Source organism: Rutilus rutilus (assembly GCF_951802725.1).
Source record: "Rutilus rutilus genome assembly, chromosome: 22".
NCBI lineage: Eukaryota > Metazoa > Chordata > Actinopteri > Cypriniformes > Leuciscidae > Rutilus > Rutilus rutilus.
The window spans coordinates 23941556-24085734 of record NC_140227.1 but is presented as its reverse complement, the minus strand read 5'-3'; the positions used below and the strand labels follow the sequence as shown (position 1 = coordinate 24085734).

General features: G+C 37.4%; 6 protein-coding genes across 15 annotated transcripts; 3 read left to right on the top strand and 3 right to left on the bottom strand.

Annotated features, from left to right (window-relative positions):
• Positions 1–1088: 1088 nt before the first annotated feature.
• man2b1 (mannosidase, alpha, class 2B, member 1) lies at positions 1089–12069 on the top strand. The gene is made up of 22 exons (XM_084396012.1): positions 1089–1250; positions 1789–1891; positions 2153–2326; positions 3087–3280; positions 3364–3496; positions 4055–4200; positions 4305–4504; positions 4595–4715; positions 4794–4872; positions 4955–5064; positions 5264–5371; positions 6110–6226; positions 6320–6502; positions 7481–7578; positions 7820–8062; positions 8146–8247; positions 8618–8705; positions 8934–9014; positions 9789–10010; positions 10091–10240; positions 11328–11424; positions 11503–12069. Exons 1-22 carry the CDS (start codon positions 1158–1160, stop codon positions 11610–11612), a joined length of 2952 nt encoding a protein of 983 aa, XP_084252138.1. The 5' UTR covers positions 1089–1157; the 3' UTR covers positions 11613–12069.
• A 41-nt stretch (positions 12070–12110) lies between these two features.
• On the bottom strand, positions 12111–21437 carry trmt1 (tRNA methyltransferase 1). Of its 2 annotated transcripts, none has more exons than XM_084396013.1 (16): positions 21348–21437; positions 20468–20870; positions 20162–20381; positions 19383–19570; positions 18353–18468; positions 18150–18262; positions 17904–18052; positions 17517–17600; positions 17341–17410; positions 16111–16245; positions 15897–15982; positions 13995–14103; positions 13824–13900; positions 13547–13666; positions 13333–13447; positions 12111–12466 (listed from the first exon to the last, which is right to left on the bottom strand). In XM_084396013.1, exons 2-16 carry the CDS (start codon positions 20845–20847, stop codon positions 12395–12397), a joined length of 2034 nt encoding a protein of 677 aa, XP_084252139.1. In that variant the 5' UTR covers positions 20848–20870; positions 21348–21437; the 3' UTR covers positions 12111–12394. The 2 variants fall into 2 exon arrangements, with proteins under 2 accessions (XP_084252139.1, XP_084252140.1); XM_084396014.1 differs by having other exon boundaries at positions 21255–21432.
• Positions 21438–22971: 1534 nt separating this feature from the next.
• nacc1b (nucleus accumbens associated 1, BEN and BTB (POZ) domain containing b) lies at positions 22972–36325 on the top strand. 3 transcript variants are annotated; one of them, XM_084396011.1, is made up of 6 exons: positions 22972–23303; positions 26770–27791; positions 28413–28698; positions 29154–29251; positions 29827–30130; positions 30341–36325. In XM_084396011.1, coding segments are annotated over exons 2-6 (1686 nt in total). In that variant the 5' UTR covers positions 22972–23303; positions 26770–26794; the 3' UTR covers positions 30342–36325. The 3 variants fall into 3 exon arrangements, with proteins under 3 accessions (XP_084252137.1, XP_084252135.1, XP_084252136.1); XM_084396009.1 differs by having other exon boundaries at positions 29827–36325; XM_084396010.1 differs by lacking the exon at positions 22972–23303 and adding an exon at positions 23367–24335 and having other exon boundaries at positions 29827–36325.
• Positions 36326–38976: 2651 nt separating this feature from the next.
• stx10 (syntaxin 10) lies at positions 38977–44499 on the bottom strand. The gene is made up of 8 exons (XM_084395401.1): positions 44371–44499; positions 43696–43865; positions 43362–43456; positions 43015–43077; positions 42835–42936; positions 41537–41643; positions 41357–41451; positions 38977–40811 (listed from the first exon to the last, which is right to left on the bottom strand). Exons 1-8 carry the CDS (start codon positions 44403–44405, stop codon positions 40735–40737), a joined length of 744 nt encoding a protein of 247 aa, XP_084251527.1. The 5' UTR covers positions 44406–44499; the 3' UTR covers positions 38977–40734.
• A 4723-nt stretch (positions 44500–49222) lies between these two features.
• On the top strand, positions 49223–50425 carry ier2b (immediate early response 2b). The gene has a single exon (XM_084395069.1). It carries the CDS (start codon positions 49401–49403, stop codon positions 49902–49904), a length of 504 nt encoding a protein of 167 aa, XP_084251195.1. The 5' UTR covers positions 49223–49400; the 3' UTR covers positions 49905–50425.
• A 2480-nt stretch (positions 50426–52905) lies between these two features.
• Positions 52906–130693, bottom strand: cacna1ab (calcium channel, voltage-dependent, P/Q type, alpha 1A subunit, b). Of its 7 annotated transcripts, none has more exons than XM_084394985.1 (48): positions 130593–130693; positions 130029–130168; positions 114837–114928; positions 114604–114756; positions 114342–114517; positions 114148–114251; positions 113763–113878; positions 113520–113561; positions 113323–113409; positions 112999–113205; positions 112713–112825; positions 112411–112523; positions 111840–111971; positions 111635–111707; positions 111342–111459; positions 109629–109696; positions 109383–109489; positions 106821–106871; positions 106183–106315; positions 103570–104096; positions 102803–103104; positions 101810–101945; positions 101604–101733; positions 99880–99939; positions 99687–99793; positions 92323–92422; positions 92038–92198; positions 91390–91530; positions 91108–91309; positions 89304–89468; positions 89109–89219; positions 88694–88777; positions 85151–85267; positions 84565–84630; positions 84290–84387; positions 83687–83837; positions 82558–82685; positions 79953–80049; positions 74853–74958; positions 74429–74536; positions 72629–72732; positions 70483–70589; positions 69174–69318; positions 66718–66837; positions 65403–65420; positions 63039–63261; positions 61236–61468; positions 52906–59951 (listed from the first exon to the last, which is right to left on the bottom strand). In XM_084394985.1, the coding sequence occupies exons 1-48, from the start codon at positions 130683–130685 to the stop codon at positions 59295–59297; spliced, it is 6822 nt and encodes a 2273-aa protein (XP_084251111.1). In that variant the 5' UTR covers positions 130686–130693; the 3' UTR covers positions 52906–59294. The 7 variants fall into 7 exon arrangements, with proteins under 7 accessions (XP_084251111.1, XP_084251117.1, XP_084251114.1 ...); XM_084394991.1 differs by having other exon boundaries at positions 52906–59946; XM_084394988.1 differs by having other exon boundaries at positions 70483–70565.
• Between the last annotated feature and the right edge of the window lie 13486 nt (positions 130694–144179).

The window sequence follows — 144179 nt, the reverse complement described above, 5'->3', positions numbered from 1 at the left end:
ATTACTAATTTAGCTATGAAATGCTGATTACAGTTGCACAAAGTTGCCTTTTAGTATTAAAAAACGACCATGGGTCACATGTGCAACTGTATTTAACATTTCATAGCTAAATTAGTAGCTAAATTAGTGATATTAGTGTTAGCAATGAGTTTTCGGTTCAATAAACACAATCTAGGGGTCAACAACATATTGGTCCTAATATAAGATATATTATCCATCTACATTATCCTTACTATATTATATTAACCTTATATTCAGACCAATACAGTAATATATTAAAACAAATTTATGCTGTAGGCTACATGATATTTTTTGGAGTCAGGATAATTGAGGGTAATTATGTTTTGCTTATGCCAGATGCCCAAGAAACCAGCAGTCGACAGGGATTCCCTTTCACAGTCCTGTGTTCATCAAAAGAGGCCATAGTCCAAAATGACAACATAGCTACTCCTAATCAGAGCATCTGGACAGAGCTTAGTAAACAGCTAGACAACAAGATCACTGCAAAGGCACTACACACTTTTGTTAAATTAAACAGACACAACATCTGGAATGCTTTTTAGGGTTTACTCATGAAAGTGATCATGAAACAAGTGTCTTGCTCTCTCTCCCTCGCGCATATTAATCAAAATCAATTGACACGATGGTGTCGAACAAAAAAATTAAATATGAGTGTAAAGTAAAATATATAAATGATTTAAGTAGCGTACATAATTTGTAGTTGTGAGGGAGATTCTGTTTGGCAGCAATAAAAACGCAGCCTAAACTTTGGGATGTTGTCGTTTGGGGTAGGGCGGGGCCTAATCTCACGCACACTTGTTTAGAAACTAATAAAGTAAATTATTTTCACACAATAACTACTCAAATGCTAATTCATCAAGTTTTATTTTTTATGCTGGATTGTCATAGTATGCTCTATTTCATAATAATTCATATATTATATCATATTTTATTATATTATATCATATTTTATTATATTATATTATATTATATTATAATTCCTTTAATTTTGTTAGTACTGTATTTTTGTAGATGATCTGACTAAAGACTTCTATTTAATGACTTTTATTTTGTTTATTTGTAAGCTATTGAAGCAGAAGTCACGTGACATAACAACACAAGTTCGGCTGTCATATGATAGTAGTTTCATTTTCAACATGGCTGCGCTGCACATCAGTTTTCTGCTCCTGCTGTTTCTCTGTCTTGTGTTTTCTCTACCCACGGGTCGAAACTCCATCTGCGGTTATAAGGTGAGTTTTGGCTTACTTGGTGAATTTTCTTAAGTTTTTCCTTGTAGATTCCTTAAGAGAGATTCGAGTAACGTAAATGTAAAAACTTAAGTTGCCATTGAGGGAAATATCCAAAGAATAAAAAGTACCTTGGTAGTAATTATTTTGGACATTCGTTTTTTTTGTTTTTATTTTTTTAGGACATGAAGTAACGATAATTACATGGTGTTTGGGTCATGTACCTTGAAAATACCATGGTTTGGAACATGTAACGTTACCATGCATGGTACCACCACAATACTTTTTTGTAAGGGTCGGGACTGATGTCGTGCACCAACCAATACATTTATTTTGTTTATGGACTACTTTTTTTTTTTTCGGTCTAGTTTAAAATATCAGTTGACACAGGTTTTGCAATTTTGGCAGATCAATTATGAATATAGGAGCTTTATTTCCCAGTAAAGTATAAAGGAAACGATTGTAGAATGAGGAAGTGAATATTTTATGTGAACTGTTGTTGTATCTTACCACAGTTGATGACCTTGTTGGATCTTTTCAGTCATGTCCAGCCACAAAGCCTTCCATGCTGAACGTCCACCTGGTTCCTCACACACATGATGATGTTGGTTGGCTCAAGACTGTGGATCAGTACTACTATGGAGGTGAAGTTCTGTTCACGTCAAGTGTTTTATTGTTCGCAAACATGCACTGATATGGTAGTAGATCACATTCTTCATGTGACTGTCCATATTCTGCACATGATTTGTGTGCTGCTTGTCATATGATATGGCAACGCATTGGAGTGGTAATGTTTAACCTCACACCATAATACACAATACAATTTTGTTGGTGCAAGGCTTATTCAGGCTTGCAAATAAACCACAAACCTCTGTGTTTTTATTCCAATCTTTGTAATTTTTCAGACCGAAACAACATCCAGCATGCAGGTGTTCAGTATATTCTGGACTCTGTGATAGACCAGCTACAGAAGGATCCAGCCCGACGTTTCATCTATGTAGAGACGGCCTTCTTTTACCGCTGGTGGAGGCAACAGAGCCAGAACACACGCCGAATTGTAACTCAGCTTGTCAATGAGGGTGAGGAGGGTATTTGTTTTGGGGTCAGTGACTGTGGATATTACTGAAGATAAAAAGATATATATGTATATATATGTATATATATATATATATATATATAAAAAAAAAAGAAATTAATCACACAAAAAATCTGAAGTGATGTAAAATGTACTAAAAAGTACTAGTATTTTTCACCACATATTTATAGTTATTTTCCATAATTTTTGCACAAACAATGTCTGATAAAAAAAAAACATATATATATATATATATATATTATAATTTTTATTTTTATTTTTTTATTATGCTAAAAATGTAAAGTTAACAGTATTAAAAGTACTAATACACTTTCCTTACACCCTGAATCTTTATAATTATTTTCCATATTTAAGGATGTCTGAGATGATACAAATATAAAAATAATTAAGAAAAGATTAATAAAACACATTTTTACAAAAACATTGTATATAAAGATGCAACATTTTTAAATGATGTATAAAGTACTAAAATACTTTCCTTACTTCCTGAATATTTATAATTATTTTCCATATTTAAGCATGTCTGAGATGATAAAAATAATAAAAAATAATAAAGAAAAGATTAATAAAACATATTTTTACAAAAGCATTGTTTTTAAAAACGCTAAAATGTAAAATGATGTAAAAAGTACTAAAATACTTTCCTCACAGCCTGAATCTTTTCCAAAAAAAATATTTTATTCAAAGCATAAAATATTTTCACAAATGTCATGAATTATATACATTTCTTTCTTTTTTCGTAGGTCGTCTTGAGTTCATAAACGGCGGCTGGTGCATGAGCGATGAGGCCACCACGCACTATAGCGCTGTCATAGATCAGATGACTTTGGGGCTGCGTTTCCTGAATGACACCTTCGGCGAGTGCGGGCGTCCCCGGGTGGCCTGGCACATCGACCCGTTCGGACACGCCAGAGAACATGCCTCCATCTTTGCTCAGGTAATCATAGCACATTATATGAGACTATGAACGGTTGGTGTGGTAAAGTGGTGCTGATGGCTCTTCCTTTTTTTTTTTAACAGATGGGCTATGACGGTTTCTTCTTTGGCCGTTTGGACTACCAGGACAAGGCTCGCAGGATGAAGACCAAAGAGATGGAAATGCTCTGGAGGGCCAGTGAAAGCTTGATGCCACCGCTCGCTGATCTCTTCACAGGTACTAATCTATAAAAATGCTGCTTTATACTGTCTAATAATCCAAATTCAGTTTCTTAAATTCTCCCATAGTGCATGATATAGATCTTTATATATATATATATATATATATATATATATATATATATATAATATTATTATTATTATTATTATTATTATATATATATATATATAATTATTATTTTTTTTTTTTTTTTTTTTTGCTGCTTATTGCGCTTAAACAGTCAAATACACACAAAATAATGTTGGTCTTGGTGACTATTCACTTAAACACAATCAGTTCTGTTTTAAGTGAAGGTAAACGGATATTAAAAATATCTATATGGCAGTTTTTCCCCATGGTATTGATGTCAAAATTGTGGCCAGTGAAAATGCTGAGTGGCTAGTAACTTTGAAAAACCACTAGCCACAGTGGCTGGAGAGCAAAAAAGTTAATGTCAAGGCCCTCGGCCTCGTCCTGCTCGCCACAATATATATCCTAAATAACTTCACAGTGTTGAGTATGTGGAAGTGTGAATATTAGTTCTCCTAAATGACTAGACAAGTTTAATCTCTAAAGGCGTTCTCCCAAATGGTTATAACCCTCCTGAGGGCTTCTGCTGGGACCAGTCTTGTGATGATGCTCCCATAAGAGACGACCCAGACCTTGAGGACTACAATGTGGATCAGATAGTACAGAAGTTTCTCAATGCATCCTATAAGCAGGTAAGTAAACAGCATTGCAGCAATGCTGAGTCCAGTCAATTATATGTAAAGTTCACGTGTCTGTGGTTAGCATGGATGTGCCATCAATTTTTATTATTTCCCAGGCTGCTTTTTATAAGACAAACCACATCATCATGACCATGGGTTCAGACTTCCAGTATGAGAACGCCAATCTCTGGTACAAGAACATGGATAAGCTGATCAAGTATGTAAATGCCCTGCAAGCTAAAGGGAGCATGGTGAATGTGCTTTATTCTACACCGTCCTGCTACCTGCAGGAACTCAACCTAGCCAACCTCACCTGGTTAGTGAGCATATACAGATAATACATTTACAAGAGGATATCTCTCAAATGTTCCCTGTGACATTTTCCTGTCTTGGCTGTTTATCGTAGGCCCCTGAAGACCGATGATTTTTTCCCCTATGCTGATGATGCTCATGATTTCTGGACTGGTTATTTTACCAGCCGGCCAGCACTGAAGTTATATGAGAGACAGAGCAACAGCCGACTACAGGTGAGACCCACAACCTTCCTCTCTGAAAAAAATAAAACAAATTTATTTAATCCGTAATGTCTGGTTTTGTCCTTCTAGACATGCAACCAGTTGGAGGTACTCGGCGGGCCCAAGTCCACATCGGGTCCTTTTGGTGAAGGGGACAGTGATACTATGAGTAAGTCTACATCTGTTGTAAATAAATCACTTATGTTGGCTTTAATCACTTGGTCTGTTTGAAATCTTATCCTTTTGATCAGAGAGGGCGATGGGTGTGGCCCAACATCATGATGCTGTGTCTGGGACAGAGAAACAACATGTGGCAGATGACTACGCCAGGAGACTGGCTACAGGCTGGGCACATTGTGAGGTACAAAGCTAAAATATTTCAACCTAACTAAGCATCATCCATTATTAGTGGTGCTTGCTACATATAATACAGCTTATTATGGAGAGGTGTGCTGTTAGAATTACATTTTCTACATCTGTTTCCCCACTGTCTAAATATGCGAATAAAACAACGATATTGCAAAACAAATGTTTTTGCCACTCTCCTTTTCTTGTTGTAGGTGCTGGTTTTTAATTCTCTGGCTGTTCTCAGTGGTTCTGAAGCTCTGCGTGTGTTCTGTGAGAATCTCAACATAAGTGTGTGTCCCCTCACAGAAAGCAGCCATAAGGTACGATACACAGTAGAGCTGCACGATTAAGCGTTAAAAGATCGTGATCTCGATTCAAACATCCATGCGATCTCATTTCTAAATGACAACGTGTCTATTAAGCCTTTGACAAAATCACATTGGAACATTAAAATCTGCATTTGTGCTGCCGCTGAGCCAGAGAGAGCAGTTGGCATGTATAAGTATAAAACATATTCACAGTCTTTTTTTGATATGATACACAGTATCATTATTTCTGTGTTACAGATATTTAAATTATCACAGAAGTACTGGGATAAGTTTATAGGTTGGATATTAAAACTGATGGCTATGTCAGTGATCAAAATAATCACCTTTTGATTTGAAAGTAACTTGGCACTTCAACTAATGATTATATTGATTACACTGTTTCGCCACTAGGTGGCGACGAGTGACTATTACAATTTTTTACTGGTATTTGTCATTGAATCATTCATTCAAGAGAATCATTCAAAAATGCTGATTCATTTTAAATAATTCAGATTATTTTAAATAGACTGCAGCAATTAACATTTTGTCAGAACCTCTAATAAATTACGTTATTTTGTTTAGTTGTTTTGTGCGAGCCTCGTGATCTCTGTTTGAAAGAAAAAAATTCATGATTCTCAATTTATCCAGAATCGTGCAGCTCTAATACACAGATTTTAGTAAATAAATGCATACAATAAAAAGCACATTCACTAGCTAATTCTGATCATTCTTTTTCTTAATCTCTCTCAGTTCTCTATGAATGTGTACAATCCTCTGGGCAGGACTGTAAGCTGGCCTGTTCGTTTGCCTGTCAATGGTTCAATGTACAGTGTTACTGATGCAAATGGGAAAGCAGTGGACAGTCAGGTTGGAAACTGTGTTTGCATGCATCACGAATCGTATGTGTTACATTTATGAAATGAAATCAATAATATTTCCACTCCTCTTGCTATCGGTCAGGTGGTTCCACTGTCTAAGTCCACACAGGAAGTGAGACGGAACAGGGGTTATGCTAAAGGTGAGCTGGTTTTCCAGGTTGAAGCTCCTCCTCTTGGCTACAGTACGTACGTCATTTCCATGGTTCAGGATGAGCCTCCAGCATCCATTTCCAAACCGACAGCCCCTCGCTCCATTCAGAACAAGGTAAACGGAGCAGCATAAGTGGAAACCATCCATTTAAAATCTTTACTATTATATCAATTTAAAATAAATTTCCTATTTGAATATATTTTAAATGTGACAGCAAAGCTTCATTACTCCAGTCTTCAGTGTCACATGATCCTTCAGAAATCATTCTAATATATTACTTGCGGCTCAAGAAACATTTATTATTATATCAGTGTGGAACACAGTTGTGCTGCTTAATATTTTGGTGGATATTTTCTTTTATTCTTTGATGTCACTTTTGATCAATTTAGTTAATTTGTATTAATTTCTTTCAAAAAATATTTACTGACCCCGAACTTTTGAACAATAGTATATCAAACTCAGATCAATTTTTTTTAGCATCTAATACTGTATCTTTATCTAGAACACATGTTTTGTATTTATCAACTTGTACGCCATGATAAATGACCTTACGTGAACTTGACTGGTGGTTTTCACATGCAAAGGTTAGCTAAATGAAAACAAATGTCATTAAGCATGTTTTCATAGAACCGAAAGTACAGTAAAAGATTTTTACATGACTTAAAGGTACAGTAGCAAAATATATTGAACTTTTAGAGTGAAAGAGAGGGTGTAAATAGTAATGACTGTTTCTGATGCAACAAACAAACTCAAAATCTACTAGTCAGTCCCACCAGGATTTCACACATTTATTTATTTATTTATTTATTTATTGCAAGCAAAATGACTTATTTTGTGGCGATACATTTATTGTTTTTTATCATTAGGATTCCACATTTACCCTGCAAAAAAAAAAAATGCAGAAATCTTTTTTTTGTTTTGGAGTACTAAATTCTGACACACAACTTTTACGCATGCAGGATGCTTTTTTGTTGTGTTTCACTGGCTGAATCGCAGAAAACTTGTGGGGCTGACCAGTGTTAAATTACACTAAAACTGCATCATGTTTCAATTAGCATAAATAATAAATCTATTCTTCTGTATGTGTTTTAGTTCTTAAAGGTGACATTTGATGACACCACAGGTCTGTTAAGCAGCCTGACAAACCTGGAAACGCAGCAAACCATTCGACTCAGTCAGAACTTCTACTGGTCAGTTTAGGCTGATTCAGAATCAGTCTCTCCCTACAATTAAGTATTACCTTGTTTTTTGGATATGTACCATTCTAATACTATATTATTTTTTTGAATTACCTTGTTGTACAAGGCAAGCAAATACATGGTTAATGATTCAGTACCGTACATTTTGCTTGTGAATCTGCATTGAATGTTCCCTTTCCTTGTCGTGTTTGATAGTATAAAAAAGTGAATCACCATATTTTTGTGCTTACAGGTATAATGCAAGCGCTGGGAATAACAAGGAGAGCAGGCAGCCGTCGGGGGCTTACATCTTCAGACCAAATTCATCAGACCCCTTCATCGTTAACAAGACTGCTGAAATACAGATAGTTACGGTGTCCAGCGCAGTTCAAGAGGTGACGCAGTGGTTCAGCCCGTGGGTGTCTCAGGTTGTCCGTTTGTACAAGGACCGCAGGGAACTGGAGCTGGAGTGGACCGTGGGACCCGTGCCTGTCGCGTGAGTCAACGTACACATGCATACGCACAGTTAATGAAAGTTAAGGCATTTTCTCTGAATATCAGCTCTCTTTCTCTTTACAGGGATGGTTTAGGGAAAGAAGTGATCACTCGTTTGGACACCGATATCGAGTCCTCTGGATATTTCTATACTGATTCTAATGGCAGAGAGGTTTTAGAGCGACGGTAAGGAGATTAAAGAAATGATTGAAATGGAAAACTGAAGAAAGAAAAGAGACATGACAGAAGTAGAATATCACAATTTGCTTAAATTGCTGTAGAAAGTTTATTTTAATTGCTGTGTTGTTTGTCATGTGCGCTATTGTTTAAATGTTTTGGGTCAATGAGATTTTTTTTAAATGAAATTCTCAAGGATGCATTAAATTGATCAAAAGTGACTGAAGACCTTTATAATGTTTCAAAAGATTTCTATTTAAAATAAATCCTTTTTTTTTTTTTCTATTCATTAAAGAATTCCTTTAAAAAAGTATGGTTTCTACAAGAGTATGAAGCAGCACAAGTGTAAATAATCTTAGGAGTTGTTTTGTCATTGTAGGAAAGATTATCGGCCCACTTGGGATTTGAAGCAGACAGAGCCAGTTGCCGGAAACTACTATCCAATCAACTCGCGCGCTTACATCAAGGCAAGTGTCGTGCAGCCAATCATGTCAGCTTCCTTGTTTTCTTTTGAATCCTTTAATGTAGGCTTTTTTTAATCTCATTGACATATTCTCCTTAATTTGTTGTCTTTTTATATTTCCCTGTCTTCATCCTCGCTTTCTGTTGTCACTCAGATTCTCATAAACAGCCTTGAGCTGCCCTAACATGTCAGGAAATGTAATATGTGTGTGTGTGTGTGTGTGTGTATTTAGGATGACAAGCGTCAGTTAACAGTTGTGACTGATCGCTCTCAAGGGGCCAGCAGCATCTATAACGGCTCGCTGGAAATCATGGTAAAGTAAAATGATCTTTCCTTCTCTCTGTCAAAATCTCCCTGTTCACTTTAATTTAAAAATGCTTTTCTGGCTTTAATACAGAAGGTACAGTGTATTTTTAGAAAATAAAATAAGTTAAAAATGAAAAATAAATAACCATAAATTAGTGTAATTTCAAATTAGGATTACTTTTTTTTTCATATATATTTCTCTCTCCACCTTTCATAAACTTCCAAGTAAATGTTTATAAACAAGACTTTACAAATTAATTTTATTTTAGGAAAGGTTTTAATTTAGTTTTTGTTTTGCATTATCTTTTAGTATTTTTGTTTTGATATACATGCTTTTAATTATATTTATATAAATTAAAAATTATTTATATAACTGCATATTCCTAATATAAATATATTATATTATATATATATTATAAATTATTCTTATTTTCTTGTTCTCTTTGTACGTAAAGGTCCTCCAAAATCTTCCTTTATGGCGCTATATACAATTTAAGTTTATTATTATTATTATAATTATTTATGAGATGGTCTTTTATTGCTTGTTTTCGACACTGAATAAAAAACAAAAAAGCTAACTGTGACTTTTTATCCCACAATTCAGATTTGTTTCATGCAATTGCGAGTTTACATCTCGCAATTCAGACTTTATTTCTCAGAATCCCGTAATGTAAACTTGCAACTACGAGTTATAAAGTGAGAAATAAAGTCACACTTTTCCTTTACGGAAACAAGCTTTCATAGTCTCTATATGCTAACAGCTAATCAAACTCTCTCTCAGCTGCACAGAAGACTGCTGTATGATGATTATAGGGGGGTGGGAGAGCCTCTCTCTGAACCAGGAGAGTTTTTTCAAGGTTTAGTTGCCCGAGGGCGTCTGCTGTTGACCCTCACTCCCCCAGACACGGCCGCAGATGTCCACAGACCCCTCGCACAGGGCATGGTGCTCCAACCCCTGCTCTCCTTCCAGGACGGCACACCTCCCGCCAACACTAAACTGGAGGTTTGTAGAGGATCGGTGGATGGATGAACTGAACTGGTTCCTTATTATAAGCTTGAACTATTTCATTCTCTCTCCCATAGTTCTCTGGGCTTCAGGCTGCTCTGCCCCCTGCTGTTCATCTGCTGACACTGTCTCAGTGGGATAAAGACTCAGTTCTCATTAGGCTGGAACATCAGTACGAGGCCAAAGAGAGTAAAACACACTCACAGCCCGTTACGGTCAACTTACAGGTAACAATCGAATTTTTCATCCCCAGCTACCCACTTCCAGTAAATCCAACTGTAGTTAAACACTGATTGTGTTTCATAGACAACAAACATCCAAAATAGTTCTGGTGCCGTGCAAGATGTTCTAACTATTTAAATGATCTTGTGCATTTAGCACTGCACTAAACTTGTTGACTAATCTTTTAGCTTGGGCTCTTTGATGAACTGAAAGCTTTTATCTTCAGTAATGCAATGCAAGTACATTAAAAGACATAATGCAAGCGGTGGGAATAATTAGACACATTTTTTTTCCCCCACCTACACACTTCCAGTAAATCCCGCTGTAGTCAAACACTGATTGTGTTTCACAGAGAACATGTGAAGCATGTTCATGATTTTCATTTTTAAGAATTGGCATTTCTTACAAAAAAAAAAAAAAAAACGTTCTCATTCAGTGGACCCTATAGCGGTGAACAGAAACTACAACAAATTTTGTATTCCCATTTGCCCAATTGGTCAGAAGAGAGAAATATGTCATATTTTCCATCACTGCCTGTGATGGAAAATCACAGGCAGTGATGGAGTGTTTCATGGTTTCAGAAACACTCACTAAGCAGCAATAACAAGTTTTCTGTTATTTAATGCCAAGGTAATAAAACACAAAGTATTGTCTTATAAATGTACATAAAAGAAAAGGAAAAAAAGAGTGTATGTGCATATATATATATATATATATATATATACTTTTTTTCTTTAAAAATATATATCATAAACATATATATATATATATATATATATATATATATATATATATATATATATATATAATATAAACCTTTGCTAGATTTATGATGTTCATAACTGTATGTGTCATCACAGTCGATGAAAAGCGTCCATGGAATTAATAGATTTAATGAAAAATTTTTATGTTCATATTTTTATATTTATTAATCATTTTATAAGAAGCAGTAAGGAAGTAGTGCTATACCTATTGTAAGCATAGTCAGTTCAATCTTGAGGGCCTTATAGATTCTTATAGTAATAAAATAAAACAAAAAACAGATAATTAATCATTTTAATACTGATAATGTTTCTCTTTTCATCTGTGCAGAAGCTGTTTTCTACTCTCGAGGTGCTCGGAGCGTCCGAGATGAGTCTAGGGGCAAATCAATGGAAAGATGACATGAACCGCCTGCGGTGGAACACAGGTAACAATTACTCTGGGAACAATTGTTATTTACTCTAATTATATCTGAATGCTCAATTGTTAAAATTGTATCTTTCAGAAAAGAAATCAAAGCCCCTTCCTCTCAGTGTCAGAGACCCTACACCATGGGAAGTGACACTAAACCCAATGGAGATCCGCACCTTCCTGTTACGGGTACGACAGCTGTAGAACGGACAGATCACTGTAAGAGCCAATCAGAGTGTAGAATTGCAGTATCTAAACCCTGCCTGCCACTGATTCAGAGCTGAACTACACGGCATAGGTTTGAGGAAATTTCTGTGTACTTCAGTTGCATAATCCAGGGAATAAAATTAATTTTTTTTTTTTAAATGTTCAAAGAATGCATATTCTTCAAACTGCACTGTGCCACATGTTCATAAAGATGTATATGATCTATAAGAACTCGAAGTATTAAATTCAAGTTTCTTCTGCATGAGCTGTTTTGGCCAAATCAGCATCTTGTATTTCTTCTGTGTTGAAGACACATCTCCTTAAATTCATTTGTGCAATAATTTTGATTGTATTTTTCTACTGTGCCTTTCATACAAAAATTACCTTTTTAATGAATGAACTGTGGCATAAATGTAATGACCAGAAATAAAAGTAAAAATGTTTTTAAATGATACATGATGCGTACTGCTCATGCATGAATACATTACAAAAACACACATTCACTTGATATTTATTTGCCAGGTGAAAATAAAACTATTTCCAATAATAAAATGTGTCCCACTTATTCCCTTATTCGTGGGCAAACAGGTAACTTAAACTTGCCTTGCACAAATCCAATTAACATAAAACAAGCTTTAGGTCCAAATCTGTACAGATCTTGTGAACAGAAGTGCAGACATTCAGACAGCCAAGAGAAAAGTAATTTACAAGTCATAAAGTCTCAGTCTTTAACTAGCTGTCACGGCTGTGTGATGTACATCCCGTAGTGAGAAAACCAATTAGTCCATCTTGTCCTCGTTGGTTTCTTGCTCATGTGAATAGCAGCATTTGTCTCCGTGTGTACATGTTCCCTAAAAAAGAAAGAATATCTTTTTTAGGAAAAGAGAGCTGTTTGATTTAATATGTATGAATTCTTGGTTATACGAGCGGTTTATTTTTAACTCTTGACTACTAAATCTTAAAAAGTAACTTTTTTAAATCTCACTTATACGTTAAATCTTTTATCACACATCCTGGAATAAGAGTTGGATAATTCTTGGACTTAAACAGGCCCTTTTACAATGTCTTGATTTTGTTTTTGGAGTCGACTAGAATAGGTTTTCATGCTTGAATGTTCAAAAAACACATTTTTACATTGTTGCAGCCCCTCCTTCTGAAAAACGCAATGTGCTCTGATTGATCAGCTGGATTAGTGTGTTGTGATTGGTCAACTGCTTTGAGTGCGTTTCGAAAATGTCACATCCTTTACCATAAACGCAAGTTTCAACACAAAACTAACGCAACTCAACCAGGCCTCACCTACTTTTTTTTTTTTTTTTTTTTTTTCGTATGCTTTGGGTGGGAATTGTTTAAATTAGGAATATTGTGACATGTACGTTCCAAGAAGAAAACTTAAAACTACAATCGAGATGTTTCAGGGAGACATCAGTTCAGAAACAGTGCTTACTGATATAGAGAATAACTCCCTTTGGAGTGGATTTTGTGCTTTGTAACTTTGCAGATCTTTTTCATGCTCAAACAGCAACGAAAGAAAGTTGGAAATGTAAAAAAGCATAATAGGTCCTCTTTACATTCAAAAATGAAAAAGAAAAAAAATTCACTTCTCAATTGAAATTCTCAAACACTGACCAATTTGGTAACGATACAGTAGCTAATAAAGCAACATGTTTGAATGTCTCTGAAATCCCTATCATATACTGAATTCCAGTGAACGTACCTTTCGGAACTTTTTACATGGGAGGCTCTTGAGTTGAGAAGAGTCTGTGATCGGTTTCTTTCTTTTACCCTGAAAGTGTTTTCTTTTGTCCTCCAGCTCAGATGAGATTCCTCCACTGAATACAAGAGGGGAAAAAGAGACGATTAACACTTTTAAGATCAACTGAAAGATTTTGACTATGATTTGACTAAAGAACAGTAGCAGTATGACCAACCCAGCCCTGGCACGTGCTTTGGGTCCCCAGTTGGCCTGTGGGTTCTCCTGGAAACGCGTGAGGTGACGTTTCCGTGACTGAGGGTTTGCGTCCTCTCTGATCTCAAAACAGGCCTGAAGACTTAATGAGTGAATACGAAGATTAAGGGTAGTAAAGTTGTATTTTTTATTAAGCAATTAAACTAAACTAAAAGGCACAGCAACAGATATGACAGGGATTCTAATATAAAATGTAAAATGGCCACTAGATTAATAAATGTAAGGCGTTTGATCCTTACGTTGGCTCTGTGGAGAGAATGCGGTGGGCAGGACTGGTTTCCGATAACCGCTCTCTCTTCACAGGGTTGGACTTTTCCTGAGGGATAAGCAAACAGAAACTACATTAGAAAAAAAGGCATTGTCTTAAGAACTTTTGGGGAGGATCTTATGAGTGAATGGTAATCACTCACCCAGCAGCGCATGATATCCCATAACACCCCAGCGGGAGCGTCGGTCTTCACAGCATTCTTACAGGCATGAGAAAAAGATACTCTGTACCCAGCGTACATTAGAGCTGACCTACACAATAGATAGAAAGTGAGGACACACTGCTATCTACATACAGGGCTTGACACTTTTTTGCTCTCCAGCCACTATGGCTAGTGGTTCTCCAAAGTTACAAGCCACTCAGCATTTTCACTGGCCACAATTTTGACATCAACACCATGAGTAAAAACTGCCATTTAGATATTTTTAATATTGTCTCATAATTTGGCACCCTATATTAGGCTGCTGTCACCCTTAAGATCTGACACACGGATCAATTTCACAGTTACACATGCATTTTCCTTCTCAACTGCTTACGTTTACGTGAATACTCAAGACCAGCATTTTGACATTATTGTGTGTGTATTTGACTGTTTAAGAAAAATAACTCAATTTTGCCTTTTTTCACCTTTGTTGCCATTGGCTTTTGGCTTGCTGAGTTGGGGAGGGACATTAAATTTAACATTTAATTTAATATTCAACAATATTATTGATCTGCCTGCACTGACATCATATGACAACTGAACTGCGTTGGACGATGACATCACGGTTTTCTCCAGAGCGGCTATATATATAAAGTAACTAAATTAACTTTTTTACAACAAAAACGGAACATCACTGAACTTACTTAAGCTGGACTGTGATGCTATTTTCTTCTGGAAACAAACTTTCTTGCATTATTTTCCTGTTATCTCTGTAAAAGCTGCTTTGAAACAATCTATATTGTAAAAAGCGCTATATAAATAAATGTGACTTGCCTTGACTTTATGTGCCACACTTTGGGTGTCTGTGAGCACAAAATCAGCGGAAATTAGTAAAATTACGCGCAATACCCGCAATCCCATGCCGAAATTCAAGCCCTGTAACACCAACAATATTCATCTGGAGGAAATGAAACGAGCGAGTGAGAGGAGGCGGGTTTGTTTCAAATTCCTGTCGTAGAGGTGAGAGAGCGAGAAAGTGCAGCTGGTATTTGTGTATCTACAGAAAATTTGTATTGGAACTGTTTCAGATATTTCAGTATCGAAAAATCTATATATTTTTTACACTACATTGCACTTAGTTTTTTAATTCAGATGCCATTTTAAAAGACTACAATTGAAAATGACAATTGAACCAAAGTGGCTTATAGGAGTGACTGCGTTACATGCCACTGCTGAAATCCACCTCCATTTGGCGGGTTGGTGGGTGTAAATGTCAAGCCCTGTCTACATATCTGTTACAGTGCAGTACAGTAATATATATATATTTTTTTTTTTATTAGGCTGCTGTCACTTTAAGACCTGACGCACAGATCCATTACACAGTTACACATGCGTTTTCCTTCTCCACTGCTTACGTTCACTTAAAACATTATATATACACATTATGTAACACACACACACACACACACACACACACACACATATATATATATATATATATATATATATGTAAAAAATTGAGTAAAAACAGTAATATTGTGAAATATTATTATTTAAAATAACAGTTATCTAATTTATTCCTGTGATGGATGAATTTTCAGCATCAATACTCAGTGTCACATGATCCCTCATAAATAATTCTAATATGCTGATTTGCTGCTCAAAAAACAGTTCTGCTGCTTAATATTTTGGTGGAAATTGTGATACTTTTTTCAGGATTCTTTAAAGAACAATGTTCAAAAGAACAGGATTTATTTGAAATAGACATCTTTTGTAACATTATAAAAGTGTTTACCGTAACTTTTGATAAATTAAATGCGTATTTGCTGAATAGAAGTCAATATTTCAACTTTTGAACAGTAGTATATAATACGCAGGTTGAAAATGTTGTATTGAGTTTACCTGAATTGCAGCATGGGCGGCGTGTTGCAGTGAACTGTGCTGCTCAGATGATCTAAAGCATAGTACAGAGGAACATCCTGCAGCTCCTGAAACACACATATTTCTCTCAGCACTCATTCTCTGTTCAGTGAACCAAATCTGTTATTGCCTGGAGACGTTAAAGATGTTATAATTATGTTGAAGATTATTAATACTAAGTTTAATAATGACTGACCTCAGTCACCATGCTAAGCACCCCTTCGATCCGCTTGGACGTTCTGAAGCGAGTGGGGTTCCCTGAAACGGCACCCAGAATCTTCTGAACAAATGTAATGTCATGAAGAGGCTCCGCCCAGACCGGGCCACCCAACTACAAACACAGACAGAGGAACAAAGAAATCAAAACTTCATGGTTGAAATATACTATAGCATGTCAGTTGGTTTTATACATTGATGCACCGATATCACAATTCTGGCCAATATGACAAGTTGATCTTTTTTTTTTATGTTATGGAAGATAACTGATAAATGGCTGATATTAAAATGATATACTATTTTGTCTAAATATATAAAAGAGAGAACACTAAAAACTAAAACCAATCATTTTAAACACTACAACATTATAATTTACAGCAGTATTTTCCAAACTGGCTTCGTGAGGGAACTGCAGGGGGTTTGTGAGCTGATGAAAACAAATTAATTGAATCATAAAAACGTTAAATAAATAAATAAATAATTTTGAAATAAAAATAAAACTTACTAAAAAGACAAAATATTTTATTTGTTTACCTGCATGTCTTGTGAGAATCAACCAACCTCAGAACCATCACCATGAAAATGTGTTGTTAAATTATTGCAAAATATAACTGCACACTCACTTGTAAGTTTATTTTTTCCAATGTTTCAGCAACAAACCTTCATCACCTTGATAAAGACTGATTGCCAAAACATTGGTAAAAATAAAATTGTGAGTGTGCAGTAACATTTTTCCCCTAACTTACACCTACATAGAAAGTGCATTTGCTTTAATGCTTCGTTGAAACATGAAACTTAAGATCTGAGGTGGTACTTCAAGTAAAATTTTAGGGTTACAGCTTTTTTGGGGGGAATCCCTGATGTGCAGTATGAAAAATTTATGTTAATTTTGATTCATATTAATGGAAATTAATATTAGTTCATTTTGATTTTTATAAAGATGACACATAACAGCGTTATTAAATTATTTGTGTTTTTTAAGACATATTAAACATAAAAATAGGGGAAATTAAATGTCTAATATTTGCTGATGTACATCCAATATAAACTGATACTGATATATAAAAAAATCTCTAATGTCGGCAGATAACCAACATGGTTTATACTTAGGGATGCATGATATACAAGTACGAACTAATTAACAACACATCAAAGGGATATATATATATTTTTTTTAATAAACATAAGAGGAGATATTGATGGTTCAGACCTGGTGTCTCTGCCCACAGTGTTCACAGTTAGGCCCTACAGGTGGTCCAGTGGCTGCTGAATACTTCATTCTGTAACAAACACATAAATATACACAATGATACTTCCAGTACAAAAGCACTGAGAAAAATGTGAAACGGGAGATAAAAGATCAATCCTGGAGGTAGAAATACTCACTGTTTGCCTTGGCTTGTCCTTTTCCCCATCCTCTGCAGATGGAATGCACCACAGCCGACACAGTTATACAGCAGCGCCTGCTTACTGCAAAACACACACACACACACACACCATGTTTGAATGTTTTTGAAAGAAGTCACTTATGCTTCCTAGGGCTGCAAAAGAACAGCATTTATTTGAAATAGAAATCTTCTGCAAAACTATAAATGACGTTAGTACTGTCACTTTTGATCAATTTAATGCATCCTTGCTGAATAAAAGTATTAACTTCTTTAAAATTGACCCCAAACTTTTGAACGCTAGTGTATATGCATTTTTCATGTGTAATTATTATTACTCAGCTATTTTCTCTATAGATAGACAGTCAGAGTAAACCGTGTATGTTACCTTGCGGAGTTTTTGACTACAGCCTGGCCGGTTTTGACTCTGACGAACACACGGATGTAGAAATCCACACTCACGCTCAAGAGAGGTTCAATGTAGCGCTGATACACGGCTGCTCTCTGATCTAAACTGTGCAGGATTATACGCAGGGCCTAGAACAAAAAGAGAGATAGCATGAGAAAGACATAGCTATGATGAAGTGTTGCCTTCATTCCATCCATTCATCACAACGCCAGTGAGTCCTCTTACCATCTCATGACAGTATTTGGACTTGATGGACATAGAGCCATACTTGCTGTAGCAGGTCTCCCCGCTGTTTCCAGCCATTACAGCCATGTCCGTACACGTGACGCAAAGCAACCCTGACAACAAGAGAGCGAGATTACTCATGTATATGTGCTTGATAAATTCAAAATGTGCATGTAAGAGAAAAGCTACAGCGACTGACTCACCTCCCTCGCTCACAGCCTGCACAGCCGCATCCAGAAACGGTGATGGGCTGCCATAGGGGTCGAGATCAATGACATCATAGCGTTCCTTCCTCCCTCTTGCCTCATACATCACCATACTAGAAAGATGGTGTTATACCAGGATTTGGGATAAAACAGAATCAGTGTTATTAACTAAAACTATAGAAAAAAAATCTGGTTGGTGAAATAAAGCTGCAATTAAAAATATATATTTATATAAATATTAAATTCAATATTATTATTATTATTATTAATATTAAATAAAAAAAGTTTGTTGAAGTGCTAAAATATCAAACTAAAATAAAATGTATTTAAGCTATATATAAATACATTTTTAAGATTTAACACATTACAATAAGGTTTTATTTGTTAACTACATTAGTTAACATGAACTAACAATGAACAAAATTTCTACAACACTTATTAATCTTAGTTAATGTTAATCTCAACAAATACTAATAACTTTAAGATAAAAAAAGTTTTATCCATCAACTTTAGTTAATGCACCATGAACTAACATTAACAGAAGTTAATAAATGCTGTAAGAATATATTGTTCATTTGTAGTCTGTTAATAACTGCATTAACTAAAGTCAATAAATGAAACCTTATTGTAAAGTGTTAAAAAAAACATAAAATGTACTACTAAAACGTACTTGCTAAAACTTTAACATTTAAAGAAATGTAATATAAAAATAAAAGCTTATTCAAAATATTAATAAATACTACAATAGCATTTAAATAATACTAAAATAACATCTTTAACTTTAAATAAGTGCTAAAATGAATTAAAGATATATATATATATATATATATACACACACAAAAACGTGTACAAAATAAATGTCTAAAACTGAAACTAAAAAAATAAGTTAATTTGAAATATTGATAAATACTATAACAGTATTTAAATAACACTACAATTACACTTAACAGACTAAGCCAAAACATACTTCAGCTGTCAAAAGATGTTTGTTAGTGTATAAGCAAATACGTGAATATGTAAAGAGCACCTGGCATCTCTTTGGCTGGCTTGCAGTATGTGGGACACGTTGTTGTGTTGTGCATTGCGGGCGATCAGGGCTGCGGCTTTAGCAGAGTAATCATTAGCAGTGATGCTCTTCAGGCCAGGAACCTCCAGAGCAAAACGTACTGAACGCAGGCCTGACGCTGCCAGACCCTCCAGCACACACAGACCTTGCTAGAGCAAAAGAGAGAGATAAATCACAATACATTTACTAATTGGCAGACACTTTTAGTCAAAGTGATTCACAAATGAGGAAAAAAATCCCAACGAGCGAGTCATAAGGAAACTACTGAAAAAACAAGACAGTGTGCAAACACCAGGCACGTAAGAAAATCTTACATCTAAAATTTGTTTTAAATTCTAAAACACATTTTACATACATTTTAATCATTACCTTTAGCAAAATAATTTAAATAAGAGTTGTTATTGTTAACTAAAACAAAAATTATTAATAATCCTTTTCATCAATTAAAATAAAGCTGAAATAAAATGAAATACAAATATTAGATGAAAACCTTCCCCATAAAATTAAAAATGTTGCCTTGGCATCTAACCGAAATGAAATGAGATTAAGTTAAAGTAATACAATTACTAAAACTAAAAAGAAATAGAAATAAAACAAAAACCTAATAAAATTTTCAAAATCCCATTTGAAAATAACAAAAACAAAGTCAAATTTAAAAGAAAACAAAAGCTAACTCAAAATATTAATAAATACTATAATAGTATCTATAATACTAAAATGTCACTGTAGCACACACAGACCTCACATCTTTCCCCTACAGATGCAGTGATGTATTCCTTCTCATCAGCCTCTTCTTCCTTTAGTTGCACATTTTCAGGCTGTTCTGATGCTTCCTGATCCACCGTTCCATTCTTCTCCTCCGAGAGTCGGACCACGACCCTGTCTTTCTCCCCCGGGACCAGGATCCGGACGCCCCTTTGAGCCAGCTGATCCCTGGCAAACTCTGTGATCACCGCACACCTGATTAAAGAAAGTATATGGGAAGTTTAAAAGGCGAGGTTAGAAAACAAAACATCACGAGATGTCACACCGGATGGCATACTCACGTTAAATCTCGGTTGAACTCCTGCACAGGGTTGTAGAACACCTCATTAGCACTTGGGAATAAAATGGCAGCCTTTCCTTCCCTGACAACTGTCTCCCCAGGCAAAAGCCCAGGTTCTGTAGATGAGGTCTGATTTCGTTCTGTAGAGCTGGAGGGATTCGTGTCTTCCTTTGGTACTGCTGTGGTAGTACTGTCTGCAAACGCACTGATGGTGTCCTGGGATTCTTCGGGGTCTTTCTTGCTGTCCATTGTTTTGAATTTTTTCAGGACGCAACTGCGCCTTGTTGGGAGGATCTGAAGAAAGGATGCTCTCTTCTTAGGAAATGCTAATGGCAAACCAAGACACCTATAGGATACCTGAAGTGTAGTCCTTGCTAACATCTACCAAAGAAAAACCCTGTGACCTGTCAACACAAAATTGATTTTAGTTAAAAATAATAAGTGCTTACAAACTCCCACATGCTGTGTCAACTTAATTTAAAATAATTATATATATATAAAAAAATTAAATAATAATATGCTATATATATATATATATATATATATACAGAATAGCTCCCAACTTCCCACACCTTTTGACTGATGGATTTCCATAAGTTTACCATTTTTTCAGTCAAATATTTTAAAAGCATTTTATATACATTTATATACATATACAACTCACATACAATTTCAACCTATTAAATTATATATAGACTAGACAAATGTTTCTAAACCTGGCCATCTTCACATTCACAATGCAACTAGCCAAGCTAGCATTACACAATTTATCTCGCCTTCCTACTAACCGCTAATTATCCTTCCAAAAAAAAATACTTTAGTAACGTCATAGCAAATCAGTCACGAACAAAAAATAAACCACATCGCTAAATGTACACTACCATAGACACTTGTCAACTGTTAGCTCCTGTGTTTTCAGGGAGAATTCACGTGCAGCTCACCGCTGTGTGTGAACTACGGAAGCCTTGTAGTACTAAACGCCTGACTGAGACGCCAGGCACTGCGCACGCGCACAGCAACCTATAGAAAGTACTACACTACACTGTAAAATAAGGACACCGAGGACAAAGCAGTGTCATTAAGAAACTAGTTCAACGCATTTAGGGTTTTTTCTTAATGTTTTTTTTTTTTTTTGTATATATATAATATACTACCTTTTATATATACACATAGCAGAAAGTAGAGAACGTCAGTAACAGGGTCAGAATATAATATAATATCGTATTTTATATTATATTGCTTTTTTATTGACATTCCTGACACTTTCTTAGTCTGTGCTTGTCTATGCTTTGGCAAATCTTTAAAACTGAATGCCAGTAAATGAGAAGTAAATCCACAATTAAGAAAGAAAAGTGTTCTGTACTGTTTAATAAACAGACTAATTTCTCTAATAGTACTGGGTATTTTATCTGCTCCTTAATTTTTCAGTGAATTACCATTATTATTACCGATAGTATTGTTATGCATATGGTGTATATTGATGTGAACAGTGTTTAATATAAAAAATAAATAAAAAAATGTCAAAGGTTTTTTTGTGTGGTATAATGCCCTTTTCAAAAGATGTAGAATAAGTCTCTGGTGTCCCCAGAGTGTGTATATTAAGTTTTAGCTCAAAATACGCCACAGATATTTTTATATAGCATGTTAAAATTGTCACTTTTTGAGGGTGAGCAAAAACGCACTGTTTTTGTGTCTGTCCCTTTAAATGCAAATAGTCTGATGCTCCCGGCAAAGAGGGCGGAGCTTCAACAGCTTGTGTCCTTTTACCTCACACAGACATGCACTGAAAATTTCTATTTATTTTTTCCTTTTATGTTCAAACTGGAGCCAGACATTGATGGAGAGACTCAAGAAGAATTCAACAAGACATTTCTCAATGGTTAGTTGATTAATTTATGTAGCTTATGTGTAGTTATCTTCTAGTCATTGATTAGCATATTCTTTTATGTAAATATTTATGTAAAATTTTAGGGCTAGTGATGTCACTAACCCGGGAGGAATGTCGTGTAGTCCTTGCCAGCCGTTTGTTGTAGTCCTTAAAAAGCTATTTCTTTCAAAGAAAATATCTCCATTTGCTTTGAACTTTGAGCATTGTAACTTTGCAAATGTTTATGCTCAAACAGCAACATTACACACTGACTAAAGTTAGAAAAGTGAAATCATAATCAACGACCCCTTCAAAATTTGCAATTGTCATGACAGTACGTTTAGCTATTTTATAGTTCAAATTTCTATATTCATAATTTTATATTGAACATAAATTCCATAAATACATTATCTGCGTAAAGTATGCCTTCTCTTTGCAGTATTAACATTCTTGATATTTATATGTCACTACAGTGGCTCCTTCTGTGCAAATGTCACATTCGAACTAATAATCTAATCCAGTCACGCTCTATAAACACTAATTGTCTATACGCCATATAATGTGACCCCATTAGAGCGACGTGATGGACATATTTGGGAGGCGTTTAGTACATGCCCTTCTCCAGTGCGCCATGCAGAGCTCCGTTGGCATGCAGAGCGCGTAGCACCCAGACCTCAGACCCCAGGGCTTCACCTGAGTCTAGACGCTCACACGGCTCGCTTTCTGCACACAGACTGATCCAGCGGAGAGCGCGTGGCACGGTTGCACGCTAGCGTTCTTTTTCTTGGTCTGTGCACGATTGATCGGTAACTCTGCGCTCTCTAACCGGGGTGACAAAATGATGCACCCCTCGATTATTCTGCGCTCGGGTGTCTTGCCTGTGCATTCACGATGAATGGCTGCCCGTAGAGAGAAAGAGTCTTGACTCCTCCACCACTGAACCACTTTTCAGCAGATTGCAATCGAGGGGGTGAGTATTTTAATGCATGCACGAGAGAGGGTCATGCCACTTTGAGTGGGGTCAAGGGGCAATCACGTGGGTTGAACAAGGGGTCGCGTTAGTTATTGTTGTAGCACGGGGTAACAGAAAATGTTGAGGGGATTTTTGGATAGGGGTATTGTTTTGTGAAGGTGTGCGATTGCTTTAGATGGGGGATGGGCTTGCAAAACTTTAACCACTTCAATGACTTGCTGCCGAGAGCTTGATTTATGGTGCATCAATACATCCATTTATATTTTCCAACTTTTTTAGCCCACACAACATCGCTTGCAAATTAGCGCTTGTTTCTGGACGATTTGAGGATTTATAATGGATGAGGGCATCATGTGCATCGCTTTCAGACTTCAAGTGGTTAATGGTGTCTTGTCTCGCGGATCAGTGTGACTCGCCCCCCAGTTGCTGCATTTGTCCCGGGATGACCTGTTGATGTCGGGAAAAGATGAAGCCGAGCCCCCTTCCTTTTCCTCCAAAATGGAGTAGAATTTAACCACAGAATATTTTATGTGAAATCCAATGATCGCGCTGCGTGCATACAATTAGGACTAGCCTACTTCTTAAGAAAGCCAAATTGCAATGCAAGTAGCGGTGGGATAATAAAAAAAAAAATGCATGCATATGGATGCTGTTGGTCGAGTCAAAGCGTTTTGGGTATTGATATTCTGCTGTGCACAGGACTGTAATTCAGCCCGACATTGCATAGCATTGCACTGGCACCGAGGGGGCGAGAGAAACGGATGTGGGCTTCTCAATAATTCATCTATCAGACTATTTTGGTGACAGGATTTTTGAGGGCTGAGCAGATTTTAGCTCTTTGGTCGCAGCATCAAGTGAGGAAACCAGGAAATTGGGGCATTGTTTCTTGTATTTTTAGCCCCCCCTGGGCCCGTGCCAACCCGGAGCTCGTGTCCAGCTGGGCAGCGGTGCGGGCACACACTCTCACCGGGAACCGCAGCCCTTCCGCGGCCGCACACATCACAGAAACACCGGCGTCCGACTCTCACTGTGAGATTACAAACTATCGCTAATTTATTACATTTATGCTTGTAATTAAAACTGTTGTTGTTATTACTCCTTTGGGAAATAATGTTGTGCGAGTGAAACAGAACAAATAGTCTGGATGAATTAAACCGCATTTCGCTTCATAGCTCCTGAACTACAGACAGACATTAATCGACCATCTAAACTACACTTAGACTAAGTTTATGAGAATTTCTTAAAATGTGATTTGCTAGTATCTAAATGACTAGCTTTAACCCTTTAAATTAGGATGGCACAATCCGAAAAATGAACTATGGGTACTGTACTGTTTCCAAAATACCATAGTTACTATGCTGGTCATAATATTTAGCATAATATCAGTAAACGGCATAAGAATCTTTCTGTAATAATTATTTATTTTTTATATTTTCCAGAGTGGTGGCTACTATCAGAATTTTACAGTAGTAAGAATAACTGCAGTAACTGGGAAATAGAAAATAGACATTATTTGATCATTTAATGTATGATTGTGTGTGTGTGTGTGTGTGTGTGTGTGTGTGTGTGTATGTTTATTTATATATCGTATATGTTAAAGAGTGTAAACGGAAGTTTCTTTTGGCAGCAAAATTTGGGTTTGTAACTTTGCATGACCTTACTGCTCAGCCAGACGAATCTTTGATCTTCTTTATATATGCATGCGATCTTATCAACCTTTGCACAGAGACTCAGAGCAATAAGTTGGTGTGAAATTACTCAGTACACCCTTACTGGGGGGTTTTTGATCAAACTGTAAGGTACTTTTCAGTAGTCGTATTTTACTACTCAAGAAGATCCTGTGATGATGAGCAGCAATAGGATTTTTGATTGTTAAGAGTTGTTAACAGACTCTTGAGATATAAGTTTTAAAAGTGTTGAGCAGACTGAATGTACATAAGTAAACAATGTATGCACAGAAAAGTAACTGCACTTAATTTTGAAGAGTTTCATGTAATGTGCAAATAGAAACCTCAAATAAATGTGAGTTCTTCCTCTGAAGCATGTTGGATTTCATAATACAGGATGGATAGTGTCATCGCATTAGGCATGTGCTCTAATTATGTTAAAGAATATTCACTTGAACAACTTCTTGTTTAAAATGCATTTATCTTCTGCTCCTAAAAGGATTTTGTTTACATGCTGACCTTTGGTTTAGAGCAGATTCTAAAATATGTATGATCCTAAAAAGAATAGGCCGTAGGATAAATTGTTTATGACCCGCAGAAAACCTCTGAATGGTCCTAGGCATGAGCTCTAATCTTCAGTTATATTAAGAATGTGTATCAACATTTATTGCTTTTGTTCTTTGTCTGATTTCTTGTGGTGAATGTATGTATTTTCTGTTTCTATGTTACGGACTTAGTCATGGGATGTTGTTTGTGGGACTGCATGCACTGACCTTGGAGTTAGAACAGAGAGTAGCACTGTGTCTGCATGGTTTTATAAGAATGGATGATATATGTATATTATTGTGTGTGTCGAGATTCAAAAAATCTTTGAAGCTTTATTTAAGGGACACAGTTTAAATTATATGTATGTGAGACAACTTTTGTGACTTTTTTTTTTTTAATCAGAAGTTATAATCATTCAAAAGTTTGGGTTCAGTAAGGTTTATTTATTTAGCAAGGATGCTTTAAGTTGATCTAAAGTGACAGTAAAAACCTCTTTAATGTTACAAGAGATTTTCCTTTTGTACTTTAGTCATCAAATTCTTCCTGGAAAAAAATGATCACTGTTTCTTTCACACAAACATATTAAGCAGCACAACCTTTTTCCACATTGATAATAATAAGAAATGTTACTTGAACACCAAATCAGCATATTATGATTTTTGAAAGATCATGTGACACTGAAGCTGCTTAAAAATTCAGCTTTGCCATCACAGGAATAAGTGACATTTTAAAATATATTAAAATAGAAAACTGTTATTTTAAATTGTATTAATATTTCACAATGTTATTGTTTTTACTGTATATTTGATCAAATAAATGCAGACTTGATAACTTTTTTTAATAACCTATTATGTCATCTTGCCTAAACATTTTTGCAGCTGTTGAGTCTTTAAAAAACAGTACAAGATTTTAAATTTGACAATTTGATAAGACTGTATGTAATCGGCACACTTTTTCACATTTTCCACACTGATTTGGTGAGAAAATGTCTGGAATTCCGTGTAATTGATATGGTAAAATGTATTAAACGACACTGATTATTAGTAACTGTTAACATTAAATGATCAAAATATTTGAAAAAACAAACACGCAAAGGGTGGGAACGTGTATACATTTGAACGACAGGCTAAATATATTTTGGGAAGCTGCTGATATAATGTTTGCGTTGATGTGGATTCTGTACAGGCCTACCCACTGGTCATCATTATTATATGATAATTTTATAATTGAGGTGTTTTCTGTTTTCACAGACTCTGTGGTGCTGGGCTTTGCGATATGGCTCAGATGCTGCAGATGGCGATTCCCAACTTTGGCAACAATGTCCTGGAGTGCCTTAATGAGCAGAGGCTTCAGGGTCTGTACTGTGATTTGTCAGTGGTGGTGAAGGGTCACACATTTAAAGCCCACCGGGCAGTGCTGGCTGCCAGCAGCTCCTACTTTCGTGATTTGTTCAACTCTGGAAGTAAGAGCTCTGTAGTGGAGTTACCACCAGCGGTTCAGCCTCAGAGCTTCCAGCAGATCCTTTCCTTCTGTTACACCGGTCGACTTAGCATGAACTTGGGTGATCAGTTTCTCTTAATGTACACAGCAGGATTCCTGCAGATTCAGCAGATTATGGAAAAAGGCACAGAATTCTTCCTAAAGGTCAGCTCACCAAGTTGTGACTCACAGGGTCTTCACACAGAAGAAACGCCCTCAGAACCCCAGAGCCCCGTTACTCAAACCGGGAGTAGCAACATAGGAGGAGGTGCGGTCACCACGGCAACGGCTCGACCCGCTTCTTGTCTCACACCTCTTCCATTGATGTCAAGGGTGAAGACAGAGCAGCAACCTCAGGCCCATCAGCCCCAACAAGAAGCATCATCATATTCAGTGGTTTGCTCTCCAGTTGCAAAGCGTCTTTGGGAAGGAGGTAGCCGTGAAGGAGGTGGAGGATCAGGGGCAGGTGGAGGAGGAGGAGGTATGAGAAAAGCAGCCCGTTATTCGCAGGAGGCAGCACGGGGCATGGGCGGGGCCCCACCTCAAAGTGCAGCTTTATTGGGTGGAAGCAGTACCACTAATAGCAACAGCAACAACAATAACAACAACAACAGCAGTAGCACGCCGGAAGGCACCAGCCCAGGCACCCCCAGCATGTACACCAGTGACTCACCAATCTCTTACCACGATGATGAAGAAGAAGAGGAAATCGTAGACGAAACGACAGAAGAACAGTACAGACAGATCTGTAATATGTACACTATGTACAGCATGCTAAATGTAGGGGCAACAGGTAAGAAAAGTTGACTACAATTTATTTTCATAATTTCATGTCTGATTGCTAATCCTTATCAGTTAAATTTATTGACTGACACTCCTGAACCCCGCATCGTGATAGTAGACTTCAGTATGTAGTGTAATTCTGGGAAATGAATTGGGCCACGTATCGAGCTCTGAGGAACTCCATCAATAGGATTATTGTAAAGTAGACCATTTTTTTATTTATTTTTTTTTTTAGCTTTTTAAAAATATATTTTATTGTTTTCTAAAAACTCAAAATTACAGATAAACAATAAACAGTAGAGGAAACTGTCCTGTTTTTCCATTCACGGTTCCCCCAAAAAGAATCTAAGCAACATATAAAAAGCAAGAAAACGTTTACTAAAAAAAAGAAAAAACTAAACAAAATGGGGAGATAAATTCATTTTATATGTGTATTATTTTACATGTACATTAATTATATTTTTTATTAAATGAAGACAGAGAATGTAAATCAGTGGGGAGAGATATATTCAACATCTTGACCAGTTCCATTAAAACTAATTTGTCTTCAGTTTGGTAGTCAGTGTAAGCTCTTGTAATGTTTTTTTCTTTTTCTTTTTTACGTCTTTTCCTCTTTGCAATCTGGGTTTAGCCAATGAAAGAGTGGAATCACTGCCCGACCACCTCACAGTTGAATCAAGGGGAAGAGGAGTTCGAGTGAGGCAAGATCTGGCCTCTCTTCCCACTGAGCTCATTGCACAGATCGGAAACCGCTGTCATCCTAAACTCTATGAAGAAGGTGACCCTGCTGAGAAACTGGAGCTAGTAACCGGCACCAGTGTTTTTATTTCACGTGCTCAGCTGATGAACTGCCACGTTAGTGCGGGCACACGCCACAAAGTGTTGCTCAGGCGGCTACTTGCTGCCTTTTTTGACCGGTGAGTGAAGTTTTGGACTTAATGTATTCTGCAGAAAATAAACTCAATTAGTATTTAAAGGAATTGTTCACCCAAATATAAAAATTCTGTCATCATTTGCTCACCCGTATGAATTTCTTTCACAAAAAAGAGATGTTTAGCATAATGTCCTATTTGTATCAATGAAAGTTGATGGTCATATGGGTTTGGAATTACACAAGGGTGAGTAAATGATGCCAACATTTTCATTTTTGAGTGAACCAGCTCTTTAATTGAAAATAAAAAATTAACATGTTATTAATGGAAATTTAACCAATTGTTTTAGGGATTTAGAAAGTGACACTTTTTATACAATTTCAGTTAGTAGAAGAAAAAGAGTTTGTGTGAACAGTACTTAGTTGATCCCATTTGCCCTTGCAATCGACAGGTCAGATTCTGTGTTACTTTAAAAGTGTCCTTTTCGGTTTTTCCTGTAGAAGCACTCTTGCAAACAGTTGTGGAACAGGCATCCGGTCCTCCACAAATGACCCCAACCGCAAGCCTCTCGACAGTCGGGTTCTCCATGCTGTTAAGTGTAAGTGCTTGTATTGATGCTGATATGTTGTGGTATGATATTTTGTTATTGGTTAAACAAATGAGCTATTTCCAATATGAACCCAGCAGTTTTATCTACATTAAAACAGTCCAGTTGAATTTTTAAAGTTAGCATGAAATGAAAATTCACCCCATCTATTTTGTAAATGCATGTTATAGATGTTATTATGAATGATTCGTCTGTGTATTCATATATATTTGCCTCAAAATGTCATAATTTGATCTTCCAGTGAAAACAACAGACTGGTGATGTATGCCGGACTTCTCCAATCATGTCGTTCACTTAAACCCCAACCCTCCACAAATGACTTAAAGCTAAAATTTATCAACACCCAAATCTCAAAATCCAATCAATGGATAACCGATGGATAGAACGAAGTCCTGACCTACTATATTTTTTTTCTGATAATTGGATGTTCGTCACAACAATATGGAAGGAAATATCTGTTGCCGCTTGTAACTTTAAGCATTAAATATCTTTGTGTAAAAAGTGCATGAAAAACGAACGATAGTAAAAAAAATAATAGTTTTTTTGTTTGTTTTTTTAATCTCCAGTTTACTGCCAGAACTTTGCTCCTAGTTTCAAAGAGAGCGAAATGAACGCGATCGCCGCAGACATGTGCACTAACGCACGGCGCGTGGTACGCAAGAGCTGGATTCCGAAACTGAAGCTTCTGATGGCAGAAAGCGACGCTTATGCCAACTTCCTTCCGGACGCTGCCAAAATGGAGTCTGACGGGTTGGGAGTGGAGCATGCTTTTGAAACAGGATCCCTGGAAGGTGGCACAGCTTCTGATTCAGGCCATTCATCTACAGATGCCCTGCAAGGTGTGAGCGGGGATGGTAGCAGCCTGTTTTAGTGAGTAACAATACCATGGTTCAGTTATTCTTTCCCTTCCACTCCTCCATCGTATCTCAGTCTCACCTTGGGCGTTGATGTCATCATGGAGTCGAGAAGTGTATCTTTATGAAGACTGTCGTTGAATCCCACTTCAAAATCTGGTTATTTTTATTTCCCTACAGAATTTTTTTTAATTGTACATTGTGGGCCCTCCTCTCCATACTGCAGAAACACATTCCTGAAGAGGAGGGACCATTGAGGACATTTGGGGTGATCTGAAGGGGAAATGGTGTCTGGAAGCTCCTATCCAGTCTGAGAACACTGGCATGAATCTGAATGTATCTTTTTGGAGAATCCAGAAAGTTAATTTTGCTGGACGTAAGATTGTATTCATCTGTTAATATTTAGTAGCTGTATATCTGCTTTTTGGACCCCATTTCCTCTTCTTGCACCAACACCCTTAGGCACCTTTTTTCTTTTAAATATTCTTATTTGTAGAACATTTGCAAATTTTTTTGCCAACTTTTTCACTATTTGTCTTGCCAAGTATCCCAAGAGAAGCAGTTTTTCATGATTTGTGATATGAATTTGTAAGAGGCAGATGAATCTGTTTTGCTATGTGTGAAACTACTGTGTCGTTTTGATCGTCGATAGAGAGGGTCTGTGCAAGATTCTCACCTTTTGAATCAGTGAATGGTGAATTGTTGTCCACATGTTTTTGCTTTAGCAAAATCCAAAATCTATTTGAATCATTTTTATTTTGGTATATTACCAAGGCTTAATATTGTTACTTTGGTAGGTTTAATCAAATCGACACGTTTTTACTGTCAAATATCTGCAAAGCAAATCCCAAAACACTCCCACAAGCTTAAAAATCATTAAGGCCTTTTACATTTCTCTTTATGTCCTTTATATAGTTTTGTATAGATGGCACATGGTGTCTGTGTGATGTGTAAATGAGTGTGTATGGCGTCTGCAGACTATGTCTCACAGCTCACTGCTTCATGCACCTATCATACAAATGTGGTGCATGCTGCCGCATGGCGCATTCTGACATGCTACGCCTCAGCGCCTCTGACAGAGTTGCACTAAACGCTCTGATGAAGTGGGCCGAGTGCAGTATTAGAGATTGGCACTGAATGGGCATCAGTGCCACAGCTATGCTGGCTCCAGATCAGTAAAGACCACTCTGAGATTGGAAGCTCTTTTGTAGTCTTATTATGTGGATTTGAAAAGTCCGTTTTCAAGTGTTTCGGGTTTCAGAAAGAGAAGTTCTTGAAGTCTGTAATCACAATAAAGAGCTGTTGTAACCCCAGGTTCGGAGATGAAAGAAAGTGACCATGTTATTTAAAAGTGTAGTTGCACCAGTATGTGTTAAAATTAGATTCCCAAAGTATGACCTGCATCTTCAGGTGTTTTAAGCACACTTATTTCCTTTAATGGTTGGCTATATTGTTTGAATTTTTGATTATGGCTTAAGAAAGGCTGCGATTGGTCAAGATCATCCCAGTCTAAAATTATGATAAAGAGTTCTAACTTAAAAAAAACTATATTAGCACATTTACCCCTGTTATTTGTGGGTTTTTTAATGTTTACATTTATTTTTATTTTTTTTAACCTTTTCTTTTAAAAAGATAGTTCACCCAAAAATGAAAATTCTGTCATCTACTCGCCTAATTATGTCGTTCTAAACCTGTATGATTTTCTTTAAGATGCGGTCACATTTTTCCATTGTTCAACAAAATATTGTGGGTAGAATCATGTCATTTCGATAGGAATAAGCGCTATTGGGAGTTTCATACTTCTCTACGCTATTACTATTTTTTCGCATGTGAAGTTTGAAATTTGTGACCGCACCTTTATTCTGTGAAATACAAAAGAAGATATTTTAAAGAATGTTGAAATCGCTCCAAATGGTTTTAGTGACCATTGACTTGGATATTGCTCAAAATATAATCATCATAATTTTGGGTGAGCCATCTCTTTAAATGACTTTTTTAAACCCGTTTACTTAAACATTTCATGGAAGAAAAGGACAAAGGCAAGTTGTATGTTGTTGTTTTTTTGAGCACTGGGCCAGGGCACAGAAGAATTTTACCTCTCGGCCACGTGGTACGATCCTAAGAGACTGCACCAAGTCTTAATCACAGTACGATAGGATACGAATGAGATATTTGCACAGAAATCTGAGCTGGATTGTTCAGCACTGCCTTAAAGAGTGGAAGTTGGTGTCTGAGAGTCTTACACAACTAGTCTGTGACAGAGAAAGAAATTCTAGGAAGGGAGGGAACAGAATGCCTGGATGAGTCTGTATGCATGTGTGCTCCGCTACTTATTTCTCTGAGTTTGAGCTTCTTTTTTTTTTTTGGAGGCACACGTGCTAATGTCTGTGCATTCATGCGAGGAGGCTGACAGGAAAGCGAGAGCGTGAGCCAAAGGCATGCTCTTTATGCGCGCTCATTTGTTTATGTGAACGTGCTCAAATGTGTGTACGTCTGGTTTTTGTGTGCCAAATGCATGTCTGAGAGAGTGTGCGTGGGTGGTGTTGGTGTTTGATTGTGGAATATGTGCATTGTGTGTGTGGGTTGATGGATGGATGGATGGATGGGTGGGTGGTTGGTATGTGTGTATGCAGAGATCAGAGAGCTCTGTTTGTTTTTGTCTGACTCAGAGAGGGAGACATACAGTGCAGACGCAAGCAAAGAGGGGAGGGAATGGTGAGGAGATGGATGCTCACACACACACACACACACACTTAAACACACACACACTTAAACACACAACTGGTGCAGTGAGCCATTTCCCAAATGGAGGCATCAAACGGGTACGCTTTGATTAAACAAACATCAGCTCGCATTGAATCCAATCTGGTTTGGCTCCATTGGTTTTGTTTCATCATTGTAGAGTTCAAATGAAATCAAAATTGATTCTTTTTAATGCGCATTTCTGGGGTCTCATGTATTAAACTTTATACACGCACAAAAAAAAAATCCATACCCACACATGCCAGTTTTTGAATATAATCAATCAAAAGGTGTCAGATTTATAAAACCATACGTTTGCCAGAACTTCTCCTTGAAATAACCATATATGGAATGCACAAAGCTTTTTATTATGCATAGCCTAATTTGCATGCAATTTACACATGCATTATCCAGATAATATCTTCCTACTGCATCTAAAGTCGCCATGAAATGACAATTCACCCTATCTATTTTCTAAATGCATATAATAGATCTTATTATGAATGATTCATCCATTTTTTAAATATCTGTTTGCATGGAAAACATATCATGCACATTTCAATGCCTATTTTGTGCTTATGAAACATTTATTCATGAGGCCCCTGCTGTTATTGTGAATAATTTCTGTGCATGTTATTCCAAAATGACAAATGTGTTTTTCCAATGGAACGAAAAAAATTGCTTTGAAATAACTTGCTTTGTTTCTAAAACCAGTCATTTAATGCTAATGCGTCCTCTTTACAGTCGACTTCAGGTTTGAATTTTACATTTGGCTCCAATTTTGGTGTAGAACGACCACTTTTAATGATCCAATCACATTCAAGTTGTTCAAATCAAATCAAATCCTGCCCTACGTTTTGGTTTCTTATTAAATATTCCAATTCAAACATATTGTGGAATTAAAAGGGATCGCGAAGGCCATTTTTATGTTGACTTTTAGACCAACCAAAATGAATTCTTTCATCATTTACTCATCCTCAAGTTGTTCCAAACCTATATGAATTTCTTTCTTCTGCTAAACACAGAAGATGTATTGAAGAATGTCGGTAACCAGACTTGACGGGTGGCCATTGACTTCCATAGTATGGGGAAAAAAAAAATACTATGGAAGTCAATGGCTACAGTTACCCACATTCTTTGTTCTCAGTGTTTAGCAGAAAAATAAAGGAAATTTAGGACAACTTGAAGAGGTTTAAATTTTTTGGTGAACTATCCCTTTAAATGTCAAGTGAACACAATCGTGTGTGTGTGTGTGTGTGCGCGCACAAGTACCATTCCACTGTCCAAAAGAATGAAAAATATTTGATAGTTGATAGATTGATGGTGGCTGCAAAAATACGGCTTTGTGTTGGACTGTTCCTCATTGCACCTTTTGAAATACAACGAGGGAGAAAAAGATAACAGCTGTCGACATTTCTTCATCCTTTTGGAATGTACATATAAGGAGCTGAATCCTCTGATGTACAGCTTGATCTTTTTTTAATTTTTTTGGTATAATGTTGGACACGCAGGGAGAGACCAGGAGGTTTTTTTAGGAAGCGGCCAGCATGTGTGTCCACGGGGGCTGGATTTCGTGATGTTTTCGACTCGCTTCTTAACATGTTCTGCTCAGTGGTGCATTGGTGAGATTGGGTACACAGTGTGCGCTGAACTCTGAACCCGATGAACTTGAGTGGAATTACCCAGTGGAGAAGTTTAACCCCTGACCCGCACCCTGGGTTCATGGTCTTTTGCGCAAGATCCTTTTTAGTTCTTCATTTGAACTACATGTATTCTGAGTAAGAATCATGCAGGTCAAACAGAACAACTGAGGCCAAGCTTCGAATTGAGACTTGCAAAAAAAAAAAAAAAACCATAAAAAAATTAGGGATAAAATGTAAGGCGAACAATGTATCTTTGTTTTTCTTATCTATGTTTTGTTCTGCTTTAGAATAGTGCTTGGCCATTGAGATGCTACTAATTTTTAACATAGACCGTAGAGTTGTAAAGAAACATTTTGAAATGTACAATAGCTAGGATCAAGAGAAGTGCTGGGAAAGGACGAGGGCAGCTGAAACTAGCTGGAAACGTTTTTACTGTATTGAAATGTCATTTTTAAGGGATGGATGAGTTTGAAGGAGCGTAGATGGAAGGAGTTAGGGTCTTCATGCACTGCGAGCTTTATTTTTATTTTTTTTCTGTCTTAAAGAAATCATTTGTTACTGAATTAGTTTGCTGGTAAAGAGGATCTTTGAATGATGTTGAATGGCACGTGGATGAGCGCCACCTGGTGTCAGACTTCATAAATGCTGCAGGTAGAAAAGAGAACTGCAATGCAGTTACTTCTCCTGGCCAATAAGGGACAGCAAAGGATTTAGAAAAAAAACTACTTGTAATTTGACTTGATGGTTTTAATTCTCATTTTTGAAGTTTTATTTAATAACCCCTGAACAGGAGAAAATGTACACAGCTGTGTTTAAAATGTTTCTGAACTGCCAAATACAAGGAAATGTTATTGCGATTATTCCGAACTAAAATAAATTGTTTCAGCTGAATTTTACCAATGTGACGATCAAAACAATCAATACTTAATATGACACTTTATTAACAAATGGCCAATATGGGGAATTGCGAACAGCTATCACGAACTAAGTATTCGACACTGCAATTTTTATGTGAAACTTTACTTTATTATTAAATTCCTATTAAAATCCTGTTTTTTTTTTTTCTTTCTTTCTTTTTTTCTTCTTCTGTGGGACTCTGCAGAATGAAATTAATCATTGTAAAATGTGTTTGTTAAATGGAGCTTAGAGCGCTACAAATTTATAATTTTCTGGAGATATTAAATTCAGTTGTATTTATTTTACAAGAGAGAGGGAGTGTATAGTTTGTCTTAGGGGTCTTCAATGGAGGGTCTGCAAACTTATTTTTATTTTGTAGTGTTGATTGACTACAAAATAAAAAGCTAAAGATGTTCAGCAAAAATTTGTCCTCCCACATTAAATAAAATAAAATGGATATATTATTTTTAAAATACAATAATTAATAGTTATTTCTTATTTTAATGTCTTTGCAATATAAGCGTCATATGTAAATACATTAATATGGTAATATATATGCATGGCCAGGCTTAAAGTGCAACACTCAGTTTTATACAATATGTAAAAGGGGATCCATTCTCCATCTTTATGAACCGCAAGGGGTGCTTGGCCTGAAAATAAGTTGAAGACCCCTACTTTCGCACCTTCAGCGCCCTCTCTCTGCCTCTGATTCAATTTAGCAATGGGGAGTTCAACTTTTTACGTTTTCAATAAATTTTATCTTTAATTCTGGGTCTTAGGGCTGGTTCACACAGAACACATTTTTGCATTTAACTGCTGTTTAAAAAAAAAAGTTTTATATGTAAACCTTGTGCTAGGTGGATGTCTGTTTATTGTGGTTGGAAAAAAGTTAAATTTAGACTTAAGACGAGACACCACAGGTGCATATGGTAAAAAATAAAAATAATAAAAATAATAAAAAAAATTTTTTTTATATATATATATATATATATATATATATATATATAATATATATCATTCATACTTTCCCAGATGATTAATCATAGTACATTAAGACAAATGTTTTGTATTACACATTTTCTGAAATGTTGTTTATATATGCAAATGAGGCAATAATTAAATTTCCAGCTTAGAAATCTGAACATTGGATAAAGCCAAGTTAAGAAAGTTAAAAGAAAGAAAAAAAGCCCTTACAGGTATGCATTGTAATTGAAATCAACAAACACAGCTAGATAAAGAGTAATAAAATGTGTGTATTTTGGATGTTTTCTTTTTTACTAGTCCAAAAGATGTTATGGAAGCCCAAAATGTCAAAATTGACCAGTGCATGAGAAAAACAACGGATTTCCCTGTAGTACCTTAACTTAAAAGCACATCTCAATGTGTTTTTAGGTGCAAGAATGCGTTCTGTGTGAATGACTTAACCTATACAGTGTGTGTGTATACAGTATATACACATGCTCCATCTCAGTTATGTGGAAAAAGTAGAGGCATGTACACAGGAAAAACAATGAAAGATGCAATCAAAAGCCTCGGATGAAGACATACCTCTCTTAAAGGGTTAGTTCACCCAAAAATGAAAATTCTGTCAGTAATTATTCACCCTCGTGTAGTTCCAACCCCGTAAGACTTTCGTTCATCTTCGGAAGACCAAATTAAGATTTTTTTTTTTTATGAAATCTGAGAGCTGGCAAACTCCTTCATAGACTGCTAGGTAATCAATATCTGCCAATATTTCATCAAACATATCTTAATTTGTGTTCCGAAGATGAACGAAAGTCTTACGGGGTTGGAACAACATGAGGGTGAGTAGTTACTGACAGAATTTTCATTTTTGGGTGAACTAACCCTTTAAACTGTTATCTTATACATTATATCCTTAGATGTCTATCAACCTGATAATCTCGTTTCACCTTTCCAGTGTTCTCTCCCCCAGTATAAACATGCCTCTGTCCCTCTGCTCCATGTACATTTACTTCACCCTTCTGTGCGCTTCTGCGCTGCCGGCAACCTCAAAGACTTTTTACAGATTTCAAACATATATTGCTCTTTGTATGTCCCTGCCCACCAGAGACCAATACATGCGCGTGGATCTACCTCCCAACACCTTCAGCCATACCTCCCTGTGCCCTAAAACAGGTCATGTGATGCAGGAGACCCCTCGACGTGCTGCTGTTCAGATTTGTCTGAACGGTGTTACAGGAACTAGATGTAAAATGGTAGATTCATACCTCACCAGGGGCCGGGAGCTCCGACCGTCAGCATGGCTCCGGAGAGCGTGTCTCTGGTGTGGCCGCAGGGATCCTGCAGCTTTTTTTTATTTTCCAGTATAGATATATGAATATACATATATAAATACAAATCTATATATACTGTACATTATACATAGAAACACTAATGAAGTTTGATTGTTAGTTGTGCACTCACAGCATGAGATGTTATTCCCCAGAAACCTTTTTGGAAACAAATGCAGTAGCGTCTACTGATGTCAAAATACCCGTCACCCCACCCTGAGTACATGCCAGTGTTTCCTCTGTGTTCCAAGTGCCAATAACTTTGTGTATTCCTTAACTGTGACCCGACGAGAAAGAAAATTGCACATTAACTACTGTAAAAAAGAAAAAGAAAAGATAAACAAGAAAATACATCTTAATAAAAAAAGGTTTGTAACAAAGAAAATTGTGTTTGGCTGTTGTTTTAATGTGTGACTTAGTCATTTTAAAGCAGTTACAGATGGACTTTTTTTCACATTTCCGGTTCTAAGAAGCGGAAGTCGTACGAGGGGCCGTTTTCACGTTTTTACAAAAATGCGATTTTGTGAAAACGGTGACGTCATTCAAAAGCAGGCGCACATTTTTCATTAGAGTAACATCGATAACTTCTGGCCTGGCGGCATTATACAGTTTTTAATAATTTTTCGCGGATCTGTGTGAACAGTGGTAGTTTTGACGTTTGACTTGTTTAACGTTGTCGTCTGTACGTGAAAAATGCAAAGGAAAAACCTTTCTGCTTTAAGTTGCGACATCCTTGTCGTGTAAACGCAGACAACAGCGTTTCCATGACTTTCCAAAAGAGGGAAAAAATAAAGAGATTATTAAAGCAGTCAGAAGAGAGAAAGATGTCAAAATTGGTGTCACTCTCTCAGCCTTTCTGTAAGAAACCCTGTTGCTGCATTTAGTTTTTTTTGTAATTTACTACAAAGGTAATATAACGTTACAAATGTGTATTCATTTTTTATTTTATTTTACTTTAAAAAATATATAAGGAGATAAAAAAAAAAACACGCTGGATTTTTATCATTATATGATGGTTGTGTACAGGCACTGCCAACACACTTCAGTACAATCAACTTGTAAAAGTGCATGTACCATTATATGACCCCTTTAAAACTGGACTTGCGTCGTTGATAAAAGTGGAAACGCGTCATCACAGTCTGTGAAAAGGGTCCATTGGATATTATGTTGCATGATATGTATCTTTATTGTGAAAGAAAATCACATATGCTGTGGTATATTTCCCTGCTATAAAGTTATTCCATAATGTGGTGCATGTAATTTGAAAAATGACCTGGGAAAATGAATGGCATGTCAAAGTCATAAACTTTATTCAGGGACCATTTGAATTTATCAAGATGCCCAAATAACGGCAAAATTTGTATACAATACAAATGCTTACAAAAACAAGTGACAAGGGCATTAGACTTTTGAAATGCAATTATTTATATGCAGGCAGCACTGAAAGACATTACTTTGCAAATAAAAGACAATCAAATTGTGTACCAAATCTCCCTAAAAGGGCATGTAAGAGGTAATCAGTTTTAGTTCATTGTTCCACATTTTTAATAGCAGTGAGTACTAAAATATGTTAAGGCTTAGAATTTCCCAAAAAATCTTACGTTTGAAGTTGGATCTGATTTTCAGTTAAGGGTTTATTTACTTAATCATATTACAAGAAACAAGAGAATACTGAAATGTCATATTCAGAGAGGAAAGCATTTATACTGAACATAATACATTCACCCACAGGCACGTAGTGTCTCAGATCAGAGGGCGCACTGGAAACAACTCATTGGCACGGAGGATAGCAGTACAAAATGTTCATTAGCACACCCACAGATGGACACAATCTGAGCTCAAGTTCAGGAATAGAAATATCAAGTGATGATCCTAACTGTGGGGTCCGATCAGCTCTTTAGGGGATGTTGTCAGTTAATATAGCTGACTTTCAGTACATGCATCTCGCTGCAATTAAAAGAGCAGTTAATAGCATTTTCCTTTGAAAAATAGTAAAATGACAAATATATTTTTATATATATATATAATTATTGGAGTAATGGGTCTGGAATATCACTTTGGCATGCAGTGAAGGCTTAACCCACACCATCAACTGAGACAAAGAATGTCTATATGTCCAAATTATTCTATACACATCTCCACAAGTAATATGAAACTTCACAGTCCAATGTACAGTAATCTCAAAAACAATGCCTAAAATTATATTTTAAAATATGGGGAAACTCAAATATTACAAGAATAACCAAATCAGTCTAAAATATGGGAAAATCCATAAAAGCAGCACATCCATGAAGAGTCATGAAAAGTGCAGGCAAATTAGTTGATTTTTCTGCAAGCAATTTTCCATAAGCTCACTCAAATAATGCAATAAAGTGTCAGATGTATCCATAAAGGAAAAGCAAACATGTAAAATGCAAATGTTAACCTCATGTTAAAGGTGTGACTTTGCTTTAAAACAATTTAAATAACCCTTGCTATAATTTCCTTTTCCAATTTACAAACAATTTCCAAAGAACATCATCATAGGTTGTTTGATGACGGTTATTGAATGACTTCAGAGGTTTCTATCATGACGGTACAGATCTAGAGGGCGCTATGAGCCTGCATTACTCATTGTGCTTGAAATCTGAATCAACCAATACATAATTGGTGAACATATTTATGGTCAACCTCTTTCACTGGCATTTATAATGTACACAATTACTATGCTGCTGTAAGAATCAAACATATAAAAATATAATAAGGCAATATCAAATTCCTCATCCCCACTTATACTCTGTACCACAATAAAACATAAGAAATATAATAACTGTTAACTTCCATCTCAGCACTAGTGAAATTCGACAATAAGTCCAATCCAAAAGCAGCGGGAGAGAGTGAAATGCTGAGAGCCAGAAGACGTATGGATAAGATGAAGGCAAAAAGATGAGAAAGGACTATAAAAAATAGCTGGGATCTCATGGAAGCTGAGGTGGAAGAATCATGATAAAATACTTCTGTAAGCTTTTGGCATGATGGAGGGCCAAACCGAAGAAGAGTCTGGTTTAAATGGCGAAGAACAAAATGAGCACCACGATCAGTATGATTACAAGAACTCCGATAGCACACCACTGTCTCCGACCTGCAACACACAAAACATAAGATCCCAGTCAAAATCTCACCAATCTCACGCTCGTTTCTCAAGCCTAGCAAAATTAAGATAATTAAAGATATGAAGCTTGTGAAAACAATGAATGAGAAAAAATTAAATGCTTGCTTTTAGGTCAGTAAGATTTTTTCATTAAGTTTTATTCAGAAAAGATATTAAACTCCATTACACTAAACACTTTTGCACTGTTACCAAAAAATATATATTTTAAATAAATGCTGCTCTTTTGATAATCTTTTGCTCCATTGATAATAATAAGAGACATTACACTGAAGATTGGAGTAATGATGCTCAACAGGAATAAATGACATTTAATCATATTTCACAATATTCCTGGTTTTACTGTATTTTTGAACAAATAAATGCAGCCTTGGTGAGTCTTTCAAAAACATTTCAGAAATACCAACCCCAAACTTTTGCATGATAAAGATAATAGCATAACATTTTAGGCTGAAATGACAAACATTTGCTGTGAGTGTTAAGTAGAAGAACACACATTAAGAAGTAAAAGCACTCACTGCTGGTCATGTGTGAAACCTTCTCCATTTTCTTCAACACTGAGTCCATTCTAGAACCGGTCTGGTCCATCTCCTCACTAAACTCCCCGAGCATACTAGGACACATGGCAATAAAAATAGACATTGAGTATTCGAAAAATCCACATGCTAGTGTTTCTGTTTATTCTTCAATATCCTTACACTGCCTGTTCATCCAGCTCGTCTCCTATCCTGCTGGACATGTCCTTCAGGACACGGATACTGCCTGTGACCAGCTCCAAGTGCTCATCCTGGTCCTGCATGATCAGCTGCACGGAAAGACAAGTTGGGAAAGTTATGACGTAAAATGAACAAAAAAGAAATATTTACCCTTTTATGCCAATTGAAAATTGTGGTATTAAAGTTGCCATGAAATCAAATCGGACAATTCTTGTTTTTTAAAGGAAAACTGGAGTTTTCAAAATCTTTTTATTCATGTGCCCTAGTGATCTTTAATAAAAATAACTCTTGCAGCGACATCTCTTCTCTGATCACATGTTTACTGGTGCGAGGGCGGGGCAACCTGACACTCACATGAGATCAACCAATAGCAAACCACAACGATCCAACCATCCAATCAATTCCCGATTGATCAAAATCAAGTCCTGCCCTACATTTTTTCTTGTCCGAGAAGCTGATATACGTTAGCCTGACTACGTCAGACTTCCTACTTCCGCTAATTTCATTTCGCTCCTGTAGTCAGTCTGAGATAGCAGCCTATCTTTCAGTTTTCCACCGGCCTTCAGACGGCCGGCCAATCAACGAACAGAGGGCGGGCTGAGAGCCGTGACGTAGACGCTGATTGTACCGTGGATGCGTAGATTTACTTCACATAATCTGCAAAAGTCGTTCACAGCCATGTTCACTCCGGTATTTCGCTCGATGGTTTAGTTTTTGCATCATACATGCGTTTACAGTGGAAGTTAGATGCGGCTGAGCATGCGCATAACACACGCCATAACCAAACGTTATGTGATTGGCTTACGGGTAACCAATGATTTTAAACTTCAGACAAGCGCCCCCCCGCGAGAAAGAAAACACTTTTCAATTATGCCCTTCCAGACTCTTTCTACGAAGCAAAGAGAAGTAGCAGAGTCTGGTATTACCAGGCTAGATATACGTCACAAAAGAGAAAAAAATACTATCACAACTTCCAATCCATTTACAAAGCTGAAAAGAGCCAGGATATATATATTTTTTTAATAACTCAGATTGTGTTTGGCTGAAAGAAGAAAGTCATATACTCCTAGGATGGTTTGAGGCTGAGTAATCTATGGAATAATTTTCATTTTTGGGTGAACTATTCCTTTAAGTATCTGAACTACCTGGCACTAAAAGGTCACATTTCCTTGTTTTCTGTGAAGCTTATAAGATGCTTTGTAATATTGTCAAGTAATGCTGGATAAGAAAATAATATTTTCACTGATAACACTTTTTTTTTTTGACCTCATGTCTTTTACCTGCTGCTGTTCCTGTTGCTCCTGAATGTATTTGGAGTTTGCAGACACCAGGTGAGGCTCCAGACCGGCGTAACGATCCTTTGTTGTGGCCCCCAGCAGAGCCTGTCAGACACGGACGCAAACATGACCATATGAATCCATTCAGTCTCATTTTAGTGAAATAGTGAATGAATCACTCACCTGTCTGTTTTTCTTCTCTGCTTGGGCCACAGCTAAGGGACTAGAGAGCTGCTCCTTCATCAGCTACACACAGAAACACACTCATTTACATGACAAAAACTAAACCATATAATTAATATACATACATTATATATATATATATATATACACATATATATATATATATATATATATATATATATATATATATATATGTATGTATATATACATACATATACATATATATATATATATATATATATATATATATATATATACACACATATATATATATATATATATATATATATATATATATATGAGAGAGAGAGAGAGAGAGAGAGAGAGAATAGGAGAGTGATTGACACCTGCACAGAATTCCGTGTTCGCTCCACAAAGTCCTGCCTCTCCTGGAGTTCATGTTCCCCTAAACGGAACTTTCCAGGGTTTGCCTCCACAATACCTGATACTGTCAAGAATTATAACGAGTTCTGCTTATACATTACCGTTCAAAAGTTTGAGATCAGTGGAATAGTAAAGTATTTTCTTTTTGAAAACTATACAGTCTTTTAGCACATTAATCTCCCTTTTGCTAAACTGAGGTATCAAGGCACACAGTATCTGTGTAACATTCCGTCTACTAAAGTGTCGACCATTCTGATGTTTGAAGGCATCATTGGGCTTTGGTTTATGGCAGGATACTGATGGTTTCATGCAGGTCCTCTAGGTCCCAGTCGATGGCCCTCAGGCAGTTTCGGAGTTCATTGGTGCTCCAGTCCAGCTCATCGCGACTGACGGGTGTTTCTTCCTGCAGCAGCTCTTCCCAGCGCTCAAACAGCCCCTGTGCTTTAGACAGGGCCTTCTGCACCTCCCTGCCAGATAGAGGAGCAAACTGTCAAACCCTTTCTACTTTAAAGGAATGAAAGGTGTTTATCAGAAGCAAACAACTTTTACATAAGCACTACGCCGGTGGTAGTTAGGCTACTGTCATGCATATTATTAATTTGTGGTTTGTATCTGACTGTACATTAAATGAATGACAGAGCCACACAAACACATGCAACATAAATCAGTGTGTGTTTACACTCCAGTCAACACAAGCCATTACTATAATATGTCTCTGGTTTCTTTAGACTTAATTCAACCTTCCTGATCACTAAACCTCAACTAAAAACAGACCTATATTTTGTTTATTAGTGAAGTTTATAAGTAAAATAACATGGAAACATTAATAATGTGACAAGAACTGGAGCTCCAGGTAGTGATGAAGATGCTTCACTAACACTTCAATTAACCTGTCAATATCAAACTCGTGTCATTTAGACAAAGACGGAAGACAGACATTAAGGCAGGGAAGAGGAAGATAACTTTTCTTACCCTTTAACCACGAAAAAAGGATCCTCCATCGACATATTAGCCCCTCTGGTTTAGGAGCAGCGTGAAGTCAACGGCAAGATGGATTGTATACGCACGCACGAGTTTTCAAAATAAAAGCCCCTGAACTCTAAACAAACGTTCCATAATTAACACTTTGACCTTTTTCACAGACTGTGGTGACGCGTTTTAACGGCGTTTGAACATCGTAAATCATATAAAGTTTTTAATATTTTCATCCTAAAAAATGTATGTACATTTATAACACTATACACGTTGTATTGTATTATCTGTGGACAAAGTACACAACTTCTTTACTTGAGTGAAAGTACAGATACTACTGGTCAGAGTTGTAAATACCTATTTTTTCTTAAGTAAAAGTACAGAAGTATTCGTTTTTAAAACTACTTAAGTATCAAAAATAAAAAGTAAATGTCAATGCATTGTTATTATTGTTGCATTGTTGTATGTAATACAGTATGCCTCTGAATCTATGCCTGCCTACCTACCCTCATATCAATATCAAATTTATTTCTGGAACACAGTTCCAGTAGTAGGATTGAATGTGAGACTGAATAAGTGCACTCAATAACGCCCACAATGGTTTAGGACACACCCAAATGGCTGTTCCCTCAAATAGTGCCCTATTTAAAGATTTTTGGCTTTTAGTATGAATATGTTACCCTTACTGTTATCTATAAGCTAGTGTACTCCAAAACAATGACAAATTTGAATTTAGAAGAACAAACCAAAAGTTGAAAATGAAAATGTCAGATGTCAGAATCCAATTGACGTTAATCTCCAACATTGGACAGACGTTGTATTGTGGTTGAAAATGAAAATCGGGATGACGTCAGAAACCAACATCAGTCGGGTTCTGACGTCAACCCGACTTTCCTCTCCAACCAAAATCCAACATCTGTCCGACGATGGATGTTGACGTCCACCCGACGTCGGGTTCTGATGTCACTTTGACGTCAACCCGACTTTCATTTCCAACCAAAATACAACCCCTGACTGACATTACTACTTTCTACTCAAGGACCTTGAAAGAAATCTAGTGGAGTAAAAAGTACGATATTTGTCTTTCAAATGTAGTGAAGTTAAAGTAAAAAGTTTCAAGAAAAAATAATACTCAAGTAAAGTACAGATACTCAAAAAGTGTACTTAAGTACAGCACTCAAGTAAATGTAGTTTGTTACTGTCCACCTCTGCCTTTGCATCACATTACAATAAACTATTTAATGCTGCTGTGATCTCTCTAATACAGTGGCTGTGGGAGTGATGGAAAAATGGACATCTTTCTCTCTTCTGACAGCGTTATCAATCTCTCTCTTTTTGAAAGATGTGAAAACACTATTGTGGAGTTTTTCTTTTGTTATTTGAGCAAATGGGAACACAAAAAAATATGTAATGTAAATATTTAATGTAGTCTCTCATTCACCGCTATAGAAGTTTACCCAACTATGACGACTTCCACTTCTGAGAAACCAGGGAACGTGCAAAAGGTCCATTACACAGATGTCCACTATAAAGTCCTTATTACAAATATACCATTTCATTTGATATTCTCTTTATTTAATACAAAATTTTAAGCACACAAAATTGTGATTACTCTTTATTTTAAGGTAGACTAAAGCACAAAAATATTCATAGTAGTCTAGTCAAACTCTAAAGGTCCTATTTATATGTTAAAGAAAATATCAAAAGCTTATGCATAAGCACAAGTTTCCAAAATACACATTTTCCTCATTTGTATGTAAAATAAAATGAATGCAATTGTTTTGAGTATGTTATCAGTCCATCCTAACAATAATAAGAAATCTGTAATTTTGCAGAGAATTAATGCACTGATGTCTTTGAATAGCCTACTTGATTGAGAAAACAATGCGTTTCCTCTTTGGATCAGTTGCATGATGCATTACCTCATCTGTGGCTAAGCAGAAATGGCATATTTTTAGCATTGTTTGTCACTCATTTCCAAAACAGGGCTGTTAGCACACCTATGTTGCAGTCCTGACCTGATTCATAATTAATTCGGTTACGCAACTGGCCTGGATGTGCTTGACGCTCAAGGCAGTAAATATGATAGGCTAAAGACGGGTGGTGGGTGCATACGGCTTGCGTACATTTTTGCAAGAGGTGTGTTAAAGGATTCCCATATGGTTTTTAATGCCAGCTATAGGGTTAAATCGCTGACGTCTGGTCCCCTCTCCTCTCCTCCATTTCCTTTTAGCAACACTATTCTCCTTCAGTTCCTCCCCCACCTCTTAAACAGTCACCCTTTCCTTCCTGTCTCCTGCCTTCCTCTCTCTCCACACACTGTTTCCTGTTTCACACACACACTCCACCTCCTGTGAAAAGCATAAAGGTTGGTTGTATTTGTCAGGGCCACACTTGTGAGTAGTGAGACAAGGTGAAAACTGACTTTAGAGGACAACTGAAATTGTTTTGACTATTTGAAAGACAGATTTGGCTGAAAAGATGTTTATTTCAGGGTTGGGGTTTAGCAAATATCATTATGTACACATTAAAAGCATTGGGTCAGTGTGGTTCACATAGACCCATTGGTTTTCATTTGCTAAACCTCAACCCTAACCCTCAAATAAACCTGTTGACAAGATTGGGGTGTCCTCATTAATGTATGAAACCAGTGTGATCTCAGGTGCAAAGAACGCTTTTGGAAAGAAAGCAAGGGTGGACCTAAATGGAGGCCTGATCACATGGAATGCAGTTTGTCAGAGAACTGTAATAAGGGAGCTATTTTTACAAGCGGTAGCTTGAAGGTCCTCATGATTAGTCACTCTGTTTACAAAACTGGTTTGTAATGTGATGCCCTAGTGTTTAATAAAATAAATGACTTCCTCCCTCTTCTGTTTCTCAGTAAACACATTCACAAACAAGACTACTACCCATGCTGAGCAATAAATCAAAGTAATCCGAATGAGATTTATTGCCAAAAATGCTTACACACACAAGGTAGGCGTACAAACACATATTCGACTCGACAAATGTTTTTTCACGCTCATAACTTAAAAGCAATTCTCTGTACAAAAATGCTGCACACCAACAAAATCTTTTAATTTCGACATAGTCAGCAGGTAGCCAGTTTTCTATAAATAGAACACGCATTTGCTGTGAATAACAGCTGTATTCTGACCTCAATCGCTTTGCTTCCTAGTTACGCTCATGTGAGCAGAAGGGGAGGGGCTGTTGGACCGGTGACAAGTCCAAATATGGTGCGCGGTGACATCATCACTGCCTCTGCTGAGGCTGCGGGAAGCTGCGGCACGTCACGGCTTTTCCACTGCGAGCGCGCGCTCCCCGGAGACACGACGGATCTGCCAAATATGGCGATAGAACGTGACGTCTAGCAAATAGAAAAAAGTGAACTGTAAACACTGGGGGCAGACTGATAAAACTCTCAACATGAATGTTTCAACAAGAAAGGCGAGCTTGTTAGGCATTTCAAATTGAAAATACCACATAAAATAAATAGCTTAGATAATACACTGTAAGAAGAAGAACAAAAAACAAAACAAAAGCTAGTTAATCAGGAAAATGATGCACTTAGTTATCATTTCCCCTACACTTAATGAATATTTCATGTACTCATTCACATGTCATTAGTATAATCACATGAGATCAATAAGTAGGTCTAATGATTTGAGAAACAGATCACCTGAGGTCATGAAGCAGGTTTATTTATTTATTTATTTACTGTAGGCCTACTGGTAGACATCTGATACAGTGCAATAATGACATATGCTGTTTGTGATGACACTTGTGTAGAGCAGTGCTATTAAGACCCGTGTTGCCAGATCTCATTAGAAAACATCTTTTTACAAAACAAGCCCAAAATAAGCAACCCTATCGTTTCCAGCTTTTGGCTATATAAGACGACGAAACATTTTTTTATTTTGATTTTTAAACATCACATTCATAAATGTTTTTTTTTTATTTTACTAAAGAAAAACGTTTAAGATTTGTTGACTGAAGTAAGGCTGTAATGTAGACAGTATTAAAGACTCATTAAATAAGAAAGCTAAAGACTTTAAAATATACATATTTTTAATATTTCTAAACACCCTTATTCTGATTTAATATTACTACACAACAACCCACCCCCCCTAAGGATTTTTTTTTGTTGTTGTTCTTTTCTTTATGGTTGCATGAAAAATTGTATATTGTTCAATTTTGCATTTGAACAAAAGTACATGTATAATAATGTTAATGTTCATTCAATGAAACAAGTTTGTTTTGTGCTTCTGGTGCAGGCTGGGTTTATCAATGAATATTGCTTTATTTAATCATTCTGATCTATTGCTGCACAATTACATTATTTGCTGCAAAGACAATATATTTGCTAAATAATTAAAATTCTTAACAAATTTATTTGTTTCCCTCCACCCACACCAGGGTTATTATATTAAAAACTAAAACATTTGATTAATTATTATTAATTGAAATGAACTAAAATAAAATGTAAATATTAAATGACAGTTATAAATGTTGCATTGGCAAATAATTGTATTAAGTTGAAGTTGAAAGGGGAAATAAATAAAAAACTAAGAGAAAAAAAAAAACAATGACAAAAACATGTAAAAAAAAAACTAAAACTAAAAGAATTAACTTAAAAATTAAATATATTAATCAAAACTTTTAATAGTAGCCTAGTCTATATACACAATACGAAAATAACACTGATCCACACTGCCACAATTTAACGCATGTATTACTTTGCTCTTCCAAGCTTAAAGTTGCGTATAATAAATGGACATGGCAACACAACGCATATGTTGACTTGATACCTCAGTGCTGTGCCAATATGACGTATGTTGACAAGACGGGAGGGGCGTGTTTATACACCCAGGGGAATGGAAACTCTTTACGTCACCTGAGCGCACATAAAACACCGCCCTGAGAGGAGAAAACTTTTAGTTTTACAATCCACCGCGAAGACCTTAAAGCGCAGACGTTTAAAAATAGAAAACAAGTCTAGAACTGAAATATCCTGATACATTGTAAACACAATGGACGTCGAGGCAAAGAGAATCATGGCTCTTTCTATTAGTAAACTGTATTCATTGAGAACCCAGCGCGGGGGATTGAGACTTCACCGGAGTCTCCTGCTCTCCATGACCATGAGAGCCGCACGGGACATCTACCACACCGCGCAGCAGCTCAGAGACGCGGAGGAGGAGCAGGTCGTTCCGTGCGCCCCGGAGGAACCCATGGAGATTACTAAAGACTCTCCTCCGACTCCTAATGAGGTCGCAATGAAGCCTCAGGAACCTAAAGACACTCTAGAAGAGGACAAAGAGAACCTGTGCGCTTCTGAACGGCACTCCAGGAAGCGCCGCGGTAAGACGGCGCTCGAGCCTGACTTTCTACCTCTGAAGAAGGCAAGAATGGACACGGATGAGGAGAAACAACATCTCCAAAGCGAGGTTTTGAGGACTAATAATGGAAACAGCTGTCGCCAGGCTGAAACCCTGACAGCGTTCACAACAAATCGAGCCATCGGGGCGTGTTGAGCAAGACGCACTTTGGATCCTTCCGAGAATCGATCTCCCTTGATGGGAATTTCCTGGACAAACTGGTTCAGAACGGACTGGTTATGCAGCCTGACACCTGTGCGGTCGGCTCAGCTCGCCATAAGAGCTCCGAGAGAGGCCAGGATCAGCAGGAATACAGGACAGGTGGTGGATACTATGATCCCAATCGCACTGGAATCACCCGAGCTGCTTCATTGTTCAGTGAGAGGAGTCAGATGACTCTGTTGAATCACGTATGAACTGGGCTCTGATGTCTTCTATCAAGCCTATGAACTTTACAACCTCAAATAAGAAGAACTCTGACGGTGTATATGATGTTTATCCGAGTTTGATACTTGAAAATGTCTTGAAAATGCCAAAACGTGTTAAATGTCACTGTTGCACACTGATCAATTGCACATTGAAAATACTAATTTAAGAAGGGCATGATGGACTGATATGATATGATGTTGATTTCAGTGTTTACTGTTTGCAATAAACATGCAAATGTTTAAAAATCATCATGTTGTACAGATTTCATTTTGAAGAACTCACAGAAACATCTGAACAAATATTTGTGGATTAAATTAAGAAGTTCTGATTGAAGTTATATTTTCCCCCACACCTTTTAACCAATGAAGAACCATGGTTCTCCAGCTTTTATTTAATGATTAAAAAAAATTAATAATATATATAGATATATATTTTAGAGATTACACCCACAAAAAAAGCTAGCCAATTAAATATCTTAGAGTTGACCATAACTAGAAAAAATCTGATAAAGTATATTATAGTCTATATTTATAGATTAATTCGACTTTTCCAGGCCTGGAAATCACAATTTTTAAACACGATTTCCTTGATTTTTTCCAAGTCCTACAGTTATGAATTAGTTAAGGTTTTTCAAACAGATCATCTCTGAAATATGACTATAACTCACTCAGCCTTTCATCATGATGTGTAATGCTTATCTCACTGATCCTAAACCCAATCTTTTGATAAAACATACAGCTCATCATCTGTCACTCTTGTGTGGGCGATAAAAAAGGCAACAGCTGGAAATACTACGGTAAAGTGTAATTTCCCTTCATTAGTCAGCAAGATCTGTCCGAACATGACCATGAGTCATGAAATTCACTTTTCCCTTGAACACACTGATAAACATTTTTGGCTAGTGGCCAATGTCAGACAATATAATCGTTAAGCTTGAAGTCCCAGTTCAACTGGCATTACAACATCCGAAACTGAGCACAATGAGAAATAATTAATGCAAGAGAGTGAAACTAGAGTCCACAGGCCTCAGAGCATGAATTTTAATCACTTCTTTATGTCTTATGTCTTAAGCTCTGGGTGGTTTTGTATACCTAAAATAAAATGTTTCAAACATCCTTTTTTAAAGAGTTTATTCTAAGATTTTAGCGTGACACAAAAGCATGTGATTAGGCTCTAAATTCAAATGACTAGCATGAGTAAGTATGAATCATTGCTCTGAATGTATATGTGGGTTGTGGGGGTGGATCTGAATAGGTGTGCATGTAATTTCAGGTAGGAAATTTTGGAGCGTGATGAGCAGACAAGAAGTAACATTTTCAGGTGGAGATCATTTTAGGCTGAATCCTCTGCTGGGAAACTGCAGTGAGATAATTGCTCAGGATGATTAATAACTGAAACTCATTTTAAGATTAATCACTGTTCAACTCAGATAGTGTGAAACCTAAATGAATCTGTCTGATGTGGTCATGTGTGGACTTTAGGTGAATACCTCAAACAGGTTTCTGATGATCTAGTTTCCTCCAGGGTGGTCTTGATGTGGGTCTTTGACCTGACAAATGAGGTGGAGGTGGGAAATTATGGAAATTGTGATTTTGGCCCGTCGGAATTATATTAAAAATCACAAAGCAGTGTCATAACGATGAACTGATATTCAAAGTATGCTTAACTGTTAACTTTTTTCAACAAACAACACAAAAAAATAGAGCATTGCAGGAGGAGAAACAATTTATCAAACTTTTCTCAAGATCAACCATTTAACCCTGATAAAGAAATAAGAGAAATAATGATCTTTTTAATTTATAAGATACATAATATTTCTAACATTATTTTTTTTATAACACTTACACATTTATTACTTATAATAACACTATATATATATATTGATCAAGAGTTGTATCTGTTAATGCACTGTGAACTAACATGAACATTTTCTTAACAAAGCTATAAATGCTGTAATGCTCAATGTTAGTTTATGCATTAACTAATAGTAAAAAAAGAGACATTATTGTAAAGTATTACTAATTGAAGCAGAGAAGGGCAAATCTTGTTTAAATATACGCATGAATGTGTACATATTCATACCGAAAAAAAAGTGCCTTTCTCTGCTTCACGGTGACTAACAGTTAAATGAAAGAGGAACTATGAGGGTGTTTAGATGCAGTCACTATTTCTCACTATTTCTTCACTTCCTGGGACAGAAGTCATTGGGTTAACAGCCCAGATCCTTAATAATCCGGCTATCAACACTTCCTCGACAGCTGTCAATGTGTGGCATCATTTCCCCCACCTGAAACCCGATTGAATCCTTTTCAGATTGTCGCATAGGTGTGAACGCACGTGTCAAAGAGAGGCTTTTGTCTTCTACAAACATTCATCAGTTGTGTACAAAGAGTGAAATTAGACACACGTTCACACACAAACTACAGCCGTGCATCTGAAGACAAGAGATGGGTTTAGAATGCATTCTCTCTGGTTTTTATTCAGGTTCTTTAGGAAGAGGTCTGTTCGGAATTACAAAATGCACTGGTAGAAATAGCAGAGAGATAACAGAGACAGAGGAAGAGAGAGAAAAAAGGGTGATTTTTCATAGCCAGAATAAATGTGTAACATCACCAGGTTCAGGCAGCCTCTTTCACAGCTCAACATCAGCAAAAAGGGTTTTGGAGTTCTTCTTAAATCAGAGTGATGTGCAGTCCCTCACACTGAGAGTTACTGGATATCTTTTAACTTTTTTTTTTTACTTTTTTTTTTTTTAATTCTGTAATACATTTCCACAGCATGTAGTGTGCTCACCTCACCCACGATTCTCAGAGAACAGTTGGCAATAGAAACAAACAAACATTCTATGAGTATTTATCATTTATCGTCTCTTGTATTATTTTTTTCCCCCTCTTGGTGCTCTTTTTTGTCTTTTTCATTTTTAAAAATAGAAGAAAAAAGGAACACATTGCTCATAAAAACATCTAACTATATTTATATATTTATACATATATATATATACTCTTTTTCTTTATATTTCTTTTTATATTTTAGAATTCCTGAAGTTGACTTTTTAACCCACATAGTGGCATGCACATTGCACATGCAAATCAGTAATTAAATACCTCTCTTTATCATGGCCTTTTTTTCTCTTTAAACTTCCTCTTTTGCTTTTAAATGGTTCAGGTCAATAGTAATATGGATGGCGGGTGGGATATGGGTGATTAAGGAGAGATGGGACGGGTTTGTGGGTGTCATGGTGACAGTGGCTGCGCGCTCACAGGAACTCCTCACACACTCGCACATTCACACCACACGCTTATTTGCCCTTCGACACATGCGAGCGCTGTGAAGAAGCACACTCCGGCTGACGGTGGTGAAAACACACTTCCTGTCTTGTGAGCCGCTTCCTTTTAGAGAACCTCAACATTCGTTTCTCTTTCCAGTGAAATCTGTTCGTTTGTCTGCTACATGTTTTTTAGCATCTATTCTGTCTTAGGCAGAACAACTAGTGCGCTTAAAGGGATCGTTCAGCCAAAAATGAAAATTCTGTCATCTTTTACTATTACTACGTTTCCTCTGTGGAACACAAAAGAAGACATTTCGAAGAAACACAAAATAACATTGGACCCCATTGACTTTCATTATCTTCTTTTGTGTTCCGCAGAAAAGTAAATGATGATTTTCCAAATCACTTTTGGGTGGACTGTCCTTTTAAATGTGTAATAAGTATGATTTATGTTTTAATTAATGTAACTATGAGCATTACTAATAATACATTTACATATTATCAATGTAATATCAAATCAGCAATGTGTTTGAATGAAGAAACCATGACATGCATACAGAACGAGAGGATGTGAAACAGTAAGGAGCAGGGGAATGCTGAAGAAAGAGGATGAACACAGACTGTTGCAGGAAGTTTATGAATGAGATATAGCCTACAAGAGTTACAGAAGAGAAAGAGATAGACAGGCCCAACAAAATAAGTTAGATAGACATGGACAGACAGTCGAGGTACAAACATGATGACTCTCTTCGCTTTCGCCATGGCTTTGTTTCTACGGTCACGTAACGGCGATGGGAAACTGTTCATTGTAAGGCACTAAAAAACGACTTGCCTTCAAATCAGCTCACGGACAAACGCACACACTCGCAGTCGACCGTCCCACTGTCACATGGACGAACCCAACCCTTCCGATCTTCTGGAAAAAGTGGCAATGGATCCGTACCCAATCTCGGATTGGGATCAGATGAGGATGATAATGAAGTATGCCATGGTAAATGCTGAGCAGAAATGGATTGGCAAACCCAGCACTAAATTACCCAAGGTGCACAATATCATTAGTATCCCTTTCTGATAAGGTTTTTTTTTTTTTGGCATGCACAATGCCTGTGCTGGCCACAGCTGTGCCTCAAGTTCTCACTCTCATACATACAGGGAAAAAAAACTACATTACCCATCACCCCCCTCCCTTTCTCCAGTTCCCCCACACATTAGCATGCACACACATGTAATTCTGTTCTGTACAAAGGGAGACCACAGGAAGTGGTGTAGCTACATAGAGGGTGACTTGTTTTGGCAGCACTCAACCATTGAAGGAAAGCCCTTATTTCGTATGAAACAGAAAGAAAATACAGCTTTGTTCCACTAGGACGATACAAAACAAACAACACATGCTCAAATGCAAGTGTGTTGTGTATCTACGATGGATCACTTGTGTGTGTTGCAAACTGAAAATGGCTTTCTGTTGGGACAGAAAATGAAGATGCGAGTCAAAAACATAAAGCAATAAAGGCATTGACACTGAGAGCAAAAGAGGGTCAGAACCAAACTGATGAACAAGCAGAGCCAAAGAATGATGCACCAGTCTTAGTTACATGCATAAACCTTTAAAGGCACAGCTCACCCCAAAATGAAATTTCCGACATCATTCATTCACTCTCATTTATCTAAACCAATATGACTTTATTTCTTCTGTGAAACATAGCAAAAGGATGCACTATATAAGTCACCAAACAGAAGCTGTTTCACTGGATATACATCAAAATAGAAAAGATGACTGCAATTTCTACTTCCAGCTGTAAAGTCTTTAAGCCCTTCAGGTAACTGGATCGGTCAAATTTATGAACTGGATCAACTGATTCATTGAAAAGTTCTAAATCATTAAGGTGGATTTTACGATATTTAGCGAATTATGACTTGTATTTCAGTCCGTTTTTTACACAAACCTATTGTATGGCTTATAAAAAGGAGAACACTGTCCCAATTTGATATTTTATGGTACTTTTGTGTCCTTTTAGACACAGTCCTCATTTATTTTAACTGCATAGAATAGAGCAACCAGAATCATTATTCAACGTTTCTCCTTTTCTGTTCTACAGAAGAAAGAAGGTCATAATAGTAAAGAATGAGATGAGGAAGAGTAAATCATGTCAGAAGTTTCTTTTTTGAGCGAACTGTTCTTTTAAAAACCACAGCCTTCTGCTATCTCTTTTTAATCAGTAAAAATCAAATCCTATTAATAAACTATCGATCCACATCTTGAGCTAAAATGGAGCTGCATTTCAAGTGTTTTCAGCAAAAGAATTCAAGACCAAGAGAAATTCTAAATGGGCTTTATATTAACCATGCAAAAGGTCTAACTAACATTCATGCCTGACAAAAATAAGCCTTCCTGTCCTTTTGCTAAAAGACCTGAGAAGTAGAACAATCCCTCCGATGTTCGATGCAACTCTCTAAACGAGCAGGGTGAGACAAATAAAAAAATGGTTGCCATCCACTTGAGGAAGCATTGCTAAGAGAGACAGAGAGCCGAGATGGACACCCTGACAGAACTCGGTTGTCATTTCCCTTCATTACTCTCAGAGTAACTGGGATCTTCCCCCATCATATAACCGTGCCTCCCTGTCTTTAAAAAGCCCAGCAGACAGCGCAGACATGGGAACTTGTTAAGGCGTAGTGTGACTGAGTCCATCACATTAAGAGAGAGATAGAGGGGAGAGGGAAGAGAGGCAGGGGAAGGGTTAGTGTGCGACACTAGAACAGAAGGCACTGTGGCTCTGCAGGTTCATCTGGACCCATGGGCATCAAACCTGTGGCTAATTGGGGGCCAGCTGTGGGTAAATGTGGGCCGAACATCAACAAACACCCAGAAAACAGTGGTTTCCTCCCTAAAAGTCTTGGATATGGGTTGGCAAGGAGAAGGGATTAAACAAAAAGACACTTTTCATGTTTTAAAACTTTTTTGAAGAAAAGAAAAAGTCCCTTGTACTGTTGATTTCATATGATTCTGGGACAGAAAATGAGACAATACAGAACCGCCCAACTGACTTCAAGATTAGATGAATGTGGTGAACTATTCTGAGACGCTTTGATATTTTTATCTGAATAAAGTGAGATTATGAGACCAACTGAATCCTTACGGTTTCACATTTTGACTGCTTTTAAAAGAAACCTCTGCATCGTTTTAAGCAAAATTACAGTCAGGGTTTCTGATCTTAAACATTCCATATAGAAAAACCATAAATGAGATCTCTTTAATTCTTACTCCTTGACAGCAATGAGATAAAATTGAGACTTTTGGAGTTTTTTCTCCTCTAAAGTTTCAGAAAAACAATTTCAGATGATGCTACTCACATTTCTTTTATAGCTCTATATTCATACAGCACGGCAACAATTGTCTCATTTGTGATTTTTGGAGAAACATCTGAGACAAAGTTGATACTTAAAACTGAGAATTGCACGGCTCCTGAGCTATAAAAGAGTCAATAAAATCCTTATCTGGAGGGGAAAAAAACCCTGTTGTAATGGGATATTTAATAAACATTTGGTCTTTTCTGATGTTTTGAGATGGTTGGATTGGTGTGGGTCAGCTGGACAGGTTCAATGACAGTAGGGGAGGCTGAAAAGGCCGCACCTCTACACCCCTGTGAGATATACGTTTGGCTGTATTGTTGTATCCTGAGCAGAAGGGGGAGGGTCTCAGATTGAGCAGGCAGCCAAAGACATGACAAACTGCCCATGGCAGGGAACAGGAAGGCAGGGTGGAAGAATCGTTTCCAGTTACTTGATCAAAGACTATCCAGGTCAAAATTCTCAAAAAACGACTGTCGACGAGCTTCGACAGACCTGCTACGTCACCTACTGTCTGGGAACAGTTTTGCAAATGTAATAGCGCCCTCTGGCGACTGTATTTTCATAAGGGATCGTTTGTCCATAGTCTAGCCTGGCTAAAGCTGTGTAACAGCACCACAACATGGACAAAAAGTAAACAACAACATTCATCACCCAAAATATTAACTTGCACATACTCTACATTAGCTGTGAAATAATTTAAGGGGTTAAAATCTGACCTTCTATAAAACAATTTCTACTGATCACACTGTTGTGTGACCATCTTTTTCTGTCAAAAAATAAATATGAAATGGACCCTGAATTTGTCTGAAAAACTCTGACACGAAAACTGTCCGAGGGTATCCTGAATGGCCTGACTCTCTCTTTTAAAACATTCATGAGCTCTGACCAAAACTATTCACTACTGATAGGAATATTCTACTCAGCTGAGGTCACAAGTACGTAAACTTCAGGATGCTATCAGGAGCGCACCCTTATAGACTTCAATCTGTGGTGAACGGAACCAAAAACAAACACAAAGAGTTCGAAACAAGATGGCCACAACAGACAAAACTCCTGAAAACAAGACAACAAAGTCACATGACCACCTCTCTATCTTCATCAGCATCACCGTCATCTACATCAATTGCATTAAGATAGTTTTCATCATTATAAGACTACTGTTATTGACAATAGCAAATGAAGCCTTTAGAAAGGAGAACATCTCTCACCCCGTTTCTCTCTGTTCACAACCATGGCTGACAGCTGTAGTGAGGGAGGTTTCACCATTCAGGCTAGTTTTTAGTGCAATCCAAAGTAATTATAAACAGTGCAGAACATCATCTGGGATCCTCAGATGGAAATAACATAGAAAACACCTTCAGATCTGTCTCGCTATCTAGAAAGGTCTGCTTTAACGTCTATCTATAAACTCCATCTGCACATAAAGGTCTGTAGACATGGCAAGAGCAACAGGGAGAAAACGAGAGAAAGAACTTCCTTAAACTGAATGGAAAAAAGAGAGTTATCACCCCCCCTTCCCACAGTAAATCTTCTGTCTGATATATATATATTTTTTAAATCATTCATGCAAGTTTCCATCAGATTTTAGTCCAAAAATATCAAAGAAAGCTGAGCAAATGCAACAGAATAACCAAGCTCCAAATGTTCAAAAAGAAGAAGTAATCAATTGAAGACATTCTGAAGAGGAAATAGTCTTTCCGTCCCTCCCTCATCTGCCGTTTCATTCTTTTCCCGCTGTCTTTTCCTTTATCATTGAGTGGCAGTTTGTGGGCGGGGTTTCGGTGTGCCACGCCAACCCGCCGCCTCCCGCCTGCACTGAGTCCTTTCATATGCCACGCCTCTTCGACATTTAACCCCTCCCCCAGGTGATGAGGTCACTCAGCGTCTTGAGTTGGTAACAGTAAACGTAGATGATAAAACTCATCGATATTGGCCAGCACATGGGGCTGGTTTTGCAGTAGGTAGAGCTCTTGTTCACAAGAAAACTTGCTTTTTCTTCAACAATGTCTATTTTTTTCTTCCCTTTATATTTTTTTGGGTCTTTTCAAGAGGCATAGATGTGAGGGGAAAAAAGGGGGTTCTGGCTTGATTTTCAAACTTCATTTTTTCTTTTCTTTTTTTTGATTGACAGATGATGTTGCTCATTTTTTCCATCGTGCAAGAAGCAATCGGTCTTGCTCAGTCTGGAGTGGAGCGTTCAAACACATCGACTTTGATCTTTAAAGTTCAGTCCATCTAAACGCAACCACCCCATTTATCTCGTATGCTCCCATTCCCTTGCTTGCTGAGCAGCATGGGCAACATAGTCTAGAGAGCAGGAGAAAGCAATAGAGAGAGAGAGGGAGTAGGGAAGCTCGATGTGCCACTCCAAGGTTTAGAGTCTCACGATGGCGCAAAAGCACCACTTGCTTTTCCTCTTCCGTCCCCTCTCTCCCTGCTGCGGTGCATAAACATCTCGGTTTGAGTTGAGCGGCGCCCCCTCCTGGTCACCCTGCGCACTAACACCAATCATCCTCGTCCGTCTCGCTATATTGTTCGTGCAACCCCTTCCGGGGCCCACGGCCATTTGGTGGCCGGTGTGGGCCTGGGTGGGGGTCGCGCCGGTGCGGGGAGGGCGAGGAGGAACGGTAGCCGTTCGGCACACGACGCGGGTGTGAGGGAGGCCCTTGACGAGCAGTCCTTGGGGACCGGGGGTGCGGGTGAGAATGAGGGTGGGGGTTGCCCTGCGATAGACTCAGCTCGTAGGCAGGTGGCTCGTGGTGCCGCTCGTACTCATAGTCCCGATCATAGAATGGTCCATCGCCCTCCAGGCTGTCCGTCGGCGGGCCCCAGCGGCCGTGACGTGGGGACCTGGGTGACGCATGCCTGGGGGAGCGCGGGGAGGCGTGCCGGGGCGAGTTGTGATGGGGCGAGGCATGGCGGGAGGGTGGACGGTGGTAGGGCGGTTCGTGATCTGGTGGAGAGAAGTGTCGCGGGGAAGGGGAGCGGAGACGACCCTGGCCCGGGGAGCCGTATGGAGGCTTGCGGACGGCTGGGGAGTAGGTGACATGAGGACGAGGTGTGGATGGGGTCTGGGGCAACTGCCGACGGCCACGCCGGGGGGTGCTGGTCCCCGACGTCGAGGGAACGGGGCTCCCGCTCACAGAACTACTGCCCTACATGAAAATTAAAACAAGGCAAATAAAAAAACACCACAAAATTAACGTCAAACAAAAGAGAGGAGCACACACCGGCAAGAGGTGGAGGAGGAGGAGGAGGAGGAGGAGGAGGAGGAGGAGGAGGAGGAGGAGGAAGAGAAGAAGAGAGAGAGACAAGGAAGAGGAAGAGAGAGAAAGAGGTGTGTGGAAACAACAACAACATCAATAAAATCAGAAAGAAACAAACCGGCAATGAGGCAAAACAGCAGACACAGAGAAGCCACGAGTCACATCGAGAAAAATGGACAGAAACCACAGTGATAAAAGAAGATAAACAAAAGAATAACACAAGAAAGAGAAACTGATTTCAGTAAGCAGTCATGATAAGGTCACAGGTGAGCATAAGCTGTCTGGTTACTGTCCACATGGACCCACACCTGCGTATTCTAGATACTCTAAGTTTCATTCCTCTGGCTTCTCATGGCAGATTACTGTAAAGATCTAAACCACGAACACATACACATGAATGTTCAAAATGACTACTCATGGGTATGACTTTAAAGGGGTCACATCATCAAATGTCTCATTTTCCTTTACCTTTTTATAAAAATAATAACGAATTAATCGCACAGGTTTCAGAAATGTATTTAATGATTAAACTGCACCTATGATTAAAATGTGTAATAATTGTAAATATATTTTCACATTGCATCTCCAAATGAATGGTGAAATAACATAGTATTTAAAATATTCAATATTTAAAACATTTGTTTAATGGCATCTTTTTACTAAGTACTATGAATAAAGGTCAGTATCACTGATATCAATAACTGATGCCTCTTATTTAAAGTTTGCCTTCAACAGCCGTATTTTTCCCACTCCAAAAAACAAAACAAAAAACAGTTTGACATGTTATATAAACATATTTTAGCTCTCAGAGTGCAAAACCTCCTCCAGTCCAAAAGAAAAACCTGCAGCAACTTGTTTCGAAATGCATTAGTACGTGGCTGTGTGTAGCTCTTCTTAAGGATCCCAATATAAGGAAACAAGAGAATTTTTTACTTTTTGGGTGGCACATTTCAGCACAGATTGTTTTGTGAACCTGCTGCAAAGTGCAAAGTGGCTGTTATTGAAGAACAGAGCAGTGCAAACTAACCCGTACGTGCTGTTGCTTAATTTATAAAGATAAAGACTCAATATGACATGGCCCCTTTAAGTAGTATAGTGAAATAAGTTGAAAATATCAAGTTGAATTTGTGTGTAAATATACGAGTGGTATTTCAGCGAGTGTGTGTGCCCCACCTGTCTGTGCCCTCTCCCCTCACTCGGTGAGCGGGACCATTGGCGATCAGATCTGTCTTGAGGATGACGGTGGTAGTCACGCTCATGACCGTAACGCTCTTTATCCACCGAGCTGTGGTGGTGATGATGATGATGGTGGTGGCGACGGTCTTTTGCTCGACCCCGTTCTCGTTCTCTCTCTTTAGGTGGAAGTTCACCTGACTGTGTAGTGGTGCTAAGATCTGTGCCCAGTCCTGCAAAAGACAACATAGAGAAATGAGATGAGATGTGTAAGAACACAAACCCTCCAAATGAGTCGCTGTCAATTATTAGGGATTATAAGGTGGTTTCAAATGACATGAGGGTGAGTAAATGATTATATATTTTTTGTATAATTAGAGCAACAGAATGTTTACAAAAAACCCCAAACAAAGGAAAAAAAAAATTCAATGAAGAAAATAATTGATTTTTAAAATAAAAATCTGTTAAAGGGATAGCAGATAGGGATAAAGGGATAGCTAAAGGATAGAAATTAATTTTTGATATGTTTTAGCTTACCTCAAGGGCATCCAAGATGTAGGTGTCTTTGTTTCCGCAGTAGTTTCAATTTTGATATTTTTAGGTCAAACCGTTCTTGTCTGTCAGTCATATAATGCATGTCGATGGTCACTGTCTCAAAACACAAGCACAGAGTCCAAATTAAAACAATTCCCCATCGTCCAAATTAAACAATTCCCCATCGTAAGTACACATTGATGGCCTAAGACATGAAACGAGCGGTTTGTGTGAGAAAACGAACAGTATTTATATCGTTGTTATCTCTTGAACACAGCACACGTCCAAATGATCTGACGGCGCGGGCGGGTATAGATGTATACACTAGATGTCGCTTGGCTACGGTTTCGTTCCAATGAACTGCAGTAGCCAAGGCGACATCTATTTATATATCTATACCCGCCCGCGCCGTCAGATCATTTGGACGTGTGCTGTGTTCAAGAGATAACAACGATATAAATACTGTTCGTTTTCTCACACAAACCGCTCGTTTCATGTCTTAGGCCATCAATGTGTACTTACGATGGGGAATTGTTTAATTTGGACGATGGGGAATTGTTTTAATTTGGACTCTGTGCTTGTGTTTTGAGACAGTGACCATCGACATGCATTATATGACTGACAGACAAGAACGGTTTGACCTAAAAATATCAAAATTGAAACTACTGCGGAAACAAAGACACCTACATCTTGGATGCCCTTGAGGTAAGCTAAAACATACCAAAATTTTATTTCAAAGTGAACTATCCCTTTAATTATTCATCAGAAAAGTATGGAGACCCTAAAGGGACATGGTGATTGGAAATAAATATGAGATGGGTGGAAAAATTACGTGTCAATTCTTTTGTGTTCTCTCGCAAATATTTTGTGTTCCAACGAGAAACTTTGCATTCACAAAAGATCTCAAAAGTTTAGTGAGAAATCGCAATGTTTCTAGTGAGAACGCAAAACTTTTGCAAGCGAACACAAAAGCAAAAATGTTTTTTGTTTAATTGCTTATTTATTCTAATTCTTAAGTCACTTTGGACAAAAGAATTGGCTAAAGAAATACATTTAAATAATGTAAATATTGTCAATAAAGAGAGATTTTTAGATTACGTAATGGGAGGGGCAAACATTTTTATAGTTTGACAAAAATTGAGAAGCACTGCTAACTTTAGATAAGTTTCTCATAGCACCTACAGAACTTGGGTATCTTAATAAAAATAAATAAAATAAAATACAATAATAATAATAATATGACACAATTTGCAATGAGTTGTGCAAGACCTGTGTCTGCGTCTGTATAGCGAGCGAGGGATCTCTCTGAGGTGCGGTGACTGCGGTCTCTCTCCCGGTCTCGATCACGCTCTCTCCTTCGCGGAGCGTGTCGGTGACCCTCTTCTGACACCACCCTCTCCAAAGAATAATCGTCCAATCGTACGCCTCGACCAGAACGTCCGTGGACCAGTGAGGATGTAGAACGGCGCATTGGACTTGTGTCGGTGATGGTCTACAGAAAAAGAAGAAAAAAAAAAGATAGACAGAGAAAAAGAAGAAAAAAATGGGAAAGGACAGAAGTTTACATTGATATGGGTTTATTTAAATGCAGTGTGCGTGAGTGGAAACATCTGAATGTAACCAGATTAACACTCAGTACATTCCACACCCACAGAGAAAACCAAAGCACAGGTATATCTGTCATGCTCAACAAAGACAGAAAGAGAAATAGAGATCAACAGGAAAAGCGTAGGAGATCTAGATAGAAATACAGAGATAAATGGATATTCTGTGACTGACAGAGAGTAAAAGAGAAAGATAAATAAGCAGACAGACAGCCAGAAATAAAAACATACAGATAGATAAATAAATATATAAATATATAGACAGACAGAGACACAGATAGATAGATAGATAGAGATAGATAGATAGATAGGCAGTCAAACATACGATAGATAGATAGATAGATAGATAGATAGATAGATAGATAGATAGATAGATAGATACAGACAGACAGACATACAATAGAGTAAAAGAGGAAGATAAATAAGCAGACAGACAGCCAGAAATAAAAATATACAGATAGATTAATAGATAAATATACAGACAGAGACACAGATAGATAGATAGATAGATAGATAGATAGATAGATAGATAGATAGACAGACAGACAGACAGACAGATCATGCCTTACATGCACTGCAGCCTTTCTAATACAAGCGGAAACATTAAATACTCAATGTCTTTCTCTGCAATAGCTGAGCACACAGAAGAACCCAATCCAGCCAAATAAAGTTCAGCACATTCATCAATGCACACACCCTAAGGCATGATGGTCAACATGACAGTTGGTAGCACGTGTGGACGCACAGTCACACTTGGCCACATTATGCTCTTATGCGTCTAAACATGATCTGAAAACTGAAATAACCCTTCACGCTCTTCTTTTCACTCACACACGTAATGCTTGATGCCATGCGCCTTACTGAAACATGCTAACAACATGACCGGTATTAGCAGCAGGTTTTCCTGTTTGAAATCCATGCGCCAAGAACTACGAGACAGCAAAAGCTCCCCATGTCCACAGGACCAGAAATACAGAGATAAGATACAGACAGACACACAAACACTTGCGCACACGCTCGCACACACACATACATACAGGGATACAGGGCTGCATAAGTGGACACGAAAAAGGTATAGAGAGAGAAAGGTACAGCAACGGGTAGAATATACGGAGGGAAAACAGGATGGCTTGAAAAAAAGAGTTCAGTGTGACATCAAGACATAAAGAGAGACGCAGACTCCTTAAACAGACAAAATGAGAGAGGGAACAAGGGAAAGCATGGAGAAGATAGAGAGAGAGAGAGAGGCAGAAAGCCAGAGACGGTACATACACTGAGGTTACTTCCTCGCGGCCTGTGTCTCCGTCGCTGTTGAATAGCACACAGACGATGCGCAGAACAGGACACACGCATGAGACCACAGGGACGATACACACAGAGCACAGCAGAGAAAGTGTGTGAGGAAAAAAAGAGAGAGAGAGGGGAAGGTAAAGGAAGAAAAGAGGAAATGGAACAAGGAAGGAAGGAAGTGGGCAGGAGGAAACCATGGTGTTATGGGTAAAAATGGAGACAAATTCAATGTGCAACATGACAGAAGAGACGAGAAAGATCCCAGGAATGAGGGACATCGTCAAAAGGAAAGGGATCGATGGAGTTGGTAAGAAATTAAAAAGATGAGTGTGCCACAGGAAGTCCGTGAAAAAAGTAGTGAGACCAAAACAAAGGAAGTAATAAAAAACAAACAGGGAAATAAAGAGAGAAAAGAGCAAGTAAAACCAATAAAAAGAACAGGAAATATAAGAGGAAATGGTTGAAAATGGAAGCAAGGAAAAGGGAAATAGGAAACCAAGATGCATTATGGGTACAAAAAGGAGACAGAAAAAACAAGGATTGGGGAGAGATTAAAAGCAAAGTGGAGAAGAGAGGAGAGGAAGAGAGAGAGATCGTGATCCCCATTGTAATTTAGAGTAAAGGAACACAGGCATTGACAGGAATGAGTTGGGGGGAGGGGGAGGAGGAAAAGGAAAGAGAAAAAAGACAAAAATTGAGCGAGTGTAGAGGAAGATAGGAAGCACACTAACACACTTACCGCAGCAGAATGCACACTCTGTGGGGCAGAGCAGTGTTAGACAAGAGTGAGTCACAAGAACAAGAACCACATCTACGTTACAGCTTTACACGGAACGCACAAACACAGACTTTGGATCCTCACACTTCCTGGTGTGCACTGTATGCACCACACTTCCAACACACAAGTGAACATATATAGATTGCTACTAGATTGTGAGGTTTCTACGCTTAGCTCACCTTCACACACATTTCGGAACACATGCGGGGACACACGGCTCCCTCACACTTATCACACTTGGACAAAATGCTCAACTCAGACACATCTCCAGAGGATAGTCAACCAAGAGATCATGTAAGGGTGAGAAACGCTGTGTATATTTATGCATTTTAACATAATAGTAGTGTAATTACTTCTATGTGATGTGTTTTGGGTGTATGTTTGCGGAATCATATGTTGTGAGCGTGTTACTGCCTCTAGAGGTTGATTTGTGCTAGTGTTTCAAAAGGATCAGGTGAAAAATATCTGTCAGGTCACGAGGTCACTGGACATCGGGCGTTAGGTATGCAAAGCAGTGCATATGTTACATATCACATTTTCGCACCTTTTTGCATCAAAGGGGTGTCTCTTAAATTCAGTCGATTGGTTGCTTCCATATGTGAACTGTCCTGTGGCATATTTAAACTCAATTTAAATTATAACTCAGGAATAAATTATATTTTAAAACATAATAAAACAGAAAACAGTTTTTTAAAATTGTAATAATATTTCACAGTATTGCTGTTTTTATTAATTATAATGAATTGATAACTCCATAAGTTATTCTGTATGATATAATTACTTTTTAAAGTTAGAGCTATACATTTTATAATTGTGCACAAACAAGCTGTTTTTTTTATGAGTCGACCTATTTCTGTCTGACGTGTCACTACCTCAAATCAAGCTCTGGCAGCAACACACACCACCAGACACACCAAGGTTTTCCTGAAAGTGAGCTAGGGTGGTATGATGATGCTGAGAACACACACTCGCTCTCACTCTCTCTCTCTCACTCACGCATACATGCATTCACACAGCCATGCAGGTAAGTGAAGGTAAGGGTGTGAGCCACTTATCCATGTGCCCTTTGACTATTGACAAAGACATGCTAGCATTTATTGACATGTTAGCATGACAGCACAACAAACTATTTGAAGTTTGGTTCCCCCCACCAAAGCGGTCAAAGGCTGTAAGCTGGATAACTGACTAATGACGGATGTCGGGAATGGATGATAACAGATAAAAGGTGGAAAGATGAAATGGGTGAATGGATGGATGAAAGGATGAAGGTGCTCACTTGGTTGTCTGCTGAGAGGCGTGGCATGGAGATGGTCCGCCCATGCCCTTCCATTGGGTGATAGGGCTCAGTGTCCGAGTAACCGTCCCCAACAGGGCCAATCTTTCTCATTTTTACCGTCTGCAAAACAGAGCAACAGCATGTGGGCCGGGCTGATGCCTGCTTCACCGGCCTACAGCTCTATGGGGTGTGATACTGGACCCATAAGGGATTAAACCAGTAGAGGGCGATGTCATGTGCAAAAGTGCTTTGAACTGAAGATTAGCACACTTGATGTAGTCATTAGCAATTACCAAATGAGGCATATCACTAACAGAGTGAAATAAAGGAACAGGTGCACACTAGTCTCCGATTATCGGCAACCAATTTAGACAGGAAGGGAGTCTGACTGATATATAAAGTGACAAACCAAAGCTTGCTTTTTGAATATAATGTTCAAGGACAGGTAAATCTAAAAATAAGATGTATGAGAGTAAAGCACAAAGATGTCACATTTACTTACTACTAAGCATGCCAATATATATATATATATATATATATATATATATATATTTTTTTTTATGTATTTTATATATATATATATATATATATATATGTACATACATACATATACATATTTATATGTTTGTAAAAAATAAAATAAAAAGCTGTTGTTCTGGTTTATATAACAAATTAATTTTACAAATATTTTAATATAACCTATTTTTGAAGAAAGAAAAAGAGATTGAGTGATTTCCAAATTTGGTCTATAAAAGAGTAAAAAAAAAAATAAAAAAAAAATTACAAATATAACATCAAGCTTTACGCTTCAAATTAATAAAACAAATATTTTAACATCACTTATTTAGCATACATATGCAAATTTTTTTTAGGAAATAAAGAGAGATTGTGTTGTTTCAGGATTGGTATATAAAATAAATACATAAAATATAAATATATATTATTTATAACAAATATTTTTTCATATTTTTCTTTTATATTTTAAATATAAAATAAAACAACTTTGAATAAAAAGCTTAACTTTAGATTTTTGGTTTTAATTAATGGAAAAACAAATGAACATTACAAATATTTTAACCTGTTTTGCATATATATCCAAAGTGATGAGAGGAAATAAAAAGACATAGATTGACTTCAGGTTTGGTCTTAAAATTTCATAGTAAAAAGGCCACAGCTCTCGTTTATAGACTTCTTGCAGGCTGAGACTAGGTGCACACTAACCCTGTCTGATTGCCCACTACTGGTTTAAAGGAGAACTCCGGTCAATTTTAACATTGAGCTCATTTTTTTGTACATTTGGAGTGCTGTCAGTACAGAGAACAACGACAAAAATCGGTGTTGCCTACACCGAGTTATCCTCTTTTTAAAATTTGCACCCTGTTGACTTCAATGGGGCAAGTTTTAAACCTTGTACCTGTATTTACATCCTGTTTTCGGTCGAAGTCCACAGTAGTCGATTGTCGAGTTCACGCGCGTGATCATAGGTACTAAACCTATGCGCGTGAACTCGACAATCGATTACTGTGGACTTCGACCGAAAACAGGATGTAAATACAGGTATGTGCGCTGGCTGAATAAACATCATTTTTATTAATATCTTTCACATCTACTGCAGTCAGATTCACCCGCGTTCACTCCGAAGGAATCACTCACATGACCCGTGCACTTGTAATGACACATCAAGGATGTTAAGAGCCTAAAAGCAGGTTTAAAACTTGCCCCATTGAAGTCAACAGGGTGCAAATTTTAAAAAGAGGATAACTCGGTGTAGGCAACACCGATTTTTGTCGTTGTTCTCTGTACTGACAGCACTCCAAATGTACAAAAAAATTAGCTCAATGTTAAAATTGACCGGAGTTCTCCTTTAAGTGCTTTCCAACATGCTCTTCAAGCCTACAGCTGTTTAATCAGAATCTCCTTTGCTTCATAGTACTAGGATGAGTGACAAGTGCAGGGAAACATCAGGGTCGGATGACTGCTGAGCTACAGAGAAGAGTCACACTGAAGGAGAGATGAGAGTCTGGAGGGGGTTTGGTACGATCCAGAAGACAGTGAAGAAGCAGCAAGCAGTGAATCACCCCCGCAGTCTGGCAGAGGTGGGAGGGTCTATACAAATGTCTACGATGGGCAGTAAAGTTCAGCAGAAATATTTATCAGATAGATAAAGATGTGAGCTAGAGACTGACAGAGACAGAAGAGGTAGAAGGAGTGATAATATGAATGAAAAGTGTGCCCAAAGGCACTGAAAAAGACAATGGCTGGGAAGACAGTGATTGGCTGAAGCATACGGTTCTTGGAATACCGAAGGCTGAGAAAAGGCCAGAAACAGATTCTGCTGATATAGTCACAGCCACTTTGTCAGGTTTCAATCGGCCAGATAAACTCCTGCTAAAAGTTCAGATTCAGATCTAAACGAGACAAAATCACCTTTCTGATTGGAAGATCTCCGGTATTACCTGTGGATTATGGCGGCTGTTGTGATGGTCATCAGGATACGATGGTCTGTCAGGGTTCCAGTTTTCCGGAACAGACTTCTGGAACATTTCCTGGGCACGGGACGTCACCCAAGATTGGCTCTCACTCATTCCACCCTCTGGAGGCCTGGACCAGAGAAAGGTGTTGGTTGGCTAATTCTCTCACTCACTCTCACACACTTACATAAAAGCAATTTTGTACATACAGAATGCCTTTTGCAGACAAAAATAGTACAGAAATACTATTACAAATGTATATATGTATTTACAGCAGAATTAACATAAAAGCAGATAGACGTATATCGTAGAATTGAAACATAATGTGAACAAAGACAGCTGAGAGAAGGTAAAACAAAGAAAGAGCAGAAGTGCAGCCTATAAGGAGAAGAAGAAAGACAACAATTAAAGCAAAGCTAAGCAGTGAAGAAAGAGACAAAGAGCACCAGTCGAAACAGGTGAATCTAAGTATTATTTTACCCCCAAATTATTATTATTTTTTTTTAATATATATATATAAAAAGTCTATTTTTGTACAATTAATAATTTTAGAACTTTGACATTATTTTCATGACTATTTAACATTTAATTTAATTTTTAAATAATTTAAATGCATTTCAATTTAATATATTTATATATGGCTGTTGTTCTGGTTTATAAAACAAATTATTTTTACAAATATTGTAATATATATATTTTTTTAAGGAAATAAAAAGAGATTAAGTGATTTCAGATTTGGTCTATACAAAAGTAATGTAAAATAAAATAAAGAAATATTACAAATATAACATCAAGCGTTACACTACAAATTAATAAAACAAATATTTTAAAAACTTAATTTGCATAAATATGCAAAACAATGAGAGGAAATAAAAAGAGATTGTGGTGTTTCAGGCAACAAATATATATATAAAAAAATCGAATATAATATAATAATATAATATAGATATTTTATTTTATATATGTATATATTGTTGTGATTTCTTTTATTGAATTTTGTATTACAGACTATTTATTTATTTTAATTAATAAAAAATTACAATTATTTATTGCTTTAAAAATTGTTAGTAAAACTTCTGAATGCATTACAGCAATTCTGGGGAAAAATGTGCTTTATTCTCATGAAAATAATGGCACAATGATATAGCACATAAATAATCTTTTAATAATTAATTTAGCTTTTGAATGAAATATGACCTGGATATGATTTCATGAGACTTACTCGTACAGATTAAGCTAAAAGCTAATTAAAAAACATGACTTGTATAAAAAGAGTAATCAAGATGCTACTCACAGGCTATTGACAGGTTCCTGCGGCAACTCTGGGAGACCGTTCACCCCCGGTCCCCCTTCCTGGTTCGGGGATGGCTCCAAGCGCTGAAACATTAATGGCGTTCGGTTCTGTGTAAGATACGAACATGGCCTGCAGCTGGGATCAGACACACTCATGGGATATGGGGTAACACACACAAGCCACCGTGCATTACACAGGTGGTGGGGTACCAGACAGCAGAGGTCACCCAGAGGGCACCGTGGGAAATGGATTCCTCCTGTGCCCTCGTCAACCTGAATGGAGTAGCTCATTGGGGCTGTGCTGTCTAGGTAGGTGCCGATGGCTCAATGCATTTCCATCCAACCCACCGAAAGATATGGGTGGTAGTAACAGTTTGGGCGTGCTACAGCGAAGATCTAAGGTTCATACTTACAGAACTACAGGTTCTGGGTGGATGATACATAAACTATGAACACTAGAAATCTCAGAGACCGTGGTAGCCCAAAGGTTACACCAAGAACCTCCCCTCAACATCCATTAATGAACATATCGGCTGAACAAACGTGTCCACACGGAGGGAGAAAAGATTCCATGTTAGTGACTGATAAATCAACCTCACCGATCAACGGATGGAGGAAAACAAGACAAAACAGAAGATTACACACAATAAAAGAGACTGACAATGGATCCAAAAAGTATGGAAACAAAAAGGAATTTTTGAATCGAAAAGAATTAGACAGAAGGAAGACAGTAAAAAATACAAACAGGTTTACAGACAGGCATTTAGAGACATCAAGGATGGATATAGAGAGTGAGACAGCCACAAACGCGCTGCTGATGTTGAGAGGACGGTGCTGAGGTACAAGTGCAGACAGGTAAAGAGACAGACAGGGATTCAGGTGAGGCAGGATACAAACATATATTTAGACCATTCCCTGATGCCAGCAGAGTGTCCATGCTCCAAGTATTACTAATTCAATTTCTATATGAACAATGATAGGCAGAAACAATGGACACTGTGCCTGTTCGGGATGGGAACATTTCCGGGGAAGGGGGCAGGAGTGACACTGACAAAAGGCCATGTTGTATCATTCATCATCGTATATTCATTGCAAAATTACTGCATGTGTTTTTAAGCATGCTCTAACTCTGTAAATAAAATGTGAAATGATCATACAGATCTACTGTATAACCAGTTTACTGTTTTCATGCCATAAAAGCACCGAAATATTAGGGGGAGTTTGCATGAAAATCTTAGTGCTCCATGTGGGAAGTGACATAAACTACTGTGTATACTGGGTTGGCAAGATTTTTAAAGAAATTAATATTTTTACATTTATAATGTTACAAAACGTTGAACGTTCTATTGATCCAAAAATCCTGAAAAAATGTATCACAAAAAGTTTAAGCAGCACAACTGTATTCAAAATGTATAATTATAAGCAAAAAATCTGCATATTAGAATGTTTTCTGAAGGATCGTGTGACACTGAAGACTGGAGTAATGATGCTGTAAGCTTTGCCATCACAGGAATAAATTACATTTTAAATTGTAATAGCATTTCACAATATTACTGTTTTTACTATAGTTTTGGTCAAATAAATTGACCTTGTTGAGCATAAGAGCATATTATTTTTAATAATAATTTAAAAAAAAATCTTACCAGCCCAAACTATGGAATGTGATCATCTAAAAATGGCTAATTTCAGCTTAAAATGTGTGAAGTGTGAAGGATGCATTGGCTGTGTCTGAAACTGCAGGCCGCTGCCTATCTGTGAACAATTTTCAACCATGTATTTTGATGCATATTTAAAGATCACATAAAAATGCTGCATGGAAGCACCAAGATGCAAATAAAGTTTCCAAAATGTGCATAATGCTCACTTCTAAAAATGAGAACTTATAAGTTAAAAAATCATATATAGCCAATAAGTGAGAAGGTAGCCAAATTTAAGATAATTGTGTGGGCAGGCATGAATTAAAAAAAAAAGTGCTACCAATGTTGATTAGCAAAGTGAGGAAGTTTCCTCTGCAATGTTAATTAGTGAAGCTAATCAACTGCAAACTTGGCTTAATACACTACATGATTGATTTGCTGGGAGAAGAGAAGCAAAAGGTTGAGAAAGCAGAGCAGACTTGGCATTTGTTTGTTTGTCTGAGGCGGTACCTGCTCCTCACGAAGCACCTGCAGCTTTTTGGCCTTGCTCTGCCGGTAGTACTCCATTATCATCATGGCGGCGTAGATCTTGCCCACTGTCAGGTCTGTCGCTGCTGAGAGGATGAAAAAGTTAACCTGCACAATTAGACCGGGGTGGAATGGGACCCTGAGCCGAGAGGGGAATGGGAGTTGGAGACAAGGCATGCCACAAACACTAAGGTCTAGTCTCTCAGACCCAGACAAAACTCATCCACGACCTCAACACAAATGAACCAACAGAAGTTCAGAGTGAGTCTCAATCTGGGTCTGAGTATCTGGACAACAGGTATACAACAAAACTTGCACAAATAAAGAGGCCCCAAAAAAGCACTTAGACACTAGAGTCACGGTTAAACATGTATGAATATTACTGCATTGGCAACAAAATATCAAACCAAGTGGCATTTGCAAACAAATGATGCTAGAGATTTTCCCAGAACTAATTTCCAATTTCCAAAGCAATTTTTGTATAGTTTTTGTGAAATATTTAGTTTCTTTCTATGGTGTTTTGTTATCAAATGCAATGCATTTCTTACATGTTTAGTGTTGCTTGATAGTCCAAATACTTTTTGGGGCCACTATATATACTGTAATATAAATACACAATTTACATTATACACAATATATATACAAAGTACACTGACAAATACAAAACGCCACTGAGCTGATAGTCTTTTCACAGTCAGATCCTCATTAATTAAAGAACCTCTCATTTTACTCAATGACCTTTTACTGTTTCACATTTCTATGCTGTATTACGTTCTTACAGGGACTCAAGAGCCATTTTACTACGAAAAGATGCCACGAATGAGGCAAAAGTAACAGTACCTTAAGAGTACAATATTTTGCAAGGAGCTCAAATTTTTCATCAAAACTCTGCAATGGCATCCGGAGTTTGAATGAAACATATAACATATAAATTTGAAAAAATTTGAGCTGCCACAAATGACAAAAAAAAAAGCAATCCCTTCACATCAAACAACTTCTTGTAAGGACAATTTCATAGTAAAATGGCATGAAACACCCAAAGGATTGACAATAAAAATATAAATAAATGTAAAACATGCTAAAATTTTCAAAAGAAAACATGCCAAAAGAAAGCATACAAAAGCATTTCCAGGCTACTTGTTTATTAGCTACTTTCCATAGATTATACTAAACAGATTTTCATAAATTCTGGTACCTAACCAGTACCTAACATCTTTTAACACCATCAGATATGAGGTACTAACTCGGGCTAGTTTATGAGGCTCTGTGATTTGGAGGTTTAGCCCAGCTTTGTGCTTTACACGTGCTGGAGTGAAAAGACTTCTATAGAGGATCCGTCTATAGCGAGGCACCCCCTGATAACAGGCAATGAAGACAGAAGATAGGAGAAAGGAAGAGGGAGAAAAAGAAAGAGGTTGGGGAAGGAGAGGATATGTTATGTAGAAGTGGGATGACTATGTTGAAGGCCTAAATGTGGATAGCGAAATGAATGAACTAAACGAGTCACATTGAATATCTGACGTGAAAAAAAATAACTTCATGAGCAATAAATCTAGCTAGGAAGCAGGATGGTTTTAAATAGAAATAATATGGAGAAGCATGGTATTCCTGATCTAATTAACAGTGTAAGATATTGGTTTGTCATGTGGGGACGGGAGAAAGATTGTGAGATTGTTGCCTGATCAGAGGATGCTGAGCGGTGTGGGCTGAGAGAAGCTGTCCTCTGATGAATTAGTGATCTTTTATTAGTTGTTTTTCTCTACAAACCCATCTGCAACTTACACTTGTGTGGCGTTACCAGCAGATCCAGGTTCTTCTGGGAGAGATTTGGCCAAATCGCCATCATTTCCTTACGGAGCTCCGCGTCCATCTGGTGTTTGTCTGCGCCTCCTGAAAGTGTGTGATGTCAGGGCAGTGTACATACACACGTGAGCAAACACATACGTATAGATAAACAAAATATGCATATACACCAAAAGCACAAACATCACAAAAACATAATTATAATCACATTCATTCAGAAGATACACACACAAACACACAGGAAATGTTGTTTTGGTAAATATTTGTCATACTTGGAATGTTTTTCAAAAGAAAGAAAAAAAGAAAGTGCATATCTGACTCAAATCGGTTTAAATTTGTGTAAAAATAGAATACAAAAGTTAATAAAATACAGTATACAAGAAAGAGGGATGTCGTTCTGTACCCTTGGCGATTTTGATGTCCAGAGCTGTGCGTATCAAAGCCATCAGAGTAGAGTTGAAATGCACCGTGTTATCATCAGCAACAGGGAGGTCCATACGTAGCAGTCTCTGTGGAGAGCCAATCAGAGGGGATGAGGGCGGGGCTGTGTAAGTTAAACCTCCAGTCAGATGCTTTGGTGGACTAATAAAAGGCTTGGGGAGCTCAGCAGTCTGTAGCCAAAAAATAAACTTCTAGCCATACAAATTTCAGTAGATTAAGCTGTTAAACAGATCATTTGATTGTAGTTCTGACTTTCTTTTGATGCAGTGGTTGTGTACAAACCATGCATCATGCAATTCATTTTCAGGTGATACTCATACAACCACACAAAAAAGGGAGATTTCGTTGACATCTGTGAGAGCAGTTTTCTTAGACTGACAAATGATTGACCAATACACATCCTGCAACCTTGTAATGTGTGAATGAACCATTCACACATCTTATAGAACATATACAATACATACACATCAATTAAGTAACTTAATTGGAGCCCTCACAGATAACAGGAGCAGTATCACACAGGATGTAGTTCCTCAGTGTTTCTCTGCCAGTGAAAACTGATCTCAGATCAGGCATAAATGTCACTCACATAAGCATCTCTTGTTTGCGAATGCCACTTGGTTTGATATACTGTATCTAATGCAAATGTATACATTTTAAAGTACTTTTTTGTGCAATTAACAGTAAGTTACATACCCTGAATCAGCTGGCAAAGGCTGAGGAAACAAATATCAGCTAAATTTGACATTTATTTCAAAAGACTACTGCTAAAGAGCTCCCCCTACCTGTTGGAGGTTGTATATTTTGGACAAACCAATGAATGAAAGGGCACCTAAAACCAGCAGTTTTTAGATGCCTATTTCCATGCATTGAATGTACCTTCATAGAGTTGGAACACACAAGCACACCACATGGCATTAGTGTGACAAAAAGTGAGCATGTGTGAGCCTGTGTATACGCGTGTGCCCATTTCAGACCAGTCCGTCGTTCCTTGGAGGTGTAAATACCAACGAGTACGAGCCGGGTTCCAGTGGTGGTCATGCAGAAGCGCATGCAATGCAGCAGGACCCCAAATAGGAGTTTAGTGGCGACCCGCCCTCCCCAACGGTCCCGGCCCACCCGAACATCAACCCCTACTTCATGCAGCATGCAGTGCATGCACCCCCCCTCCTCCCTCCCCATCCCTCACAGAACAAGAGCAGTGCAGCCGCGCAGAGAGAGTATCATTTCATCTTTTATTGACCACTTGTATTTTTGGGTTAGTTTAGCATCTTTCATTGGGTGATTTCTCATAGGGTTAAGTGATATTTTGCATTATTTTTTTTTATTTTTTTCTGATCTCTCGATGCAAAACGGGTGCAGTTTTTTTTTTTTTAAGGTCAGATAAGGGGTGGCATTCCCTACAGAGTTAAAGAGGAAAAATGGCTGTGTTGTACACCGAGAGGTGTAGGACTGGATTAGGGGCAACAGGTATAGAGGTTAGTTCACTTCAGACTGGAAAGCTATGAGATATGCACCACATATAAAAATAATGAGAAGGGGTGGGGGGGAGTGGTGTGCTTGGCAATGGATAGAGAGAAAGTCTGAGAGGAGAAAGAGAGCAAAAAAGAAGAATGTTGTTTGTTTGAGATGAGGGGAAATCAGAGAGTGAGGAAAGTGAAAGGAAGAGGTAGAAGTGAAGGGAGTCTGAGTAAAGCTTTGAGAGCTTGTAATTAAATTGCACTTCACAAAATGTCTACCACATTAAAACTGTCCATGCTTGCATAGAGGAAATCCGTTCAGTGGATCTTAGTCAGTGTAGACGCCAGTTGTAATTAGACGTAAATTATAAAAGTGGAAGTACTGTCTGTCCAAGTACAACCATATCGCTGTGTACAGCTGATGAAACATGCAGTGGACAAAAAATTCCAGAAAACTATTACTTGCAAAACTATTTGTAGTGTGAACAGCAAGAAAACGCATGAAATATGATGTTTCCAATCTCCGACTGAATGGTCACATGAGAAATCAAGTAGTTTTTTTCCTTAGAAATGTGTGCATTTTCTGCAAAATTTTCAAAATACACAAATTTTAGCTCACTCTGTCCTCAAAACCCCCACTGTTCAAAAGTTTAGTTTTTTCTAAAGAAATGTTAATAATAAAAGAAAAAAATGTATTAAAGAAAAATTTATATATTTATTTTTTATATATATAAAAAAAATTCCACAAAAATATTAAGCAGCTCAACTGTTTTCAGCATTGATAATAATAACCAACATCTCTTGAAGACCAAATCAACAAATTAGAATGATTTCTGAAGGATCACGTGACACTGAAGACTGGAAAATCATATTTTAAAATATCAAAATAAAAAACAGCTATTTTAAATCATAATAATAATATCTCACAATATTACTATTCTTATATTTTTGATCAAATAAATGCAACCTTGGTGCATATAAGAGAAAATCTTACCAACCTCAAACTTTTGAACAGTATTGTACAAGAGATTCACTATGCAGAAAATAGTGAATGGCGTAAGAACAAATCATTGTTTTGTACACAGTATAAGCATGAATTGTATTGAAAAGAGACTACACAGATATACATCATGGGACATTAATTACAGTCTCCACCTGCAAATAGACAGAGACAAATAATATTTTGTATAAAAAATAAAAAAATAAAAACTAACAACATGGCTCTGGTTTCATTCACCTCAAACTAAACACACCATCATCTAATCTGACTAAGGTCCATGGCCTATAATGAACATGTAATGACATGTAAAATGGCTGGATGTAACTGTCACATAAGGATGCATTCAGATTATTACTATTTGCATAATTAAGAAGCATGCTGACAAAAGTGAAGAAATGAGAGAGAGGGAGAAGGAGACAGGATGTAAAAGAGAGAGAGAGAGAGAGAGAGAGAGAGAGAGAGAGCAGAAGAAAGAAAGGAGAAGGATGCAGAGATGTAGTGGCTGAAAATGCAAATTGGAGGAATGTGGGGGGGAAGAAAAGATAGAGTGAGAGACAGTAAGACAGAAAGAGAGAGGGGAACGGAAACAGGTCAGAACTGCATTGACAGAATCAAACGAAGGACAGGTGGGAAAGCTTATCTGTGATTCTAGTGGATTTGCTGGAAAAAAATCAAAAGGATAAAGTGAGTCTAAAGACTCCTAAAAGCTGTGTGATCGCACTAGCTGAACCTACGGAAGTGTCATCTGCCAAACTCATGGAAAATATACTGGACATCTGTAGACTTTAGGAATCATCCACTGGAGGGAGAGACGCAGAGGACCAAAGGCACACAATCCTTCCCAGTCCTTCTGTACACGCACACAGTGAAACATGTATATTTCTGTCTATATGCTTCATATTTGTATTTCAAGTTAATCACAGGCTCTATTTCTGCAATGCACATGGAAAACATAATGCGAAAATAATGCAAGATTCCTTGTTTTCAAGTTAAAGTCAACATGAAACGGCATTCAAAAAACATTTTACTTCTGCAATGTGATATTCATGAGTGAAACTGGATATTCAAAGAGAACAAAAGTTGTAGGCGACTTTATTTTATTCACTAGGAATTCATTTGAGTTGTTGCAGAGGAGGAACTACTAATTAACTTTTGATGAAAGATTATGAAGAAAACCTTTTTGGGGGTCGGAATAATACTGCACCAATGAATAAGACCTGGTAAGTGCATTAAGAAACTAAATAGGATCTATTTTGATTTCATGTTGATTTTAACAAATGTCTAAATTAATAAACGCATCATCTCTAACAATAAGACTGCAAAAAAAGTTAACAGTTGCTGTTTTGCAACAAAATCATTTGCATCTGCATGTGAGTGAGTGAGTATTTGAGTACGGTGCAGAAGGGCTGGCAAGGTACCCTCCGTTCCCGCTCTCCAGTGGATGTGTGCGTACGTGTGTGTGTGTCAGCTGGCTAACACTTTCACCGGTACCCCACAATGTAAAAAGAAAGATACAGCAGCTCACCAACACCAACACTAACAGAAAAAAAAAAACGGACAGCTTTGATTGGCTGTGGCGCACCCACGGCGGGCTGCTGCCGCTAACCTTGTAGGCGACCCGAGCCGGGCACCTCTTTCCCAGGCCTAGCGGAGGACACATGTGCCTGAGCATCTCATACATATCAGTGTAACTGATCCTGCCGCTGTAAGGGGGAGTGGGGTGGGAGGGGAGGGGTGAGAACCCCAAAAATTAAACGAGGAGAACGGGGGGGGGGGGGGGGGGATAGGAGGACAACGAAGGACGAATAAAACAATGGACAAGAAGAGAAACAATGGAGGGGGACAAACCGGAGGATGGTGGGATTTAAACCAAAAAAGGAGAAAGGAGGAGGAAATAAGAACGGCAAGAAGGAAAAACAAAGACACATAGGTTATTGTTTTGGTCTGGGCGAGGGGCGGGGTTTTGAGAGCGTGAGAGCTCTTGATTGGCTGGAGGTTAAACAGGAGGAGGGGAAGCTGGTTTTTAGTCCTAGTAAAAACACTGTTCTATGCGATCGTAGGACGGTCCCATAGAACTGCAGTGGGGCTTCAAACAGGCAAAGAAAAGCTCCGCTGCTTGGTGGTGAACTATGGCAGTCACGTCAATGCAGTCCTCTGATCCCCAACCCTCACTTCGTCCCCAAACAAGAACAATGCACACTGTTACACCCAGTTTGCCAAGGCATGGTTCAACAGCAAGCAGAAAGAAAAAAAATAACAAAATGACTGATTCGTTCGATTGTGTTTTTTTTTTTTTTTTTTTGGGCTGTTAAGAGTGGTTTATTCCACAGAGAGGTTCGTACAGACTTGGCTGTCGATGGCAGTGCATGTCATGCTTCTAAAAAGGTGTCTGCATTGTCCTGCACATTCTCATTTGTCATATCAGAATGCATACAGAGATGGCAAATAAAATAACAAAAATGAATTTCAAGTAAAAGAAGAAAAACTGTGGAGAAGAGTAAAGAAACTGAAAAAAGAAAATATATAAAAAAAGAAAAGCAACATTCATTCCAGTCTTCAATGCGAGCAGGTGCTTAAGTTTTTTGTTTAGTAGGATCCAAACCTTGCAGGCCACCCTATGAGGACATTTCTTGCCTAAGCCCAGCGGGGGGTCGATAACCCGCAATAAACTGTACATATCCTTATAATGAATGCGCCCGCTGCAAGAAGAATACAGGGAGGTTAGAGAGGGGGCAAACACAGGAAAAGAGAGAAAAAAAGAGAGCCAGAGAGCCAAAGAGGAGATGGAGAGGAAGAAGAAAAAATAGTGAAACAAGAGGAGGAGCACAAAGAACAAGAGAATAAAAGCACACATATCCATTGACAAATCACAGACCAAACCCAGTGAAGTTGTTCCACTGCCTCAAACCAAGAGAAACCCAGATCATTCGAAGGACAGCCCAACCGATTTTAAGCTATAACAAACATGTTCAGGTCATACGAAAGACTGAAATCTTCCTGGAATGGACACTTTTCACAAGACTGTGATGATGAATTTCCACACTAATTAAAAACTAGCAATAATAGATTTGTTAGCAATATTAGCAAAATTAGAAAGGTTAGATTTGTTTTGATGAAAGATCAAAAGGATAAACAATGCAGATTTATTACCACAGCCTTCTTTGAACATATTTACCAAGGGTGCAAATAATTCAAACCAAATATTACAAATATTATAAACTAAATAAATAAATGCATAGAAGCATGCTACAGCCATTATAAATAAATGCCCATTTCCCTCTTAAGACAGTTCTCATGCTATAGTTTACTTCCGTAATAAAAACCTGGAAATGTGAAAAGGGGCCATTGTCTTGGATGAATTGAAACATGCATGTGAGGGTTACTGTAGCCGAGATTTCAATGCATGTCAAAATCCAGTGCAATAAACCTCAGCTATATGCATGTAAGTGAAATCACCGAGAAAAAAAAAAAAAGAAAAAAAAAAAAGATTTGGTACAGCTGTCCTTGAATGATCTTTAGTGCTGTTCTGAATCCTCCCCCTATCACGGTGCGGAGTAAACGAATCCACTGATATGACCGTGCACATGAGAGGCTCTCTCATCTTTACGAGTCCAATGACTTAATTGAACTGCATACAGTGACAGCTATGTGGGCTTTACAGGCAAAATACATGAGGTGTATTTTGTTAACGTTTGTATGCAGTGGCAAGTACAGAAATAAGCTGCGACAGCTTGTCTGTGAAGATGTTTGCCATGCACACCTGAGCCGTAAAGATGGGAGAATTAAGTCATTGTGAAGTCAGAATCTGCCATGCACAGGGTCTTACGTTCAACTCTCTCTCTCGCTTATATTCTTTTAAATTACTTCCTCTGATTCTTGCTGTAGTTCTTATACACATATTATTATTATTATTTTTCTTCTTGAGCTTCTTCAGACCATCTCCATGCGCTCCTGCAGAACAGCACTTGAGAATGAGGCAAGCACTGGGACGGGGGGAAGTGGGAGACACTACTGACTGGGCAGACAGAGTTTGTGCAGTTGGTACAATCGGGCTCATCTACATATGTGACAAGAAATCAGACTTCAGTGGTCACATCTGTCCTAGGATGGGATAGGAAGGATTTAAAGACAAACATTGGGGCATTTTGAGAGTTTGAGATCCACTATTTGTGACAGGGCTTTATCTTGAGTGACCATGGACAGTGTTTTGGGACATTTTGGGGATGTTTTCAGTAACAAAAGACATAAGAGCTATGGAGAAGAATGGTTAGTTTTTAAGTTAGTTTGTGTGCACTTATCTGTGATAAAATAATCTTTAGAATGTTACAGTGTTTGTTAGCTTGCAGTAAGCATGTTTTTACAAATTGTTGCAATTGATTTAGGATTTACATTATACAATTTAAAGGAAATATCAATGCTTGCACGTGTGTCTATAGGCCTGTTTACACCTGGTCACTTCATGCGTTTTCTGTGATCGGATAGTTATCCGATTGCGAAAAGACCAGGTGTAAATGCCCTCCGAAATACATTCGAGACGGATTTAAATCCGATCGCTCGAACCACATCAGGAGGTGGTCTGGGCCGCATTCCAGATGAAACTGGACAAATGAAAATGCATCTGGTTGTTGAAACCACATATGTAAATTTTACTCCTCCAAACAATGCTAAAAATAAACGCGTGAGAGAGTGTTATTGGCTATATGACATGTTATAGCCAGATACGATGGCGCTACTGCAACACGCATCGCCGCAGATAAGCAGAGTATCTCTTTATCAAGCCAACGAGCAAACTACCGCAAATAAAACTGAAAGTAAGTGGCAGACGCTCAACACACAATCATCTTCATTAAAAGTAAAGAAACTAAATGATCTTACCAGTGCTCTCTCTCTCCTATTGCGGTCTTTGATTTTGAAATTAGCTGATGATCAATAAAATGCAGCTCGTATCTGTTGCTTTCGGTGATGTGAACTAAATTAAATCTGCTTATAGCGCGGGAATTTATCGGATTTATATCCGTTTTGCTTAAACACATTTATGCGACCAAGTGTAAATGGAATCGTTTTGTTAAATCTGACAGCTATCCGATCAGTAAAAACGCATGAAGTGACCAGGTGTAAACGGGCCCTAAAAGAATATGAGCATATTTAAAATGTGTTTTTGTTAGCAAAGTGTGTGTGTGTGATAAAAAGTTGTGCGTGCAACTCACCAGGCTGCTGGGTCGTACTCTGCCCATATCCTGACATACTCATCCAAATGATGTGGACCCAGGATGGAGGAGTCCCTGGTCAAGTACTCAAAGTTATCCATGATGACAGCAACGAAGAGATTCAGCATCTAAACACATAAACAGACCACCCAAAAACATACTGAATCAACTGCTTTGAAGCGAAAAATATACAGATGCATCTCTGAGAGAAAAAGTCAAATGTTAAAAAATGTGATTAAAGGGGTCATGAACTGCCTTTTTTTATTATTTTGTACTGTTCTTTGTGGTCTACTAATAGTATTAGAAAGGTTTTCACCTAAAAAAACATCATAATTAGTAAGTAATAGGCTATTTTCTACCCTGTTTTTGAGCCTCGGTCCTGAAACACTGGGTGTGCCGCATGGAAGACTTGGAAGTAACCGCCCACTGCTATTATTGGGTAATAGTGTTGCATATGTAAAATAGATTAAACCAATTAGGTCCCAAAGTTTGAAAGGACAGCTGAGTGCCCACCGATGTGAAAATCTGCGTGTCTTTTTGACAGACTTAATCCTTCATCAATGGACGCTGTTGTAATTTTGTACACATATTAACATATCAAATGACCTATAACAAAGCAATAGTAAGACAGGATAAAGAAAAAATGTTTCACAGATGTGTGTTGAGCTGTTCCTGTCAGATCCAATACAGAAGGGCACAGCTTCTTTTTTAAATTTCAGTCTCTCAAGCAAATCCTGCATCGAACTGTGCCTTGTTTACAAAGGAATCCGAAGTAAAATGTAGCGAACAAATGGACAGCTTCTTACTAACGCGATCTGGAACTGTATTAAAAATAAACTTCAACTACGCAATCCTTACGTTGGGATCTGAAGGAAGGAAATGCAACGACTGAGTTTTTCCACAACCTGACACTGCACAACGTCTTGCCGTCCCCGAAGCCATCTTCATCTTTAGCTTGTTAGCTCTAGTAACCTAGCGTTAGCGTCTCTCTGTTATTTACATAATACATGGTATACGCGATTTGGTGGGCGGGGCTAAAAAGGTAACTTTCAAGGAAAATTTTAATTCTCAGTTCATGACTCTTTAAGGTAAAGGAAGGAGTAAAGAACCAAGTGGAGGTTGTTCTCACCAGGAAAGAACAGAGGAAGATGAAAGAAACAAAGTATACATAGGCAAAGTTGCTGCCGCACTCTGGCCCTTCGTTCCCAGATTTAACATCACACTTCTTTCCTCCGAGACATGCCAGCATGATCTCATGCCATGCCTCGCCAGTGGCACTCCTGTTACCAAAACACACACATACATAATATTAAAAAAAGTTTTTGTTAACTGACAAAAAATATATTATATATACTATTAGTAGGAAAAACTTATACTTAGAAAACCTTAAAAAAGTTCTAACTTCAAATAAAAGAACTGAAATGAAAACAAATTAAAGCTAAACAGAAATATATATATATATATAAAAAAAAAATGATAAAAAGCAGACAAAATTACTAAAACTAAAGCTAAAAGTGAAGGTTTTGGTGGGTTTTTGAAGTCTTGCTCCTAAAAACAAAATAGAAAGGTTTAATTGGAAGTACTAAAATTTTAATAAATTAAATCTAAATAGTAAAAATGACAAAACACTGTAACTTAATGCTAAAATAATAATAATAAAAAAACAACAACAAGCTAATTCAAAATAATAATAGCAATACTAAAATAACACTGGTAAAGACACAGGATGGACCTGAAAAGGAGCATTAGGGCCATGATGAAGGTTCTGAAGTTGTTGTGTTCGTTGATCGCACTGTCTTCTTCTTCTTCAATATCCAAGTTCCCAAACAACTAAAGCATCACAGAGCAGATATAAAACTTATGCACACATCACAACATTCACAGATGTGATATCCCAGCAACCATATGCCATTTAAATGTTTTGATAGAAGTTTTATTTTGTCTTGATTTAGCTCTTTAAAAACTCACAGTGATGTTAGAGCTCATTTTAAACAGAACAGCTGTTACCTGCATGCCAATGATGGCATAGATGAAGAACAGAATTGCAATGAGCAGGCACACATATGGCAGAGCCTGTAAAAAGACAAAAACAGCATGAAAGGTGGATGAAATTTGAATTTTGATGGTTGGCAAACTGTAAAATAGGTTGAGTGCATTTGTCACTATGCTTTTATTTAAACGTTATAAGACCACAAGAATTTATAAAGTATTACATCTCTACAATCAATACAATGTGCCTCTATGATATTGCATGAAATAATGCACTGCAGTGATCTAATTTTTTTTGTTCATTTTTGGAGAATTTTTAAAAAATGTTCAATTCCATAAATGAGCTCAATTTGTAAAATGTTCAGATGCCAAACAATTAATTACAATATTCAAAATAATTTCAAAGAATTAATTCACTCTTTAAATCCCTTTAAGGCAGGGATGCATTTTTTATGTATAGATCAAATAGTCTCTCTTTTTTTTAACTGAAAGGTGGGACTTCAGAGTGCATGAAATTTGGCATCATAATCGGTGTAAAGGTTTTGGCGTGAAAAATGTTTGCATATATCTTAAATCTTGAGAATTGGTGTGGATGTTTTCGTACCTTAAATGACTGAACAAAGGTCCAAAGCAGAATGCGAATGGTCTCGCCCTGCCTCAAGAGCTTAATGAGACGCGCTGCTCGGAAGAGTCTCAGAAAACTCAGGTTTATGAAGTTATTCTGGGAAGATTAGATTGAAACGAATGTAGAAACGGAGACAGAGGAGAATGTTCCAGAAGAAAATGGAGAATGTAAAAGAGACAGAAGATATAGTAGAGAGATGTGAGGTAAAGTGAAGAAGAAAATCACAATCAGTTTACTTAATAACAAATCAGTTTTTTAGTAAAATAAAAAAATTATAATTTAGAAGGAAAGAGTGGGTTAAAGTAATCAATAAGTTATACAAATATTTTGCATATAAAGGTATATACATAAAGTAATGTTTAAAATAAACTTAAAATGGGATTGACAAAAAAAAAAAACGAAACAAAAAAAAAAGATCACTAAAAAATTATCAAATTAATTCAGTAGGGGCTAAAAAAAACAATCACTAAACTGTAACAGTCATCATCCAATCATATATTAAAGCATAAACTTTTTTTAATCAAATGCACTGATCTGTTGAGACAGGCAAGTCACAGTATGGAAGCAGCCCGATGCACCGCATTATTTAGGCCTTAGCAAGTTCAGGCATAAGGAATAGAATACCAACAACATTAGCCAATGGGGATTAGCTGTTGGTCATGTAATTCTCAATGGTCCAATCCACACACAAAGGTCATGCCAACTGTCTTTTCATGGCATTTTAGAAGTACTTAAAAATTCACATTTTCAATGTGGTATTTTAACACTTTCCCCGCCACTGACGGAAATTTTGTGAGAAAACGCTTCCCCGCCATTGACAGGCTTTCCGTGTTTTCACTGTTATACGGTAGGGGGTGCTGTTACACCTCTTTTGAAAGAGTACTGACTCTCCTGATCAAAACACACTAGAAGGAGATGCAGAAACAAGCAATCTCATAAATCATATGCATATGTAAAATAATGCGATCACTAAAATTAAACAGCATATAAATCAAAACTGCCTAATGTTACTTGATGGACTCGGATCTACTCCAGCTATGTTTCGATTATCGTTCTGAATCAGATCTGGATGTAGTCTTTTTGCTCAAAATATAGCTTTTTTTAATGACACTTACCCACATTCAAGTGTTGACAAAAAGCTAGGATAAAAAGGGTTTTTTGTTTAAAAGCAAAGGGTCAGCTCCTTCGTTTGATATACTGCATGTTCAGATATTCATGCAAACAAATATTCTGGGGGCCATGAAATTTTTGTGAAAATGATCAAAAACACTGGCGGTGGCTGGCAACTTTAAAAACGGTGGCAGGGAAAGAGTTAAGTACATTTGATATAATCAGTCAGCAAAATGTTGCGTTTAGACTTGGTACAATAAATAATAAGTCTCAACTGTGTGGACAGGTTATTGAGGACCAATCCCCCATTCCAGCATACACATATTTCAATGAGTGAGATGCAGAGGAGGAACTACAGTAGAGCAGAACAGGCGGATGAGTCGAGAAAAGGAGGGAAGAAATAAGGTAATGAAAGAAAAGTCATCATGCAGCTTTTGCTAAAGTGCATGGCATTCAATGATGACATGGCAACGACTGTGACTAACTGTCCAAGTGTAAAGGTATTTTTATGTGTAAAGGCATTTTTATGCAAAAACAAAACCTAGTGCTTTTATTAGTCACTGGGTAAATGGGTAGATTAGAGTCAATAAGAGCAAGAGTCATCTAATGAACTGTCTTTAACCTCTTATAAATACATTTAGGTAAATCAACTTGTCAGTAAAGTTGCTTTAATTTACTAGATATTTGCCCATATATGGTTAAATATACATATATGTATTTTTTATTAGGGTGGACAGTATGACCAAACACTTTTATGAGTAATTTTACATCATTATGGTAATACATATAATCACAAAAGAGTTATTTAGAGTTATCCCGTTGTGCAAAAACAATAGCTGTGTGGATAAATGTATCATGATATAAATACTGACACATTTTAACCATCATACCACCCAGTCCTATTTTGTTTGAGCTTTTTTTATTGCTAATAGTGTGTATGAGCATTAATGTGAGCAGCTGTCCGACTGTCAAGCATCTTTGGGGTTGGGGGTCATTATACTGGAAGCACATGCTTTGAGGAAGGAAGGGAAGGAAGAGCAAGGGATTTGGGGTAATGGATGCAATAGAAGCTGAGAATAAATTACAAACCAACCGGATTCTATGTGTTGTTGCAGTAGATGGATGCATACATGTACAGTGAGTGTGTGAGGGGTTTGGATGGGTACATATGAGATGGAAGATATGAGAGTTTCATAGTGCATTTTTTTTTGTTTGTTTTGGATTGGATGGGTTTATCGCCAACAAATCAGAGGAACAAAGAAAGCATGTAAAAAGATAAAACAGGAATAAGTCGTTATGGATACAGTCAACAGGCTGATTAATCAAACACAGGTACTGTGGGCATTGATTCACTATCAAGGCTGTTCCAGTGGCCGAACCATATTTTACTGATTTGACCAGACAGTAAAATATGAGGATTATGACCTAAAAATCTTTTTTTTTTTTAAACCATGTTACAAATACAATGCTAAATACCTCAGGGGCTGAAAATTATTTTATTAAAAAGTCTTTGGTGATTGAAATGAAGCTAAAATCAAATCAAATATTTTATTAAATTATTAAATTTTAGATAAAATGATAAATGTTATCTTGGCAACTAACTGAAATATGTTTCAGTTGAAGAACTAACATTACTAAAACTAAAACTGAAATAAAAAAATACAGCTAAATAGAAATATTAAAATACAAAAATTAAATAAGAAAAATATAAATAGAAAAATGACAAGCACATAACAAAATTACTGAAAGTTAAACTAAAATTATTATATGTATAAATACTGTAATAGTATAAAAATAATACTGCTCAGGGGAAAGTTGGAATAATAATCCACATTGTGTAATGTGTGGCCACTGGGAGAGCCCACAAACTTCAGTGTAACACATCAGAGTAAAGTGTCTGTCTAGTTTTTATAGACAGAGCACCCAAAAAGCACAGTGAGGAAACAACACCAGCACAAGTACACACTCAAACACTGACATTCACACACAAATCCCAGTACAAATACACACAACACTTAGCAACAGCATGAACACATGATGTGGAAGACTGAACAGGTAAATATTCAAGTAGACAAAAGTTTTAACATTTTGCTGACAAGCAATTAAGTTTGAAGTGTTGCATTTAAAACTTCCTCATTAAACATGTAAAATACTGTATGAAAAAGTATGTAATAATAGGTTGATGTATATCATATACATGCTATATATTCAGTACTTAAATATTCATGTGTGTGGGAATGCAACTTTTTACAGTCACAAGAAAGGGAAGTGATTGTAAGAGATGCATTTACAGGGATTAAAAGGAGTATTTATGTATTTATGTGTATAAATTCACATTTGTCCATTCAATTCCAACATTAATCAAACTGCAATCTGTATTTGCATTCTAAACTTGTCTAAAAGTACACTTACCCCAAACTCTGTCACTAAAATATCTGTGATGCTGCCGATAACGGACACAAAATCAAAAATATTCCAAGCGTCTCGGAAATAATTCTGCAGAGAAACAAAAGGAGAGCGTGAGTTAACCAATCATGTCAGAGTTCTCGGGGAGCGAGGACCCATATTTGACCCAATCCTCCAATGACAAGACTATTAAAGAAGTATAGCCAATCAAATGCCTGTCACCATGGAGACAGGCAGACAAGTGCATTAGATGTTTTTTTTTTCCCCAAACACATTTTTCGAAAGGGGTTAGGGAAAGAAACGTTTCATAAATATCTCAGGTCTAAAAAAGTAACAGGATGTATGAATTAATAATGGGTGATATCTTTAGATTGTGCAATGAGTAATGCTAGGAAGAGCAGGATGTATGAACGCGACTTACTTTGATACCAAAGGCAATGATTTTCAGAATACACTCCATGAAGAAGAGTGTCGTGAACACGATATTCAGGTTCTTCAGGACTTTATCATACGCCTCGGAGGCCCCGTCATACTGGAAACATAGATTAATGAAAATGTAGACCCTGATGGATGTACAGACATGATTGATGCTAGGGGAGGAAGAAGAAGCTCGTACCTTCATCATAAGGACGACTGTGTTGAGCGCAATGAGAGCCATGATACTGTACTCAAACGGAGGCGACACCACAAACTGCCACATTCGGTACTGAAAGCTTTGCTTGTTCTGAGGCATGTGGCGCGTTAGAGGTTTGGCATTTATAGCAAAATCAATACAGGCTCTCTAGAAGACACAGAACAACAGAAAACAGTGAAAGAAGCATCTGACATATCACGTTGCACGTTTGTTGCAGTGGAAAGACAAGTGAAAAGTAAAACTGTGCAGCAGTAAAACCGAATAATGCTCATAACTATTTTTTTTTTACATTTGCATTTGGTTAAATATAAAAAATTAATGTGCACAAATGTAATCATCTCAATTGAAATGAGACGATTATGCCCTAGGAACACCGTTTTATATACATGAATAGGAAAACTAAGTTTTCTAATGATGTAATTATTCATGCCTCATCTATGGAATTTTATCTCAAACTGTAGAAAAGTCAAACAACTTCCAGCGAACAGTTCCTCTGCCAAGTGTTTGTGCTTGGAGTGTCTGATGCCCATATGTACAAAAAATATTTTTTATTAATTTATTATTATTATTTTGTGTGTGTGGCTCTCTCTTGCTCTGTCATCTCTTAGGGTCATTCCTTGATGAAAGCCATTGTGTTTTCATTTTCGCTGTCAATCATCAATAACCTGTGTGACATCACTGTTTTCACTGCTCTTGTTTAGTCCAACCTTTTGCTAGCGTTGTTCTAACTGTGACAATCTTTATTTGTACCGTTTTTGTTTTGTCATCTTGCATTTCTTACATTTTTTGTTATTTTCCCATTGTTTTCACCATATACTGGGGAAAAGTGGACAGGTAAGATGTCAAGTGAAATACATTGTGCAACACTATTAGATGCACTTGGTTAGAAGTGACCTGTAAGTTTTGTATTTTGGATAGTGTAGTTGAGTTAGGGTGTGTAAAGGCTGAAGACTTTTGATTTCTTTACTTTCTTTATTGTTAGTTAGATTAGAGGATTATACGCGAATAGCCTTGGGTTTTGTTTAGTTCTTTTCTTTCCTTTGGCTCCGCTCGCGTCCCTTTTCATATGGAATTTTTGACCAGGAAACTTGATGTATAGAGCCACAACGGCATAAGTCAGTCTACTCTTTATCCTAAAATTGTACTAAACTGTTTGATTCATATGGATTAGTTTTCACTGTCTTTATGAACATTTTGAAGCATGAAAGTGGTAGTTGCATAGAATGTCAATGGAGGGACAGAAATCTCTCAGATTTTATTAAAAATATCTTCATTTGTGTTTTCGAAGTTTGGAATGACATTATGGTAAGTAATTGATGACAGAATTAAAATTTTTGAGTGAACTAACAAACACTTAATACTTAAACACTTAATAATAATAATAATCATAATAATAACAACAACAACAATAATAGAATATATTTATATATTTAGCAATCTGCTCCTTTCTAGAGTTTGCAATAAAATTGACAATTTCACAGATGAGATTTTCAGTCAATATTTAAGTTTATAATCACATTTGTACACAAATGGCTATTGCAACTTTTGACTCAAAATGAGTCTGAAAATGTAGGTTGAAATACCACATTTTTAATTATATAAAATTATTTACCATTGAACAACTTTTTAGCAATGAATACAACTAAACTCTGTCCACAATCTCAGATATAATTTATAAACACAATGCACACTATGCAGTTGAAGGATTTATAGGATGTTGCCTGAAATTTTGGTCAAAATTAGGTATGTTAGTTTGGTTTAATGATGTAAATAAAATAGCAATTACCTCATTCTTTTCAAGGCTGTAGTCCTCCATCATCTTGTCTCCTTGCTCCTGGAAAGTGATGATGATGAGAGCTACAAAGATGTTTACGAAGAAGAAGGGGAAGACAACGAAGTACACCACGTAAAAGATGGACATTTCCATCTTGTACCCTGGGCTCGGGCCCTGATCCTCAAAAGTGGAGTCCACAGAGTGCTTCAACACCCTGAAAGAGAAAAGAAAGGAAGAGGCGATGACACCAGAGATGACACACAAGCGCTTATTTTTGAGAGAATGCCAACTCACTGCGGCCATCCCTCTCCAGTGGACACAGTAAAGAGAGTAAGCAGGGCCCAAAGCACGTTGTCGTAGTGGAAATCGTACTTCTTCCACTCCCGCTTCTGCGATTTGACCTCGTTATTACGCTCATACACCAAATATTCGCCCCTGAAACACAAATACACATGAAAAACTCAACAAACTGTCTTTTTTCATAATGATGGTTGTGTATAGGCAGTTCACACCAAGGACGATAACTACAACTATAAAGTTTTAGTAATGATTGTAATTCTAATCGGTTATACAACGGTAATGACACAGAGGAACAATATTGTTGGAACAACTTTTTAGAATGATTTTTTCCAGCTAAAGAATGATAAAAACGCCAATCAGATTGACGCCAATCAGAATCCACCCGACTTTAAAAAGTTGAAACATTTAAAATGGCAAATGTCAGCACATGCTTATAATAAACAGACCGTTATCATGCATTGGTGTGGATGCTAATATGGTTATCGATAAACGTATCTTTATAGTTATCATTGGTGTGAACGGACCTTAAGTGTATTACTGTGGACCACGTCGCCAAATTCATGTCACTTTTGGATACCTGTTGCATGCAAAATTGTGATTTTTGACTAAAATCATCTTTAATTGCAGGTCATCTCTCCTTACCTGCAGTCACGGGCGAACTCTTTGGACTCGTCGGTACAGTAGAAGAATCGTCCCTTAAAGAGCTGCACGGCCACCACAGCGAAGATGAACATGAACAGCATGTAGACAATGAGGATGTTCAACACGTTCTTCAGAGAGTTTACTACACAGTCAAACACCGCCTGGGAGAAGGAGACGAATGAAATTAGTGTAGTGCACTCATTTAGAAAACAAAACATGGGAAAACAGGATGATGCGATAACATGCATCTCAGCTGTGTAGGTATATGTGTGTCTTTGACTGTACTTTTAGTTTAGGAAGACGTTTGATGGTCTTGAGTGGACGAAGCACCCTTAGGACCCTCAGAGACTTGATGACACTGATGTCTTTCCCCTTACTGCTCCCCCTGAGGAGTGGAGGCAAACAACAGGACATTAACATGCTGTACAATGAGAACGAAAGAGTGATAACGACATTTTGAAAGACCGTCTCCAACTATTCCCATCACATTTCACTTCTAGTTCATTCTTCGAGCTTCCATTTTACTCTTAATGTAGAAGATAGTTTCAATATCACCATGCAACAGTTAATACTATTATATATACGTATATTATGTTGTAGACTAATTTGTTGTGGAATGCTTATTATCAAAAATATTTTTTTTTTCTTCAAGCAAGTTTTCACAGGCCTTCAGATTCTCTGGACAGATGTTTTCTTCTCTGGACATTCCAAAAGCATAACACATTCAAGTAAGTATCAAAACTGTCAGGCATTTTCTGGTGCAATGCCCAGCCAAACCTCTTTCTTTCTTTTTTCGTTTTTTTTTAGCTGTGTTAGAGCAGACAAGGGAATGGAGGTCTGGGATATGGAGGCTGTTTGTGTTAATTGTAGGTAACATGACAAGACTGAGGGTTCACTGAGATGCAAAAGGCTAGCGGACTTGAGTCCAACTGTATCTTGTCCCTAGAAGAACTTGAGGAAGCTCAAACCAGGAGACAAAGACAAGTTACAAGGACATTTCATTGCATTCAAACTGATAAGGGAAACAAAAGGAAAAACTGTCAATAAATTTCCTGCCATTTGGATTTTTACAAGAAAATCGTCAAGAAATGCTTGCCATTTTGAAGAATTTTTTTGACCAGGAAACTTGATGTATAGTGCCATAGTCTGTCTACACTGGAAAGCGTCAAAATTGATTATCCTAAAATATTCATGATAACGGATCAATCAGCTGTAAGATCAAGGTTATAAAAATAATTGCTTAATTGCAAACAGAAATCGAGGAATTAAATGGACTTTGCACGGGTTATATGCAGTATATATATATACGGTATATATATATATATAAATGACATGAAAATAAATGAATGCTTGGTAAATAAAAAACAAAAAAAAACAAATTAAAAATAAATATAAAAAAGAAAAATTGAGGTAAATAATGGGTTAATGATGAGGTTATTTAAATATATAACTAGTGCTGTCAAATTGCGATTAATTGCATCTAACATAAAAGTTTGTGTTTATATAATATGTGTGTGTATATATATCATATTATATTTATATATATATAATATATATAAATATGTGTGTGCGTGTCTGTGTGTGTATATATATATATGCATCCATGTAATGTATGTACACACACATATTATATAAACACACAAATAATCACGATTAATCGATTTGACAGGACTATATATAACTAATAATATTCATAGTAAAAAAAATGACAATTAACATTTGTGAATAAAGTTATTTTATTTTATTTATTAAATGATAATGTTAGTGATCTTGCATCCAGTGTAGACAGTGTTAGCCATCAAGCATTAATCCTTATTGAGCCAAGCTCAGTCTTATGAATGTGGCAGAGGTATTTCTTTGAAGTATTTACACAGGTCCCAAACACAAACAGAAGTGAACTCTTCAATCAAGCGGCCAAGACAGCTGTCTTTAACTATGAACTTCCAGGCAAGTCCCAGCTGAAGACCAGCCAGCTCATGACAGATTGATTGAGTCGCATTGGAAAAGGTCCAGGTTACCAATAATCAATTACTCGCTCCTGACTGTGCTCAGAGAAAGGTGTGCAGTACTGTAAGCAGTGTACAAAAGTGCGATCTCTTCTGTAACTTTGTGTTCAGACGTTTAGGTCCACAGATGGACCCGTTATAACCAATGTAAGTCACGGGCAGAATAAAACAAGCAGTGGAATGGAGAGAACCAGAGTGGATGAGCAAAGAGGAAGGGAAGAGGAGGGATTGTCGGGAAAGGAAAAAGAAAGAAAGAGAGAGAAGCCATCGCGTGAGCTGGACGGTAGCCGTGCGACAATAAGGAGGGGAGACTTTACCGAGAGAGGCTCCTGTTGATCACCAAGGCGTAGACATAAGAGAGGTTAGAGACAGACAGCGGAAGAAAGAAAGAGACAGAAAAGAGAGGAATACACACACACAGAAAAAGAGAAAGAGAGACAGAAAAAGAAACAAGATACTGGGAGTGGTTTGCAGAGGAACAACATCAATATGAGAGACAGACAAACAGAGAAAAAGGACCAAGCAAAAAAACTCCAGCGAATGATTAAAAGAGTTGAAAGCCCCCGTGTTCAGATATTTAAAACTACAGATCAAGTCAAGTCAAACAAAATTAAAGATGCACCAAGCAATGTTTTACACATATAATAGGACTTTTGACACATACGTTAATTCAAATTATTGCAAAATTGATCACGGCTGACAAATTCACCTGAATTGGTAATTAAAAAACAACTGCTTTTGTGTGATACAACATCCCCTCCAACAGTGGTCATTATTGGAACTTTGCTTAGTGCGTCTTTAAGTAATGTATTCCAAAACAATTATATAGACACATATAACTGACCCTTTGCCAAACGCTGCCTACTTGGTTACTTTTATTCGCTCACACAAGCCTTACAGTGAGTCCCATAGGAGTGAATTGGAGTTTTTCATGAAATTCATATATATGCTTATTTGCATATTTGTTTAATAATGTCTGTAAAATGTTGGGGTAAAACTATCAAACAAAGCAATTCCTCCATAGGCACATATTAGTCAGCAACAGTTGCTAAGGTGGGTTTTGCCAGTAATGTTGGAGGCAGGGATTAGCTAAGGTTCAATCAAAATCCAGATGAAATCCTTAAAACTTTAGAAAGCTGTTGAGAGATAGTGTACAGTTCTAAGATAAGATCATATCTATCTGTTCATTTCACAAACAAGCTCATTATCTGATAAAAGATTTTATATATATATATATATATATATATATATGAAGAGTTCAGATGCAAAAGCCTCTGAGTGCCATCTGAAATTTTCTTCTAGAATGATCATTTTTATCAAGCTCGTATATTTAAGTTCAGTAATTTCACTTAAATGACAATTAATAGGTAATCTTCATTGCCATTTAAGTGAAATTACTGAACTTAAATATACGAGTTTGATAAAAATGATCATTCTAGAAGAACATTTCAGATGGCACTTAGAGGCTTTTGCATCTGAACTCTTCATATATATATATATATATATATATATACACACACAGTTTTCAGAATCATAATAATCCACATATGATCATATTTAATTATGTAATATTATTATATACATATAATAAAATCTAATTATATTATAATAAAATATTATACAAATATTATAATAAAATTAATGTGAACTGATCTGCTAAACAAATTTAGCTGCTTTAATAGTGATTAAATCATGCTTGCAATTCACACACACACACACACACTAAGTGTGTGTGTGTGTGGCAATTTTGAGCATGAGTCTGCTGCTCTTTGCCATATTGACTCTGACTGAATCATTCTCATACACTAACCCCTGCTAGGTATTTGGCAGGTCTTTACTCAGGGCCTGTCCCCAATCAATAACTAAGGATTCAAACTTGTCACACTTATAGATTAGGACAACCCACTGCAGTAGGAGAGAATCCTCCCTCTACCATGCCAACTCTGAGAGCAGGGGGAGATTCTCGCCACCTTAGCCCTGAATCAGCACACTGTATCAGACACTTGAGCCAGAATGGAGGTGGAATCCGTAACTGACTGCAATGGAGCCAAAATGGCCGCCACACTGCTGTCGCCTCAAGGTGGCAGTGTTCGACGGTATTTATTTGAGTAACTTTCAAGCAGCACATACAGTCCACAACCCCACACATACCTAATTTACCAATCCAAACTTCCAGCACCTATTTGTTTACATGCTTCGCAGGTATTTGTAATAACTTCATTCTTTATTCTAAGAATGAAGGTGCCAAAAGCATAATCATTTGTTGAGTCGTTTTGTTCTTATTGTGAGACTATAACAAATGGGCAAGCCTTTCCTCCACCAAACCAAGGTATTCTGGGTAATCAGAGATGCTTGTGTGTCATATGACCATGCCTATACCCAGAATGCATCCATTTAGAAAGCATTAAGCAGTGGAGAGAACAAGACTTACAGCAATAGTTCACTCAAGAATAACATTTTGTCATTTATTCACCCTTATGTTGTATCAAACCTGCAAGATGTTTTTTTTTTTTAACCATGGAACACAAAATGAGGCATATTGAAAAAACAACATACAGGTTTGAAACAGCATGACAGTGAGTAAATAATCACAGGTTATAATGAAACGGTATAACCTTTCATTTCATATGTGCGTGAGTGCGAGAGAGAGAATGAGATGAAGGACAGAAGATGAACAAACGTCAAAAACACCAATTAATGAGAAGCAACTGTCAACCTGGAGTCTTCTTTTCTTGTGTTCCTTTATTTCCTTTACCATATCCTTCTATATCTATTGTTCTCTCTGTCTCTCCACATCTCTTGTGGTCTCTCTTTTTCACACACTTTGTCAGACTCAACAAATGGAGGCCCAAATGATAAACAGCTTGACAGCTGGAGTTGGTCCAAGGCAGCTTAGTGCTGATGGAGAGGAGAGGAGAGGAGAGGAGAGGAGAGGAGAGGAGAGGAGAGGAAAGGAAAGGAAAGGAAAGGAAAGGAAAGGAAAGGAAAGGAAAGGAAAGGAAAGGAAAGGAAAGGAAAGGAAAGGAAAGGAAAGGAAAGGAAAGGAAAGGAAAGGAAAGGAAAGGAAATTGGATGGGGAAGAATTGTTTTGAGGAATGAGAACAGGAAAAGACACAGGACAGAAACAGGGTTGAGAGGGTGGAGAGGGTTCATTTAGATTAGGGTCAGGGGAGGGGAACTGGGCATTATGTGTGGAGTGATTTTTAACTCAAAGCAGGATTTAAACATATCAGGCCATGTGTATTCGAACATACTGTACGGCCTGATAGGTTTCACTACAGGCATTCAGCTAACAGTCATTCATATCAGCATACCATGTGAATTCTCTTGGCAAATATTTCAGTAAAAAAAGGAGAAAATTGGTTACTCAATTACATGATCCTTCAGAAATTATTCTTATAAGCTGATTTGGTGCTCAAGAAATTTCTTATTATTATCAATGATGAAAACAGTTGCGCTGCTTATTATTTTTTCCAGGATGTTTTTATAAATAGTAAGTAAAAAAAAAGAAAAGTAAATTACTGATCAAATTTTTTGAACGGTAGTGTATATATGTTTTTTTAAATACAATAATTAGCTTAAATCTCAAATCTGCATATTAAATTTGAGGCCAGTGCATGTATGCTGATAGTTTGACTGATGTAAATAATCATGTCCACCTTCCTCAGTCCCTAATTTTTATTGCTTGTTGGGGCCAATGTTGCTTGCAAAGACGTTTGGATAGCAAAGTGTTACCAATGACAAAACAGTTTGACAAACAGTAAAGCAAATTACAACTTAAGACTATTTCAAAAGGCTCTTGGTTAGCTAGCAAGTTGCTATTTAGAATGGATTTTTCAGAATTACTAGTAGCATGTGATTTGAAGGTGATTATTTCTTTTAAGGTCACATGTCATGATGTTGGCTAAATGCACAGCTGAAAAAATAATTTGAACTGAATGCACATGCAATAATGTAAACACGTGCAATCACACATAATAAACAGATAGATGCCTATACCACATCAAAAAAGATGCATGAGATGCATGAGATATTTATTTACTTACCTATTTAATTTTGCTATTATTATTCCAAAGCCTTGTTTAAAAGTGTGCAGACACTTTTAATGCCACAAAAACCAGTGTTATGCCATTTATGACACCCAGCAATCCACCAAATAATCTTACAAACATGAAAAACTTGTTTCTTGTATACACATATGGGGCTGAGGAGGATGTACACATACTAGATCATACATGCATAACAGACACTTAAAAGAATAAACAAAAAGGGCTAAACAAGAGTAAAAATCATTCCACGCTCAAAGCCCCATCAGCAGTGTTCACTTGCTCTCCTTTCTTAGTGACTAGCTGATCTTCCCACTCTGGGGTTCAGTTTTATTCTTCAACCACTCTCTTTATATCCCCAGGCTACTGCTCCCCCAGGCCGTGCATAGGAAAGAAACCAGAGTACCTGTGGCAGGACGAGCTCTCGCTGATCCAAACATGGAAACCGCCTGGGCACTAAAGGGCTACAGGTGCCTGGAGACCCCTCACCCCCACAGGGCCCCAAAGGGCACAAAACTACCCTTCTCAGCAGGGGGAAAGTGTGAGGGGACAAGGTTATGGTGAATACTTGGTTGGTGGAGCAATGACGATGGAAAAGAGCCCTGATACTCCAACAAAACAAACATTTTGCTTATGTTTAATCAATTCTGTAAATTACATATCATGGTAGAGTTTCTAAAAATCTAATAACTAACTCACTAAATAAATAAATGAATGTACTAGTAAAAGCTGATTAGATTTATTTATTCATTTATTTATTTTATTAGATTTTTTTAAAACATCATTTTTTATTTTAAATTGGGTCATGGTAGAGTTTCTAAAAGAATAAAATAAAATCAGTCAATAAACTTTATTAGATACATTTGGAACTCACGTGTGAGATTAGTGGGGACTTATATCTGAGATTTGAGCAGAATTCTCCATTTGCTCAATTTGGATAATTTCACTAAGATCCCATTTGTGCATTTGTTGGTTTTGACTGGAGTTGTTTCAGAGAATGTTTATGGATTGATTGAAAGTCTTGGTTAAAGGAGGAAACAAAGAAAAGTTGTTTTTGCACCAGGAGGAAGGACAGAGTGTGAGATGAGATAAAAGATGAATGGTGAGGGACGAAAGACAGACAGGCAAACAGAAGTGTCGGACACACAGTATCATGGAGGGAAAAAGTTTGTGTGCATCACATAGAACTAATGGCAGGAGTTGAATGGGAAAGAAATAGGGCTGAAGCCAAGAAGAAAGCTGGGGGAGCTCATTGGTCAAAGAGAAAATATAGAGATAGACAGGCCAGTCCTGCCAGAAAGTGATTGTTTGTGTGAGCGTGAGTGTGTGTAAAGAGAGAAAGACCTTCATCTTCGTGTCTGATTGAGTGAGACAGAATGCAAAGTGACCAAAAAATAAATAAATAGTAATAGAGAGCTGAGAAGAAGACCATGCATTGCTGACAGGAGAAAAACAGAGAAAGAGACCAAGAGAGAAAGTGGCAGAAAGTATTAAAGAGACTCCAAGGTGGCAGTGGGGCAACAGGGTGGCAGAAGAGAAGATAAGAGGCAGCAGGCAGCACTGTGGGGCAGGAAGTGGTGGAGCAAAGGGCACTTACGTGAAGGCAAAGGCTACCAGGGCACCACTAACCACTACAAAGTCCAGAAAGTTCCAGAGGTCACGAAAATATGAGCCCTCATGCAAAACCAAGCCTAACACCACCATCTGAAACACAGAGCACAGGATTAAAGCAAATAGATAAAATGACACGCTAAAAAGCCACCGCAGAAATCATCTCGTGCACACTTTACCTTGATGAGCATCTCAAAGGTGAAAACACCCGTGAATACATAGTCAAAGTAACGCAAAACCTGGAAAAAAGAAGCAAATGTATTGAAAATGTTTGCCATCAAATACAGTCTATACGAGAACAAAACAACCAACACAAATCACATCAAATCCATTTAAATCTGAGTTTTGTCCAAACTAGCTGTTAGGACTAGCTGTTGGTTGCTCGTGTTGTCCCGCCCACAGTGAAATCTCATTGGTTCAAAACACTGCAGATGTCAAACATCTAAAATATTTCTGATTGCTAATTGTAGTTTCAATATGGGCAAAAAACACTTCATAAAAATTCCTATTAAAAAGATTTAATTGTGAAAGAAGATTTATTTGAAAGCACAGCTTGAGACAGTAGCCGCGTTTCCACTGTCGGGCCAGTGTGAGCCAGGGCTTTAAACGGGCCGTGCCGGGCTAAAAGCCCCGGGCCTGTAGCACCGAGCCCAAAACCACACTGCGTTTCCACTGTCTGGCCAGAAGCTCCACTGCGCTTCACTAAAACACGCTCGTAACACGCCTCTCTGGAACAACGTCACACAAACCCATCATTTCACCAACAAATGAAAACTAATCAGAAAGAAATTACTGGAAACGGCGAGATCGCAAAACAAACATGATAAAAGTGACCGTTTACTTGAATATTTAAAAACCAAGAATCGATGTTTTACCACAGGTTTACAATACAAAGTGATACATTGATCATAATGAATTAATCTGTGTCAAAATCAGAAATAAAGTGGTTTACCATTAGGTCTATTTCAAAAAAGAAAGAGGACAGACTTACTTATTCTGCCGCGTCTGTTTCTGTTTATTTGTAGTTACAGGACATACTGTATTTACATCACATTTATAAAGAATGATAATTTCTACAAATATGCCACCAAAAATACGACCTGAGGAGCTTTAGCACTCTCTCCCAGTAGGCTATAGGCTACAGTTATATTTTCAGTCAGAGAAACAGAGGAAGCTCCCGAAAAAAAGTTGCTTTATTTTATGATAGTCCGGTATAAAGAGACTAGTATGACAGTAGGCTACTGACAGATTAAAAAATAAAACCTTGATTGTGATAGCCTTTATGATTTGTCTGATTTCTTCAAGCGTTCATATTTCCCATGTTTACTATGGTAATGGTTAGCGTGCATAGTCTTTTGCATCGCGTATAAATATTTCTACCTTATACGGTGATCAGAATCCACATCGGATCACAAACAGAAGGCATTCAAACATGAAAGTGACATTTGAGGTAAATGATTTTGAAAGTCTTTAATGCTGATGTTAGCTGGTATATGAAGTCATCTGGCGCTGCCGTCTCCCGGCTCAGGTAAACTTCGCTTCTGTTCGTAACCACTCCTCTAGCCCGAGTTGGCCCGCTTTGGACCAAGGTATTCGTCGGGCCAGAAAACCCTGGCCGTTGGCCCTGAGGAAGCCCTGATGAGGCCCGAGGAAGCCCCGGAAGTGACAGTGGAAACACGACTGGCCCTGGCACGCACTAGCACGCCCGCTTTAGGCCCGGCAGTGGAAACGCGGCTAATGTTAAGATCTCTTCTAAAACTTATAATACATAGCTAGCTACCACATTGCTGTATGTTGAACGCCTAAAATTGTTCTGGTTGGTGGTATTTTCAAGTAGGCAGAACATTACTTCTAGAAGGTTAGAAAGTTTCAACACAAAAAATATTCAGAACATTAGTCTTACGTTGTTTCGAGGTGATTCTGGCGATACGGGATCTTCAGCCGCTAATGCAATACTGCTCATAGCGATGACTGACAGAATACACATCTCGAAATAACGTAGCGTCAGTATGTAGTGACAGCATCTCCGGAACCTGAAAACCCACATTGGTTATGATAAGTAAAATTTACTTTGCACACATGCACTTACACACTTGAACACACACTTACGGGTTGGTTGTGGATAGAATGAAACAGGAACTGAATGGGGGAATGGGTTTGGGTCCGTCTTCGTCGCCACCATTGTCTTCTTCCTCTTCTTTCTTCTCTCCTTCTTTAGCCGGTTCTGTGTTGGCATTTTTGTTTACTGCACAATGAAGGGAATGTGGGAAGAAAGAAATGCTCAGAAATCCACAAACATAATCAAGTATAAAACAGTCCAACATCAGCTTTTAAACATGAATAATTGTCTGACCATAAATGCATAATGTCACTTATAGATAGGCTTGCACAGAATCTGTGCCCTTAGAATATCTATTGGCAGTACCAAGTCCATACTTGCTCTGCAGCAGCAGCAATAATCAACAGCAGCAGTGTAGCAGATCTAGTCCAAGACCAAATACATTAACATTGCCATAAGCATGAACATGCTAAAACTATTTCGAAAGTCGTCATGATTGAACTGCAATTTTTTTTATAATTGCAATTTCTCTATTTAAAAATAATAAAAAAATGGTGTGCAATTTTGTATATTTCAGCAACCAATCTCAAGCTACATTTAACACATTTGACCACATTTAAATTCAGTTTTTCTTTTTAAAATCAATGCAATAAAATGTGAACAAAGGTGTATAGATTTGGGCCTAAGATTTACATAAAAAAGTTCACACACATTTTTTTTTTTTAATATGTACTCACCCTCATGTGGTTATAAAACTGTTATAAACTGTTTTTTGCGCATACAATGTAAGTCAATGGGGTCAAAACAACACTGGACTATTGATTTGTATTGAATGAATATTAAAAAAACGTATCTAAATATTATTATTTATCAAAATATCTTCTTTTGTGTTTTACAGAAGAAAAAAAAGGCATATAGGCTTGGAAAGATATGAGGGTGAGTCAATTATGACAGTATTTTCATTTTTGGTTAAACCATCCTGTTAAAAGTTTAAAAGTGAATCCTCCAAAAGTTTTCTGTAATCACACATGCACATCCTTCACCTTGTAACTTGGCGTTGAGTGAGGGGTAAATCGGGGGCATATCTATGGCAGTGTGGTCGAGTTTGCTGGGGGTTTTGGTGGAGTCTGTCAGAATGAGACTGCTGTCATGGAGATCTGGTCCACGCAGGTTCAGCAGATTATTAGCCTGCTCTGGGTCACAGTAGGGGTCATAAAGATCAGGATCAGGGTCATGGATGGCCATCTTGCTGCTGTTTCGCAGGTTGTCCAGATCCTCACTGTACTGGCTCTCCGTGTGAGATAGACCTGGCTGAATTGGACGAGCCAACGATAAACTAGACTCTCTGAAAATAAATAAATAGATAAAAACAGGGGAAGACAGGTTAACAGCTGAAACAACAGTTATACTGTAATTAGCTGCTTAGATTTAGAATTATTCGTTTATAATTATTTTAGTATCATTCATATATTATAGTTTTTATTAATATTTTCAAGTCATATTAATTTTTTATCATTTCTGTTTTCATTTTAGTCAGTAATTTTGTAATTTTGTTTTGTCATTGTTATTAGCTGTTGTATTATATATATATATATATATATATATGTTTAAATATATGTATATAAAGTTTTATTTATTTTTATTTCTATTTTAGTTTTATAATTGTTCAAAGATTTATTTCAGTCGATTCATTTAGATGATTCTTGTAAATGATTCACTGAACAAAATGATGATTCACTGATTCAATTCAATTCATCCAGTTCCTGTGCAGTTTCAAACGAACACAGTTACACAAATTTAGCACACTCACTGTCTAGCTTGATGCTGTCGACTCCGATCCCTATCCCTCCTTCCATCTCCATCCCCATGGTTTCCATGGCGATGCCTCCTCTGCCTCTTCTCTTGGCCCTCCTCCCCTTCTCCTCCTGTCTCTCCTCTGCTGTGGTGTTCTCTGTGTCTCCTCCCTCTTTCTGCTCCATCTTCATCCCTCACCCTTCTGTGCTGGTGGTGTCGGGGGCGCCTGTGCTCGCCTGCGCCCTCCACGTCCTCGCCTCCTCTCTGGGCATATTCGCACCCTGCGTCCCCCAGCTCTGGGTGGTGTAGGGACTGGCGGCTGGAGTGGGTGTGGTGGTGGTGGTGGTGATGATGATGACCGTGATGATGGTGGTATCGGGGCTGGTGCTGCAAGTATTCTTCACTCCTCTGCTGGTTCAGCTCCTGGGGGTTTGGTTCACCCGGTCGGGGCTTGTTGGTATTGTTGTTGCGGTTCTCCTGAGGATTAACAACTAGTGGGCGGTCCAAGTGGGTCTTCATGTCAGGACGGTTGCGGTAGTTCATCTAGAGATACAAAAGCAGATTTGATCAATTAAACATTTTTACTTTCCTAAGAAAAAGAGTGGTAAACATTAAATCAAAATGGACCCATTTACAGTAATATGTTACAAAACCAGTTTTATTGTGAACTGGGAAAGCACCGATATTAGAATAATGGTCAATAATATGAAATAATTATTTACATATAATGTTAAAATTCAATATTATTTTGTCTAAATAAGCTATTTTAACTAAATAAGTTAAATAAAACACTAAAAACCAAAGTTAATCATTTAAATGCTGCAAATGAATTTACACAACATTATAACGTACAGCATGATAAATGGATATTCTGAGATTTGCTAAAGATTACACTTAACTGTGTTTTAATTGGTGTTACTGTTCAAAAGTTATGGGTTGGCAAGAATTAAAGTTTTATAACAATTTAAAATGACTGTTTTCTATTTTAATGTATATTTTTTGCAGTCATTACTTCAATCTTTAGTGTCACATGATCCTTCAGAAATCATTAGGGGTGACCCCGAATAGTCGAAGATTCGATGCTTCGATAGGAGGAGCCTGATTCGACTACTGATCTCATGGTCGAATCTTCGCAGAGGTGTTATGAAACGAGGATCATGCCCCTTTGGCTATATGAGGGCGCTCAATTTCACATAGAACTAGCTTTTATGTCAATACGTTAATATTCAGCCTATTATGATAATGCTGTATATAAAAATGTGCAAAGAAAGAAGCTTTTAATAAATATTTTTTAACGTGCGTGAATAAATCCAAACACCCCGTGACAGATTTAAGTTTCACTTTCGATCCGTGACCGACAGAGGAGCGTCTTCGCGGCAAGGATTTAAATCTTTAACAATGTCTGGGATAAGAAAATCTAAAGTGTGGATGTACACCATCAGAAAGGATATTCTCCAAGGCTGGATTTAGCATCAGGAAAACCATTATCGCACTTCTGCCGGCCAACGTTAACACGTTTCACGCATAGACTGGGTTTCACGTTAGAATGTATTTTATCCGCGCGCACAATTTGAAAAGACTCCAACGGACACAGACTGGTTTGTTCTCTCGATCAGGTAGGGTACAAGTGATTTCAATTCAGTGATTTGATTTTTGGATGCTGTGAACATTTTTAGCTAAAAAGACGGCCTCCAGTTTAGCATTTATTGTTGTTTCTGCAGTTAAAAAGACAAAGTTGAAAATTCTGGCTACTATCGTTATTTTAATAATTTCTTTATTTTTATTTTATTTATTAATCTGTCAGGGTTATCTAATCTAACTATTTGTGGCTTGTGTTTATGTTCCCCTGCACTTTAGACATTTTGCACACATTTGCTCCTCATCTTGTGACTTGATTCTAATTTATTTCGTTTTGTATTTTTTATTTATTATAAAGGTATAGGCCTATTCTGTTCTAATTTAATTTTAGTAAATTAATTGTTTATTTTTTCGGTGCATCGATGTTGTGCTGTAGGCTGGCCTGCTCGCACAGGTAATTTAGCCGATTTAATTTGATTTGCATGTGAAATGCAAATTCTGTCTGCCGTGTGGCCTTTCTGGAGTTATGTTATTTCTTAGTTTTATTGATCCAAAATGTTTTTAAAACATTTTCTTCTATATCTTTGTGTGATTTTCTGTACATCGCGGCTTTGAAACGTTAAAGCCCCGCCCCCATACACATGATTCGACTATTAGTCGACTATAGGCAAGACATGACGATTCTGATTCGACTATGAAAATCCATAGTCGGGGACAGCCCTAGAAATCATTCAATATGCTGACTTGCTGAAAACAGTTGTGCTGCTTTTTTTGTTGTTGTTGTTGTGGAAACCGTAATCCGTACTTTTTTTTCAGGATTCTTTGATGAATAGAAAGTTCAAAAGAACAGTATTTATTTGAAATGGAATTTTGTAACAATGTTAAAGTCTTTACTGTCATTTCAATCAAATGAAAGTATCCTTGCCTAATAAAAATGTAATAATTGAATAATTGAATGAAACTTTTTCTTTCTTTCTTTCTTTCTAAAAACAAAAACGTCATCATCACAACATCATCACTCTTCGTTCGGGATCTATGAATTGTCTCTGACCTTCCAGTGATCTTCTGCATCGAGTTCATTGTAAAGTGCCTCTCTGCTGGTCATCAGGTTCTGTCTGCGAATCTCGCTTGTGCGCTGCTCCCACACTGACTTAGAACCTTTTGAGTTCTTCTGCTGCTCTTTACTACAGAGTGAAGAAATAGAGACAGACAGAAACAGAGAATGATTTTAACCAAGGGAGGAAGAAATGCCTAAGTTTTCCTCCCCTAAAGCACCTATGAGCAATGACCCAGGGTGGAAGGAAATGATAGTGTCCCTTAGTCCCCAGCAAGAGAACATGGATGTGGCTCATGAATTCTGTGAAGGGGAGGGGGAGGGGAAGGGGGGGGGGCATACTGAACAATAGCATTGAGCACTGAGACATGTTCAGACAGACAGACTGAGAGAGGAAGGCAGAGATGGATCGAGACCAAAACAGCGATACAAGCAGCCCTGTGCTTGCAATGCTGCTGTGGAGGAGACAGTGTGTTATCACAGCCAATGATACCTCAGCCTCAGTGCTACAACACAAGACTGCAGCTACAGCAGCAGGTAACATAAAAAAACACCCATACAAAACATGAGGGAGGCAGAAAGCAAAAGAAAAAGGGATACAGAACAAAAAAATGAGTAAGTAAATAAATAAATACCAGTCCAGTAAACTGTCTGTGGCATCGATACGTTCAGATTTTACTGTAACTCTGAGGAGAGGGGGGTGAAACAAGGAACATAAAAACAACGCTGCCACAACTATCACAGAAAACAGCTGACAAAGCGAACAGGCCTCACAGGGTCCCGTTCACTGAAGGTAACTTGTTTGGTTAGTCAAACATGTTTAGGGATGACTTGGCATAAACCAGGAATTTCACGCTTTTTAAAATAAGGAAAATATAAAACTTCTCAAACCTGCTAGCTGGCAGACTAACTATTCCAAATTCCAGGTTTGTGTCAAGCTATCCTTAAACTTATCTGACTAACCACAGTCAAGTTATTAACATATTTATTTATTAAACAAAAATAAATAGACTAAATGTATATTTTCACTATAAATGTGTAACCATGTCCTAATCAGACACAATAAAGTGACAACAGTAAAATCTCATTGGTCTTAAATCTCCATGTAACGGTGTTAAAACATCAAATATGTTCTGCTTGATTGTTTCACGATGTTCAGCATTTTACTTCTGTGGAAAGACAAATTTTATCACAGAAAACTTGTCGCATCATGCCTGGTTAGGTCATAGTGTAAGTGTTAGTTGATTATAACACACACACATACACGCACACACAAAAAAATGAAAACATTATTGACCATTTTTAGTAACTGAATGAAGAATTTAATGAGGAACCAAACACCTTATAGAAAAACCCACGTCACAAACAGATACCACACACACAACGGTAGTTCAACTGCAAATTTAACTCATAATATGTGGTCTGAGGCATGCCTTCAAAAGACTTATATAGTCATATGTATTTTCATGGTATTTTTCTTTATTGGTATTATTTTGGTCTATTTTGGGGGTTTGGCAGCCACTGTTCACTGTCTGCATTACAAACACAAGGAAAAGAGCAGCTGTAAAATATCAATTTTTTGTGTTCTTTGCAATAAAACAAAGTCATAATTATGGATTTGGGACAACATAAAGTTGTAAATGACAAATATTTCCATTTTTGGGTGAACTATCCCTTAACCAGGGATGCAAACACATGTCTGGTCAAAAAAGAGAGAGGTTATCGAAGCTCTCGCCCCGCGGCAAATATCCAGATACTTACATAATTGTGATGAATTTAAGTTATCATTTTGCAGTTTTACAGTTAACACCTTTAAATATTACATAAATGTATTATGTATTTTTATTCAACTTAGTAAGTGTATAAATCAGCAGCAAAAAGTAATTCTTGAGAAAATCTGCACAGTAATTTGATCAAATCTAAACATGTTAATAAAAACAAATTACTATTAGTACTCTTATAAAATTCAATCAGGCAATCATACATTTCACAATTTTATATTTATATATGAATGTCAAGAATTCAGAAGTGTATATATTTCTATAGCCTACACTACACAGAAATAATATACAATTAAATTATGCTTATTTTAAATGTATTGTGAAGGCTAGGTATAAAAATATAGGCTTTTAATAATCTTTTATTGCGCAAAACCTTGAAAATATGAAACGCTTCAAAACAGAGCGCACAAAGCGCGTATGTGCATCGCGGGTGCAGAATGATGTGCTCAAAGCAACATGGAATCACAGTGTGCAGCGCTGCGCATTTAAAAGTTCACATTATAACGTGAATATATCATATTGGAGAGAGTTTTACCGTGCATCCACCACCGGACGAGGCGCGCGCGCTGTTTGAATACTGAATGGAGAATGATTGACAGCCGCAGAGGAGGGAAAACGAGTTTCCGTAAACTTTAATTTAATGATGTAAATAGACTTCTGTCCCTCACATTAAGCTATGGAATGGCTTCAGATGACTTTGTGAAATTATAATCAGACCCTCTCAGACCCAAGTCACCCAAACTGACGTGAAAAAAGCGGGATGCGCCGAAAAGCGCGCTGTTTGCATCCCTGCTTAACAAAACAAAAACATAAATGGTCCTAAGGGGGTTTCATACTATATGATCAAGCAGGTCTGCTGGAAAGTGAATTAGAGTGGATTTACTCAAACAAGATGATAAAGTTAAGCTGATAGGGCTAAACTCAGTTAAGCTAGGCTTTAAGCATTTAAACTAGCTTACGGTACCAGATTAAATTCCTGTGACATAAGACAAGGCCTCTTACAGTAATAAAGTTGAAGTGTACTATATTATGTCAGTTTGTCACATTAATGTGCAAGTGTATTATGACTCATTTGCATATATATGCCTATTCATGGTATTTACGAGTCATTGAGTGTCAGAGGTGTCTTGTAAGAATTTCACCTTTTGATCATGAATATTTATGAAAAACTGGGTATGGCTTCATTGCTATGGTGTGTGTGTATATCTCTGACCAAGCTATTACTTTTGAGCACAACATTGGCAAAATTTGTCCCCTGAATTCTGATTGTTTGATCCACGGCAGTCATTATTTTTGCAATTCACCTTTAAGAAAAGTAGAAGTTAAAAGAAACATACCCATATAGACAGCTAGGCAAATTTGTGTGTGTACTCGTATTTGTAAAGGTGTGGATTTTTAGTGTGTAGAGTAACTCACGCAGAAATAGAGAGGTTGGCAGCAGACAGTGGGCTCACTTCTGCCACTTCTTTTGCTTTCTGGAGAGCAAGCTTTTGTGATGTGGCCTCCTCTTCTTGTTGTTCATCCTATAAAATAAAACATTAAATAAAAAAAGTTCAGTAGTGACAGCCGCTAACCACTGCATAGCATCTAAAAATTAGCTAAATGGTTCTGGAGAGAAATTTACATGAATGGTGAATCTGAGACAGAGAAATTGTGTTTCACCTTAGTTAGTTCCTGAGCATTGGCCAGGTTGTCCACAGCGATAGCCAAGAATACATTCAGTAGTGTGTCTGAGAGGACAGGGTTAAGAAACAACAGACAGTAGTTGTGTTTTACAAAGTTTGTCATAGACACTGTGTCAGATTTCACTTATCACGTGATGAGAGTAAAGAGAGATGACTGACAAGACGATGGTAGATTTGGTGCGTAACAGATCCTGAGCATCATTGACAAATATCTTATCTTGTGACATCCCTAATCCAAAGTTCAGTTACAGATATTCCACTGCAGATGACACACAGCTCTTACTTAGCCCTATCGCCTAACGACTACAGCCCCATTGACTCCCTGTGCCAATGCATTGATGAAGTCAATTGAATGTGCCAAAATTTTCTTCAGCTAGACAAAGACAAAACTGAAGTCACTGCGTTTGGAAACAAAGATGAAGTTCTCAAGGTGAACGCATACCTTGACGCTAGGTGTGATTCTGGAGTCAGACCTTAGTTTCAGTAGTCATGTCAAAGCAATAACTAAATCAGCATACTATCATCTCAAAAATATTGCAAGAATTAGATGCTGGTGACGCTTGCATCACCAGCAGGGTGGATTATTGTAATGGACTCCTCACTGGCCTTCCCAAAAAGACCATAAGACAGTTGCAGCTCATACAGAACGCTGCCGCCAGGATTCTGTGCAGAACCAGAAAATATGAACATATCACACCAGTCCTCAGGACTTTACACTGGCTCCCAGTTAGATTTAGGATTGATTTTAAAGTATTATTACTGGTATATAAATCATTCAATGGCCTAGGACCTCAATATATTGCAGATATGCTCACTGAATATAAACCCATCATTAGGATCACATCAACTAAAAATACCAAGGGTTCACTCTAAGCATGGCGAGTCCGCTTTTAGCTATTATGCTGGAACCAGCTTCCAGAAGAGATCAGATGTGCTCCTACAGTAGTCACCTTCAAATCCAGACTCAAAACACATCTGTTTAGCTGTGCTTTTATTGAATGAGTACTGTACCAATTCCTTTTATAACTGTTTTAATTTCCGCTGCTTTTATTTTGCGTCTATTTTCTGTGCAAAGCTCTTTGAATTGCTATAGTGTGATTATTATAATTCCTTTTTGAATAACTGTTTGAATTTTCCTTGCCTTTATTTTGTGATTATTTTTATTCCTCTCTATGTAAAGCACTCTGAATTGCCATAGTGTATGAAATGTGCTATATAAATAAACTTGCCTTGCCTTACAATAACTGCCAATTCATCAGTTCACATCATGTAGGTAGACTTAAAAAAGTCCTATAAATATTTATTTCAAATAAATACTGTTCCAACACTTTCTACTCACCAAAGATTCCTGAAAAAAATAATTATGGTAAATAATAAAAGCAGTTTTCAACATTGATAATAATAAGAAATGTTTCTTGAGCACCAAATCAGCATGATTTCTGAAGGATCATGTGACACTGAAGACAAGAGTAATGGCAGCGGAAAATTCAGCTGTCATCACAGATATAAATAACATTTTAAAATATATTAAAATAAATAATAATAATAATAATTCACAATATTACTGTTTCTACTGTATTTTTTATCAAATAAATGCGTACATGGTGATGACTTTTTTCAAAAAATAAAAATGTACCAACCCGTTATGTAGTAACGAAAATGCTTGTTTGTATATGATTATGAAGGATACAGTTGCCAAAGAGTGTGAGGACAATGAAGAATACGGAGAAGATCATTCCTTTGTCCACCCCTCCCTGAGACTCAATGCCATCATACATCACCACGTTCCAATCCTCTCCTGTTAGAATCTATATAAACATATATATACTATATAAACAGGTGCTCTTGAAACACACAAACATGGTCAAATTTATCACATAAAATGCAATTAGCTATTTTCTATATCTGTACGTGCCTTAGAATGCTGTATATGTAGGCAGATTGCAAGGTTTTGGAAGCTATTGTCAAGCTAACATAACCTACCTGAAACACTGTCATAATGGCAGCAGGGAAAGTATCAAAGTTTGTGGGAGGAGTGCCTTGCTCAAAGTTAAACCTGGCAAAAAATAGAAAAAAACATCAAATGGACTTTTACAATGATAACATGCTATGCATAATAATTGGTTGTCTGTATATAACTGAGAAACTGATTAAGAGAGTTGGCAACGAAACGTAGATCTATACTGACTGTCCACCGAACAGCTGCATGCCGAGAAGAGCAAAGACCACGATGAAGAGGAAGAGAAGGAAAAGTAAACTGATAATGGACTTCATGGAGTTCATAAGAGACACTACCAGATTACGCAAAGACGCCCAGTATCTGAAAAAGACAGAGAGACAGAGGAAGAAATATAGTAAACACTAAAATTCGAATATCATTTATTCCCCTGACGTTGCTTCAAACTCAAGATTGACAAATGGCTTAAATTCCAGTATTTTCTTCGGACAAATCCATCATATGGCTTTAGAAGATGTGGAATATATTTGATTTGGTGCTTGCAGTTTCCAATGAATTTCATTGTATGGAAAAGAGCATGATCTCTTTTTGTATTCCATGTTAAAAGAAGTTTGGAGACTTGAGGATGAGAAAACAATTTTTGCTTGAACTATTCCTTTAATCTAAACAAACCCCAACTGAAGACATGAAGAGCAGTGTAATCTTGTTCTTGGTTCAAATCTCAAGAGGGGGACAACACAAAAATCAAAAAAATGACGGGTGATGGGTGACTCAGAGATTGAATGAAAGCAACAGAACGCACTTGGTGACTTTGAAGATCCTAAGCAGTCGGAGAGCTCGTAACACGCTGATTCCAAAGGACGTCCCTGGCTTTACCATGGCCCAGAACACCTCAAATATGCTGCCAACGATGACCTGAAACACGTACACAGTCAAATCCCAAAACAAATAAGGAACACTCTAAGGACTGGCCAACAAGGACTTAAGTCTGCATCTAATGTAGGTCAGCGGCTTGTGGAGGTTAAAAACAGAGGCAGAGATAAAAAAAAAGCGAAAGGGAGAGAAAGTGAGACTTTAAATGGGCCAAGAGAGAAGGGCACTCACGATACAGTCGAAACAGTTGAATGAGGAGTGGAAATAAGGACGCGTCCCCAGTCCGTACATCTTAATCAGCATCTCTGACATAAAGAGGCCTAGGAAAATGAACTCAGCATAATCTGGAGAAAAAGAGAAAGAGAGATAAGACAGAAAGTGGGATAAAAGAAAACAGACTGCAAAAGTAGAGGAAACCGAAAACTATCTGAGGAGTGAAATGAACAATGGGACATAATGCTGGCCAAATTCAAAAATAGGTCTGCCACTATAACAAATGTACAAACAAACAACTCACAGAGGAAGTCTGACAGTAGCTCGGGCTGATCGTAGTGTACGACGGCCACGCACAGTGTGTTGAGTCCCACCAGGCTGAGGACGGTCCAGTAGAACGCCTGAGTCTTTACAATCTTTCGAATGAAGAAGCGAAGACGGCGCTCTTTCTTGTTAAACGGAGTTCCGTCACCCTTCCCGCTCTTTATGCTCGCACGAGCAAAAGGCGACCCTGAGAACATACGGACATAACATTGTGACAACATTCAGATCACTTCCTCTGTGTTACAAATTAAAGAAACATTCAATAATCATAGTTGCTTTCCTATATGATCTGAATGATTCTTACCAACTGCATCTCCCATGTGGTCCTCTCCTTCTTCTGGATTTAAAAGGTCAGCTTTGTTTTTCTTTAATGTGGGCCTGCGACGAGATCCTGGGCAAAAACACATTGAGGGAGTGTGAATTATTACTGCATTTTAGACATTATAGCATGTTTAAATTCTGTGACTTTGTTTAGCATGCACAAAACAGGAACATTCATACTGTCACCGGGGCCATTGTCATCCTCAGCGAGTATGACCTCCTCTGAAAAAAAGAGACAGAGAGAGAGTATTGAAAAATGCTTGATGTATACAAAATCTTACGTTTCCAGTATTTTTAGATGCATTTTCTTTATGCAAAAACACAAACAGGTCCAAACCAGTATAAACTAATGGTTACATTCTGCAGATAATTCACGACATTAATTTATATCTATACATTTGTTTATGTGTTTTATGCACAGACCTGCTTTGCAGATCCATTCCAGATATCCATTGAGTTCTCTCTCTATCTGCTGCTGACGTTTGAGCTTGAGGAACTCACTCCTGTTCTCCACACGCTCTCTTTCTTTGGCAAACTCGCTAGGGTGAAACAAGAAAAAATAAAAAGAGACAGACAGAAAGATACCTATATAGTTAGCAACTTATCTATCTTAACAGATAGACATAGATATAAATAGACATATAGATGAATAAAAGAACAATCAATAGACCGATTGATAGATGACACACAAGGCAATAGATAGATAGATAGATAGATAGATAGATAGATAGATAGATAGATAGATAGATAGATAGATAGATAGATAGATAGATAGATAGATAGATAGATAGATAGATAGATAGATTACCCTGAAAGTACACCCAACACCAGATTAAGCATAAAGAAGGATCCTATGATGATGAGGGGAACATAGTACATCCAGTTCCATGAACTCCCTAAGGCATCATTGCTCTGTAATACACAAATATTTATCAAATATTGTCATTTAGATCCAATTTTAAAAAATGGAATCAGTGTTAAATCATTGGCTTTTGCTCTTACGTAATAAAGCATGTCCGTCCAACCCTCCATGGTGATGCACTGGAAAACAGTGAGCACGGCAAAAAGGACATTGTCGAACTGTGTGATGCCATAGTTTGGCCCGATCCAGTATCCCATACACAACGAATAGTCCGGACAGCTTCGAGCACCACAGGGCTGTTCGTCAAAAATCTCAACTGAATAATGTAAATGCACAGGTTTTGGTAAAAGGCATACAATTCAAAGGTCAACTGAGTTTCTTTTGTCTTTGAGAAAAGCTTACATGTGACATTGTCGTAGCATGTTTGGTGGAATTTGCCCATGTAGAACTCCAGGCCAATAATGGCAAACATAAGGATGGCCACAAATAAGAGCACGCCAATTTGCAAAAGTGGAATCATGGCCTTCATGATGGACTTCAGCACCACCTGCAGGCCTGGAGAGTAATGACATTATTGCATGTTGCACAAAGAGCTCTGTCAGACATTGATCAATGCAGACAGAAAGAACACTCACTTGGAATTCCTGACACCAATTTTAGTGGCCGCAACACTCTGACTGCTCGCAATGTCCGCAGGTCTAATTCTGACCCCACGGAGGACAGGATACTGGAAGACAGAAGAAAAAAAAAAACAGAGAGAAAGGAGGCAGAAAAATAAACAGTTAATGCCTGCTCATTAAACCTAACAGCTTTAATCTACTTTCTGCTCTTTCATTCGGATTCAGTCATCGGTTTATCAGGATGTTTTGGTTTGTGACTTCTTCACATCAATTCAAACAAAGTTTTGTCATATTATCTCATTTATGGGGAGAAATTTGGACCTAAACAATAGTATAGTCACATGCAAACACACTAACCTGAGAAGAGGTCAATAGCAGGTAAATAATTGATCACACACTACTCTGTTCTCACATCACACACTGGTCTGATCATCTGATCTTTAAAGGCCCACTGAAGTGCCTTGAAATGCACAGCATTATTCAGTGTGTTGATGTAATTTCTACTGAAACAGGGCGACAGGGCTGGACATAATGAACAGCTCCTCCCCTTTTTTTAAATAGCCAATAGCGTTTAGTTTATATCAGAGCCGTTCAGCTCGGTAAAGCCGCAGTTTCCTCCTAATCTCTAACCGTTTCTCTTCCTAATCTCCTCCATACCTCTTTAAAATATAGCTTTCTGTGCAGAATTCAAATGGGTCTGATACATTTTCTGGTATGCACTGACTCGCGCATATGATCCACTCTTTGCTATAGTGTCTCTGGACCGGAGCAGGCTGTGTGCGCACTGCGGCGATTCGATTAACCCTAATGTGAAACCATACTTAATTTGCCCCAATTGAAAGCATACTTACACTGTCTGAATAGTTCCCTTTCCATATTGTGCACTATGTGCCATTCACCATTTAGAAAATAGTAAATATGTGAACAATTGACTGATTTTCAAAAAATTCGGAATCCATTTTAACATTGTTTTTATTTAAGAATTGTCAATATTATTGAAAATTTTGATGAAAAAGTGTTCTCAGTATTGAGAAATGCATACAAATGGGTTGAAAATTATAGAAAAATGATATCTGCAGTTAAAAGAAAAATGTATAGTTGAGCAATGACACTGAATTCAGGATTTAGCAGGTCTTTCATCCTTTCTTGCTCTTTTTCCAACACATTTTCACTCCCTTCTGCTGTCGCCTGTATATGCAGCGATGCCAATGTTGCTAAGAGCTCATTCATTAGTGGTTATGATCTAGAGCGCCAGCCACTGGCTCAGTCAATAGGCCTTTAACTGCTCTACCATCACATGCAGCAAACACCTACGTAAGCTTAAAGAAAAGAGAGAGAATGGTTGGATGGATGGACTTAAGCGAGACTGGACAGAATGCAGCAAACTTGTCTCCTGACTCATTCTCTAATGTCTTCTGCTTTTTCAGCTCTTTCTGTTAAGCCGTTCCATCGGCAAGAACATTGTGACTAATTCAATCAATGATCTGAATCATATTAGTTATTTTGTGATGTCACATGGTGCAATAATGTTTGAGAATGAGGATGAGATGGCGCCAACACTATATAATAAGCGTATAGGATCTGTCTAGAATATTCACAACCAAACCTAAATTGAAAACCTGATCACAGATCAGCAGGCTGTGCCCTCTTTGAGCAAACCCAACAGAGATATTTGGATGAAACGATTTGGATATATCTGCTGTCTCACGTAACAAATAACACCTATTTATGACCCATCTCGTGTGATTAAATAAGCCTAAGACAGACGCAAATCTACATTCAACACTTAAAGAACGGATCTGAGATCAGGACTAAAGTGCTTCGGCTGCTGATATAAGATCAGTTTACACTTTATTTTTGTGGAACAATGAATACTTAGATGCGGGAAGGAATAAACTGCCTCCCGGTCAGGCGGTGAAGAACACTTTATGTACAGTAAGTGCAGTCAGAATAACAGAGCACCGCTGACAGCGCTCATATCCTACTACACACTAAAAGGCCTGTGGTATTTTTGATGGAAGAGTGGACTGACGTGTATGTGTGTGTTAGTGTGTGCAAGTCTGAGACAGATGGAGAGAGGAAAAGATTGTGTATATGTGCAAAAGTTTGAAAAGAAAGGCTGTAGCCCCTGCTCTCGGGTTAGAGTAGAAGAGCGGGCCTGTCCAAATCTATTTGGCTGATAAGAACTCTCTGTTGTGAGCTGTCAAAGAAAGTGCCTTTCATAGGATGTTATTTTGAACACAACACTAACTGGCCAATACTGAAATAGGGACAATTTAGGATTGACAAATAAAAATGTGTTAAATTTTTTTTTTTTCTGAAGAACATTTGTGAGTATATAGTGGTTGGCCATAGAAAAACATGATTCTAGGGTATTGTGGGTGTGATTGCTAATATGTTCTAAGTGTTTTTTAGCACATTGCTATTTGGTTGGTAGGTGGATGCTTTTTTGTCCAGTCAAAAAAGCCAATGACAACCCATCTCCAATGATATACAAGGCAACTAGCTGTAAATGTCAGTTTAAATATAACTTAAAGTAACTTACTCAGCAAGATTACCTTTAAACTGTAGCTCTGAATAACAAGTTATAGCATCCGTAGTGGCAGCACTAAGAATGCAACAAACTAGCATTCGAGTTCACTTCAGTGTTATTTTAGTATCATTAAGATACTATTATAGTTTTAAGATAAATGTTTATTTTAATATTTTCCATTCTCATTTTAATTTCAGTTAATGTTTTATTGTGACATTTTTATTTGTTTTTAAAATATATACAGTATGCTTATCTAGTTTTTATAAAAAAAATTATTCGTTATTTTAGTACATTAAGTCTACGTTTAAGTAGTACGTTTTATTTTCTATACATTTTATTTTAATTCAGTAAATGTCTATTTTATTTCAAGTATTTTTTTATGATTTCGGTTAACTATAATAACCCTGGTTCACGTATTTGAGCATGTTTTTCGACCGCTAATAAGCTAAACTTTATTTGAACATTCATTCAGAAAGTTACATTTGGTAAAGTTAAACACATAAACTTTAGTTATTTGCTTTCATTCGATTACACTTGTGCTCACCTTACAGAACATGTGACTGTGTCCTTCTTACCCAGAATTATTCTACAATATTTATATATATATTTAACATGTTAAACTGAAAAAAAGTATCGTTAACGTTGATAAGCACTAGTATATATATATATATATATATACAGGTTTTTTTTTATTAAAGTAAAATTCCACTTCTTTACAATCAGTTATGTGCATTTCCCAATATATTTAATATTGAAAATGTGTCTGAAAAAGTATTGTACAATATTAAGAAATGCACATAAAATCTGTAGTCAATAAACAATGAAACAAAACTTGTTTCTTACCCAGAATTATTCTTATATGTTCAAAGTAAAGTAAATTAGTTACGATACTTTGCAGCCTTTAGCTGCTGCCTACAATGCTCTGGATCCTTCAACTTGGAAGCAACTCACTCCCACTAAACGTTTACTCTTTGAATTCTTGCACCCAGGAACAATACAAGACGACACCATTATGACTAAAAGTTTGCTGAGAAGTATTTGCTACTAAAGCAATGTGGTATTTGACTCTGCTCAAGCATATCCATATCAGACTGGTGGGGGTGGCCGTAAAGTGCAAAATGCCCAGTGCATTATGTGTGTTGAGGTTTCCCTACCGATTTGGCAAAAGGGAAGACAACAGCCTGTTATCTCTGTTTTCTCTAGTTTGGTAGCACCGATTTCAACATTTTCTTCGGATTTCTACTGTATAGGCAGCCAAGTTTTATTGAAAGAACACTTCTCACAGTGTTATATGAGGTATTCACTGCCCTCTCTCAGCACCAGTGGGAGGGTCCTGTGAAGGGAATAAAGTGTGATTTGGGACACACTGGTGAGAAAAGATTGAAAGACACACAGTTAGCCCTGAGAATGACAGAGCAACAGAGAGAGAGGTAAAGAGAAAGAGAAAGCCTCCTGGCCCCAGGGAGAGGACGATGACAAGGTGAGATGGAGGAAGGGAGTGAGGGATTCACAGGAGCGTCAAGGCCTTCGTCTGCTGGGGAAAACCTGACAATCAATCAGAGCACACACAGTGAAGAAAGGACTTTCTCTTTTTTACTTTTTCTCCCAACACCAGTTTATCACTATTGCACTGTAGGTGTTGTGTTTGTAACGTAACTTAAAAAAATTAAAGCACCCTTGAAAGACATATCACAACTCACATATGAAAAATTATTGACAGGAAGGATTTTCTGATTTGGAGAAAGGGCGTGGCTATGTCTGGTAGAAGTTAGTGAAATGGCAAATATTGTTTACAGTCTATTTGTGTATGATAATACACATTACGTTAATATGTGTATGCTTTAAGAATGTTTCTAAGAATAGATTCTGTGCTGTCTTGCTCATTTACTTAAAAAAAAAAAATGAAGATGTGGATGACGATCGTGGAAGTCTCTCTCCAACATCACGCCACCAGGTCTCTCCCCATTCACGGCATCACCATAGCAACCGGCGATTCCTCTTTTACGGAGTCTCCACGGTTACCAGCCTTCTCTCATTCATAACCGTTGCCACGGCAACGGGCCCTCTGTCATTGATGGAATCTCGGTATTGCCGCAGCAACCAGGCCAGGAGTGAGAGATAAAGTGTCCCCTTTCGATTGATCTCCCTTCCCTCCCCCTTTTATATGGTAAGAGTTCACTGACTGACCACAGTGTCATACTTATCTGCAGTTTTACCGTTGACTACATAAAGTCCACCTCATTAGCACGTCCTCTACATGTTGCCAGCAACAGAAAACAGCTGGTTCCTGCAACAAAACGGTGCAGGAATCCTCCAGCTTTTCGTTCGTGCTGAATGTAGGTCATCCTGATATGCAGCCGAACTCTACATTATTCAATGCTGTACACTCAGGCCGGGGCATCTGGGAATACAGTGCATTTGTGCGGTATGTGAGGGTGTTTGTTTGGGGAGTGCGACAAGGATCTGGTATCACAATCTATTTTCTTGCACCAAAGTTTGTAAAATAGGCCTCTTGTTAGTGGTGGAATAGGTTTCTTCTTTGTTAACTTCTCATATCGGGCGTCTGTGTGAGAGTGTGATCTGATCAGCATGGCGACAGACTGCTGGAAGAGTCCATTTTCACCACTGGGAAGATGATATAACTTAATTCCTTAAAAATTATCAACCATTCCTAAATGGTATTCTCCTCCTCCTTGACTTAGCTTTCTTTCTTATAGTCTCTTAGTCATTGATAATGCTGATATCCCTGTTATTATTGCTCACACTTAAGGTTATGGATTTAGATTAGCCCTTAACTCTCAGCATTTACACCTGGGTGCGTAACTTGACCTGCACTATTTGTGCTACAGACATGAATGATAGCCACAATCATGTTGCTTACTGAGGTAAACCATTTTGTTACCAGTGTCAGAAATTAACCAAGCTTTTGGGTAAAGTTATAAAAATGCCCCAGAAGTGTAAAATGTGGGGCAAAATTGTTGCCCCTTATGTGCATTAGTCAACTTTTTTTTATTTAGGAAACTTTTTTTTTTAGGAAATTAAAACTTTTATTGCGCAAGGATGCATTCAACTTATCAAAAGTGATAGTAAATGTGTATGGATTGAAATGTAATCTATTATAATTATTTCTCTTTAAAATAAATTCTGCTCCTTTAAACTTTCTATTTAAAGAATCCTGAAAGATGGTTTCCACTATGGGTGTCAAGATTCCTCGATTAAATTCAAGTACTGTTGCAACTGTTATCATTTATATATGGAGTTTGGAGTTTGAGATGCATGCATATATATATATATATATATATATGAAGAGTTCAGATGCAAAAGCCTCTAAGTGCCATCTGAAATTTTCTTCTAGAATGATCATTTTTATCAAGCTCGTATATTTAAGTTCAGTAATTTCACTTAAATGACAATTAATAGGTAATTTTCATTGTCATTTAAGTGAAATTACCAAACTTAAACATACGAGCTTGATAAAAATGATCATTCTAGAAGAAAATTTCAGATGGCACTTAGAGGCTTTTGCATCTGAACTCTTCATATATATATATATATATATATATATGCATCTCAAATTCCATCTCTGCATATGCTGTGAGTTTGGTTTGCTTATGACTTTCATCTGGGAATGCAATGTGCACTATTTCATCAGATTTGCAAGGTAAATCATTTATAAACCTACGCCAGCACAGGAGAATATCGTGTTTCTAAAAATGCAAACGGTTCATCGCGATTTCAAAATAAAAGTTTAAACCCTCGCTCTGAGTTTGCATGTTTTGCTGTCTACATGTTCTTGTTCAAGAAATTACAGTGGCTGTAGCATTTCTATCATAAAGAAATGGCCAAATATTAAAGATTAAGTGAACATTTGAATTAAATGTATATATATATATATATATATATATATATATATATATATATATATATATATATATATAAGTCATTTTAAAGGCTTAGGTCTTTGCTTAGGTCCATTTTTATTACCACAAAAAAAGTTATCTGATTAATCGGCAGAATAATCGACGATTACTTGATTACCAAAATAAACGTTAGTGACAGCGCTAGTTTCCACAAAAATTTAAGCAGCAGCAACACAACTGTTTTCAACATTGATAATAATAATAAATGTTACTTGAGCAACCAATCAGCATAGTATGATGATTTCTGAAGGATCGTGTGTCACTGAAGACTGGAGTAATGATGCTGCTTCCATCCATTTATTCCATCACAGGAAAAAATTATATTTTTAAATATATTAAAACAGAAAACAGATCATTTAAATTGTAATAATAGTTCCATATTACTGTTTTTACTGTATTTTTGTATTAAATAATGCAGCCTTGGTGACAATAAGAGACTTCGTTCAAAAACATAAATAAAATAATACAGACCCCAAACTTTGTGTATTTTATATTACTTGCACAAATATTATAATATTTTAAGCATAATATTCTATATTTAGAAACTATATATAAAAATGATTTTGATGGACTGATTCAATTGAAGTACTTGAGATTAATGGGAAAACGTTATGCGTTAATACATAGTTAGAGAGTAAATATCTGAATCTTAGGGGCAAATTAATGATTTAATTTTTGTTAAATTCTGGCACTGGTTGTTACTTTAGGCATTCATACAGTACATTGTAAAACCTTATTTTCCAAAGTTTCCAAGATTACTGGAGGTTTACAAGAAAATACTTTCAATTACAATACAATTTCAGTGTTACTTGCCATTTCTTTGTAATTATTTATGAACTTCACTAGCAATTTCTGAGAGAAAATCCTACATCAAAATTTTTAAGTGTACCCTCAGATTTTCTCCTGGCAGACAATATATCCTTAAATATCCATTAGACCTATACTGAAGGGGCGACCAAGTAAAATCTAAGGACTAGAATATATATACATATAATTTTGCTCCTTCTGATCTCAACACAGCTGATGGTCACTCCCTCCCCCTCCTCCCATCCTCTCCGCTCATTGTTACCAAGCACCCGCGTTTTCTCTGCATTCTCACATTCCCCCTACCTCTCCCTTACCGCCCTCCTTTTTCCACGAATGCTTTTTTCCCTATTAGTCCCCCTCTTGCACTGTTACATTTGTGATGAAAGAAAAATGAGGGTGAGAGAAACATGGAAAACCTCTTTCACCCTTTACAACTACATAACACACTTATGCAGTCTCTCTCTATTACACACACTCTCTCTCCGTCTATTACTTAGAGCCTTACTTTCTCTCTCTGGCTTTCTGTTGTTGTCCTTCCCACCTGTCCTTATGTGGCAACCAGCATGTGTGTGGCCGTCTCAAGGACAAGAGAAAGAGCAACTTCACCAGCACACACACGCAGAAGGTATATGTTAATGTGTGCAACATGACGTGTGTGTGGTGAGAGAGAGAAAGAGAGATAGAGGGAGGTTTTCTACCTGTGTGGATATTGTACCACTGCCATCATTTCCATTATCATTATTGCTCTGCAGTCATTTAGAGAAAGACATCCTTCCCTTCACCTCCATATAGGGCTAAACCACACACTCACCCTGAAACACACTTATTCTAACATCAACACACACTCACGCACAAACACACTCCACTCAAAGTGCATCTATTCCTGAAACACGCTTTTAACCTGGTGTCCGGTCAGTGCAACGGTACCGTTACCACAGACATAACTTCCTGGACATGTTCTCAAACAAGCGCACAAGTTCACACTGTCTTTTTGAGAAAAAAAAAAAAAGTATATTAGAGAGAAGACAGGAAATGATGCAGAGAAGCGGAAGAATCAGGGTTAGGGTAAGAGGCAAGCCAGATTCAAAATCATGTAAATAAAACAGATTATTGTTTGTTGCATGTATTACGAGAAAATACTACTTTCTATATATATAATATATATATATATATGTTTAAACATATTTTACTTCCACAAACTGGCATCCCCCCCTTCAATATTATGGAGGCAAACGTTTTATCTTTGAAATAACATGCACAATTAAGCATAATGCTTAATGTAACACACTTTGATGGGTTTTTGAGTGAGTACACTCACAAAATGGTGACAGTGTGGACTGGATCAAATAGAAACTGGACTAATTGCACACAAACTGCAAATAAATGTAGTCTTTTTTTAACAAATGTTGTCTTTTTTTATCAAATGTGCCAGAATGCCGTTCCATGTTGTTCAATCCAATTTAACCGCTCATCTTGGTCCATATTAATGTTTAAATGTTCCTCTCCTCCATAATTTTTAAATAAGCGAATGTATGTGAGTGTAGACACAGGGAGACGGCAAACCAAAGAGTGTGAGAGAGAACGATAAAGTGAGAAAAGCAGAGAGAGTGGTGTCTTCTCTGGCCTTCCACGGTTCTCTCTTATTACATAACATTGCTATGGAAACAGCTGCACATGGCAGTGCTAAGGTGTGTCCAGAAACTGAGAAATCTTCTACAGGCTAAACCATGGTGTTATTCTCTTGGTCTCGCTCACTCTCTTGCTCTTTTCCTTTCTGTCTCTCTTCGCTGTGTGTGCCAGTAGTGAAGTCACAGATTGGCACAGAGCAGGCAGCCAATAGCCAGCGCAGTCACGACTCAGGAATCTGCCAAGTAAGAGCTGTACATTGGCAACACGAGCACAAGCAATGGCAGTGGTAATGCAGAATGTGATAGGGAACTAATAACGGTACTGGTTCAAAATGGAAGTACTACTTCGTACGGTATGGCCACAAAATCATATCTCTGCATTTTTTGGTTGAATGGCGACATATCTCGGTATTTTATACGTTTTCTACATGGATAAAAATGATTGTATTTATTTAAAAATATGTATATTTCACATCCTGCCCAATGTTGTCCAACAAACAATGTTCATATTGAAGGCTATGAAAACAGATATAGTGAATGTAACCATGCAGGCTATGCCATTTAGACTACTATGTGCAAAAAAGACTAGAAAAATAAAAACAAAAGCACAGACATATTATATTAGCCTTGATTAACTCATTGCAATAGTCACTTTACAGTTACTGCTATCATAAAAACTCACTTGTAGGTTTAAAATTTCAAATATAGCACATTTATTGTCCAACAATATATACATTTTAGTCAGAATTATTATACTGTTTGGTGCTCGTTCACCGAAGTCTGTCCGTTTAGCGGAGATTCACTTGCATAAGGCTTGTCCTCTCCTGACAACAAAATGGAATATATTTGCATGACTTTCTAACATTTACAGAGTGAGAATATACCTGTGAAACTTGTGGAAAACACCACAACTCAAACGCATTAAACAGCGCATGTCTCTGTCAGAGCATCTAAAGGGGCAAGCCGCTTTAAACTATCCGTGTTAACTATATCTTATGAGTTATTATGAAGCCCTTGATATAAAGCATGGCTCATGTTTAGGACAAAGTGAATTATGCACCTTCCCCGCAGCAGCACACTCTGCATCCTATTTTTCAGATGCGCTTGTATCAAACTACAGTACAGTATATCGATATAAACGGTATTGCCTCATTCCATATTGTTTGTAAGAAATATATCATACAAACTCGAAATACCCCCAGCCCTACTAAATGGAGGAGAATTAATTAAGAAGTACAATAAAAAACAATTATAGTTCACTTAATTTTTTTTCATTATATATGCATATAATATATTTATATTGTAAATTACATATGCATCAATTTTATATTCAAGTCTTTTCATTATGTACAAACACGCATTTACTGACTTTTAAAAAGATCCTGATGTTGAAAAAAGCAAGTTCATGTCGTTATTTGTCAACTACTCAAATGCAGATTCAACATGAGCTCTTTCAGACTGTCCGCTGTGACCAGTGACCGCTCTGAGACCAGCAGCGAACTCTGCTCAGAGGTCATGAGAGTCTGTCACTCCGCTGTCAAGCTTCATTGACGTCTTGATGTAAAATCCACGAGGTGAAACTAAAATGTAGAACTAGAGTTTTCGAGCTGATGGAGAGGCACTCGAGGGAGTACTGCAACCACAGCCGTTGTCAGAAGTAACATCCTTTTTCAACTGACACTAAAGAGCATTTCAGACGCTAAAAACGGACGACCAAGGCTAAACGTTTAAACGTGAGAGGAAACAATGAAATGTAATGACATCAGTGTCCAATATTCTGTTGATAATTTCAGACTAATTCTAACTGAAGTTCTATATTTTTACTCAAAGACAAAGCCATTCTGATTTCTGCGCCAGTCGAAAGGCTGAAACAACCTAAAACCAATGTAGGTCTCATTACATCATAGTCATAGTTCAATCATGACAACTCACGGAATAGTTTTAACATGTTATTGAATATGGAGAGTTAATGTATTTGCTCTTCGTAGGACTAGATTTGCTAAGCTACTGCTACTGATGCAGTAGAGTAGAAATGTGACAGTGATAACATTCTCCCACCGGTTAATCGACATGTGACAACACCGGTAATGTTGGTTGGGCGATGTAAATATTTTTTTTTGCATCGTTTATAAAAAGCTGGTGCGGCAGTGTGCACTTCACTTTCACTTTTAAATTAGCGTCAATTCATCCTTCACAGGGAATTTGATTGACATGCGATCTGAGTCTGACCAATCAAAATCCACCATTTTTGTCCGACAAAGCAGTCAGGAGAGTTAGTAGATTAACGTTGGTGGATTTGAACTTGGCTTTAACTGAGGCAATCCGTCACGACACATTAAAGAGCCACAAAACGGTAGGCCTATTTATTGTTTAATTTTCTTTGACTGACCAAATTTGAAAGTTGAGACTTTGTTTCATATTAAATATTACCTGCTCGGTCCTGTCTGTCAGCGATTTGTCAGTGTCCTCTATTTTTCACTGCTTGAGAACATGGGTTGAATCCGAAATCGCCCCCCTAAACCCTCATTCACTAAGTTAGGCTTATTCCCTACGTTAGTCCACTTATACTGTTCACTTGAAGGAGTGAATGAAAACGAGTGAGCGAATTCGGACAGCCGTTGAGCGTACATAAGCTGTACACTCGTGTTATGGTTTTTTCAAGCCCGAAAGAGAACTTGATACTGACGTGCATCTTTTCTGTGGTTCGTGTGTGTGTGTGTAATAGGCAGGACTTACAGCGCGGCCTCTTTAGTCTTGTCGCGCTTGAATGGTTTAAAAGCATTCACATTAATAAGAGCGTGATCATACAACGCTAGGTGACAGAAAAAAACGTATACTGCGTAATTGCGTTAAATATTTTTAACGCTTTCAACTTTGTTTTCTTGGTGCCGTGGTGGGCAAGTGATGAAACACCGGTAACACAGACTATCGTAGCAAGCCTACTGTAGAGAAAGTATGGAATAGATACATAGACACGCTGCTGTGATCATGTAAGATATGCTGCTGCTGCTGCATAAATAGACAAAATAGACATAAATCCCGTAGCAGATCTAGACAGGTGGAGCTGGGGGAGGTGGAGGGTTTCAGAAGAAGGACTAGCTTAGAGCAAACAATGATCCAGACAATTAAAATGTTGAGCGAGCAATCTTACTGACTGAATCTTGTGAATCTTGAAGCTTCTGACCAATCAGCTTTCATGAATTAACTATTCATTATTTTGTCCTTTTAAGAGCATTATGACTGACATGTCCTTACATTTTTAGAAATAGTTAATCATATTTAAAGTTGTGTTTTGCATGGCTGCAGAATGAGGGAAAAAAATGGGTCTGTGAAACAACTTTAAGACCAAGAAAAAGCTTCTGCCAGCTGGTAATGTTGGCAGTGGACTGAACAACTGTGCAAGCAGTGAGCAGTAATCCTGCTATGGCTAGCGCCCATTACCTGACTGTCATCAAATCAGGACTACTGAGTAAACATCCCATCACAATATTTATATTAAAATCAAAGTGGAAATTTTTTCAGACCGTTCCTTTGCTGCTGGGTCATGGTCTAAATGTAAATGGTCTAAATCTAAAGGTCTGTGCTGGTAAAACATAAATAATGTTAATAAAAAAAATATATATATATATATATTTTAATATATATATTTATTATATAAAATATTTTAAAGATTGTATTTTAATAAAATAAAATAAAAATATAATTAATAAAATATTTAATAAAATAAAATCATAAAATAAAATAAATAAAATAAAATAACTATCACTTTCTTCCAAAAGTGACACAACATGACAGTATGCATGCCTGTTTGTTACAGTAAGTAAAGGTATGTATGAGTCTGTCTGTAAATAGAAATCAAAGCTACAGGAAGCAGCATGGAAGAGAATGCATTGTATCATCGAAGTGTAGCTCTTTCTCTCTCTCTCTCTCTCACACACACACACACACACACACACACACACACACACACACACACACACACACACACACACACACAGACACACACTGCTGTGAATGTCAGCTGATGCTTACAAATGTATCCAATATGCACACACAGCAGTCGACGGTGAGTAAAAATGTGTGTATTGAGGATGTAGTTAATGATTAGCCATGTTCAGTTATACAGCTGCTTGTGTGTGTGAAGATCTGGCTGTGTCTAAAAGCGGGGCTAGTTGATTGATCATCTGCAGTAGTGAAAAGCAGGTTACTGCAGCAGCTAACAAAAACACACACACCCGCTCGCCCTGCTCCATTACGTTTCCGTCGTTCTCATTCTCTTCCCTTCCCCCTCCACCTCTATCCTCCATGTTCTAGTTTTTTTCTCTCCTTCTTCCCATCATTTCTACTTTCACTAGTTTCTGTTGAAAAGACAAGCACTGCTCGTCAATATGTTTTGGACGCCGGTATGTTGGTGATCTTACCAATCTTTTTAAAGGGACGGTTCACTCAAAAGTAATTCCATTATCATATACTCACCTTCATGTCGTTCTCAACCTGCATGACTTCTTGCACTTAAAATATATTTACACTACCCTTCAAAAGTTTGAGGTCGGTAAGATTTTTTAAATGTTTTTTGAAGGAAGTCTCTTATGTTCAAAAAGACTATGTATTTGATCAAAAACAGTAAAAACAGTAATATTGTAAAATATTATTATAATTTAAAATAAATGTTTTGTATTTTAATATATACTTATAATTTAAATATAATTTAATCCTGAGATGCAAAGTTAAATTTTCTGCATCATAACTCCAGTCTTCAGTGTCACAAGATCCTTCAGAAATCATTCTAATATGCTGATTTGCTGCTCAAGAAAGATTTACTATTATGATCAATGTTGAAAACAGTTGTTCTGCATAATATTTTTGTGGAAACCGTGATACATTTTTTAGAATTCTTTGATGAATAAAATGTTTAAAAAACCAGCATTTATTTGAAACAGATTTTTTTTTACATTATAAATGCATTTACTGTTACCTATTTGATGTGTCCTTGCTGAGTAATGTGTCCTTGCTGAAAAAAATATATTTCTATATTTACTGGAATGTCCATGAGCTGTTTTATACAAAGTCAGTGGTAATGGGGACAAATTTGTTACCATTCACTTATGGAAAAGAGCAGACTTTTGTGTTCCATGTATGAAATTAGGCAATACAGGTAAGGAACGACAAGTAAATTAGGACAGAGATTCCATTTTTGGGTGAACTAGTCCTTTCACTTAACCACCAAGCCTCCCTTTGTCAATCATAATGATGATGCTAGTTGACCAGCATTTTGCCAACCAAACCAGCACTAACCAGCATAAATGAGCTTTTCAGGATTTTCACTCCATCTTGGATTCTTCAGCCTCTCATCTCCTCCTCCTCCAGTCCATATATCTTTCCACATCAACCAACTCTCTCTCTCTCTCTCTCTCTCTCTCTCTCTCTCTCTCTCTCTCTCTCTCTCTCTCTCTCTCTCTCTCTCTCTCTCTCTCTCTCTCTCTCTCTCTCCTCTAATTTTCCAATATTTCAAAGCCCAGGGGAATGGAGTAATGGAGTCACATGACCCTGCCCTTCTTTAGAACTGCAATACTACAACACACCCGTCTGTCTCTCTCTCTCTGCTTCCCTGTGAGGTGACATTTCAGACGTGCCCTGATGGTTGCTCCCTAAGGTGCTGCTGTGATCTGCCCTGTGTTTGAGAATCCGTGTGTGTGTGTGCGTGTGTGTGTGTGTGTGTGTGCTCATTAAGGCATGAGGGAGCCAGCATCCAACCAGACCTCTGCTGTGTGTGTAGTGTTGTTTCACACAGAGAGTTCCAGAGGGGGCGTGTTTTTCTCTAGGCTAATTTAGGCCATGCGAAAAGTATATCTTTTAGCATACATTTTACGAATAATGTGCAGTCAACCAGTCATAAGGCAATCTACAGACAAATCATCTATTTTATTTCCAAGTTAAGAGCTTAAAAAGGCCATGAAATGCTTAATAAAACAGACAAAAAGTCTGCTTTGTCATTTCTAACTGCATGTAAAAGTAAAAATAATGAATAGTGTAGTCTGTATCATGAACAAATGACTCTTTTAATTAATCTGTCAAAAAGAGCCACTCCAATTTTAATGTTCAGTCATTCACTAAACATACAAATTATTACACAAAAATATTTGACATCAGAACTCCACCATCGACCAACAGAATCAAGTATTCCAGAGAGTCATCTGACAATTGTTTATATTGACTCATAAATCGAGCAGCTCAAATTATATTTAATTTGGTCTCTGCAGTTTGTATACAAGAGCAATGACATCAGACACCATGCAGTGAGTGTGTTTGTTTAACTCACCCCGTGAGCACCACTACAAAGTCCATCACGTTCCAGCCATTTCTCAGGTAGGAGCCCTTGTGGAAGGCAAATCCCAGCGCAAGAATCTTAATGCCCGATTCAAAACAGAAAATAGCAATGAAATAGGGCTCTGTGTCATCCTGCGAGAGAAAGAAAACACACAGTACCTGTATTTATTAACAAGTTACTCTCAAATTGTCCTGTGCATGCTTGAACAGAAAAGAGCAGATGAAATGTTTATATGGCAGTGTTAAACTATTCTTTTACTATGTGTGTGTGTGCACACCTGATATTCACTACATTATGGGGACCAAATGGATAGTAATACCACTAAATTTGGACCTTATGGGGACTTTTTTGGAAACAGGTTACCAATACTAAATTAAGTGTTTTTGTAAAGTGTATACTCTGAAGTGCATTTGTAAAAATAGTATAAAAATAAAGTAAATAAAGTTGTAAATATTGTAAAAATGCAATAGAAGTCTATGCAATGTCCCCATTTAGATAGCTAAGCATTTAAGTAAATGTGTGTGTATGTGTGTGTGTGTGTGTGTTGCACTTTACCAGTCGTTCTGACAGTGGAGTTTTGTCTCCATCTGGTAAGTGTTGTTCAAGAGCCAGTACGATGCAGTTGGCAATGATGGTGGTTAAAATCATCCACTCAAACGGAGTAAGAGGCAAAGTTAAGGCTCATATCAAACATATTTATATTTCAAAAGTTTTTTTACCATAATATTAAAATCACCTTGCCATCATAAAAATGTATGAACTTTGCAATGTTACAAAAATAACCAAATATAATGTCAAAATATAAATTTTATTATACTATAATATTACTAGAAATTGTATTAAGGAATTAATATTACAACAACAACAAATCATGCACATAATGTTGTCCGCTTGCAGAGTTTGGATAAACCATGTGCGTTCAAGTGTAAGTGATACGGAGCAGTAGGCCTGGGCTCACACATATACATACAAAAATAAACACACACACACACACACACACACACATGGCTGCAGGGCTGTATAAAACAGATGAGTGTGGAAAGATTCAGCCTGGCTGTAATAGAGCACTCATTATCCAGTTACCGTGTGTCTCTTTACCAGCTGCCACTGGCACTGATACCACACACTAGTGATGTCCGGTTCGTGAACGAATCGTTCTTTTGAACCGGTTGAACCAGTACACTAAATCGGACTGAATCGTTCAAAACAGTTTGCGTCTTGCGCCAGCGCTGATCCACAAGTTACTATTGTTACTCTTTCGGACATGCCTGACAGTCCCTCCGACTCGAAATAAACCAATATCCCGGAGTATATTTCACTCCAGTAAATCCAACAGTTCACTGAACTGAGACATGCTGTGCTGAGAGAACTGATGAGCACGAGCAGCTGATACTGCGCATGCGCGTACTACCGAACGTACAGGTACAGCGGTTCTCAATCACCAGTACAGAACCGAGAACTGTTTCTTTCGGACACGCTCGACATACTGTAGCCTACTGAGAACCGATGAGCTGATGAGCGGAGCATGCGTGCAATTTTTTCAGAGGGACGAAATGCATGTTTCCTAAATATTTTGTTGAACATCAATAAGTGTAACAAGATAAAACATGTTAGAAACATGTTTATCACATAATTACTGTCTTATCACTGGATTATTTTAAAGATTGGAAACACAATGAATGGATTGTAAAACTGTCAAACTAAACATTTATTATTATACTAAAACATTATTTTCAGACACAGCTAATTTAATTTCTAAGTAAGTTGATATAAATCTTTGACGTAAACTCCTGCCAAGGTTTTAAGGGTGCAAAGTAAATGTTTATAATGTGTTAATCAAAACATAACGTATTAAACATGCATCGACTTTTTAGTTTTGTCGACAGTATATTCAGATTGCAGCAGATCTCAGATCAGCACACACAGGCCTATGCTACAGTTCTCGAGTCAAGAACTGGTTGTTGCAGCATTTCTCAAATCACCAGTACAGAACCGAGAACTGTTTCTTTCGGACACGTTCGATACGGAGAACCGATGAGCTGGAGATACTGAGCATGTGTAATAACACCGTCTCTGAAAATGAACTTTCTTTCGGCCAAATGATGCTGTGCTGATACATGAGCACGGATGAACCGAGGACTTATTTAAGTTTATTTAAAATAAAATTTATGGAAACTAGTTTGTTCACTTATATCTTTAAGACATGTAAAACATACGCGTTTGCACATCACCTCTACAGGGTTCATTTGCAAACCGTAAATGTAAGAAACTTATAAGATGATTATGACGATGATTACTATTATTTAACTGAAGTTATAATTACAAATGCCTTTATTTGAATGTTTTTTTTAACCAGTTCATTGAAATGAACTATCCGAAAGAACCAGTTCGCGGAAAAGAACCGGACTTCCCATCACTACCACATACACACACACACACACATTCTCAGCACTTGCCATAACCGCTTATGTCATGCATGTGACATACAGATAAGCACACATACAAAATCACATGCAGTCTGTGTGAAGACTGCTACACACTTCGATAACATTTTAAGATGATGAATTACATGGATAAACATGTTTGCATTACACTATATGATGACAAGCATAAATCTTCATTCAAACTATTATTAAGTTCATGAAACTTTGATACTATATGTACTGCGTATATTTAATATATTTCAATACATTGCAAAAACGTATTCTTAATCAGTATTTCTGACTTGTTTTCACTAGAAAATATTAAATATCCAAACATATTTTTAAAACAAGACACACTAACTCAAGAAGTTTAAGAAGATACGATTTAAAAAAAAGGATAATTATAAATAAATACTAATAAACATTTTTCTTAACCTACTGATTATTCTTAAACATAAAACTCCATTTTGTAAGATTTAGGCTAAATAATATAATATAATATAATATAATATAATATAATATAATATAATATAATATAATATAATATAATATAATATAATATAATATAATATAATATAATATAATATAATATAATATAATATAATAATAAAAGTGTTTGTTTGCCACCAAGTGTTAGTTTTCCTACATCTTGAAACTTTTAGTTTTACAAATGGGGACAATATTTGTAGGATGAACAAACAATGTTTTTGGTCATCACATTAAAAATTACATGAAATATAATAAATAAATATTTGAGTTTTGAACTGCTGGAAAAAGTTGTGTGAAGCACTTGGAAGTTCTTAAAAAGTGCTTGATTTTCACTCTCAAAAGGCTGTACAAACCCTGAAATGAATCATGTAAAAACATTCTACTATTTCTGCCACAATACCATGGTTACAGTTTAGTACTACTACATTAAATCCATGGTGAACGTTGGTGATTTGTGGACTGGAAACCCTTCTAGCTGAGAATTCTGCACCAAATTTGAATGCTTCTCACTAGATTTTGTAGCGATGTTGTTAATTCTGTGGCGAATTCAAACTCTTTCTCACTGGATCTCTCACACGCGCTGTGTAGTAACAGTGTCGTGTGATCAGATAAAGATCGGCTCGCGAGTCACATCATCAGGAAAAAGTTTGCAAAATGCATCCATTTGGTCGCAGTCTGGAGCCGTGCATATGAGCATGCCACGAGAATTCACACCAATCTGTCTGTATACTGCATGTAAACTGTTCAAAGTACGTCAGTTATTTTGTGGTGCAAAAAGAGCAAACACAGACCTCTTATAGGGACACAAGCTCACATCATGATTAAGTCCTTACACACAAACACACCCTCATGCTTATTCAGAGCTTATTGAAATCACCAACAGACAGTTAGCTCAGGGCTAACACGGCTAGCAGTACAATGCATGCTGGGAGACTTAAAGTGGTATCCATGGCAACCACTCGAGCGCTGAAGTGAACATGTGCAGAGCGGTTGTTCTGAGAAATGAAATGCGAGCATTTGTGCAAACCCTTCACGGCAGAAACCACAGACAGAGATGCTGCAGAGTGCTGCACACTAAACTACTAAACAACTGAAATCTTCCTTTCTCATTTCAACAGTCTTCTCTCTTGTTCTGTTTCTGTACAAGGGTAATTGAGAGAGAGAAGGAGAGAAAAATAAGACAGAGAAGGACAACAGAGAGAATGTAGATGCATTTAAATGAGGAGGAAAAGAAAAGGAAAGGCAGGGAGAGCTGGCAACAGAGAAAGAGAGAGAGAAGAGCTGTTAAATGGAAAGTTGGCCAGCATCTGAGAGTCTCTACTGCATCTCTCCATCAGCAGTTTAAATGTGTATTATACTAATAAGAGGTAGTGATGGTGCCAGGTCCCTCTTTCAATCTCTTCTGCTTTAATTAAAAAGTCTGCACACAGCCAAATATATACAATGTTTTCCTTTTATATACGGTATACATATTTGTCTCTTCTTCTCAAAAACATAGACGGTTAGTTAGCTACACAGTAATAATAATAATCTTGTAATAAAAATAAGAATAAGAATTTTTTTTTTAGTATCTAAATAGCCTTAAACAATGATACATTTAATTATTTGCAGAAAATTCATCTTAAATTGCGTTTTGCAAATTATTCTTGTTTTAAGCAGGAATCAAATTTTTACCATTAAGGATGTCCCCAATGGGAGGCTTTGTTAAATTCAACTAACTTCTAAAAGGCAATTTTTTCCTTTTAATATAACTTTTTTTTAAAGTGTCCTTGAAACCTTCCCATGACCACCTCTTCTTGTCCCTACTTTCCCCATCACCTCACACACACTAACCTACTGTACACTCCCTCCCATGCACACACTGCATTATTAAGCATCAGCATATTAATGCTCGACTGCTCACAACTAAAAACTCCATATTACATTATCAGAAAGCAATCCAGAGGAGAGGAGAGTCGTCTAATGCGGTCAGTTAGACCTCCAGGCTTTAGAAACTTTTCATGGGCATCGTTTAAACTTTAAAGCACAACGAGTCACAAGACTTGCATTGTCTGCACCTCCCATTACATCATTGTGCATTCCTTTATTCAACTTTGTCATATTTGTAACAACCCTTGTTGCCAACTGAAACTGAAAAGGACTGACCTTTAGTTACGCACCTTTAGTTTGTGTGTGCAAATGTTTAATCTGAAAAACCAAGCTCAAATGAACACTTCTGCCACTTCCTGCGAGAAATAACAGTGAGAACTTCATTGTAAATTTGACCTTTGAGTTGACAGCACTTTGTTAGTTAATGACAAGAATTACTCATCTTGTAGATGCATGGGTTTGATGGACATACGTGTTGGCCAGGGTTTTTCTGTCTTTTTTTATTTTTGAGGGGTTTCTGCGCTCTAGATTTGAGCTGACTGTGTGCTTTAGGGGGAAACAGAGCTGATGAGATGCACACAACTCAACTGAAATAAAACAAACAACCTTACAAATTGAATGAAAGAATCCACAAGACTCAGCAAGGGCTCTCGCCAACTCGCTTTCCCATTGTCTTTGGCACACTGTGGTCTTCCTGTCTCCATCTTTGCATTTTCCTTTCCTCTTCGTTTGCTCAGTTTTTCCTGCAGAGGGACCTGAAGTGAGCGCGTGTGTGATCCATCATGCTAAAAAGCCTTCAGTTATGAATTCCCCCTCCTGTTCCATATACGCTACACTAAAAATAGATACATGACAGATTAAAGAGTCTGCTCCTCTCCTCCTTGAAACCCATTTCTTTCACTCGGTCGCTCTCTTTTTCTGTATTTTATTATTTGTGACGTTAAATTCTACTGCATCCTGCTGCGTTCGGGTCTTTAGAGGTCTAAGTGACTCTTGATTCACAGAGATTTGTTCGTTGCTCCACTGTCATAGTGCCCTCTTCTCTCATTTCCCCTCTCTCTCACTCTAACGCACTCTCTATAGCTTTCTTCCTCCATCATGGATTCCTTTAATGGTTTTCATTGCGGTAAGTCTGTGTTAGACACTGAGCTGACTGCTGGATGCTAACTGCATGCTCATGAGGGCTGGTTTACTGATGCAATATGCAGAAAGATCCTGATTCGGCAGCTGGAGTAACATTACATTCAAAACCAACACACTCATGTAAACAGTCTGCTCTAATACATCTAAAACAGGGATAGTTCAACTAAAATTAAAATTATGTCATCAGTTATTCACACTCTTGTCATCCCAAACCTGTGTGACATTCTTCTATGGAGCACAATTTCCTATTATCACTATTATTAATTTCCTATTATCACTGTAAAGCTGCTTTGGAACAATCTACATTGTTAAAAGCGCTTTATAAATGAAGATGACTTGACTTGACTTGACACAAAATATATATATTTTTTAAATGTCCAATAGCCAATGTTGGTTTGGACCCCATTGACTTTCATTTTATGAACAAAAACAGTGAATATCCCTTTACGTACTGCTCTAGATTCCACTCTAGATTGAACAGAGAGATGGTATCAAGATCTCATTGACATTAGCCAGTAAAATGTCTTAGTTTCCATTCACTGTAAATCTGTCCAAATATGAAATTAAATCATATTGGAAAACAATCTAATTCAAAATCTAAACTAATTTCCCCAAAGTTCCCAAATTTTAGCATGGTATTTTGTGTGTGTGTGTGTGTGTGTGTGTGTATGTGTGTATGTATGTATATATATATATATATATATATATATATATATGAAAGATTGTGTATTTTTTAATTAATTGCAACCCTGCAACTAAAACAAGCTCAGTTTAATTTTATTCTTTTATGAAAACTGACCCAACGCTGTTTGTTGGTCAAAATTCCACTGGGCAATCCAAACACCTGGTGATTTAAACAAACGTGTCTCTGCTTTACATAGAAACAGCAGCACACACCATCCACCTGTGAGATTGGAAACATATATGTGTTTGCTGCCAGTGATCATATTGATCTATTCTGGCTGAGAGTTTGTGTTGTGTTGTGATATCGATATAGACTGTATGGAAAAACATTCTTAGGTTTCAACCACAATTTCAAGCTGTTCTTCTTTACAGCTATGATCTGTGTGTCTGAAATATTAATATAATAGAACCTGCTGGAAATTGACCAAAAATATGTTGTAATTATGAAATAAATTCTGTACATTCTGTAATAGTGTAAATGAGAACTTCCCTCACTGCTCTCCATCTCTCTCCTGCCTTGTTCTTCGACTTTTTCTATACAAACATTTGTGGTATTATATTCTTAATCTGTCCTTTTATCGCACAAACACTATCTCACCCACTGATTCGTTCTGCATCTCTTGCAGTAGTGCTAAAGGTTAGTTAACAGGATGATTGCAGCTCTAATGTGCAGGGATGTAAAATATGATTCATACTCGATATGAATATAGCAGAGACCGTTTCTTGTTGTCATAATTTTATCTCCAGGGAATATTTCTCAGGAAAGGTTTATTTTTAAGCCCAACTTCTGTAAGAGCACATACCTTACATTTTGACTACAAAAAAAGTCAAAGATCATCAAAGATCATTGACCAGGAACGGAGATACAGTTTCTGGGGAACTATGTAAGTTCTCACATTGGGTTTCAGCAAAATTTTGATGACAAAACAATTATCAAGAACTAAACAAAATTGAATCAGCTAAAATGTTAAAGGTCATACAAAAATATTAAACTACTGGTTTAGCCAACAGAAATGGAGTAATAAATGATTTTTTTTTTTTAAGTCTCTTATGCTCACTAAGGCTAAGGGCCCTATCTTGCACCCAGCGCAATTGACTTTGTACACCGACGCATGTATCATTCCTATTTTGCACCCGCGCACAGCGGACTTTTCCCTCGACAGACGCACGTCGGTAAATTAGGAAATGAACTTGCACTCCCGGGGGCGGTTCAGCGCAAAGAGGAGGCGTGTTCCGGCGCAAACGTTCCCTGGTGCTATTTTGCAGGTTTAGAAAACAATTCCGCCACTGACCAGGAAAAACCTAGTCTAAAGTCAGTGGCGCGTTGCGCATGTTAATATTCATATGCTATTTTAAGGGCATATGCTTGGCCATAATCAATGTAACGTGTGCACAACGCGCATGCACTTTGCTTATCTCATCTACACAGAAGCAGCAGTTTGCATTTTTAGAAAACCATAACATGAGGGAAATCATTGTTGTGTCCATGAAGATGTGAAAAAATAGGCATAAATCTAGCTTACACATTTACCCAAATTATTATACGCCTGTTTAACCGAAGCTAGTTTGGGTGTGTTTTTCCCATCCCCATACAATGTCACCTCTCTGTCTTTTACGGCCCTGACGAGAATGTCCGTCTCCTCGGCTGTGAACCGCTCCTGCAAATCCGCTGTTATAATAGCAATCCGCCATGGAACAAGCACGCCTGCTCTTAAAGGGAATGTGAGACGTCGCTCTGATTGGTTTATTTAACGTTACGCCCAAACCACACCTATGAATAATGAAGCTACTTCAGACCAACCCATTTTAGATTTGCGTCGGGCGCAAGAGTTATTTATCCTGCCAGTGTAATAGCAACAGCGCCCAAAACCTGCCCACAAATTTGCTTGCGTTTCGCGCTTGATATTTGCGTTTCAGATCGTTAAAATAGGGCCCTAAGGCTTTTACGGTAAACAGTAATATTGTGAAATATGATTACAATTTAAGACGACCATTTTTTATTTTAATGTATTTTAAAATGGATTTTTTTTTGTGATGGTAAAGCTGAATATTCAGCATCATTACTCCAGTCTTCAGTGTCACATGATCCTTCAGAAATCATTCTAATATGCTGATTTGGTGCTCAAGACAAACTTCTTACTATCAACGTTGAAAACAGTTGTGCTGCTTAATATTTTTGTGGAAACTGTGAGAATGTTTTTCAGGATTCTTTCACTCTATAAAATTCTGGGTTGTTTCAACCCATGTTTGGGTCCCATATGGACAAACCCACCCGTTGGTTTATATATATATATATATATATATATATATATAAATAAATAATCCCAACAGTTGGGTTTGTCCATTTTTGACCTAAACATGGGTTGAAACAACCCAGCATTTTTTAGTGTTGATGATTAGAATAGAAATCTTTTGTAACATTATATTCTTACTGCTGAATAAAAGTATACATTTTCTAAAAACCTTACTGACCCTATATTTTCGAAATTTTTAGAAAGTATGTAAAACGCATGACAATTTGACAAAAAAAAAATGACAAGAAATGAGAAAGTTTAGTGTGGAGGACAGAATTTCTAGCCCCACTTTCCCCAATTCACTTCTAAACCCACCCTTGTGTGTGGACAGGAGAATCATGGGTGTATGTATACAGTACGTTTCAGATATAGCAGACATTCACTCAACATTTATATCAAATGTTTTTTCTCTATTTTCAGATTTACAGTCTGTCCGTCATTTTGATATGCCTCCTTTTCACTCCCTCTCTCCACTTTAATTTCTCTCTCATTCCTCCATTCATCCTTCAGTCTTTCTGCATAATCTCAGTAAACACCAAACACTCCAATTTCTTCCACTTCCTCTTTCTCTCTAGTCTTTAAACGTCAAATCCGGCACCTTTCACACCCTGACATCTGCATGTTTCTCTCTGTCGGTCTGCCCAGTATTGAAAAGCTTTTTGTTGCTTACTCCACCCTGTTTTCTCTTCACTCCTCCTCGTCTTATCTTTTATCCTTCCCTTTCAGCCTTCCTTTCCCTCCTGCATTTCGTTCTCCCCTTCTCTCGCTCTCGTTTGAGAGTGCTGCACATCAATCATACAATCTTAATTCAGTCAGAGCGCTACTGCCGCCTCAGCATTTCTGCAGAGAGAGAGAGAGAGAGAGAGAGAGAAGATAGAGGGAAGAAAGAACATAAACAGTGGCAGAACAGACGGAGAGAGCCCCTAGTGAGAGAAACTGAAATGGAGAGTGTGAGAAAGAAAGATGGGTGTATAAACAGAGAAGAGGGAGAATGAGAAAACGGGAAATGTGGGTGGAGGGGAAAGAAGAGATGCAGATTTTTTTTCTGCTTGTCCTGCGAGTTGGCTTCAGGAAGTAGATCATCATCAGATGGCTAAAAACACTCAACCACAAGTGCGATCATGTGTTCGCATGTCATACAACAGACATGCATACACAGACATGCATAATAAATACTCATTTTCAGACCACATATTTGTAAAAACACACAAAGAAATTAGGGTGGCCCACTGGCCAGACTGAGTGAGTTCTATTTTTCTATAATTTTTTTTTTTTAAATGCAAATAAAAAACAGGTAATTGTTTCGGGATCCAAACTCGCAACTTGCAAGCATAAGATGTTTCAATAGCACCTCAGATTTAAACTTTCAAAAAGGCAATAAAAAAAGTTTGATTAGCTTCTGTGAATTTAATTTTAGTCAATTCAAAACTCTGATTCAAAGTGTTATTGCTGTCATCACTCAAATATTTACGAAGCCCTGCACATGACATGCAAAGAAAAAAAAAGTTAATCGTGCGGACGATTTACTCATTCGTTCTCTCAATTTACAAATCGTGCGGACGATTCAGCAAATCAAGGGACCGAAATAGTAAATTGTGCGCACGATTTAGCCTATTTTTTTCCTGCATGTAACGTGCAGGGCTCCATAAAAATGCATACGGAAGTCTTAAATATATATGATATAATATTAAATATATAATATTAAACATGGTATATATATATATAAAAAAAAAACAAAACAAAAAAAACATACTAAACTTATTTTGGGAAATTCACAAAAAAAGCCCTCATTTTTCTGTGATGGGTAGGTTTAGGGATAGAGGTTTAGGGACAGAATATACAGTTCGTATGTCCCTAAATAAATTAGGGACAATACATGAAACTGAAAAATTAAATATGTAAATTAGTTATTATCAAAAGCCTGAAACGTATAGTGTACTTTTGATTTGATCACCATTTGGCCTTTAGAGCAGCCACACTGTAAATGCTCTCCATATATTTCCGGCATGAATACTGTCCACATTGGACTACATGCATTACATTACTGTGGCCAGGCACTGAGAGTTCTTTCTGTTTTATAGAGCTTCTGTATTGATCGGAGCTACAGCAAACGCACAATATGCCACCGAGCACAACCCGCCACAGTGAGGCTACATCAGCATTACTTGATTTAAACATATCAACACTTTTCTTCTTTTAAAGAAGCATTTGTGCAGTAATTGCATGTTTATTGTACTTCGAGCTACAGAACTGAATGTGACCATTTGTAATACATATTTCTCCATGTCAATACCCCTGCGTTGTGCGATCGTCAGAGAACACCGTAACATTTTGGCTCCCGGGCTGAACTGAACTCTCTGAGCTTCAGCCAAGTGAAGCAAGTGCTGATGGGATTTGATGGAATGTCAATGGCCCAATGCAATCTGGGAGATCTACTGCTAACCGGTGGGGCGCACCTGCGTATGCGTGTGTATGTGTGTAAGACGCGCATGTCAGCAAGGCCAGGCCCTGATAGCAGAGGCTAAAAGCTTGCAGTCTCAGCACTGCAACTTCTAAATTGTCCCATGGGAGATTTAGGACCCCGGGGGGGAAGTCAGAGCTTGCACAACCCACCCTCCGAATGAAAAAAAAAAAACCTCTCCCCAATCCCCTTCTCATTTAGAGGAGTGAGAAAAATGCTTGGGTCAGAGGGAAAAGGATTCACGGATCAATGAGGGGTATTGATAAGTTAAGACTACAGCGCATTTGTTGATAAGGTGAATGCATGTTCTGAACAATCCACTGTGACCCGCAATAACCCCAGTTATGAAGCAAAAAACAACATCCGTGTCAATTGTTACAGAAAAAAATAATATTGCAATAATTTTATTAAAAATGACAAAAAAATTGTAAAAAAAAAAATCCTGAAAAAATAACTACTCTTTTATTAATAATAAAATCAAAATGATTTTTTAAATAATATTTCATAATTTATTACAAAATTATTTTTTTTATCATATTTTAGATTTTATAGAACCATTTTCTATTAAAGGGGTCATGATGACATGGATTTTTAAAATTATTTTATTATGTTCCTTGAGTTTCACTTATAATGCTAGTAATGTTTTGGCCCAAAAAAACAACAACATATATGTGGGAAAAAAACGATTTCTTCTCTTGACTCCCCGTGAACGGGAAGTTGCAAACGACTTTTCTCCAGTGTTGTGACGTATTTCCAAGTGAAACAGAATATTGAACAGAGGGCAGGGTTTTACTTTAGCTCTCCTCCTCTCCATGGTTAAGCGTTTTCAACCCAAGCCGTCAAACTGACGTCATCAGAAAAGGAACGCCATTCTAGACCGGAAGTAACTTTTCAGATTTTGATTAAGGATTACCACGGCAAAAAGAAAAAAATCTGTGTATTAACTTGCACGGATTAATTGTTCACCACAAGACGAGTAATATGCGCTAACAAAGTAAATAGGGACAATTTTGATTTCATGTCGACTTTTGGTTTGTCAGTAAATGCTACTGTTATGATTGGCTGACATCATTGCACTGGAAACGGAATATCTATATAAAACTGTAATTTACAGACAAAGCATTATGAAATCATTTACTTACGTTTTGTAATGCAGCTGCTGTAAGATCAGTCGGCTGCTTTGCTTTCAACAAAAGTTTCTTTGCGAACTCTCCACTACAGTGTTCCTTGTTTACAATAGGCTTGTTGCGTTTCAAAGTGCTCGGCCGTACACCGATTACATATGGCCACCTCGGCACCACCCCCACTGTCGTTTTTCTTTTTTATAGAAACAAAACCATTTAGTTCAGTTTCACAACAGATGCAACAATTATAAACTCAAAGTGTCTGCTCTGCTCCATAAAGCTGCAGAGTCGTAGCACAGAGCAACAGGAGTCAGATTTCACTTATTATATGACCAGAGAGAGACAATGGCAGAGGATTTTGGTGTGCAACAGATCCTGAGCGTCGTTGACAGTTGCTGCGCTGCTCCCTTTATACACAGAGTACGCATGATCGCAAATTCGGAAGCGAAAGTAAAAAAAGCATGCACGCGTTCAAATGCGACCCCACCCCCAGTGTTATCGGTATAACCAGTGCTGTCGCAAGTTTATAAACCTGAGTGAAAATTTCCTCACACGTGGAATATGTCAGAAACTGAACGCGCATCTGTATACTGTATCCAGTGTAGACAGCATCAGTGATTATAATGTCAAATGTCAGCCGTTAAGCAACTCAATGCCAGTGGGCGGGGCCTATGGTGCAATGATGTATAACTATTCGTCGATGTCTTGCTCTGAAGGAAGTCATATGCAAATGCACTTGCCCGTGTGATGTCACAGATCCCGCAATATCCAAACGAGCTGTTTTTGGAGCTCAAGGCAAACGTGATTTCTAATGTCATGACCCACAAAAATGCGTGAAATCAACACTTATATAAGGAATCAAATTTCAAAACCAAGATACAATTGAGTACAATTGATGCTAATATGAATTTAAAAACACCAGGTGTTCAGATGTAGAAACAAAGTATATCTGAAATCCGCTCTATATCTATGTAAGATATCTGAAAATAAATATTTGCAATCTTTCCTATATAGTTTTGACGATATGAGCTTATTCAGGTGAAACATTCATTCAGATAAGACGATGTCATCTGACTGACACACACACAGATTTTGAACGTACATACGTTCCAAAATAATTGTTTTCTTTGATGTTCTTTAATCAAATAAAAACAGCTTACAGTGCAACATCAGGCAAAGTCTAGATCTCCTAAAAATAATCAACAGTGCTTAAACAAACCACACACTCACACACACACACACACACACACACACACACACACACACACACACACACACACACACACACACACACACACACACACACACACACACACACACACACACACACACACACACACAGGTGTGGACCAGGCAGTGAGTCACCCTTGAATCATGATGGACACAGAATTAGCCACATTAGTTATTTACACTCTGTGTACTATATATGGAACCAGATCATCATCTTGGGGACTTGGTCCTTCCCCTATGAAACCCCGTTTTTCTCACAGTGGCCTATTTGCATCTCTGGAAAAAGGAAAGAAGTTTAACTTCTCTACTTCTCTGTCATCTTTAGGGAAAGATTGTGATACTTGAATGTGATTGCTAAATGTCACTGAATCAAAGGAGCTCTGCATTAATAAACAACTATTGCACTGTAAAAAAAAATAGATTTA

What these genes read in the sequence shown, in the direction of transcription:
- ier2b (XM_084395069.1), top strand. Translation starts at nt 49,401, where the DNA reads ATGGACGTCGAGGCAAAGAGAATCATGGCTCTTTCTATTAGTAAACTG.
- nacc1b (XM_084396011.1), top strand. Translation starts at nt 26,795, where the DNA reads ATGGCTCAGATGCTGCAGATGGCGATTCCCAACTTTGGCAACAATGTC. An exon ending in CTTGCTGCCTTTTTTGACCG is followed by an intron (nt 28,699 to 29,153) that starts GTGAGTGAAGTT and finishes TTTTTCCTGTAG; the next exon opens with AAGCACTCTTGCAAACAGTT. An exon ending in GGTTCTCCATGCTGTTAAGT is followed by an intron (nt 29,252 to 29,826) that starts GTAAGTGCTTGT and finishes TTTAATCTCCAG; the next exon opens with TTTACTGCCAGAACTTTGCT.
- man2b1 (XM_084396012.1), top strand. Translation starts at nt 1,158, where the DNA reads ATGGCTGCGCTGCACATCAGTTTTCTGCTCCTGCTGTTTCTCTGTCTT. An exon ending in AACTCAGCTTGTCAATGAGG is followed by an intron (nt 2,327 to 3,086) that starts GTGAGGAGGGTA and finishes CTTTTTTCGTAG; the next exon opens with GTCGTCTTGAGTTCATAAAC. An exon ending in GGAAAGCAGTGGACAGTCAG is followed by an intron (nt 6,227 to 6,319) that starts GTTGGAAACTGT and finishes GCTATCGGTCAG; the next exon opens with GTGGTTCCACTGTCTAAGTC.
- trmt1 (XM_084396013.1), bottom strand. Translation starts at nt 20,847, where the DNA reads ATGTTAGCAAGGACTACACTTCAGGTATCCTATAGGTGTCTTGGTTTG. An exon ending in TGCTTAGCATGGTGACTGAG is followed by an intron (nt 15,983 to 16,110) that starts GTCAGTCATTAT and finishes TGTGTGTTTCAG; the next exon opens with GAGCTGCAGGATGTTCCTCT. An exon ending in ATTCTCTCCACAGAGCCAAC is followed by an intron (nt 13,667 to 13,823) that starts GTAAGGATCAAA and finishes TCACTCATTAAG; the next exon opens with TCTTCAGGCCTGTTTTGAGA.
- stx10 (XM_084395401.1), bottom strand. Translation starts at nt 44,405, where the DNA reads ATGTCGATGGAGGATCCTTTTTTCGTGGTTAAAGG. An exon ending in GAACACGGAATTCTGTGCAG is followed by an intron (nt 43,078 to 43,361) that starts GTGTCAATCACT and finishes TTCTGTGTGTAG; the next exon opens with CTGATGAAGGAGCAGCTCTC. An exon ending in GGTTTCACACATGACCAGCA is followed by an intron (nt 40,812 to 41,356) that starts GTGAGTGCTTTT and finishes TGTGTGTTGCAG; the next exon opens with GTCGGAGACAGTGGTGTGCT.
- cacna1ab (XM_084394985.1), bottom strand. Translation starts at nt 130,685, where the DNA reads ATGATTTTAACCACCATCATTGCCAACTGCATCGTACTGGCTCTTGAA. An exon ending in GCTACTGTCAGACTTCCTCT is followed by an intron (nt 112,826 to 112,998) that starts GTGAGTTGTTTG and finishes CTTTTTCTCCAG; the next exon opens with ATTATGCTGAGTTCATTTTC. An exon ending in CAGTCGTCCTTATGATGAAG is followed by an intron (nt 89,220 to 89,303) that starts GTACGAGCTTCT and finishes CTATGTTTCCAG; the next exon opens with TATGACGGGGCCTCCGAGGC.